Below are 144179 nucleotides of genomic sequence, written 5' to 3'. Positions count from 1 at the left end.
GCCACGTGCAAAAGAATCACAAAATAATTTCTCAATGGGACCCTTTGTCTCGTTGGTGCAGCACCTTTTGTTGAAGACCTCAAGATTGCCAGTTGTTCACGGAGAACCAAAAGGCTACAACTGCAACATTTGATTACGTGAGCAACATTTCAAAGGCTGTAACTAAAGTCTAAACTACCAGTTTGAGTTGTTAAGTTTAAGCCCAACGGTAACATACCCGTCACATGTCTTCGTACTGGCATGCACCACAAACCAGGAAGTGGCAAGACCCAAGATAACACGAGCTGGCTGTGACTATGCCTGTGTTTATATGTCCTGTGTTGGAGAATTACGTCCATCATTGGTTAACATGCCCGACTCATCAGTCTTTGGTGGCCACACTTATACCTACAAAGAGTAATACCCTGCAGTTCGTATATAACGGACGTAATCGTGACCTCAGGTGAGGCGGGCTGTTCTCATCCGACGTTCGTAGCTATACTTGCGGGGAAAAAAATAGCACTGTAATTCATAGATTAAATTAAACCCAGGCGACTGCTTTTTGCTTTTTGTTCGACGATCCCAAGTAGTTTTGTTGCCTGACTAAGTATATCATCACAATCTTTTCCTCAACCCTAACTAAGTTGACGCATAAGGCTTGAGAATGTGTTGGAACATGAACATATAGATACAAAAGAACGACTTGAAAAGCCCTGAATGACGCAACGATCAATCCCCTTTGAGAATTCAAGGACGCACTCCATTCGAGGCCGGTGACGCATAGCAAACCCAGCTCGTCAGACACAATTGGCAAAAATGTTGGTTCACGAGGGGTCAAGAGTTCAAGATTTCAAGCAACCAAAGAAGGAAAAGACCAGCGGGCAGAAACATCCAGAGTCGAATGGCCTTGGGCTCCTGACAAAGGGGGGAACGGTGAAACCGGCACAAAAAAAACAGGATTAGACGGACTAAAAGGAAGAGCCGAGAGCAGAAGGGAAAAGACAAGAGCATGCCGAAGGATGAATAAAGCATGTGAATCGGGAGGAGGAGAAAGGTGTGGAGTTCACGAAAACCAAAAGAGGAAACTTCCAAAGTTCCTCCAAAGTGGTGTCGCGGTGTGACAGATGAAAAGCATCAGACAGGAAAGATCAGACCAATCAGAAGGGAAGTGTCGATAAAACTACAAGTAAACAAAAAAAAACAAAGAAAACGTTTGATAGATCTGACTGGAGAGAGTCTTTTGAGGGAAATGAAAGAAAGGACAAAGAAGGAAGGCGTTGCGACGGCATATCACACGAGCGCCGCTTTAAATATGTAGTGTGCTGCTGGATACGGCTGCCATTTCATTCTTTTTCTTCCATTATTAACAATAATTCCCCCCGAAGAGACGAAAACCAACAATGAATTTGTCCTTCCAGAAAAAAAGAAAAAAAGGAGAGCCTGTAAAGCTTCAGTGCTGAATGAAGACGGGATGCTGCATTCGTGGGGCGACGTGGTCCTTGATTGTGATCAACCCAAAGACACCCAAGTTTACTTTCCACACCCCTACGAGGATAAAATAACTAGTAACCTTGTAACAAAGCCACATTTATGGGAAATCAACAAATCCTCTGACAGAGGAAAATATTGGGTTTTGGGAAGTGATGTTTGTTAAGCATGGAAGTTACGCAATAATCAAATCAACATCAACTTTTGTTTCCACATGGGACATGAACGGCGGTGTCCTGGGTGCATGTCCTGTATTTATAGACCTGCCGATCCTGACCTCCTTCTTGTGCAGTTCCTAACTGTTTAAATACTTCCTTGTACACCATGATATAGATTATATATGAATATATATATATATATATATATATATATATATATATATATATATATATATATATGAATTACCTGCATTACCTTTCATAGGTATAGCTAGAATAGTGTTGGAGAGCAGCCTGCACCGTCGAAACATACCGTTATCTTTGGTGCAGATTCCTCTAATATAAAAGTAATATCTAGGGATACGTGGCATGGAGGACCGTGTGTGATGGGCGGAGGCCACCAGCCCTCCATCAGCCCTCCACCACTTAATCGCTGTCTCTCTGACACCCGCTGTTTGCCTGACCCGCTCTTTTATTCCTGCCACATGCTGGATCGCCATGAAGCCGTTTCTTTCCACATATTTCTACCCTCAAATAGTCCAGCCTGCAGCTATGGCAACGGGAAGTGGTTAAGATGACTCTGTTATCAGTAGTTGGTCAGATTTGATATTCTAAGAATTGTGCCACTTACCATATCAATTCATAGGAGCAATACCAACATTTTGAATAGTAAAATAGCAGCAAATTACTTTTCACTATATCTATATATCTATTTATTCCCGAGCTTGGGCATCGCCATGTCGAGAGCGATCGCTCCCAGTCTCTATTCTTTGAATGATGTGTTGTCGATTTGAATTTGAATGCCCTCGATCTTTCATGTGCATTAGTGAAAGCAGATGTTTAATGACGATTCAGGATTTTGTACGCACCATTTCCATTTCAATAGAAAACCTGTAATCATTCAGATGTTCGAGCTCTCCACCAATCCACAATTTCCACAATAAACCAACAAACCACTTTTTAATTTCTTGGGGGGGGGGGGGGGGGGGGGGGGGGGGGGGGGGGGTCGAGCACTTAGGAATGGCACACACCAGTAATCAAATTGCTTTTCAACCGATGGGGAAAAAGCAGAACAACATGGTCTTAAAAGACAAATAACAAGAGACAGAGATGCCACAGTCAAGTCTGAATAGCCTTAGACAATGAAACAACACCATCGACTCCTAGTAATTGTGTGCGTGGGTGGCTTTGTACGTCTACTTATGAGCACTTTTTGGATTTTTGCAGTACGCAACCTGAAATAAGACGTCGACAAAAAATCAGTCATTCGGTAGAATGTGTTCTTGTGCAAATTGCTAGCAAAAAAAAAACAAAACACGATAACGGCACAGAACGAGCGAGCGGGTGATGGAGTGCAGCAACGCTCGGTTAAAAATAAAATAAAGAAAAGTCGTGCGATGTGCTGAATCACCTTCATGTGCGTCTCCTCCCCATTTTGGCACACTTATGTTCAAGGTGACTTACTAATGCGAAACAGGTGCAGGCGAGATAAAAAAAAAAAAAAAAAAGATGTTAAAAAGGCCCCGGTGTGCCTGATGAATACGCCATTTAGCCGGCATGAATCTCGATCACGCACCCGTGCATCATTACAACAATGGAGCCCGGTGACTCGCGCACACATTGGACGGTAACGGCGTTCCCCGGGGAGGTGCCGATTGTTTTTCCCCTCGGAGGAGATTCGTGACACGTGGGCTCACCGCCGCGCCGCCCTTGGCCTTAAACTTGCTCCGAAAGTTCAAACCGCCCCCCGAAAACTTGTTTTACAGCTCACATTCCAAAAAAAAAAGTGTGACCGTCGAGTCTGCAACGCGACAGGAAGAGAGATAAATGATGCCACTGCGGAAAGATCACGGAAAAAAGCTTGTTGAGGAGAAAGGGGAAGACAGACTAAGTGCTTGGATCAATGGCGTTTCGATGACATGGTCTCTGGTTCAACTTTATTGTTAAAAGGTAAACAACGGTTGATAATTCAGTGAATTTAACCTCCTGCAGAATTTAAAAAAACCTCCCTTTCAAAGAGACGTCAACACAACATGAATCGCCGCATTTTTACTTCATCTTGTTCAGATGAGCCTTGAACAACTTTTACATATTTACTTTTACTTCAATTCAAAATGTGGTGTAATGTGTTTTTAGAGGAGTAGCCACGGGAAGGAGTTTCATCTCATCCCACTTTTTTGGGGATCTGCTGGGTAATTCCAACAAAAAACAGTGTGTTGGAGCCAGGACGTAAACCAAATGATGGAGGACACTTGTTGATGACGTCTGCTTGGTGGGGGGGGGGGGGGGGGCGGGTTCGGTCTCTGTTGTCTCTGCAGGTGGCTGATTGGCGTGATCTGGAACACCTGTGGGCCCATGTGGTCCTGGGTTACGCGGGTCCTCGCTCCAGTCCAATCCAGAGAAATAGACATTCCTAGTCAGATCAAGTATCCTAGGATGGACATTTTTATGTCAACGACAATCACCATTTTGTTTTTAGGCTGTCAAATGACCGCGGCAGACCGTTCAGTTCTACTCCGACTCAATGTCTTTATCCTAGTAGTTACTTTCTGGTCCTCTCGTCGTAGACGGCACCGAGCAGAACTCTTCCCGTCAGATAGTTTAAATAGTACGATCAATAAGGGTAAAGAGCGGCCCCTCACAGTGGAGATCGATACCCCGTTTTTATCGTCCACAAGTCGACGGGTGACGTCCCCATGACTACGTCCACTTCTTACTTATACAGTAATGTGTTGGACACCCTAAGTGGATTCTCATTTTACCACAAACACTTCATTGGTGGCACATCTGTAAATCGTCTCTCTCCATCTCGAAGTCCCGGGCAGATAAAAAAGCTGAACCCAAAACATTTTCTGACAAGAAAGAACAAGACGGATACCGACAGCAGGAGGCAGTCCGGCCGGTTGCTCTGGAAACAAAGTGCCCGTCACGATGATGCGATCCGACGGTCGACACGACATCTATCTGGAGGCAGAACAGACGGGTAATCGCTAACATTGTCCGGCGCCCTGAACGCACCCCCGCCTTCCCTGCTCCGCCCTCACCGCACTGGTGGCTGTTAGCAGCCGGCTGACAGAATAATGACAAGGCGGTGACAAAAAGGTCAAACATCACGGCGGAATAAAACACGAGAGAGGCACCGGGAGCACGGCGCTCTGGCAAAAGAGACGGATTCGTGCCGCTGCGCGGAGAGAGCGAAGAAGGGCAGCGAGGCCACGCCGGTGAATCGGTTCGTATGCCGTTTGGTTGTGAATGTCAAAATACTTCTTAGTCACGTCGCTTACTTGCTGCTCAGTGTGTGTGTGTGTGTGTGTGTGTGTGTGTGCTGTCAGATTCGAGCAGAAAGCCTTTTACTCGGGCCGTAGATTACGACACGTCCAATTTTTTTCCCGAGCTGAAGTCGGCTCGTGGAAAAAGCATCAGGCCGCCGCGGGAAAAATAAAGAAGATCCATCCCTTAATATTCCAACTGAATTCCCATTAATGGAGACTTTAATATTTCTATTACCTTGCTGTGTTGTTCTCCAGGTTAATATTATTTCGTAATTAAGGCATTAATCCTCATGTACAAACTATAATAGCCCATATAAGAAGACATTTCCCATTTCAAGTTGAGGCCGTTCAGTTCTGTACATTAAACCAAAAGGACGCCACGGACCCCTTAAAATACTTAAAGTACTGGAGCTAGTCGCCGATTCAAACTTCTCAGTAGAAAATTGCCAGTAAATTGGTACATGTGGCTCTGTGACCGGTCGGTGAGAAACTCATCTTTCTTTTTTTTACCTTCTGGGATGGAAGCTTTCTCAAGTCGGCAGCTCAAACCTGCACGTCTGCAGCTCTGCCAATACAATTCTAATTGTAATATAATAACAATTATATTGTAATTACAGAGAATCATTAAAAGATTTACAACAATGCTGATGTACTTACAACGTTATATGCACGTAACTTTTTTCTTCCTAATCAACGGTTTTGATTGACTCGCTCATGCTTAAATATCAAGGAAATACAATAAATGTAATTCAGACAACCTGCAATTTCTCCATTTTAATATCATATTGTGAAGAATATGAACATGAAATCCTTCCTTTTCAGTAATGATCTGCTCACATAATAAAAAATATAAAAACTCATTAGCAACATCTATACAGACATGGTTCAGTGAACCCGGCTCAGGGGCCATAATTAATTAATAGTCAACAAAAGCTCTGAGGCGATGCTATATTTGTGTAATTATCATGCTCGGGACGTTTAAAACACGGTTACGGTGACGTGACATTGTTCAACAATAATAAAGCAATGCTGTGTTTTAAATATGGAAGTCCCGTCAGGGTTTTATGGACACAGTAGGCTCCTTCTTTCTCACCACATTTCATTCTTTAAGCACCAACCGAAAAAAAAGAAATGGGTGACGAAATATTTGCTCTCTGTTTCTCACACTAGAGTGACTTGAATTCCTCCCGGTTGACGGACACATCTTGCAGTTACGACTGATTGCAGGAACCAAGTGACGCTGCTTGTGCGTTTTAAACCGCAGAGGCGAACAAAAGAGAGTTTTCTATGAATGCTAAATATATATTTCCCTCAGGGAAAAGCTGTCGCTGTTGGAGTAAGTTGACAGCAGCCGCGCTCCGTTTGTGAAGAGGTAATCGACAGGTGTGTTTCAAGTGGATTGAAATTTGCCAAATTAGGACGTACGTTGATAATATACACAACAGGGTGTCCTGATATATATAAAGAAAACACAAGGTAGAGTCTCGAGGCCATTTATTTGTGCTTAAATAAATAAAAGAAGATAATAATTCAAATAATATAATGCAATTATCATAGATACCGCTCTCTGGCATCAGGTTTTGCACCAAAATGCTTCAAAAAGAAAGAATGTGCATAGATGAGGAAATAAATAAAGGAAATAGGAAGTTTAAATCAAGAAAATCAGATTTATTCAAAGGAAAACACAGTTAAACGTAGTGAAAAAGGCCAGAGAAATAAATATATATATTATATATCTCACGAACACAAACAGAGGCATATATATGTGCATGGATAAGGAGATAAAGGACATTTTAAAAAGGAAATAGAACGTTTAAATCAAGGAAATCCGATTTAATTCAAAGGAAAACGTAGTGAAAAAGCCAGAGAAATAAAGTGGATTATAAGTGGTTTTTTTCTCCCCCAAATTGTCTTTTCCTTCAATCGTTTGTTTGTTGTTTGTTGTTTGTTGTGTTCGGCCGGCGAGAGCCGTTAACTGGCCGCTGCCCACTGATTCAGAACGGGCGGTTTAACAGTCGACGGGAACTATGTTACACTAATTGAGTGGACACCTGCCAGCCAATCAAGCGGCTTCTGTGCGAGTACAAAAAAAAAGGAAGCGGGGGAAGATGGGGAATGTTGTTGCAGCTGATTGAACATCATGCGCTCGTAACACCGCGAGGAACTAAATAAGGCAGCAGAGGACACAGTGTGCCGGATCGCTGCAGGCCCTTCTCCACAACACACACACACACACACACACACACACACACACTGTCATGTACCATACCCTGTCTGGCATTCCCCTAATTTGTCACTTGGCATTTCAAATATTGGTTCACATGGGCGAAGGGACGAGCTAATCGCTTCATGAGAGTTTTGGGGGCATTGCAGCCCAGATGTTTGGGTGTTTGGACAATGGATATGCAGAGAGGAGGGGGGGCGTTGGGGGGGGCAGTTGGCGCAGGTTTTTTTTCCGCTGCATTCGGATGACCTCATTCCTGTCGGAGCCGCACAACGTCCATCGAGGAAAAAAAAACCCCTAAAAATAGCAACGAGCAGCAAAGATTCGGGCTCTTTTCAGGCTGCGCTGACCCCCCCTCCGGCACATTCAGTCATACATTGTGATCTTTTCCTCAGACAGGTCAGTGGATAGAAGACTGAACAAAAACAACAACAAAAAAGAGCAGACTACACACCTTAAAATATGCCTTCTTGAATGCATTTTTGGCTTTAAAAAATGTCCCATTGCGAGATTAATAAAAGTACCTTTTCTATCTCCATCTCTATCTAATGACTTGTGTTCTGGAAGAGCCGAGCCCTCGACATCCTGGTGCTCCACTTGAGTCTGGTGCTCGGCCCACAGGTCACTCTTTTCCGGTCATTAAAACCACTCCGCAGCATTTGTAGTTTTTCGGCGGCCCCCCCGCCGGCGGCCATCTGCGATCCTCGATGGCCCTTCGGCTCTCTTCCTCCCAGGTTTTCACAGTCGGCTGTTCTCCTCCCCACTGTCGCTCTCTTCCATCTTCCATCCCGTCTCTCCAGGAACAGCAAAGGTCTCGAGCGTGCGAGCAGAAAAGGGATGGATTGCGGTGGTCATAGTCAACCCTGGAAATCTCAGACTACCAATATCAGCTTGAAAACGGCACCATCTATTCGGGGTACTCATAGTCAATATATATATATATATATATATATATATATATATATATATATACACTCATACAACAGTTTGAATGATATCTTACAAAAAGTGAATCCTGTGCATTTTCCAATGAGAGTCAGCCACATCTGTCAATACACCTTTTCAAAATAAAAGAGTAACAACTCAGTCATGAAATACCGAGTTAGGTTGAAGAGAAGATTGTTGTTTACGTTAAAAATAACCGTCTCGATGGCAGCCTCATCTCTTACATCTCTGCCTGTTCTTTACGGATCTATTGCTGTGTCTGGAAAGAACAATATGTTCTCCAATCTATTGCTAGAATATGGTTGAGCGCTCCAGTAATAGACGTTGACGGCAACGGGCTACGTAGTCTAAGGAGCATTGACGGGCCCGTCAATGATTTTATTTATTTGCATTGTTGTTTGAGACCTACTTCTTGGTATAAGAGTTCTGAATATGATTCATTGCAGTCAGGCTGCTTTTTTGAGATGCAACGATATCTGTTAGAAGGAGCTGTGTTTTCTTGACAGACTCGAATTATTCGAATTATTCACTTCTGAGTGAAGGTCTAATTTTTGTTGTTCCTGAATACTCTCAATCTCCAAAAACATTCCCGGAGTAAACGCTGACCTAAATGATGTCAAGGTTGGAGATGGAGAAATGTAAAGGACGTCATTTTCTCTTCATAAAAATCAATTGACATGGGAGGCGACAAATGAAAACACCTCTGTTGATGATGGGTTGAAAGACTTTTTCCAAGAAATGTAAATAACGTACAAAAATCCAGTGTGAATGAAGATGTGAAGACCGAAGTGTGTGGTTGTGTCTGTAGCTTCTTTATTTTTTAGGCGTGCACTCAAGATGCAGCAGACATGAAGCATTCATTCAGAAAGCAACTGAAAATGTGACTATTTATCATATATTGGGGAAATACTCTTATTTGCTTTTTAAAGAAATAAGTTAAAAAAAAGTGTTAGCATACCAAAAAAAAAAAAGGGGATCTGAATAATTGAACACTAACACAAATCTGAAAATATAAATGTTGGTTTGCTGGAGCTTTTTTTGTGACTAAACGACACTAGTGCTGAAGTGTAACCATCACATTCAGGTTGCCAGGTTTGGTACCACTGAAATGGCTTAAACGAATTAAATAAAAATAAATGTCAAAAAGAGTGCTACGAATACTCTACTTTATTCCAGGAGACCGCCGTTTGTGTCCCGTATGAAAATAAAAAAGGAAAAAAAACGTTGACTTTTTTAAGGTTAATGCCCGTTTATTTTCGTTTTTTAGTCTTTTGGAGTTGAACGTCGTGCAGAAACCATTCTGTAGCATTAGCATGAATTATTACTCACCGTGGTTATGACATGCATAAAGCACAATCTGACGTTCTGATGCAAATCTAACTGGGCTTTTTTTTTAGATGAAGATCAAAAGACACACTCTGAGCCACACAGGGGCCTCACACAGGGACACATTTTAGGAAAGGGGGCCTTAAACACAAAGTGATGCAATCTATCCGACACATCCTTCAATAGGTGCGATTGGAGAAACTCACTATTCACTTTTCTTTCTTCTTCTTCTTCTTCTTCTTCTTCTTCTTCTTCTTCTTCTTCTTTCCCCCGTGCTTGAAGCCCTCTTCCCCCCCTTGCAGTGCCTGCTGGCTGATGAAGGGCGCAGCGAGCATTAAAAAGGGGGCTGCTTTGAACAAAAAGATTCGATATGAAAAGGAATGGGATATTAGGCGCCATGAAGGGGGGATCGTGGAGCCGCAGCTCTCCCTTGAAGCCGTCGTATAATTAGATTAAAAAAAGAAAAAAAGGTAGACGCTATCCGCTGCGTGTTCATCCCCGTTGGGAGTTCACCCGCGACCTCCGGGGGTTAGTCCTCAACGGGGGGGGGGGGGATGCAAGATGTTTCTACCTTCATGTCGAGGTGACATCACCTCACAACAACGAGGAGAGCGCTCGGAGAATATCGTATGAGGATAATTTGATGCTAAAAAAGAAAAAAGAAGGCGGGAGAATACGAGGAAATGCCTGTAAGGTATAGGAAGCATTTCCAGGGTCCGTACGGTCATGGAAAACCTGGAAAAAGTCATGGAATTGGTTATTTCCAGGCCTGGAAAAGTCCTTTAAAAAAGAAAAAGAATTGATCTCAAAAAGGTTTTTGGGAAAAGTCACAGAAATTTGTTCTACTCATATGTTAATTTACGCAGTTTGATTAAAAGAATAAACATTTATATTCTTAATATTTATTTATCAAACTATTTAAAAAGGTATACTATCACAAAATGTTTGGTTCATGGAAATGTGGTTTAAAGTCATGTAAATCCATTGGTCCATTGGGTTATGCTAACCTCTATGGCACGGTATTTTATTTTTTATTTTGTATCAACCTCTCTCTAACAAATAAAGTTATTCATAAAATGCTGTGGAGGCAACGTGAATGAGGAATATTTGGTTAAAAGTCTCCCACATCTCGTCAGCCGCCGTTCTCCGAGAGCAATCGATGTAACGCTCCGTCTCAGAAATATAAATGTTCCTTCGCCTCCAGTCATGCACCCCCGTGTTCAATACATCTCGACTTGACACGCTTTTAATAAGCATAGGTGCGCATTTTTTTTTCTCCCCCACTTTCAAAAATCATTCGCCTCATTCTGACCCAGTTTTCACACAGAGAACCCCCCCCCCCCACCCTCTCCCCGTTTGATTGACAGCCAGGCGAGAACCACTCGGAGAACCTCGTAGAAGTGCAGGCGACGCGAGGCCTTCGGGCGATTGTTTTCTTTGGGTAAGTGACGTGAAAATAAAAGCTCAAATCTACTCTAAAGCAGCGTCTTTCATGACACTTTTACTTCTTTTTTTTACGAGTCAGTAGACATGTGAACTTGAGCGATAACTAAAAACCCGGAACAGACGCAAAGAAAAATGTACTGACTAATTATGACGATGTGAACTGTGTTGGGGGTTGAGTCTGTGGAATGATGGAGCATTCGTTTACAACTTTACCCTTGAATGAGCTTCATGTCTATGCAGCGGTGTGCATGAGAACACACGTCAACAGTTCACATAAAAATCATCTCTTATTTATTGCTGTTTTACTTACTGATGTTCTGCTGCAGATTTTAGTTTTTGGTGTTATTGTTTCTGTGATTGAGAGAAACTTACACTAAAAAAGTACAATAATTCAGAATTTCAGAGCACGTCTTCTTCTTTTCATTTACTCCATCATTGAATATACATAATACACACGCAAACATGAAATAAAATATATATATATATATATATATATATATATAAATAATATATGTGTATATATATATATATATATATAAATAATATATGTGTGTGTGTGTATATATATATAAATAATATATGTATATATATCTAGAAATAATATATGTATATACATCTAGAAAGTATGTGTATATATAATATTATTTCTAGATATTATATACATTATTTATATATATATATATATATATATATATATATATCTACTCTTCCACATGTAATTGGCAGTTTGCTCGCTTGTTCTTTTCGGTAATTTGATTGATTTTTTATCCCCCGCCCACATTCTATGAAGACCCGCCCTACTGGTCTCTGATTGGCTCGTACCCTTTGCCTCCTTTACAGAATTTAATGTTTATTGCCGATGGAACAAGATCGCTGGTCTGTAATGACTTTCAGATGCGGATGCCTTCTTGTACAGCGCTCTCATATGCAATTAGTATGTCCTCGTTACCGAGAAAAATCTATATTTACCCACGATGCCTATATGGATATAATTAAACTTAATGAAGTTGACATGGCACACGTATGGTTGCCGACCCCCTTCTAGTTGCACAATAAGATGAATATTGAGTCTTCTTAAATATTAAAGCTTAAATATTCAAGCGGGTAGTGATGGTTTTTCTCCAGGATAGTCGAGGCCCTGGTGGTGAAGTGTGGACCGTCACTGGTTACAAGATATGACGCAATCAGGAGGCAAGCAGGCTTTTGGACGTTTTGACAGCAGCGATTTGATTGGCTCAAAGAAACTGGGGCCAAAAAAACCCCAAATGAACTCCCTCAGTCAGCTGGTAGAGGTCTGTGAATGAAGGGGAACCGTTAACGTGACCGTGGATGAATAAATCTTCAATTGTGAACGATCAATCTGCCGAATTTTGTACAAATTGACCTGCGGGGATTATTGATTCTTATATCAGACGGGGAAAGCACAGGGGGGGGGAAACTAATAACATTAGCAATTTATGAGCCCCCGCTGAGCCGTGCCGGTTAGCAAACAGGCATCGCAGCGCGAGGACTACATCCTGTTAAATTTAACGCGGCCCTCGTTAATGGTCAATTAAATTTGATCTGCGGTCTGTCAGGATGACCTCTGTGGTCCAAAAAGGAAAAAATAGAATAATAAGCGAACGACAGAAACAATAGGGGGCCGCTGCACCTTTTTGATCCTCGGTCTTTTAATAATGATCAGTACAAACTGAAAGATCTCTCACACGAGGGAGTCAAAGTGACCCGTGGTTATTGTCGTGCGGTCGCGTGGAAGCGAATCAATCTGTCATTTTAAGGAGAGAGACTCCGCTTGTTCTTGAGTAGGCGTTGCTTTTTTTGTGTGTGGGGATGTTGGACATAGATATGCAGAAGAAGAAGAAGCCAAAAGACTTATTTCACTTATTTAAAGCCCAACCATGTGTGTTGCGTTGCGTTATAGCTTGAAGCGCTGGGCTACCCAGTGGAGAAGCAAGTGTAAATGGTGAATGGACGAGTTGGGACGAGAATCTCCTTTCACCCTCACGTGGGACGTGAACCGTGGTCTCCTGGGTGAGGGTCCTGCGTTCGCCCGTCGTGGGCTTTGACGAACTCGTCGTTACTTTACGCAACTTTCAACAATCGTCTTCGGGTGTGTGTCAATCAAATCACACCGGATGCAAAAAAAAAAAAAAAAGCGATGTTAGTCAACGTAGCCATGGTTTGCAGAAACGTACTATTCCAACATTGAACTAAAACCCTGACACACACACACACACACACATACACACACGGTGTTTAGCATACCCCTCCGACAGATGGTCTTGCACTTGACTGGTGATTTTAGTTTTTATTAATAATTCCAAAAAACCAACGTGAGCTGTGTACAAAGGCACACAACGATAATTGTGTGTTAGCTTACGCTTCGTTAGCATTAATATAAGTTAGCATACACACATTAAATCCAACGGTTACGCTAATGTCGTTAAAACATACACAGTTATTACATTCAGTGCTAAAACCTTCACCGTCTTTGTTTTCTATTTAAAATCGGACGCATTTGCCGTAACCGTCACATTAAACCCGCGCACAATGCAACTTCCTTTTTTAACTCCACGAGCCCGGCCTTCAAAATAAAAGCATCTTCTCTCAAAACAGGAAAACGAGACGCAATGTTGCTCGAGGCCGTCAAAAAACAAGCAATAAAAAACAAACAAGAGAATTGATTGACAAACAGTTTTCCAAGCCAACACACAAATGGGGTTACTTACACGGTGCATCTACACACTTTCGCCCGGTTCTGCCCGATTACACTCCTGAAAACCACTGATTCCGTCTCTTGACTATTTACTGTTTTGTTGCACCTGCACCTGTTTCACCACCGCAACACACCGCCGAGCACGCCGGTTTAAAACGTGGTGGAAACTAGAATTTTTTTGTTTTTTTGTCGACTTAATTTAATCCCCCGACCGACCTCAACTTGAGCTCAGGACTAATCAAGCAGAATAACTGGAGACGTTTGTGTGGAGTGGGAAGGTCCTGGAGGATTAGCCTTCACGGTTAAAGGAACACAAAACTGGACCCCGACCTTTTCACTGAGCGATAACAACATCGCACTATAGTTCCTGCTTTTGGTACTGAACTGTACAGTTTTTTAAAAAGCGGACTTTTTGGACAATGAAAAATAAATTCAACTCAGATAACAGTATTATACCGTAAATCAGTTGTATGGGGTATACCTTTTTTTAATTAATTTTTTTTAGATATGTTTTGAGTTAACTTTGTTTATGGGACAAAGAGAAGCGCATATAATCATCGTAACAAAGCTCATATGTGTTCAAGGACTTGTTTTAATATCAATAAAAATGATTGGCAATTATTTGAAATATTTAGCAGCAAAGAGAAGTTTCACAGCATCGATATCACTCGTATCGCATCATCTCAGAATCGAGTCCTCATGAGATGTATGTGAGCCAAGATGCAGCCGACTCTCTCCTGAACCCCCCCCACACTAACAGTGTACTCAGTAAGTCAGACATTCGTGGGTTATGTCAAGCCCGCCTCCCTCATGTGTTATCCTGCCTCAGATGTGTGTGTGTGTTTTATTTTTATTTTTAAAAAGCAGCTGGTGGCTCCAGCTGGAGGAATCCATGTAATATGTACTAAACATAGATGCTTCAATTTATCCATTTGAAGCTACCGTTTGCAAAAAAAAAAGAAGCTGAATTAGGTGGTCACTCAAGTGTCCGCGTGGGGGCCCTGGCGTATATTTATTTACTTTACATCAACGGAGGCATTGTTTGCCGATTCACACGGTTCACTAAAGGCTGAACGGGTTGTTTTTGGGGCAACAAGTTCAGCCGCTCCATTAGCGGTTGATTGCCGGCACAAAGCCCATTGGCTACCAAGATTGATGTTATTTCCCTGAGATAGGGGCAGGACCTGAAGCTAAAGGATTAGATGCAGTGTCAGTATGGTGGTGGTGGTGTGTGTGTGTGTGTGTGTGTGTGTGTGTGTACCCTGTAACTTTTAGTGATAAAAAGACCTCCATCAGGCCTCACAGATGCAGCCACCTTGAATGTCTCCTCCCTTCAGTGCCAATCCGCGGCGGACCTCGGCCGTCAGTAGATCCCCGGAACAAGATATAGAGAACCCGGGCCGACTCTTAATTTCCCTATGGCGCCATATTGTTTTATTTATTCAGCAGGCGGGAGCAGTAATGGGGGTGAAGCTGAAGTGGTAGTGCTGGCTCACGGAAAAACACACTTTTCATGGACTATTATCGTATCGTTGTCATGTCACGAAGGTGAGGTTATAGCTTTTTTTAAAACATTGATATGAGATTGTTGCGACACGCCTCCAGTTACTTATTATACCTCCCCATTCTGTCCACAAGAGCTATAAGAGGAACATTATTAAACATAATTAGCCAAACTGGATGTATAAAGTAGCGTAACAGTGGAATCTAGAGCTCTATAGATTTAGAAAACGACCAATGAATGAATTTGTAGTCACGCTCTCATCTTCATTCTTCCATTTCAGCGCCATCTTTGTAGTCCATTTCCCAGCTATGATGACATCTGTCAATCAACCAAAATGGAATTTACAGAATTAACAGAAAACTATCTTCAGATCATTAAGTCCATGTGGCAATAACCATAAAAAAACAACAAAAAAAACACATTGTTTAATAAATAATTTGGTGTTCAGATAGCTGTGTAAATGATCAGTAGATGCCACCTGTGCACTTGTAGATAATAACCGTGTAATAATCACTTTATTAGCACTTATCGCACTTTGTAGTTTGGCTTTCTTGAAGAAATTGTACTTTCTTGATTCTAGTTGTTCTGAGTTTGTACTTGTGAATGTTGAAAGTCTCTTTGGATAATAGCGTTAGCTAAATGTAATTAACGCAGCAATAATTCCATATCAGGCTACATTACATGTCATTTAGCTGACGCTTTTATCCAAAGCGACTTACAATAAGTGCATTAAACCATGAGTCCAAACTCAGAACAACAAGAAGTGCCATCAGTAAGAGACATTTAAGTGTTATTAAAGTGTTAAACTACAAAGTGCCATCAGTAAGAGACATTTAAGTGCTACTAAAGTGTTAAACTACAAAGTGCTATCAGTAAGAGACATTTAAGTGCTACCAAAGTGCTACCACGGCAACCTTCCCTATTCAAGTGTTTGTTGGCTACGCGTCCTGCCCCATATGTCCAATATTGAAGCCCTGCTAAAGCCAAAGAAGTGTGTGGGGGGGGGGGGGGGGGGGCGGGGGGGGGGGGGGGGGGCATAACAAGTGCTGTTAATGCCGTGTGAGAGTCATTGAAATAAAGAACAAACGTATGAACATGTTTGTTGGCTCTCGCGCGAGGCCCAGACTGGGTCCTTGTGGAGCTAACCGCGGCCACTTGCCGGTCGGATGGTCAGCGCTCGCTCAGTCGCCCACTTGAATGCAAAGCACACTCGCTGGTCGTCCGGTCGCGTACTTGCAGAAGAACAACGGTCTCGCGGTGGCGCCGTTTTATTAATTTGCACGCTTTTTATGCAAATGCAGTTCAAGCCACAAGCTCTCGGTTCAATGGCGATATCGCTGTTAAACGTACAGACACGTAATTGTTTAATGCGATGGAAGCGTGCCAGAGGATGGGATGTCGACAACAACCGCACCGTGGGATTTGGTTTAAAGCGTGTTTTTTTTTTTAATTTCTGGAAGGAATTCGATACCTTTTTTTTCTTTTGTTTTTTTCATGAAAAAATAACGGCCACAAATTGCTGTAGAACCCTTCTGTTGTACTGGAGTGTTTATGTATTATGAGGGCTGTCTGTATGCTTATTTGTTACCAACGTGGCACAACATGAAACTTCCAAAACATGTATATATTAATATTGGGACACAAACAGCCTCCCACAATGCTCGGTTTATTGGTCTTTTCACTGCGTCACTACTAACATTTTATTTCCTCGTCTAATAATAATAATAACGCAGAAGGGTTGTCATTGGAAGTGGAGTCCAAACAAAAATATTCACAAGTAAAATATTCATAAAACATCTCTGTATTCATCTTTTTTTCCCCCCCCCAATTTTGATCCTTGTTTTTGTTGGTTCTCTTCAATAAAGTCATCCCTCTATGCAATGCAATGTTTAAGAGGAGTTGTCAAAGTCTGTGATTGAGAGCCTGAAGCATATGAAAGCATAAAAAAAGGTATTTATTAGTTTCTCACTCTGGAAAAGTATTTTATCTCTGAACTATCTTTTCAACCAAATCAGACACATCTTGGCACATCTGATGTCTATATATATATATATATATATATATATATATTCATGAAGCCTCCCCTGTGTGTGGGAGGGGAGGCGAGGCCCCCTACCCCCCCCCCCCCACACACACACACACACACTTTGAGGATGCCACTCAAACAACAGGCTGGGAAGACGTGCCGTTTCAGTTGGCCTTAAATAACGAGCGCTGACACAGCATTTCTTTGCCTTTTTTTTTTTTTTTTTCAAATCACACAGTTGGAGCGACTTGATTAATATCATCACTGTTTTAAAAAAAAAAAAAAGTTATGTGATTTACAACTGCTGCCTTAAAATGTAATTGTAATCAGGAAAGACGAGCCCCCCCCCCCCCCCCCCCCCCCCCCCCCCCCTCCGTCTACAAACCCCAGGAATGCAATATGCTCGAGCACCTGGTGTGCAGATTATCATCCAGGAGAGTCTTGATTCATCAGGAAGTCGCATGAAGCCATAAAGTGCTCTTTCATATATTAAATACCAAGTGATTGCCACCAACAAGATTCATCTACTCGTTTTCCTTTTTGCTCAAGATTATAAATCGCCGTTTTACAAACGCGCGACACGATTCGGGGCCCTAAAATGTGCTAACGAGCTAAAATAAACGGTATTAAAAAAAAAAAAAAATGTATTAAAAATCGCGCGATGCATTCCTAGGGTTTTATTGTTTTTTTCTTTTCCAAATGGGAATCGACTTTTCCCATCAGAGCCGTTTCAGAAAGATTGTGAGAGGGAAGGAAAAAAAAATATCGTCTGGCTCACTGGAACTGGAAGAATAGGATTTAAGTACATTTTGGGGGGTTTTATGAGCACAGTTGGATATTTGTTCCATCATCTTAATACTCCTGCTCCTATAGAACATCTGCCTCTTCTTCCAGCTGCTTTAAACACAGTAACATCCTGTTAACAATCCCTTTTTTTTGTGTGGTCTTTTCAGACATCAAAAAGGATTAAACATAGCCTAGTTCTGGAGGGCTCCATCCAGGGAATGAACAGTTACATTGAGGACACCAGTATGTGACTGGTATTCAAGGATTTATTTGTCATTTATACTGGAGATATACACTCTGCTGATAACGTTAACTCGTCTGCGGCTGGTTCAGACAATGCCGCATCCTTGGATTGCTGTGTTGTGGGGGGTGGGTGGGGGGGGGGGGGGGGGGGGGGTCTGCTGTGAGGCTGCAGCACTTTGTGAGGAGGAGGCTAGAACACTAGGCTCCTTGTTTCCATGGTAACCCCCCGCGAGTGAGAAAGGAGGGGTGTCCCGGTGAAGATGCTCGGAGGTGAGTTCATGGTGCAATATTTTGACCACGTAATGCCCCCCCCCCCCCGCCCCACCCACCCATCCACCCACCCCGTGCCGGTTGCCGCGGCGTCTCGTCACGTTTTTTTAAATTTTTTATTATTATTTTTTTTTTCGGCTTCCGGGCGCTTTACTGTGAGTTTTCTCCTAAAATAATACTGGAGGCTGAAGGCTGCTAATGGTACGTTCAAGGTGGGAGACTGACGTGTCTGATGAGGATATCTTCCACTCTCTTTTTTTATTTCTTTTTATTTCTTTTTCCCACTCCCTCATTATTTCAGAAAGCCGAAGTGCTTTGATCTGTAAGAAAAAACCTCCAGAGAGTCGCGAAGTGCGCGTATGATGCATAATATATTTAAACTTACTGTAGCTTCTGAATCTCCAAAGACTTCCTCGGAAACTCTTATTTTTCTATGACCTCTATAAAACTAACATGCTTATTCCGTAGTTTAGTGATTTACGGCGTATCAAACATACTATAGACTATAAACAGGTCAAATGTAAAAAAGGACCTACTGGTACAATATAGAAAAATAAGTATTATACTTCCCAATGTGTTAAGAGTTGTGGGCTATTAATAAAAGTAGAGGTCAGGTAATAAATCTGAAGAAAAATGCAGTTAACTTGTGTTTGAATCTGCTAAGTTAAAGCAAATACTGTAAAAATAGGTTGGAATTTTTGCTGTATTTACACATTTAATGTTTTTCCCATTTATCTTTTCTGAAGATGAGTTCAGGGGAAACTGTGAAACTCATTACTCGTCTTCAGGTGTCGATCCAGGTCCCAAATCAAAAGGTTGATTTAACACTTGATGTTCACAGATTGAGACATTTCTGAAAGAGATGCAATTCAAAACCTATTTTAAAAATGCAAATTACTTTAATTAATTAACTTTGCCCTCATTAAATTCATCAAAGAGTGCCCAAAAAATAAAACACACTTTTAAACTGTGTGCTTTTTGAAATGTGTTAAGAAAAAAAAAAAGGGAGCATTAGGAATAAATTACCTTCTTTGGTTTAATTCAGGGGTCACATGCTGAAAAGCCCACTGGAGAATTACCCCCCCATGTCAATCATCTGTCAGACACCAACAGCTCTCGTCCTTCAAGGGCCACTGAAGTGCCGCCGTTTCATCCCTCCATCTTCTTGGAGAATAATCTTGGCGTTCCCTTCGGCTTTTTAAAACGAGCGCGGCGAATTAGGCGCCGTAGTTAGCGTCCGCTTCCCGTCGCTGCGATACAAACAAATGGCACCAGTGGCGAGGAGCAATAAGCGTCGCTTCATAGACATTAATGGGGTGGCTTGATGTATCAACGCCAGGCTGCATGTGGAGATGGGAGTTGTCTCAAAAAAAGCTTGTTTTTTTCTGCTTGGGGGTGGGGGGGAGACCAAAAGTACTTCAAAAGTCCATCTGGAGGCTGGATGGGGGATGTTTTCACGATCCCATTTAAATTTAAAAATGTTTTTTCCCCTCGAGGCCACATTCAGCCGTCATCTGGGTACCATTTCTCTATAAATCAGTATTGTTTTCCGAGTGGGAAAGATGAAAGAGTTTTGAGGAGTGTCTCTTAAAGAATGGCCGCCCGGTAGGAGTGAAACATGACATGGACGAGGAAGACAGAAGATGAAGAAGAAAGGGTCAAACAAACACTTTATTTCCATTTTATTTGGCCTTTCTATCCGTCTCACGCTCCCACCCAAGATGTGTTGTTGTGTTGTTGTTGATGCTTATTGTACTATAGCTGCTGGCCATGTATAGTTGAAATCCCTCACCAACATAAAAAAAACCTCCTTGTTGGACATCCCACTAATACGCACACCCGCAGGACCGAACAACACCAGCAGGGGCGCCACCACGAGACCTTCTACCCAAGGAGGCGTCGAGCTGGAGGTGCTGGCAGTGGGAATTACACGTCGGATCGCGGCAAGGACAAAGCCTTGAAACGGCATTAATAAAAAAAAAAAAAATCCTAAATAATTATGGATTTTGCAGGAGGATTTAATTACTTATGTGGCCGACGGCCACGTCGTTCTGGGCTGGAATCAAACACGTCTCTCCCTCGAAGCGAGTGTGCAACAACTACTCCTCCTTGGCCTCATTACGGAGCAAACTCCGCTCCTCAGATGGAAACGAGATAAGTCAGATGAGACTTCACCCCCCTAATGGGTTGATGCTGAGGGCTCCTTCTCTTTCCTCGGCGTCCTCGGCCTCCGCCGCAAAGATACCCCCCCCCTCCCCCTCCCCGACGTCGCTGAGAGACGAACTAAAGCATCATTTCCACTGCCCTTTGGTGTAAGCGCTACTACCGCGGCTTGATTTGGAAAAGCCATCGATGCATCTCGATACGCTGTAATTGAGCGGCGGTTTCATTAAGATCAATTTATCAAATGCGGCCGTCTCCAGACATTTCTTTGGTATTCCGTTTGATCCGAGAAACCATTAGTTGTGCAAGGAAATGAAATGTCTCCAGGAATGCAAAGCTAAAATAAAAGGTTTGGAGGTAGAGAGAGGTTCCCAAAAAATACAGATTACATATTACATATTTGACTGTAGACTACAATGTTTAATGTGAATGTGATGGTCTTGTTTGGTCACGGTTATCAATGAACTGAATTAGTGAAAAAAGGCCATCACAACCTTCCAAGTGGCAACAATGTTGTTGACCTGGACAATTATTAGTGATGGACCGCAACTACGTACATTTACTCACCAGTAATTAACCAATTAGAGCTACCTTGTATTTCCATTTGAAGCTACTCTTTCAATCAGGAGAGAGACGTCATCAGAATTTAACAATTTATTACATAAGCGTCATTTTGTAGTAGTGCAAAGTCCTTGGACTCCATCCTGAAGTGGGATACAGTGATGCTGAGGTCATATTATAATACATGTTGGCGTTGTTTTTTTATTTATTTATAAGCCTCCGAAACACGGAAACATATCAGCAAGCCATGAAACAGTATTGAGATACAAACAATAAGTTAGCTCGAAGACTAAACGGCACTTTTAGGTCTTTTGGCCGGCCCCCATCTCTGAAGTCTGCTTCAGCTTCTCCTGAAAATCAAGCAGCTGTGACAAATTAGAGTGCATGCAAATGGGAAAAAAACGTAAGATATTATTGTCCATGTTATGCATGAAGAATTCTCTGTGACATTTTTTGGGGAATTGAGGGTTTCCTGTGTTCAAAAGGCGGCAGTAATGATACACACAGGACCTCCAGGTACTCCAAGGGTTCATTTGAGCAACCAGTGAGGCAGACAATTTGCTTCTCTGTAGCATTGAGGTTTTTTACAACCAAATGATTGTCTTTTAAAAATTGGTAATTTTAAAGATCAGAAAACATTTTAAAAAAAAAGGTCCACATTTCCCACAATACTTTTTTTCTATTGCACTCCACAACTCAAAAGATTTTCATTTTCTATAATGGAAGACGGATAAAAAGCATTTTGAAAAGGTTGGAAGCGTCAAATGTTTGATTTTCTAGCTTAAAAAGAAAAGAAAAGTACATTAACAAATGAACTTTGCACCAATCCGAGAAGAGTGTATTCTCTGGTATGATTGCATGTTTTTCTGGGGAAAAGCTTATCTGAAAAAGGTTTTTAGTATCCGCAAGATGGACCCGTTTTGCTTTATTATTCTTAATCAAACTGGGTCATGGTATAAAAAAGGTGCTTCTTTAAAACATCCTGTGTGTGACTTCTCAGACTCTTCAGGCGAGTGCAAATCTGACGTTTTTTTTTCTGATAAGAAGGCATCTGTTTGCAACGGCTGGGGTCATTTGTGAAAAAAATAAGAGCCACGCCGTGCATCACACACAGATGTGCCGATAGAGGCGCCCGCTGAAATAGTCCTTGCAGGTCGACACGGCATCCTGTGTGTAGAGAACGAGCACGGGCCTCGAATCTTTATTTCTTGAGCTTTAAATCATAAGTCGAAGAGAAGTCTGTTGGCTGTGGATCTGCTAGCCGGGGCCGGTGGACCGGAGAGCTGAAGGTTTTAGCAAAAAGGAGCCGAGGCCAATGCTAATACCTCAACTACCGATACAGAATACCGCTCCGGTTCTCTTTTCCCCAATTTTAAACCTTACTGTTCAACCACGTGTACCGCTAGAAACTGAGCCACCGAATCTCCGGTTCTAAATTAGTAGAAAACCAGTGTATCCATGAAGGTCTGGAGGTAATGGTTCTGCTATGGCTACTTTAGAAGCTGCGGAATGAGATCCAAGCAAACAGAAATAGCAGCGTTGCAAACCTCCTCCCTCCGTGCTCGTCTTTGCCTAAAAAGGGGGCGGAGTCTTGCTTTACTCTGACACAACCAGGGCGGAGAGAACACAAAAGATCCAAAGTGTGGCTACATTTTTTACTCCGGTAGATGCTTTTGCCTTTCATTGTCACAAATGCATTAAAAAAACAAAACTCACAAGTGAGGGAGCAGTCTATCACAACATGAGGCCAACAAGCGGAACATAAATCTGCAGAACCGAGCAGGTAACGATAGCAAAGCCATATATAAATGTGCTAATAAGAATAGACTAATAAATACAAGCTTCTCACTTGGCTGTTTATCCATTTTATAGATTTTGGAACTTCTTGTCTTACAAGAATAATAAAGCGTTGTCGATTCTTTACTTAAGTCTTTTTTTTTTCCCCTCGTGAAATAATAAACTAAACAAATTAAGGGCATCAATAAGCAACGGAATCGATAAGCAGCATCAATGAGAGTAGTAGTGATACATAACACACGACAATGAATTTCATCGTGGCATTGACAAAGCAACAGTTTCTATTGTGAATAATATTACAGTAGCTCACAAAACGGAAATAATTCGTGATGCAATATCATTTTCAAAAGCTGCCATCCCACATCTCTTCCACCAAAACTCGATGGGCGGGGTCAGCGACACCGACCTCATGGAGCAGATTCATCGAGACTCGAGCAATCAATCGGCGAAGAACTCATTAATATTGGTTTCAAAAAGTGCACTTCAACTTTCAAGCAAAGTATTCATCGCTGTCGACGGACAAAAGAAGCCTGAATGGCATAGCCCACTTCTCTAGTTCACGAGTAGCTCCCTGAATACATGGGCGCCCATGTTTCGGTCCGATTCAACACGTGTTTCTCGGATCGGCGCGTTAATGCGAGCAGATTGTTGTTCCGTGGCGTGAACGGAAACGCCGCTCTAAATAGACCGGGGGGGCCATCGGAAGCAGTGGGGGAGTAATCAGGGCAATTCTGTGCAGCTGGGACTGAACCAATTTAACGAGATTCAGGTGTTTTTACGCGCGACGCAGAAGCGCCAGAAAATGTCAATTTCATAATGGAATGTCTTGCAGCTAAACTGGGGCAGCTGCAGCTTCTGTGAGAGAGAGAGAGAGAGAGAGAGAGAGAGAGACATCTGATTTGCTATTGTTGGTGACTTGTGTTTGTCTGTTTTGTGCTCATTATTTTTGCAAAAAGGAATCCATGGTTTCTGTTGGCGTTCGGGAATTTTTTCGAAAAATCGGACGAGAGGACATTTGATGTATTCTTGCAGCGTGAAACCGAACAGTTGGTTACGGACAGATATATGTGGGTGGAAATCTGTTTGTTTTCTCAAAGCTACTGCGAAGAACTGCCGAGCACCAGGGTCTGACAGCCTGCCCCACACAGTCCGGGTTCAGGTTCTCCTGTGCCCCCCCCCCCCCCCCCCCCCCCCCCCCCCCCCCCCCCCCCCCCCCCCCCCCCCCCCCCCCTTCCCTCCAGTGGGTCCAACAATGGGTCTCCACTGTGGTGCCGGAGTCGGCTGTAAGAGGAGACCGTCTCCTCCTCCCTTCGAGGCTTCCGACTGCAATTGATGGTATAGATTGGAAAGTTAGGGGTGGGGGCCAGAAGGGGGGGGGCACAGCTGACGTTTTTGATCTATAGTCCGCATCTTAGACCTCAAATCCACCACGATTACCCTCATTTATATACATTGTCGAAATAAAATCTGCAGATAAAAAAAGGTTGATAAAATGGCAACACCAATTAACAACAAAACAACGCCTGTTATATTTGGAAATTGCGTCTTTTCTTTGACCAGCAATGTGAAATCCTACGATTTTTAATTAGCACTGATAATGAACAGAAAATAATGACTTAAACAATTAAATCGTTAATACACGTGTTCCAGTTATGTTCTGTCCAATCTGGCAAATTAGACGTAGGTAGTGCGTATTGTCTTTGAACAATGTAAAAAAAAATACTGTTAAATTATCAGAAAAACATACTTTTGCCTGGTAAAGACTGCCTGTGTCGCAACGTGTGTGTGTGTGTGTGTGTGAGTGTGTGTGTGAGTGTGTGTGTGTGTGTGTGAGAGAGTTATTTTAGAGCTCTGTTTGTGTTCAGTCAGTAACAATACAGCTTTGGTGTTGTGAGACGAGCCAATAAAGGCTGCTCTAAACTTCTGCTCCGGCGTGTGGATGACTCATGGATGGGCTCATTTTCCCGGGTTCACTGCACTTCACCTCCAAACCCCGACAGAGGAGTTCTACTTTTCCACTAACTCCGGATTAAAGGTTGTTGTGAGAGGCACAATGCTGCAGTTTTTTTGATGCAATCCCCACATTTTTCGCATCGTTGGAGGGCTGAAAAGAAAAGAAAAGCTGAGACCAGCTCAACTCTTTCGTAGCCCGTCGTACGGCGACAATTGGTGGTTTTTCGGTGTGTTGCCTCATGTCTATTAGTAAAATGTGGAAGGTAATCAAAATGGAACCCACAGTGTCAAAAGATGGATGCCAGGGGAAAGCACTGTGCTAGTCGCAGGCGTATGCATGATGCTGGTGGATAACTACTGATAAAGTGACGCATGAAGCTACGCCCGTATGACCAAGCTGTATAAAACCCGATGTTAGCCTCGGTTCAACGCGTAGACGGCTAACTGCTCGCCGAAGCTTGTGCACCCTCGGCTGAAACGTATACTCTATATCACAACCATTAAACCACTTTTATTATAACTTTTTGTCTTCGGACCCTCAAAGATTCTGAACACGACAATCCCATAGTGTCTATAAAGAATATACAAATCTATGAAAGCTATATGAAAAGTTGTTGTGAAGCTCAAAGTGTTCGGCTCCAGCTTTGTGCCGATGTCCGGCAAACTCTAAAAAACGACCAATGAGGTTTGTTTGTTTTTTTGTGGGTGGAGCTGAGGAGGGCCTTGGGTGACGCAGCATAGCGGACAGCTAGCGGACGGCTAGCGGACAGCTAGCGGGCAGCATAGCGGACGGCTAGCGGGCAGCACAGCGGACAGCTAGCGGATGGCTAGCGGACAGCTAGCGGGCAGCATAGCGGACGGCTAGCGGACAGCTAGCGGGCAGCATAGCGGACAGCTAGCGGGCAGCATAGCGGACGGCTAGCGGACAGCTAGCAACCTGTGATGGCGCCCATCAGCCTCTCACGCCCTGAAGGATGCCTAACTGTAAGACAATTATTTAAGGTTATCTAAAAAGTCACCCCCCGCACTGTTTAGAAAATGTTGCTATTGAGACCAAAACCGTTATTTGCACCGGCTTGGAAAACAATTTCTGCCGTTTCTGGTTATATTCTCACCACCACTTTGCTCTCTTTGGCTCAATTTAATATTTCGTTACCTCCTCCGTCAATTGATAGTGACATTTATTTCAATAAAAATCATGTTACCACTTTAATTGAAGTATCCTGTTTAGCAAGTCCCCATGAGACCAACATGCCAAACATTGACCTCATATGGTATTTGTATACCTTCCTCGTGGGTCACACTGTGTTCAAGCAGGGATGCAAAGAGACGAGCGATCTCTTGCCCTCCCATCCACTCCGTATCCTCTGAAAACAACATAATTTACATATTCAGCTCCAAAGGGACGTTGAATTGGGAGTTGCTGCCCGAGGCCTTTTGTCTCTTTTGGTTTTTGCCACTAAAAAAAAAGTCTCCAAAAGCGAGGTTTTCACATCACAAGGTTCTAAAAAAAAAAAACTAAATGCATCTTGTATCGCAGCCTTTTTGTCAATGTTCTCGGCATCGCCTGGAAGCTGGTTACAAATGTTCTACAGGAAAACAAATTATTAATTCAGTTGAGCAAAGTAATACAGAATAAGAAATGAAGGGATATATATAATTACCATTCATGTGCACACAAGTTAATTGGATTCGATGGTACAAAACGTGTAACTCAAAACGTTGACCCCTCATAATCTGCTTAAAAACGAGTTGTTTTCCCCAGGTAGCGCTAAAATAAGTCATAGCTAATGCCCAATAATACATATTGGCCAGATATGTACATACATGTGGTGGGGAAACCTATCAAATGATACCCCGGTGGTCATGTACAGAAAGTCAAATAGCATGACAGACTCTAGAGTATCGAGTTCATTGAGTTTTAAAATGAGCACCGCAAACACGAGCATTTTTATTACTTTTTTAATTTATTTTTTATCTCTGTACATGAAGGACATTCATCTTTTGAATATGTCCCCGTCCACGTGACTCACTCCGAGTTCATGAATGGGTTCCATCTGGATTTCCAACCGTGAGATGATTTATATTCATATTCGCCTCGAGCTGCTACTTGCAAGTTACTCGCAATTACCGACTGTACCCGAGAGGTCAAGAATCGGACGCGTCCTCTGTGAATGGGCCTCGCTGCCGCTTCTGAAAGCAGGTGTTAAGTACAGATGTTTTTTTTTTTTTTTAAACGGGGAGAATAATACCGAGAGCGTATTAGTCAGATATGTCAATCGTGTAAATCTCAGCATTAATCACAGTGGCGACTTCCTGGTGTTAACGATTTCATTTGATTGATGGTTCAGTGATGAAATATGATGGATGACGTCGCCCAACAATAGAAATTGGCTATTGATGCTATTTTATAACTCTACGATACCAATATGAAAATATCAAAACTGCAGAAGGACTGCATCCTGTTGCCGTCGCCGACATTCTTCTTTGTCTCGGCGTCACTTGACAGCTGATGCCGTAAAGGATTGTCCACTGTTCTTTATGGATCTCTGGAAAACTAGACATGGGGGTGCAGGGTGCGTTGCCTTATGTGGTATTACGTTGTTGTGTGTTGTAGTGTCACGGGCTGTCGCTAGAACAGGCTAGCCTGGGGCGGTGCAAAAAGAGAGCTGGACACAGGCACGTCCGAGGGTATTTAACAAAAAGTAAAGGTTTATTTCCCATCCCACCACCAAGGTAACGTCCAAACAACAAAGTATCAAAAAAGGGTCCAGTTAGAAAACATAAAACATCCCGGAGGAGAAAGTGGTTAATTAACCAAACAAAACTCAACACTGGTGACTCCAGGCTACGAGGTCCTCTTCGTTGTCGTCCTCTTCCAGGTGCTTGTGGGTTCACCTTCCGCTTGTGTGTTTTCTCCTTCCCAGGTGCTCTCCCTTAAGTCTTCCAGCCCTGCCTCAATCAGGTGCCTTAAGCAGATGGAGCTGGGTGAGCGGTGAGGCAGGCTGGGAGATGTAGTTCTTGCACTGGCGGCCATTTTGTAGCGCCCCTCCACTACCTGTCCCCTTGTGATGCCACAGTGTGTATATAATGGTAATTTACCATTTTCATGAACACGCAAGTGTCATTCCTCCCGTTGACGCCGGTCGTTTCTCCTTCCACGTGGGTCACGCGGTGTTCCCACGATGCAAAGAGACGGACGATCTCTCGACTGTCATTCGATCCGAATCCTCTGAAAAACAACAACATTTAGAAGTTTAAAACATGAACGAAGTTGGTTTGAGAAGTCTAGGTAGAAATAAATGTGCTACAGTCTGTTCCTGAAAATACATTATTAATTCAGATTAGCAAAGTAATTCAAAATAACAAATTCATGGATATTTAATTATCATTCATGATGCACAGGTTTTATTTTATTTAAATGGTACAAATTGGTAATTTATGAGGAATAACTCTAAAATAAAGAGTATTTCAAGTTTGTATCACAGCCAGGAACCATTTATTCTTTATTTGAGTGACAACCGTCAGGTGACATTTACAGCACTTATTATTGTTATTATTTCCCCCCCCGTTACAAATTACAGACTTTCCTTTATCTCCGAAAGCAGGACTTCAGTAGACGGCGTATGAGTCAGGACTCATATGTCACAGCGTTAAATTATGATAAATCACATTCAGCGTGTTTACGCTGATCATTTCTCAGAATCAGGATTAGGAAAATGTTTTGCATCAGGGTCCAATCAGCTGTTTTATGTATTTTAGACACATAAACAAAGTTTGAGTGTACGTAAAACACAGACGGCCGTTTTCTTCAGGGGAAGTTATCAATGCACTTCTGTAGTTGAGCCTAACATTGAGAGCTGTGTGAGGACAAGCCGGCCCAAACAGCTGACTCATTATCAATCAATCTCATTATTATCTGCTTCCATTTAAGCTGCTTCCTCTACAACCCGCCTTCAGCTCCTCCCCCCTCCTCCTCTTCTTCCTCTTCCTCCTCATCCTCATGCTGGGTACCTCACACATGCCCACGATTCAATCTTCTCCCCGTTACATAATTACACTCCATGGACACAAAGCTGTGGTTAACCAGGACCAATCGACATATGTCTGAAACGCTCTAATAGCTTTTCAATATCTTTGAACGTTGCACTTAGATGAGGTTTGTGTCTAAAAAAACTAAAACAACCTGATCGAACGGCATTATTTGTTGTAATAAAGAGCCTCCACAGAGGAAAGCACACGGCACAAACATCCTTCAACTTTATGACATATTTTTACATGCATACGTGGCCTCTGCGTTTAACCCATCCTTAAAAAAAATGTAGGAGCAGTGAGCTGCTGTGAAGGAACATGGATGGATCCATGCCTTGCTCGAGGACACTTTGACAAGCGACCTATGGGGAGACCGGAGATCTGGTCACTCTACGCATGAGAGGAAAATACATCTTTAATATATCACACTATTGCTCATGGTTGTATTTCACTAGTAAAATGCTCAACGGATGAAAACAAGACTCCACGCTGTCCTCTCACCCTGAGGCTCCGCCAGGAGGGTCGTCTGCTTCAGGACGAGATACGGGAGGTTATGGAGGAGACAAGTCCTCCACCTGCAGTGACCCCCCCCCCCCCCCAGGTAGGAAAAAAGCATCCCGAGACTCGTCCCCCCCCCCAACGCAGAGGCTTTAATGAGAACACTGAGAATCGGAGGTGAACGTGTCTTTTGTGGCTTTCCCATTCCAATTATTCCAATATTTCAAAACTGTCTAGTCAGCAGAGACGTTAATTAATCAAAAATTCAGATTTTTTTATTTTTTGTTTTAAGAAGTGATTTAAAAGAAGCTACTGATTCTGCTAGTCTTATCTTATAATAGTCCAAATAAGTAATCAACTGGAGAAACGTTATTTTCTTTCACCTGTCGAGTCTTTATTTTAGTTTTTATGAAGCATAGGAACACATTGCATCTCACTCTCATAACTTATAATGAACCGTGATCTTTATTTTTTATTTTTACCGGGGAACAATTACACCTTTTTAAAAAAAAATTAAAATAAAATCGCATCTTCCGGTAATTACATATTTTCTATATTAAATATATTAAACAAATGTCTAATTTTAAATTTGGGAAGCCTTCACAAACATGAGCTGGAATGTGTGTCAACACTCACATTTCCTCCCGCAGAGTGAGGAGGGGGGCGATGCCGGATTTAAATGGGCTGCCGGCTTTCTGTTTGTTTTGTTAAATTGCTGAGTATCATTTATTAAAATGAGGGTTAATTCGGCACAATGAACTCTAATCAACGTGCATTCTGAAGGAGCTCTCTCTTAATAATGTCGCGTGTGCAGAGGAGTGACACTGAGAGTTATCGTGGAAATGAAACCGCGTCTTTCGATGGTTTGACGATGCCCAAGTTCATTACATTTTAATATTTATGACCCACGATTGTTCTCTGACTTTAACTTTCCTTATCTTACTGTTAGGGGTGAAAACTACAGGTAAATACAGTAAAGATGTAACCAGAAAAGTCTGTTTTTAAATATGCAAATAAGCCATTGTGTTATTAAATATGCGCCAACCGGCAGAATGTTGAATGAAGTTTGACAACTGTCGCCTCACAGCAAGAGGGGGCCGGGGGTTCGATTCCCGGTCTGTGCGGTTCTAGTGTGGCGTTTTGCAACGTTCTCCCCCTGTGGCAGCGTGGGGTTCCCTCCAAGGTTCTCCGGCTTCCTCCCACGAGACACGCAGGTTAATTGGAGGCTCTAATTTGGCCCGTAGGTGTGATTGTCTGTCTGTCTCTATGTGAGCCCTTATGATGGACTGGCGACCTGTCCCCCCCCCCCTTTTCTCGAGCCATCTGGCCACGCCCCAAAAGGCGGAGCACCTTGGTGACGCTGATCGACGCCGCCCCCCTCGTTCCCTCATCGTGGAACATTCCCTCCAAAGAGAGAACGCTTCCGTGTCCGCCGACTCCACAGAGTCTCGTTTAGAGTGTCGTCCCAAAGCGCCGATCGGGCGTTTTTTAATTGAAACTTAAAGACGTTTTTTTTTTTTGTCGAGTTGCAAAATACATTGATCCCTACGGCAGCATGAATTCAGCTTTTCTTCTAAGAAACAATTACTTCTTTTCACACACACACACACAAAGTTTCCTCTCCAGACAATCTTTTATTATTATTATTATTTTTTTTTTTTAAACAAATCGCTTTTTTTATGATCCATCTGAAACATGCTAATGCTCGCTTGCAGCTGCACGGGGAAGAATGTGCAGCACGCGGTAATCTTCTCGCCCTGGCTGCACAAATTAAATATTAAAATGATATTTCGTCCTTCCTGCGCTCGTAACGTAGTTATTTAAAGACTGACGGTATTGCTTTAAAGTAGAAATTAAACCCTCTGCTATATAACGTGGCGTTGTTCTCTTGAAACCAGGATGTAGAACTTCATCGTATACAGTGGAGTCTGTGTGGAGCCACTTTTCTCTTAGTAAAGGCTCGAGATGAGAGAAAGATGCATTTGACCGTTACGGTGTTCGGTTGTCCGTGATGCCAGTGAAGGCAACACGGAGCCGTGGAGGCAGGAGGGTGTATTTTTATGGCGTGGGCATTAATGAGAGTTGACAGTTGTTATGAATGTGGGATGGCCGAGGGGCCTAATGAGCATTTTCTCTGCATCTAAGATGGAGGTGCGACAATTTCTCAACTAAAAAAGTCAGTATATGGTATTTTGTCAAATTATTCAAAGAGCAGCCTATATTTAAATCTTTTTGGAGAAGGTCTGCTGTGAGTGAAACATGGCGAGTTCCTGATTTGGAGAATGTTTCCACTGATCTGAGAGCTGCAGCTTTTTGTTTGAACCCGCAGAGGAAGTCGCTTCTTTCTGCACGAGAGGAAACGCGTCGGCGTCTTCCGGCGCTGCCGAAGTTAAGGGCGTCAAAAGAGGCGTCACGTGACCGGATTGTGATGAGCACACTGTTGCACTGGGTTTGTCTGGAGAAAAAAAAAACGTGAAAGTCAAGCTGCAGCTATTTTAATAATTGATGAATAATTGAATGCATTTTTTCAAGCAAAAAGAAAAAAAAACATTATATATAATATATCAATTATATATAATATATCAATTATATATTATAAATAAATATATATTTTATTTATATATATATATTATATAAATGTTATATAATATATAAATATATATAATATATATCATACACTCGATATAATATATATTAAATATATATATATATATATATATATATATATATACATACATATATCATACTCTTGCTATAATATATATTAAATATATATATATATAAATAATTTATAACCGTCTGTCCCGTTCTTGTGGACGTGATATCTCAGAAACGCCTCGAGGCAAACCACGTTTTATTCGGCCACAATTCAAGAGTTCACGTGCTAATTGTGACAATTTGACACAAATGTCTAATTGGATCAAATAATAGGATAAAACGTCTAAACACCCCGTCTCTGGCCTTTCAGCAACATCTTCCGTCTTCGTGCCGTTGAAATGTCCAGTCGATAAGTGAATAACGGCGTCGACCTTCAGAGGACAGAGAGTTTAGTTTAGGTTCCAATGGCGTAAAGACCGGAAAATGAGTTTGGTAAGCCAGAAATCCAAAGTTGTCTTATTGCTATTGATCAACAACCCCCCCCCCCCCCCCCCCCCCCCATCCACCTCGGGCAGACGTACACAAAGGTCATTTTTGTGCTACGAGGCAGTGAAACCTTGAAAAAAAGATCATTGGATGTAAGCTGTGCCAGAAACTGGTTGTTGTTGTTGCAATTTCCCGCGGTCACTAAATGTCGTCCTACGCGTGTCATATTTCATCACGGGTGTTATAACTTTATCTGAAGTAACCTGTAATCGTGCCCTTTGTGTTTATCTTCAACCCCCCAAAAGTTACAAGTGTGAACTCAGTAATTGGAAGTGCTGCTCTTCGCTCACATTGCCCCCACGACCGAGTCCAGGACTACGAAAAGGATCGTCCCGGATTCAGGTCCACGAGCGTCCGCCCTCTGACAGGTCACCGCACGCTCTGCCGGAATTAATGGATTACCGTGTTGTTGTATGAATAAATACAAAAAACACCATCAAGGCTGCAGTGCCAGCACACGCTGCGTATCAATGTTTTTTTTTTTACAACGGTGTGAAAATAGCAATTAAAGAGTTCTTTTCAATTAGAAGACAAGACGACTTTTTGTAATCTTTTGCGTGATATTATGTAATGAGATTACTCTTTTTTTTAACTGGTTATGAAACCGTCTCAATGTAATACCGACGCCTCCACACGACCTTCATAAGTAAATAAGACCATCAGTGAGAAGATTAGCTGAGGCTCAGACTCCAGCGGGGGCCTCCGGCACAACCAGACCCTGATCTGGCTTTGAAGACGGCCCCCAGCTGGGAGCCTCTACCGGGAGAACCAGGACTGAGCGGAGCAGAGAGCGCCAAAGCCCCCAAAAGGGACGCTGGTGCTCGGAAACACTGCAAAGCAACGCAATCTCCAAAGCTCAGCAATGTCGAGGTTATAGTGCCCGCACTGTCACCACTCGGCCACCAGGGTGCTGCGTGGCTTTTATACGTTAGCGTCGGTGCTTATCGACGGCTCTCGGGGCGGCTCAGGTGGCCCTCTGGTGTCTCATCAGGCCACACACAAAGGAGCAGTCTGATCGACCTTGAAAATGTCCTTGATATTATGGGATGGCGCCGAGAGACGTCCGGGCTCAGGGAGCTAGCGGAAAACTGCTCGTATTTGCAATAAGAGGTTAGCGCAGATGGATTGAAGATACTTTTTGGATTTGTCAACAGGAAGTGCGACTTAAAATGTTTTTATTCAAAGTAAATTCAACAAATGTGGCTTTCTTTTGTGCCAACATGTTTATGTCCCGGACATAATTAAACAAACCGGTTTGCACTTTTCTTTAAATATATTAACATAATAATGTATCTCATAAACTGAAATGAATAAACTGAGGAGCCTGGTGAAAAGGAAGTAAGGCAACCTTTTCCCCCCCAAATGATGAAATAATCCACAAACGTTTTGAACAATGACGGTTGAGAACAGACGTCTCCATTCGAGGAAAAAAAGGACATTATACAACATTATACGTTACATTATATTTTGTTCTTATCTTGAAAGAAAATTTGCAAAGTCGTAGCTTACAATTCATTTCCAACGGTAGCAATCATTCATCCTTAATTGGCTTTCGCTCTTGATAAATTGAAGACAAGTGAGGAAATGAACACATTTCAACCCCCTTGGGCTACAAAGAGGTACACGATATTTGTATTTGTACATAGTTTCCTGCCGCTGCGGTTTAATTAGGTGCCGAGTGGATGCCGTTTCCTGCGAATGGGAGTTCTGGCACTAATGAGCGCTCGACAATCATACAGTCGGAGAATATTACAATCCAATGCCCAGACTGGGACTGACATCTAAATGTGCTGCTTATGTGGTCTTTATTCTCAACACAGGTTTTCACACAAGTGCTTTTTTGTATCCGGGGTTCGCTCGCCAACGCCGCCGCCGTTGTTCAGAATGGATGGCGGCGTCACGCAGCTCCTCCATCACAACGCTCCACCTCATTAAAATCATTTACTCTCTCGGGGCATTAGCAAGCTGAGCTTTAAGAGCTGTGGATGAAGGGGCAGATGAAGTGGGCAATCTGGAACACACTTGTGCATAAAGACATTTGTTTGTGTGTGAGTGTGTGTGTGTGTGTGTCGCAATTTAGCATCGGCCCCCAACAGCACAAGTTTAAAGTCACATTACAGCTGACTTTGGCTTGTCTTGTAATTCGAATTTCCCGTTTGTAATTATAGGAATAAGGTTATTCTCTCATGCGTAACTAAGAAGGATGGAATCGTGTAAAAACACTCCTGATGATTTAGCACTATTATAAACACTTAGGGAGTCAGAATGAATCATTATGTAAAGAAGAAACTGAGTAAAAAAAAAAATATATATATATATATAATATATATATATATATATATATATATATATATATATATATATATATACACAGAGTGTATATATAATATTGCTATACTGTCTACTCTGGATTACAGAGATATCTTAGATATTAAGGAACAATTGCACCACTGATCTCATGTAATGTGTAACGATTACTGAAGCCCAAGACCGGATCAAATGGTCGTGATATTCAATGAAAACACATGAGAAGTCACTGTGGGGGTGGAGTCCGCTGGATCTCATCCAGGTCCAGATGTGCTGCATCGTGTCCCGAAAACGAACAGGTGTGTAAAAAAAATAGCACAGATTTAATTCTTAAAGAAGGTTGGAAAGAAATGAAAGTGAGACTTCACTCGGCGACATTAGACAAAAGGTCTTTGGTGAATTGAAGGGAACGAAACTATAACAAAACATCAATTTACTATAATCCATTTCTCATATAATTAGTTTTATACTCACTACTTCCCAAACACATCTTCTCTTATATCTTACAATTTAAAACCCTTGTGCACGAGTGCTCCTGGTTAATCATGAGCGTTAAAGGTTAAAGAAGTTAATCCGTATCCATGTTCCATCAACTCCTTTTCAACAAAGGACAAAAAAAACACCACGAAGCGAGCGTGAAAACCAGAGAAATAACATTTAAAAAAGTAGAGTAGGACGGCGATTGCGATTCGTATGAACGTAGCAGGATTGTCAGTGGCGGCCATTTTGTGTCCCGTTGCCCTCGCGACAGTTGTAGCGGGCTAACAAACACAAACAGAGTTAAAGTAAGTCGCAGATGTTTTTGCAGCAACATTTTAACAACATAATTTATATCCACACACAAGGAAAGCACATTGCTATCACCAGATTGTCTGTAACCAGTGTAGCATTGAAGCATGGTGGAATTATCAAGCTAGCTACTGTCGCTAACTAGCTAGTCCGCACACGTCATGGCCCCAGTGACATGTGTCTAATAACAATCACAGTTTGACCATCAAATGACCACAGTAAACAGTTCTATGTTCATTTTAGTCCAATTATATTTCTAAATTTTTTTTTCTCGCACAATTGAGGACGTTTTTATGACATTTTGCAGTTCCTTCAGCTTCTCAGATGAGTTCCAGGGCAGTTGGTATTGTGCACGCCGGGCTAACTGTCACGGCTTACTGGAGCGCTTGAATGTAACGGAGCTATTGTTAATGTTATTATACACCTGTGCATTTCTTACTATGACAAGTGGAAATGTGGTCTACTTTGAACATTCTTGTTCACTTGACTAGTGGAATACAATTTAATGCAACTTCAAGTTGGAAACATACCCCCCCACGGACTTTTAAAGAAAGTTTTCTTTTCATTCTATATTAACTGTGTGTGTGTGTGTGTGTACAGGACTCTTTTCGAAAGAATAGGAACTAATTCATTCATTTGAATGCAATCCACTAATCTCGAATTGAGTTATGTTTAGTTAATAACATTCATTTGTGGTGGCTCCTAATTTTGCTGTAATGGTACCGTGAGCCAGTTTCATTAAAAAAAGTCATTTGTGTAAAGATTAAAAATGCTTCCACTCAAGACATCCTAATCCCGAGTCCTGTGCGTTTATATTTAAACATGTACAGTATCTGACACAGTGAAATAACCGCTGTAATCTTCATAAATACATGTTTCCCACGCTGCCAGATGCAAACACTAAAAGGCCCTGGTTCAAAAGTTGTTCATTTTAAATTATTTATACGATTTTTTTGACATAGAAAGAGAGTTAGAGTAGAACTGGCATTGAGCTGCTCTACTCTAACTCTTCGTCTACGGGGTGTTTTCATCGGAACGCTGCGTTCACCTCCGAAAACAATCGTCGGCAATGTTCGAACGCCGGCTTCGCACGCCCGACAACGCCCAAGCTGATCACCTGTAATTAGCGGCGGCGCACCTGCAACCTGCTTCCTGAACGTTTTGTACGCCGCTCTTTGCTGATGAGAAACAGCGAGCAGACTAATTCGTAACTAAATAGTTTTCCTCATCCCACAGTCGGTGGTTCAGCAAAAGAAAGGGGTTGGGTTTTTGATCGGCTTTATTTTTGAGCATTTACTCATCCATTAAAATATGCCTGGAGTAGGGCCATCACGATCGACTCGGGAAATCTCTAGCCTCACACGTTACTTCTCAGGTGTGATTACCCATCCAGCTCGGCTTCCACCCTCCATTCTTGTGTCGGGCACGAGAACAACAAGAGCCATGTTTTTACTGATAGGGCAACTGGACTGAGGAATGGATCAGCCTGGCTCCTCCTGGAGCACAAGACATGGCCTGTTGCACACATTGTGTAACGGTTGAGTTTTTGAAACATTACAGTTTTGATTGTGTTGATTTTGTTCCAAGTTTGAAAAGAAAATGGCTTTGAGATTCGTAGTAAACACATCCGGAGATTGCCTGTGCGACTTGTTGTGATCCTGCACACACACACACACACACACACACACACACACACACACACACATCTGTTGTTCTCTCTGACACTTCCTGACCAAATTAAGCTGAACGAAGTGAAAAGAAAGCAGAGGACTCTTGCACGCTGTCAGTGGCCATTTCCCTGTCGGCCGGGTGTGCAGCTCAGCTAGAAATTAAGACTTGAGTAATTGTCCTTGAAAGATACACGACACCCACAAGCTGAGAATGGGTGGCAGTAAAATGAAGGTGGCTTTCAAAAAACACAGCATCACTTTGATTAAACTAAAGCCAGTTCGGTTCATGGCAACCACGACCATCTTCCCCCCCCCCACCCCCGTTTGGGCCACTGGCAGCTCTGAGGTTTAATGGCAGCGTTTGCAAGGCCTGCCTGTGGGGTTTTCCAAATTCCTGGCAACGGCCCTTTTGTTTGCTCTCAGCAAGACGTAGAGGCGGCCCGGAAGAGGCTCTCAAACTCGCGAAACAGATGGATTACGGGGCCGTAAAATAGAGCTGTGCACCTGTCGCCGAGCGTTTTACAGCGTGGACGCTCTTGGGCTCGGCGACCGCACCAAATGTCACACCGAGGGGGGAACGCTGTGACCGCAGAGCTGATTTAAAACAGTCGGTGGCCTTTCAGAGCCCAGAGAGAGGAGACGCGGGAGTTTGTCGCAAACAAATATGGATGCCAAACATATGAGAGAGTGACGTCGAGGCATAATTTGGATGACCTTTTTTTGAAAAGGTGACGATGGCGTGTTGAATTTTTTATTTTTTTTGGTCACCCATTGGTTTGTGGAGTGCTGCGTTTTGAAGCCTGGGATTTGGTCTTTTGGTCGTCCTGTGGTTTCGCAAACCAGAAGGGATACGAGAAGGTGGAGAAGGTGGAGCGTCAATGGTGAATATTCCAATTACCTTTCATGAAGAGAAAAACACACTTCGAAAAAAGGGTTCAAGTTGTAAGAGGAAAACATGGGCGGTAACAACCTGTCAATCACAAGAATGACCTGGCTTTATTGTCCATTGTTTATCTTCAAAACATCAACATCATGCTGTATTGAAGAAAACTTGAAACTGGAGATTGAGACCATAAACTCATGTTTACAATGTTTACTGAGGGAATACATCAAGAGAAGTAGAGTCATTTATATAGACTTCTATACAACCAGAGGAGTCGCCCCCTGGTGGTCAAGAGAGAGAATACAACTTTAACACATGAAGCATACACTTCTATACAACCAGAGGAGTCTCCCCCTGGTGGTCAGGAGAAAGAACACAGCTTTAACACATGAAGCATAGACTTCTATACAACCAGAGGAGTCGCCCCCTGGTGGTCAGGAGAGAGAATAAAGAACACAGCTTTAACACATGAAGCATAGACTTCTATACAACCAGAGGAGTCGCCCCTGGTGGTCAGGAGAAAGAACACAGCTTTAACACATGAAGCATAGACTTCTATACAACCAGAGGAGTCGCCCCCTGGTGGTCAGTAGAGAGAATGCAGCTTTAACACATGAAGCATAGACTTCTATACAACCAGAGTCGTCGCCCCCTGGTGGTCAGGAGAAAGAACACAGCTTTAACACATGAAGCATAGACTTCTATACAACCAGAGGAGTCGCCCCCTGGTGGTCAGGAGAGAGAATAAAGAACACAGCTTTAACACATGAAGCATAGACTTCTATACAACCAGAGGAGTCGCCCCCTGGTGGTCAGGAGAAAGAACACAGCTTTAACACATGAAGCATAGACTTCTATACAACCAGAGGAGTCGCCCCCTGGTGGTCAGTAGAGAGAATGCAGCTTTAACACATGAAGCATAGACTTCTATACAACCAGAGTCGTCGCCCCCTGGTGGTCAGGAGAAAGAACACAGCTTTAACACATGAAGCATAGACTTCTATACAACCAGAGGAGTCGCCCCCTGGTGGTCAGTAGAGAGAATGCAGCTTTAACACATGAAGCATAGACTTCTATACAACCAGAGGAGTCAACCCCTGGTGGTCAGGAGAAAGAACACAGCTTTAACACATGAAGCATAGACTTCTATACAACCAGAGGAGTCGCCCCCTGGTGGTCAGGAGAGAGAATGCAGCTTTAACACATGAAGCATAGACTTCTATACAACCAGAGGAGTCGCCCCCTGGTGGTCAGGAGAAAGAACACAGCTTTAACACATGAAGCATAGACTTCTATACAACCAGAGGAGTCGCCCCCTGGTGGTCAGGAGAGAGAATGCAGCTTTAACACATGAAGCATAGACTTCTATACAACCAGAGGAGTCGCCCCCTGGTGGTCATGTGAAAGAATGCAGCTTTAACACATGAAGTATAGACTTCTATACAACCAGAGGAGTCGCCCCCTGGTGGTCAGGAGAAAGAATGCAGCTTTAAGGCACTTAGTTTCTTGTTCATTCACCTTTTGTTTATTGTGTAACAGCTGTGTGATTGATCTCAGGACCCCCCCCTGAGAACTCCACCTCTTGTTATGCTTTCTCCAGTTCCTTTTCTGTTTCCTCCCGCCAGACATTCATCACAACTGTTAGAGCTGCAACGATTAGTCAGTTAATCTATTAGTCGTTCGAAAATAGTAAATAAACTATTTAGATTGATTCGCCATTTATGTAGATAAAATTTAAAGCAAAAATGTGGATGATTTATTGTTTCCAGCTTCTCAAAAGTGAGATCATCTGGATTTCCCTCATCTTACCGGATAATACATTAAACTTTTGGACTCTTGGTTGGACAAATTGCTGAGATCACATTTGGCTCCGGGCATTTTTTAAAATTCTTTTGGGTGTTTTGTTTTAGAATGATTAATCTAAACAATGATCAGCAAATTAAGTGCTAATAAAAAAATGACTGCACTGCATATGAATTAAAAAGGCTGAATTTGTGTGTCAACCGTCTACTGTGAAGCGCAGCGTAGAAGCAGCATTTGGATGTGGCATTTAGTGATCAAATAAAAGACTTTATTAAACAAAATGCGTAAATATTTGTCTACTTGTGCAGTGATGCAGATGAAAGAATATAAGTGCTCAGTGAACGGAGGCTGGATTTGCATTTTTGGACGGCTAAGACAACAAAAAGGTCACGCTCTGACCTTCCTCGTTTCTATCGGATAATTATTCCACTTTTTAAAAATTGCACGACGGAGAATTTCTATTTTTTGGAGAAAAGAACCCACAAATTGTTCTCCTAACCTCAGACGCGTCGGTGCCTCCTCTTCTCGTATTGTCTGAAACCTAATTCATATTCACGAGGCTGATTGCTCTTCGCTCTTCGCCGCGCAACACATTTCCTCCTGTTGTTGATCACAAACATATACTCACTCGTTTCTTTCCCACGAATAACCATTTATTCTTCACACATTTACTGAAAATTACAGTTTTATTGAAAGGACACAGAAAGGTCAGATAACAGAGATACACGTAGCTCGGAGTTACTACTCAGTGCACGGCACGTTCTCAGGGAGACGACCCATTGTGAGTCTTTGGCTCTTCGCCTCGAGTGTTAAAGGCAGAAAGAGTGCTGAAATATTAAACGTTGAACAGTTGGCCAGCCAACTTGAGCCTCTATATTTAAAAATGTGGAGGAGTAAATTAACCTTGCTACAATGAGTTATAAACAATATTCTAAGTTGGGTAGTAGTAGTAGTATCTTTTTGTCAATTGATGTACTTATATCACAGGATACAGTGTCAGACCTCACCAGTGCAAAGGGATTTTTCTAGAAAGATCACACATTTAGAAAGCAGTGTCCTCACTCGGAATAAAAACTCAGATAAGTAAACAACAAATGAACGATCATGAAACAAGTTACCAGTGCCATTTGCTACCTTTTTTTTTTTATTTTATTTTATTTTTTTTAAAGAATTTCTAGAATGCATGCCGTTTTTTATTATGAAGGTTTTTGCAGATGACAGTCAGAAATTGGTTGTGTTGACGATTCCAGAGTCTCAGCTTTTGCAAACAATGCTGATGTGTGTGTGTGTGTGTGTGTGTAGCTGTCTGTGTGTGTGTTTGTTTGTGTGTGGGCGCACATATGTTGTTTTGTGAGAGTGCGCAGAGTGTGTGCTCTTAGAAAGATCCTTCAGGCGATGCGGGAGCATTTTTTGGATGATGTGCCGTCCGCTCAGTCGCGTTCGTGTGGCTTTGTCTTTTTGCTGCTGCCTCCCTCCGCCGCCTCGCTGTCGTCTGAGAGCTTTGTGTCGGATTTTCCGGTCTGCGGTTGGCTCCTTTGCTGTTTTAGGTTCAGAGGATAAAAAGATTCTTAATGAGATCGACACAATAATATTCCGCAGCAGACACGTGGCGGTCTGTAATTCTAAGCAGGAAATGCTCCTAAATGCAAAAGAACGTTATTTAAAGACTACGGGGCCATTGTAGCCACACAGTCGGATGCTACTTCCAACACCCAGAGCGCTGTTGCACTAAACACGTGATAAACGCTGCAAATTCAAACAACTTGGTCAGCCTTAAGGAAAAAAAAACATCACGGTTGACCTTGAAATAACTACGTTAACTAAGTAAAATGTATAGAACACAGGACAGTTGATGTTAGCAAACTAATTCTAGAAGTGCCCCGAGGATTTTCCGTATAAACAGAAGTTGTGTGTCCATCCCTTTTGTTTCATACCAAAGCATACGGTTTGTATTCTTGAGGTCTGACTAGCGTATGTTCATGTGCAACTTGGTGCATTGAGCTTCAATCTATGATGCTTGAGGTACATTCACAGCTCGTACGCAGATGACACCCAACTATATATATATTTATTACTGTGTCACTAAATGATGTCAGCCAAGTTCATAGGTGAATGAGATGTTTATACGAGACAAATCTAGACAGTTTCCACCTTCAGACATTAGTCCTTCACACTCAAGACCAGGTTTCTGCTCCCGGTTCCTGGATTCTTACATCACCTTTAAAGGCATCACTAGAAATGTCATCAAGCGTCATTTTGTCATCTTAGAGAAATTGCTACGGTGAGATTACTTCTTGATGTGGCCTCGTCATTCGAGGGCAATCGTTTCTCACAGATACCCTGGGCAGCAATACTTTATCCTTGTCAAATTGTTCTGATACTAGGTGTTGAAACGCCGACACAGCAACAGAGCCCTGCTGGTTTTCATTCCAGCTATCAAATGTGTTACATATAAAATCAAACTTAACTGAAAATACATTTCCTCTGGATATTTGGAATAATATATAAACGCACTTAACTGAAAATAAATTTTCTCTGGATATTTGGAATCATTTCAGTTAGTTTTGGCGATGACATGTTGTAAGCACTGCACACATACCCTAGAAACCAATTCCCAGAGCAAAGCATCTGTTTTGAGTTCACCAATGTCACTTTGGAGAATGCCTTCAGGCGCTGGCTGCTTGGAAATCATTGAGTTAAACATCAGTCTGCATGGCTGTGGCTTATAACCTAAATACAAAAAGAGGCAACGAACACCTCTACGTGTATCCAATCACTTTAAATTTGAGTAATAAGACAACACTAAGTAACACATTTCTAATGTATGTATTTTTGTGATTCAGAGACAGAGACTGGGTACTCAATGACTCGCACTTTCATCTGCAGGCAAACCTTTTCTCACCTCGTGCACTTTGATGCGGATTTGGGATTTTCCATTTTCTTTGTGCATCTTATTTCTCGCCAGCTAAAACTCACTTAAAAGGTTCTCTAGATGACATTCAGAGCATTAATATAGCAGCAAACAGCTATTTGCTATGTTAAGGGTGTGCTGTAGTCCGAGCATCTCGGATATTTGTTTACCTTTTTAGTGCAACTAAGTTCATGTGAGAGCTGCACTACACAGTGGTTACAGCTGATAATGCTGTAGATGGATGGTGTTGCCCGAGCGCCTACCCCCCACCCCCCACCCCCCCAGGTTACCGCTGTTAGCTCTGTCATCACTGTTGCCGTTGTTTGCACCGTTTCCGCTGTTACCCCGTTAGCTTCTTCTAGCCACCGGCTCATGTTGTTGAGAGCGGTGTGGTGGAAACAGATGTGCTCAAAAAAATGTGCATCTTTTTTAAGGACAGCCAACATGTTTGGATAGAATACAAACTTTAGAAATACAAACTTTAGAAATACTACCTCTGAAAGGCTATGTTGGCGCTGCGCTGTTATCCTAAGGATGTAACAAAAGGTCAAAAGGAAGAAGGCCCCTTCCTCGCCCTATTTCATTGATGCCGTATGAAATAATCTTTCACCAAACATTGCTTGTAAAAAGACTTTGAAAAAATATAGATTCAGGAGTGACAGCCATATTCATTGCTTTTACATTTTTTTATTTTGAATAACAATAAATAATTGATGATTTTCAACCAACTCCATAGCTGGCTCAGTTGATTTATTTCCCCCTGACAATTTGTGATTTTGCATCTTCATATTCCAGTCTCCACTTGCACCTTTTTTATTTTTAATGTATTCAGGAATGTCAGAAACAAACAATACGGATGCCACTGTGCTTAAGAGATGTGATCTATTGTTTTAAGGATGCCAGGGTTTGCTGAAATGTTTCCGGAGTTATATATTTTATAGAAACTTTGCTTAGATTGCGTACTGCGGCTTTAAAGCTTGCACAGTATATCTACCGAGCTGGAACAAGGCTACTTCCCTCCCGTGTTGTTGACATTACCCTTAATCTGGCTGAAAGTCCTCTCTGGGTTTGTCGGCACCGGCCTGTCAGCCTGTCGATGTTCAGGCTACATTGATGAGAGCCTCCTTTGTTTGATCACAGGACCGCGTGAATACGCCTCGCCTATAAAAATGTGTTGCTATCTAAACTCGGCTTTGTGTTGTACAAAAAAACACCAAAAAAAACACACAACAGGTGCGAAGAAGACAAGGAAAAGCCTTTTTCCTCCGAGAGCAGTTGAACATAAAGGCGAGACGCCACTCAGGTTATCAGTCAAAGAAATCGAACACGAGAACACGTAATGAAGGTCGAGTAGGGACAGGAATGGGGGGGGGGGGGGGGGGGGGGGGCACTTTAATGCTGATTGATTCGCGGAGACCGGCATGCAAATCATTACCAATCAAATTGTTTACTACACCATGAATGGCAAGTGCCGCGCACGAGGGAAAGGCGTCCGACAGCGGTGAAAGAAACTCAATTGTTGATTCGGTGCTGCAACTAAAATCTGACAAATTAATGAGGGAAAAAGATTTCCACTAGAAAAAAAAAATAAAAATAAAATGTCTGAAGAGTCCGTAGCTCAAGACGTTACAAGTCATCTCAACCTTTTTGTATCGCTCCAAATTGAAGAAAAAAATTATTTAATTAAAAGTGGCTTAAACTAATAAGCATTAAGCATTATAATTAAACACTTGACTTCAAAATAACCCCACAATGCTTTGAACTCCGATCTCTTGGTAAAAGTCCCGAGTGCGTTTGACTTCCTTCACCTCGTCTTCATACCACGTCATCACACTCAGAGCATTTACTCGCTGCAGCTAATAATAAAACAGTGTCATTAAAGTGTGTGAATTAGTCACGAAATGCATCTATTAGTTTTTGTTAATAGGAACAGGATTTGTCCTTTTTTGGGGGGATAACATTACACCACATAACAGAAGTTATGTTCAGTACAACAAAACCACTTGATTAGGTTTCAGAAAACCACCCTAAACATCAGATTCATGCAACAAAACCACAACTACTTTTTTAGTATGGTTTAGAGTCCTGTGTTGGTTCGGCCCCCCCATCATAAGTGGTCTTGTTCAATACTACTAGTAGTCACTCTGACATATTCAAAGTCATAGGAACGCGTCTACATAAGATCGGAATTGACTTTCCATTGGCGTTGTTTTCACGTGTCCATGTACGCAAAACCATTTTGACTTTGGCCTGAATAACGCCAACGATGGCTTTACTTTGGAGTCACTCCAAAGCCCAGTTGCATCTCGTACAGACGCTACAGGGTGCCTCGTGGGTCGGTATCGGACGCCCGGGGAATTAGAACGGGAGCGGACAACACAGCGGCTGTGAATAAGAGGAATCGACTGCTACGAGTCAAATACTTCAAATCTGAGTTCATGTTCCGGCTATTAAAAACACATTGGGACCGGATTTTTGATTGCTATTTTTATTCTCAATTTTTTTATCATTTTGGCCTTGGCTAAAATCTCTGCGTGGAGACTCCGAAAAGATCCTCGATGCGAGGAAAAATTAAAATATCAACTTTTAGATTAACACTACTCAAATGTTCATTGTTCTGGCATCTTGCGTTGAAACAGAGCAAAATAAATACCTAATGCACTGCTTTTGATTTCAATAACATGTAACATAACACGTTGAACTAATACTCTTACTACTAATCTTGTACTCCTTTTGTATCGGCGACGGTCCACTTAGACGAAAAAATAAATAAAAAGCAATTGTGTCGAGATTCTATCTATCTGAATATCTCTCTGGCACAAACACAAATAAAGTGAAGACGGATCTGCCCCATTTTGTCGAGATGTCCTTTTTTAAAAAAAAAATATATTCTCGCGTCTAAAAATGGATCGCCGACACTTGGAATGCAAGACGGCTGCTCGGTTAGTGTTGCACGGCGTGGAAATGAGATGCATTGTTTTTGTCGTACCATCTGCCACTGCCACGCAGGTGTGACTCTATACAATAATACGATGAGGGAGGCAGTTATGCACGGGCTCTGGCAGGGCATTGAATATCTCACACTACAGGTGACATTGGCACTCCTGAATATTAGGTTTTAGGAGATTGGTTGCCATCTTTCGGGGAATGCGTTGTGGGCGTTGTGTGTCATCTGCTCTGCTTTGTTCCACTTGCGTCGCACTTTGTTGCACACTGAATTTGATCATTTCAGGGGGATGAGTTGTCACTGCAGTCACACGCACACCTGCTTGGCTTTTCTTCCCATTTTATTTGAAGCATCCACGTCACGCTTCCTGTTTTTCACATTTTTGATTATGAGAGCTCGTTGTCAAAATTCACCACAAATAGTCAAGTCCCCCCCCCCCCCAAAAAAAAAAACAATGACTTGAATCGCTGACAAGCACCTTCCTGTGATGCCAACTCTTCTGTGCCATAGACCTCCATTGTTGTCAAAACCCATTAAAAACGCATCAATCGGCCACAAAGTTGCACCGGCTGACGCGTTCCTTCATTATCACAAACACTCACACTGGAGTTTATTTTGAGCAAATGCTCATTAATCCACGCCGGAGAAAAGTAGACCCCAAAAAATGTGCACTAGTTACTCCTGGCAGAGTCGAGTTTGCTCAAAACTGTTCTGGGTATGATCGAGTCTTTTTAAAGAATACCCATTTTTTTAAAAAAAACAATTTACGCCTTCAGTGGGAATGAATGTGCTTTTGGCTGAGGGCCAGAGAGAAAAGGGGTAGGCAAGTCGTAAAGTATTTTAAAAGCAACTTCATTGTTGATTTTGGTCTTTTTGTTGGATTAATAACCAAAATATAGAAGAGCATCATCGTCGTACTGTACGACATTTCCTCTGATTTAATGGATTAATCACTTCCTGTGGAGCCAACAAGAGTCAACTTAGACGTGTCTGCATCTTAATAATAATAATAATATAATATATAATATAAATGCGAGTCGGGCTCACCTGCTGTGGCTCTGGTAGCTTTTTACTGTCTGGGGCCGATTCCTCCGTCTGATTCTGGAAGCAGCTGCCACCGGGCTGTGGGAGCAGAGGGAAAATATCTCAGTGAAAACACATTTGGATTAATAGACGGTGTCGTTCATATGCTTTTTTGATTTTCACCCCTCAAAAAAGAAAAAAAGCTTCTTTTATATAATATTCTCGTACACCTTATCATTTGATTAATGACAGTAATTTAGGGAAGCAGTTCACGTGTGTACTGTACAAAGATAGTTGTATTATTATCACAGACAGTTTTCCACTGATTAAACTATTAGATCATTTATTAGTCAATTAACAGAACATTTGTTAAAAACAAAAATAATGAATTTATGATGAATTTCATTTCAATAATTTTACATTATCGTGGTAAAAGTGTTTGAACCAGGACCCTACGACGCTCCACTATGGCAGTAAACAAAAGCACTTCCTTAGGTTTAGAAACATCACGTTTTGGGATTAATATTCTCCATTTGTAGAGCGAAAGTGAGACTTAATGTTGTAAACACAACAACAACTTGTTGTCCTGAGTTTGTTTTTACACTCCTGGAGCATTTCCTCAGAGCGTCTCATCATGACGAGGACGGGTTCACATAGTAATTACTTCAAACCCCGGTGCGTCTCATAAACACTCTAAATGTAGCCTTGAGTGTCGGTATCAGACATCGACGGGCGAGACAAAGTGTCACTACTCGACGTCCTGGGAATGAGCACCGGGGTGCTGGATGGTTTAAAAAAACAAAAAAAAGGAGTCAATATGAAGATGTCACCTCCGGCTCAGCAGAACTTGAGATTACTTCAAAAAAAACAAAATCAATCGTGGAATAATCAATACAGAAAATCATCATTAGCTGCAGCCCCTACAGGATGTGTTATTTAGTCATTTCACATAAAGGGTGTCGATCATTTCCCGACTGCGACGCACCTTTTTTTTCTTTTTTTTTTTTCGTGACCTGGTAATACTTTTTGCTTTTCATGCAACGTTGCTGCAAATTTGTTATAATCAAAACAACGCTTAATACAGGATACACACGACACAGGCGTCCATGAATGCCTCCTCTCTCTCTTCTAATAGACACTGTGAATCACAGAATAATGTCGTCCGCATCAAACCCCGTGAAGGACGAGCGAGGAACCAAACGTCTGGCTGTTTCATACCAACAATGACACGAGAGATCTTCGGGCCCTAATGCATTTTGAAATATATATATATTTAAAACGGCTAAGCGTGACGTCTGTCGATGAAAATCATTTGTTAGAGTGCAGCGAACCCGTCGTTTTCAAAACCCAAAAGCTCGACGCGCTCGTACACACCGTCTCTCCTCATTTCCTCTGAGCCCACAGGGGGGAAAATATGTCTTTGTTCAAGAGGTAAAAACACCTGGTTTAAAAAAAACAGATATTGTGTATTGTCCTTATCTGTATCGGAATGTTTCTCCCACTCTTGCTGCAGGATTTCAATTTTTTTTTTTACCCCGCCAAAAAATAGATAATCAAGTGTGGGGACCCCGGTGAACTTTGCTTTTTGGCACAATTTTAATCACTTTGACACGGATGCCATTGAGGGTAATTTGCTCCCTGGGTGGCGTCTCCTAGGTAGTCCCCTGTGTCCAGTGGTCCATCAACTTATATCTGTAATAGCTCTTGATCGCCACTTGCCAGAAGTCCTCACGGACCCGGTTCGCTTCCGCTGCTTTCTTTCGGATCCCGTTAAGTTCTGACGGGGTCGGAGACGACTCACTTCGGAGCCTTCCTGATGACTGAACGCTCCGCCATGAGTCCAACACGGGATGGAGGTCAGTCACCGCTTCTCTCGCTCCTCCCTCGACGACTGCTTTCAAAGTGCCAGCAAGGCACTCGGCTCTCCTCCAAATGTTCCCGTCAAGGTCCTCAGGTGTCAAGGTGAGTGAGCACCTCCTTTTGAAATGCATGCTTCACTGCAACTGCAGATGTACTTCCTCGTTACGTCTGCAGTTGCATTGCTGGAATCATTATCGGTACTTCGCTAAGTCCCGCCCTCAAACGCAGATTGGCCAATCAAGCCAGTTTAAAGCTTTTCTTCAACCTTCAGGTTGGTTTTGTGGATTTGGAGCTAGTCGTGGTGAAACCTTGTGTTATAGTGATGGGTTAAAAAGGTGAAACGTGTTTCTAGAAATGTTGTTTTTTCCACGTAAAACCCTGTAGAGCCAACGTTAGCAGAGGAAAGTATTTAAGTGCTGACACATAATGTACAACACTATTCCTTAATTTCATCGCGTCTTCTGTCTTGGTGGTTCACATATTGTAGAGCCTTCTGTCTGCTTACTTATGAAATCTCTTTTTTGTTTTGTTTTACCAAAGATTTGATCATATTTATTTCGTGAGTGCAGTTAGTGGCAGTGTGGGCTCCGTGGTAGCGCTGACAGGTTGTCTGGGGCTTAGTGAAGGGGTCATTTATCTTCACTATTGATTTAATTTGTCCAGATAACTTTTTATGGACAAAATATCAATTAATCTAAAAGAAAGATATATATATATATATATATATATATATATATATTAAAATTCCAAGCCCCAGGTGATGTCTTCAGATTGAAATTTCAAACCATCACATTTGAGAAGCAGGAAAATTGAGCGTTTGATAATCGACTTAAAAAAAAGGTTAATAACAGTGTCATTGACTAATCGGTTCATTTAATTTCTGCTCCAGAACACTGTACACTTGTAGAATTACTCCCAGAGGCGCCAGGCCTCATGTGCGTCAAGGACAATGCATATTTTAGCTTTAATGAGGCAAATGCCACACTTTATATATACCTTGTGATCGGGGCTGAAAATCAGAAAGTCTAGTACCTAAAAGATATTTAATGTACTATCACAAAACAGAACAAGGTGGTAGTCTTTTGAGAGCAGGAAGCAGTTGACCAGTCTTCAACAAGCCAATATCACAAATAGTTGCCGATGTATTTTTCTGTTGTTGCCAAAAAACAAATGTAGGTTTCTGCAAAGCACGGGGGTACATTGGATGTATTATTCTTAATAAAATGGTCTGTTCATAGTCAGTGTTCAAACCTTTGGTAATAAGTTGAACTAGAGAAACTAAATTGTTGAGACTTGTTGCCGTTCTTGCACAACATGTCTTGATTAATGAAGTAAAAAAAAGTGGTAACAATGGCTTGAGCATGAATTGGGAGAACAGATGACCCTCGAGGATTCAGGGCCTCGGGGTCACAGAGGTCATTATAGCATATTACCCCTAAAAGGCTCTCACCTTTTCCATTTGGCAGGCTTTCACTCCGTCACCCTCTCTCCTCATTACTCCGATGTTCACGGGTGATTTACTGGCTGAGACAATTCTCTGAACTTTAGAGATATCCTGTTGGTGGGGGGACAGAAAAAAACAAAACATTTCAACTTGGGGTTAAGAATAAAAGATGTAAATGGCTTGTTGATGAGTCAGCGCTGGCTCTCTGGGTTCTTGAATAGTAAATAGTTCTGACTCAAACGTTCCTAACTGTTAAATTCATACTTGTTCAATTAAAAAACTAATTCAGCTTGTTTATTTGAAGTAAATACACCATGGCTGTTATGACTATTTCATAACAGGCAGCTAGAAGGGCAACATTTTAAAAAAAAAACAGGATGCTGACAAACTAAAAAGAGAATTATAGAAATTAAAAAGGCTTGGAGGTGAAACCGGCAAATATCAACCGTATATCCAGTACGAAGATCAACGACATTTTTATATTATATATTAATGATATTTTCTTCAATTTGAAGTGATTAGAAGCCAGACTACACTAGCACACCAGCTGTTTCAAAGCAGACACACAATATATAAAACACTTCTTACATTGAGATTAGGTTTTCTGACACTGTTTTGATTAAATGATCACGATTAAATTACAAGGTATTGATTTTTTTCATTCAATAGTTTAGTTCATGTTGTGTTACATCCTTGACCGGTGAAAACTTCCAGGTCTGAAAAGTGAAGCTAATACGGGAGTGCCTCGAAGTTGCACTCTTTCTAATGGCCACCAGGGGGCGACTTCTCTGTTTGCAAACATAAGTCTGATTGTATAGAAGTCTATGAGAAAATGACCCTAATTCCCACTTGTTATATTCCCTCAGTAAACATGAGTTTATGGTCTCAATCTATAGTTTCAAGTCCTCTTCACTAGAATAATAATGTTCATTTGGTAAATTATCTGTGTTTTTGTCATACAAATTTAACCCTTTAACGCCACGTTGTCTGTTCATAAAAAGGTTAATTGAAACAGTTTTGGTTGCCTAACACAGCATTTAGTTGTACTCAACTCCACCATCTCGTGTCATTTCTGGTTGCACAAAAACCAATAAGGTGTCGGCCAAATCACCATAGTCCATAAACCAATGGGTGACTGCGTCAACTTCTTACATACAGTCCACGATTGTATTGCCAACACAATTACAAGTCAATGAAAAATGCCGATTCATGGAATAGTTGTTAAGGTATTTCAGCCTGACTTAAAGTGAAAGACCAGTATTGTTGTCCATTGAGCCGGGTTTTTCACATGGCTAAAAATGTTACTTTTCTATGTTACGAGACAATAATATTCACATAAGTGAAAATATCCAGTTTCCCTTTCTGTTGTCAGTTCCCATTTTGTTATCAAATTGAATGTAAATGCAGAGGTGACCTACAGGTCCCAGATCCTGGACCTTCAAACCAGCATGCGGTTGATGTCTCTACAAATACAAACAAGTGAAAAGTAGGCATAATCAATAAATGGGAGATTTGTGCTTCACCCCCTTTGAGAGCTGCGTATGATGAACAGTGATGCATCAGTGAAGTGACCCACTTAAAAAGAAATAGACGAAGCAATGTCAAGACGGTGGGAGGGAAACGAGATGAAACGCTTCTCTCAGGAGAGCGTAGAGCAATCTCCGCATCTCCATCACCTGAAATGATGTCCGTGTGTGAGGTACGCGTGCTTTGAATTTGGTGGAGTAAGAAATGCTGAATGCTGGAGGCCAAACTCTAGCGTTTCAGTTTGGTTACATGGGAGAATTCTGTGAACTTCTGTTTTTCCATCTCGTGCAACGCAGTATTTCGAATACTGATGAGGAATGTTTTCGCGATGCACTCAATCTGTGTCAGGCAAGTGGCAATCTTCCTAACAGAGCATAGGACTGTAAAATATAAACAATATCTGTATATATTTATGAAGATTTCGTTTTTTTAAATAAAAGAAAAAATATATATATATATGAAGTTTTTTTTTTTACATGAAATATATATATAATAAACAAAACAACAACAAATATATGTATTCTTAATAAACTCTTAACATGGCTTGAAATCCAATTAATTGCACGTTTTCATTCATTCATTATAGTAGGAGCATTTGGTAATTTATGCACACTCGCTGGTAAGAAACAACCTCCCCCCCCCCCCCCCCCCCCCCCCCCAGCCATCCAATCACAGTGGAGAAGGGGCGGGACAAATAGCCAAAGACTTAATCAGATAGTGTTTCATTATGAGTACGTTGTGGTCTTATCCCGTATGGTATTCTATCCGAATCCAACATTTAAAAAAAAGGACGGTTCTCGCCGAGATGTTTCCTCACCCACAAAATCTAACTCGCCGCTCTCCCTACGTTCTTCCTTCTGAAGAAGAACCTTGTGCTTGTGTTATGACTAAAGTCTCACGGCTGCTATACTCGTGTCAGAACAGACAGACGCAACCAAAGTGTCTCCGAAGTGCTACCAGAAGACCGTTTCAAGTCTTCTGACCCTCTCTCGCATTCGAGGAACATTGGACTTTTTCTTTCGGGGCGGCTCAAGACTTCTCACCGCTCCGACAACGAGCCAATCAAACAGTCCGATCGGACAATCCGTAGGGGACAACTAACGGTCCTGCTGGTCTATCGGCCGGCCGGTTCACATTAGGCTTCGACAGCAAAAATTCAACACAAGAAAAGGTCGAGCTGTCAATGGACACGTATTCTGAAATATGTCGACATTTACAAGCAGTGCAGAAAATATACATCTCTGACTTACCCTACAATTCTCTTCTTGAGCCCGTTTTCACAGCTTCCACTTATATATATATATATATATATATATATATATATATATATATATATATATATGAAATAATTGAACGGTGCAACACAAAAAAACTTATTATAAGAATTTACGCTGTAAGTGTTTTTCCTCCCGCTGTCTGCCACAAATTGCTCAGCGAGGACCGAACAGTACGAGATAAACAGAGTTTGTACAGCAGACGTTTCTCCAGAAGCAACCGTCTTGTCTTCTACGCCCGGCTCGTACACATCAGTTTCCTTAACTGGGTCAAAAGTGGTCTCTGGAGAGCACCAAACAAGATGGTCGCGAGATGAACGTGGGCAATTTTTAACCGTGTCACTGTCAAACTCCATTTGTACTTTGTCAGCTCAAACAACATCTTTCTAGAAAGCTTCAGTGGAATTGGCTTTAGTTGTAGGAGTGCCACACATTATTTCATCACTTTTGACACAGGATGGGTAGACAGACAGACGGACACTTTATTATTAAGAGTGAACATTGAATTGAACATCAATAAACCTTGCACCGCTGTCACTTTATACTTTAGATATACTGTACACACTTTCATTTTTAAACTTTTAAATGTAATATGCCCTGCTATTTTATTTTATTGTATTGTATGTAAAAAATGTTTTGCTGCCGCTTCAAGAAATTTCCCCCTGGAGATGAATAAAGTAAGATTTAATCTAATCTAAGATCAACATATCAGCACGAGGGATATACATCGATAAAGTGCCCATTTGTTTGTGACCCGCGGCTTTAAAGCCTCGAGTCAGCCGTTTTTAAGCTGTCGCCATCGACACGAGGGGGCGGAGCTACGTACAACGCAGAATATTTTAAGGCGACCGCAATGTTGTCGCGTCACGAGCTGAAATGAAAGCACACCGTGAAAGGGTTAAAGTTCTAAGAAAAAAGGAATAAAAAGAGTCGCTTTCTCATAAATCTGATTTTTTTTTTGCAACCAGAGTCGTCGCCCCCTTCAGGCCATTTGAAAGAATGCAGGTTTAAAGCACTTCCTCATTTTCACGGTACAACAATGGAAGATTGAGGCCAATGAACATGCTGTTTATTCTGCATGAGACCGGCGATCCTTCAGCAACAATATTTACTATCGAAACATGGATATGACCAATCGATTTCCCTTCTTAAAAATACAAAGATGCTTCTTAGCTGAAACATTACATATCAGGAAAGTTTCATATCAGGATCTGGTGGCATTGAGCGGATAGCTAGCAGATTGCAACCAACAAAGTGTGTGTGTGTGTGTGAGGGACGAGGTCTGGGAGAGTCTTCTCAGTTTAAGGCCCTTTATGTTAACTCAAAACTACGATTGAGGAGCTCAAAGTGGTGTCGGTGAGTTCACTGTTGGTTCTTAAGAACACTGAAGTGTGCTCATGAAACTCAACTGTCTTATCATGCAGTTTGTGGATCAATGCTCCACTTTGTCCTTCTATCTTCAAAACTAACGTTTTTATAAAAAAATAAAATAAAATATTTTGCAGTGTCAACCGTCGTCCATTTATATAGACAGGAAAATAATCTTAAAAAGTAAATAGTAAGTGCCGAGAGCCCCGATTCCTCTTCCGACATCATCCCCCATTACTTTGATGGAAATTGCATGCTATCGGACCACAAGACTTGGATCCCTCCCCGAGCCTGTTAAATATGAAGCGACTTCCACTCCAATCCTGCTGATCTCTGCATCCTCACACTAATGAATCTTTCACCAGCAAGAAGAGTGTGTGTGTGTGTGTGTGTGTGTGTGAGGGGCAAGGTCTTATCTGTGGCTTCTACCAGAGCTTAAGGCCCATTATGTTAAACTCAAACAGCGAGCGTGAAGACCAAAGTGGTGTCAGTGAGCCTGAACAAACATCCCTCTCGCCCACTTTGGGCTTTTCAAAAAACAAGTGTGCTCGTGAAAACTAAAAATGTTTTATCATGCAGTTAGTGGATAAATGCTTCCTCTATATCCCTAAAAGCTTTGGAGCATTGTTAATTTTTTCTTGTCACCCCCCCCCCCCCCCGCCGCCGCCAGTGGTGCCATCACAGACAATAATTAACATATGATTAGTCGTGCATTTTTTCAGAAATAAACCTTGCCTAACTGAATGGATTCAGCCACAATTTACATAATATGGCGGATTCAAAGCTACGCAACAGAAACCGGGATAAAAGGATGCAATAATAATAACAACAACAACAATAATGCCGGGTGCATCCGTGCTGTTATTTAATGAGGATAATGAGGAACGCCACGTGGCCGTCAAAGAGCCAAGTTCTGGACGTTTTGCCCTCTCTCAGTTTGGCTCCTTCGTGCACAGTGAGCGCTATCGCGTGCCGGTTTACTTTTTTAAATTTTTTATAAACTATTTAATTTGAGATAAATTTGCCAGTGATTTTAAATGAGATTTGACCCCCCCCCCCCCCCCCCGGTGATCTTTACAGTGAGGGCGTGCTCAGATTCACCAGGCAGCACCGTCAAAGTGTCCAGCGGCAACGGGAGATAACGGAGCTAGCGGCGGCGTGCTGCTATTTGTATGCTAATGAAGTGGAAAGTATAAACTTCATTAGCATAAATAAAATACATATATACATCAACCCACACTAAGACTTTCCTTCACTTGTCTTTTGAGCGATGCTTATTCCCCCCCCCCCCCCCCCCCCATGTTGAAATACACTTTCGGTTAAAACGGGATTATCTTGTTATATTCTTGTTATTATATTTTATAGGAAACAAAAGAGCGATGTGTTCATTTCCACGTGCATTTCAGTTCTCGCTCTTCTAGTCACAGAAATACTTTTTGGTATATCGACGGGGTAAAATCTCGACACTTGACATCTAAAATGTCGAGCAAAACAAGATGCAATATCTACGCCGATGGCATAATCCTATTTCTTCTTTATTAGGAATCCTCTTTCCAGTCACCTTACTCTCTTAAAAGGGATTAAATCCTGAGCCCTCCGTGACCTTGACTTTGAGAGGCTTTGTTTGGAGCCTCTCAAAGTGTCAGATTGAGTTTATCGTTTAACAGAGAACATGTTTTAAATCCAACATACCAGACATCCCATAATGCCCTGAAGTAATTGGGCTTTACCTCCCAAAAGCAACACCAAGGAATACAAAAAAAACTGGTAAAGACTTTAGACCGCCGCTTGATTCAGACGCGTTATTATTCTTACACAACCATCGAGAATTTGTGTTTGCCCAACTGTGGTAATTAATTTTCAAGGGCTATATTTCTCTCTGGAGAGTGATACTCGGAGGCATCGGATTGACAAATAGTGACTGTCGAAAAGCAGGTAATAATCTCCCGACACTTCAATTCTCATCGCAGACAGTGCATTACGTGCGCTCCGGCGTGCGGTGAGGTGAATATTGTGGGCACTGAGCCATATTCCCCGTGATGTCACCGAGCTGGGAGTTACGGTGTGAAATGAATTTCAAAATCGGGTGGTGTTTACGTGGAAGAGGACCGGAAAGAAAACAGCTTTATCTTATCGGGAAAGTCAGACGAAAATGTTATGCTCCGCCATTACAGAGGCAAATATCCCTGAAAATCCACCTTGCTTTCCATTTTTTACTTAAAGGGAAACTCATTCAGACGTTGTAGCGGTTGTAAACTGCCGTCACGGACAATCAAACGGACCAGATTTTGTGAGGCAACCCCCTTTTTTTTCCATTGCAGAGCACCACAGGTGTAATTAATAAGATTGATGAGGGCCAGTCTCCACTTAGCTCCGCCTCCTCCACCGCATTACCATTCTGCACGCTGGCTCTCTGACATGGCCGACTCCAACGGAATAGAGCCGTCGTTAACGCCGATGATTGCACCTGTGCTCCGACAAGTCCAAATGGCTCCCGTGAAGAAAATAAATAGAAAAAAAAGAGGCCCGTTGATCATTTTCCAGGTAATATCAAGGGGATGTGGAAATTAATTTCGCCTTCATGCCCAGCATTGTTTATTTTAGGCCTCGGTAAATGAAGCTGCCATGGAAATAATTAAACATTCCAGCTCTGCAATCAACCGTGATTACTACGATGACACGTAACCGTGGCACGGAAAAGAAAACGTGTGATTTTTTTTGGGATTCAACAAAATTGGATAAAAGCATGGCTAGTTCATCCATACGTGTAGCAGTAGCGTTTTTTTATTTAGTTTGAGATTAGTTTAAAGATGTCAACCAATAGTAAATATATCTTTTGCACAGCAATGTGAGGCGTGTACTTTTTCCTTTGTTGCTAAAACACCGTTGGCTACGTCGGCACTGTTGCTTTTGTTTGCACCGTTAGCTGCTAGCCATCGTCGCCATGTTGAGAGCTGTGTGGAGGCAATAGATATGCTCTGAAGTATCATGACTTGTTCACGCCATTGGACGTCATGGTAAAATAAAATAAAAAACACGGTGATGATGTTTAGAAATGTTCTTAGACGATGAGCTGCAGAGTGGGTTTTTGATTAGAACATTTTTTTTAAAGTAAAAAAAAAAATGGCACATCGATTGATTTATTTACTAAAGCTAATCATTTTTCTTTTAATTGTGCGTGAGGTTACAAGAAATAGAAACGACACAGGTAGTTTTTGTGGAGAGTTAACATGAATAAATGTGCTTTTTAAACCATTTCATGAACGAAAAAGCAGAAATGTAGAGACGTTAGACTATTGCTACCACAACACATTATTATCATGATTATTATTTATCTAAAAGCCCCATTTATTCATGATTATCATTCTAGATGTGTATCTCTGTGACATCATTGCAGATTACATGCAGGTGCCTCACAATGAGACTGGTGCTTCAAGGACAGCGGGACCTCATCTGCAGCAGACGAGGCAGACTGGACCTGTCACTCGATCGATTCGTTGAACATTAGGAAAAAAGGGCCACGTTTTTACAGCGACCCAAGGCCATCTTTTGGACCCCCCCCCCCCCCCATTTATTAAAATCGGATGGAAGCGAGTGGAATACCAAGTTACCTTGGCATGCGGCTGCTGAAAGGTGACTCTGGAGCTGTTGATGAGCGACGAGTATCTGAACAAGTGGGCGGGGGAGACGGGAAATCTGTGGCTGCTGCCGGGCTGGTTGTGCAGGACGGCTGAGAAGCAGATGTGAACTGTGTCCTTCAGCGCCTTCAGCTGCGACTCCTGTCCCACAAAACAAAGTTACACACACACACACACACATTCCTGAATCCCTCCGGACCATCTTCCCCGACATTAAAGTGACTTCGGTGCGAGCTAGCAGGCGTCGTTAGGCGAGACGTGAAGCGGAACTTACCGGAGCAATAAAAGAAGAAGTAATGCTCAAAAAGATAATTTACTTTCAAATCAATAATAATAATGGACAGAATGATTGGTTTAAATTATATTTTTTAGCACAGTACTGCTGAGCTGAGCACTGGAACTACCCGTTTTCACGCAGCAGCACTTTTCTCCACATGCATTTTTTTTTCAACATTATACCTCGTCAATTATAGGCGTTAGGAGCATTTTGAAAAACGCAAAAACGCACCCTCTGTAATGAGATCAGTTGCCATGAATACACATTTACATTTATTTTCCATCAACTTACAACTGATTTAAACAGACTAACATTTAAAGAGTTATTTATTCTTTTTTTCCATCATGTGTTGGGGACATTGCAGGGTTTAAATGAGGTCAGATGAGAGAGACGTCACAACCCAAAATAAAGAAATATTACATAAGCGTCATAATAATTAAAGCAGAGTCGCTCACCTTATCCAGTGCAGTCTTCTCCAGTTCTTCCTTGGCTATAGTTAGCTTGTGCTCCAGGTCCATTAGCTGCTGCCCCTGTAGAAAGACGGGACTTGTGAAGCAGCTCGGTTTTTTCTTTTCCTTTCCGAGCACACAAAGCATGTCTCCATCCCAAACTCCTCCATAACACAGACCTGCAGTGCAAAGGACTGAGCACTTAACCCTGTGATGTACACTGCATGCCTCAAGCATCAGGGAATCCCCTGTGTCCTTAAAAGGGGGGGGGGGGGGATACTTGGTATGAAAAAGACACTAAAATGTTTTGTTGAATAACACTTGTGGTCTATTTTTACACTTAACTTTTCTTCTGTCTGAAGGACAGAGAATAACAGGAATTCACTTTTTTTTCTGTATACTCGCATTTTTTTAACTGAGTTAGAATTGGAAATAATTCAGAAGTCAGAATTTATTCGGCAGAGAGGTTTCCATAATCCATTTAACTCTTTTTTGACAGAGACAAATCTGTGTTATCAAATGTTGTCGATTCCATTCAGCTTTAACTTAAAACTACTATTCAAAATTGACCGTACAAATTTTGTATAAAATGTTACAGAATGTGTTTACAAATTATTGTTATAACGTATTATGCATATTGTTGACTTCCTATAATCATATAGTGCAAAAAGCAGATTATAAGTGTGTTTAAAAGGCATTATGGGTCTGGGCTCTGTTACAGTGCTACAGATACTTGTATTGGATCATTTGCAAGCAAGCCAACAAACATCCTCCAAAATCTCTAGGGGGGTTCAGCATTTCCGACATGGGTGATGAGACTGATTGATGTTTCCTGGTGAGTTTTTAAAGACTTCTGTGGTTCCTCAGGGAGCTTTGTGGCGCAGTGGGAACTCCATTCATCTCATTTCATCCCGATTGGTCATTTTTAAATGATGAACACGTCCGTCACTCCTACCACTCAACAGGGGTGGAAAGGATGTTTAAGTTCTCCGTGATAGACGAGTCGTGCAGTGACAGTCAAGGACGGGGCAACTTTCACCACGGTGGCTTTTTGAAAGAAGCCAAAGAAATCAAATCATTCTCTCAGAAGATCTTTCTCTTTTTTTTTTTTTTTTAAAGATCCATTTTGCAGGAAGCTCAGGACAATCGTCCTTACAAAAGTCATTTGTAGCTGTCGGGCTGTGTGCTCGAGAGGGGATCCAAAAGGTAATACAAGTTTTGAGGAACGGTACTTTAATCATCAACACACAGGATTGCATATGATCTCATTGTGGCAAATGAAATGGCAAATGAAGGCATAAGTATTCACTGATACACGTTTTGGATTATTTTCAGCATAATGGGATCCTGAAGGTTACCACACAAAAACAAAGTCCAATTTTAAAAGGGACTTGCAATATGTTATTTGCTATTACAGTATACTGGCAGTGGACAACCTGTACTCATTCCCAGGGCATCAAATACCAATGCACTGGCATGCCCCTTGGCGCTTGACTGGGCCCCCTTTAGCGTCTGTACGAGGGGGCGTTCCAGTAACTACAATGTAAATCCATTCTCCACATTAAAGTAAATGGTCCTGTAACAACCTAGTGTTAGGACTGAACCATTACGCTGGAGGGAGGGGGGAGGTGAATGGGGTCAAGCAAACACAGGACTTTCAACCAGGAGACCGACGTTTTTGTCGCAAAATATTGTTTGAGTTACTTTGAAGTTGCTTTTTCACGATTTTTTTCGTACTTACGTCACACGGTTTAAATTTGCACTTATTCTAAGCCGAACCGATCAGGTTTTCGTTGCCTCGACCTAAGAAAGTGTTTTTGTTTGAATTCACAACAATAACCGTAGTAGGCGCCTTGGAAAGTGAAGTCAAGGGGGTCTCGACCAATCAGAATCATTAATTTAGTGTACGTTGCACATACAAGGAATTTTATGCGGTGAAAGGTGCATAACAATATACATAGACAACCAATATAATACAAATAATAAACACAGTTCAATACTAGATACATATGGTAAACAACAAACAGATAACAGTACAAGTCATTATGTGAGTTGGAATAAGAGACGATGTATTACGAGGTTACGATGCTTATTAGCCGTCTTGTTATTGGTTATACGTCGTTCTAAAAGCTCAGTTGGTGTAAACGAAGACCCCGCTGCCTACTTATTAGAACAATGCAGAATATGTCCTGAGGTAGACATGTCTGTTGCAAAAAATCTGATCAAATTCACGGCTTATTAATGAATGCAACGTTGGCCTGATGCCTTTTAGAGGGTGTGTTTTAAAAATTATAGGATTAGCTAAACTAAATGTCTTTGTAATGTGGAAATAGCTAACACTGCTTGCTTCTTAAGAAATGAACAAAACACTCGGCACATCAATAGTCACACATTTTTGACAGAAATTCAAACATGGTCAATTTCAACATGTGTGTAAACTGGTTGAAAAGGTAAAAAAATGTTTTTAAAAAGACTGCCGATCATGTTGATGCTGAGGATAGTCGGACTGGTATTTTGTTCTTGTATGTGGGGATGGGAAATTGCCTACCGACACAAAACGCTGCACTTTGAGCTGACCCGTCCACCGCCCCTCAGCAGACTATCTCACACTTTATCCCAGTCCAATTACTCTGTTGCAAACCCGGTGAGTCCCGTACACGCACTAAAACAGAGCCTCCGGGCACCGAGCGAGCTGCCGTATTCAACACAACGGAAGTGTGAATGGATTGCTTTAAGAAAGTGTAGAGTAATGAGTCTGGGCTGCTCGCAAGCACAGGGAAAACAAACGCAGCCATTCTCTAAATGACCTCAAGACCTCGTGTGAGCGTGTTCACGCACGCGCACGTGCAGCATTACAGTTGTGAGCCATTACCGTCCATTACACGGAGGCTCATCAGCGGGTAGTGCTATGAGAACTGCGGGCGCATTTGCCACTGACCCGAAAAAGCAGACTTTCAGGGCTAGTGCCTCCGAGTCTAAAGCTCTCATATTTGTGTGCTGAATCCATTACCGAGGTCAGGGGTCAGTAGGGTACGAGCCACTCTGCTAGACGAGGCATGCAGCTACATCAAGCCGTCAATTTTCTTTTCCTAAGCTGCAGGATAAAATGCTCTAGGGGTACATTTTAAAAGTGGACCGAAGGAGTGAAGAAGATGTGAGGGCTTGAATGCGACTGCCAAAAAAAAAAAAAAATTCTGTTTCATCGGGGAAAACGCGGCGGAAGGCACCGTCGGTTTCTCAGAAGTTTTTTTTTAATGTTTTGGCTGAGCGACTGAAGGGGAACCTGCCTGTGTGCGTAGTGTTTACAGTCACGTGCTGGGACTGCATAGTTTGAAATCCACAGAGTCGGGTCTCTTTTTTTTTTTTAAGTTGTCCTTGAAAATCGAAAAGGACTGTTCATGCAGATGATCCCCTGAAGGGGACATTGGACAACGCTACAGCTCCTTTCTGTAGCGTATCGTCGGCGTACGTCTTCATTTTGCGAATCCTGAAATGTTTTCCCTCCCCGACTCGTCGCACACGAGACACCTGTCCAGGACCCCCCCGACGTCAATTTATATTGCGCTGGGTCGCCCAACTAGGAGGTCGTTGTGAATTCAAACAAGAACACTTGGCTTTGGAAAGACATCTTGGTAGGGCATTACATAACTTAACATGAGTAAGGACAGCACGTAACTTCAAAGATAATTTGTAATACTCTCAAACATTTTGTCTCCAGGTTGAAAATCCCTTGTTTCTTTCTGTTTTTGTTGGTCTTTAAACTATATAATCACACTCCCACAGCATGATCTATGAGATATAATATGGGTTTACATTGTATTTTAAAAGCCTGTCGCGTCGGACGCTAAAGAGTGCCTTGTGTGTTGGGATCAGACAAAGCGTTGTTGAAGAACAGGCTGGTGATTCTGCATTATTGCTTCTTATCAAACCCTTTTTTATTTTTACAGTTTTCACAGCTCTTGGTCTTTTTATGGCTGTACCTGTCAGTTCTAAGAAAGACTGAATCGTTCCCAAGATAAAATAATTAGGTTTTTTTTCTCCACGTTTCTTTATTTCTTCTTGTGAGATTGTTCTGTCTTTGGTGTACCGCGACAGCGGGCTGCAAAATGCAGTTTGATGCGGCAGAACAGCCGTCACAACCAATTTGACTGCTTCCCGGTCAAGGTGCCTTAGCTGACATCCCCCCCCCCCCCCCACCACACACCCCTTCACGTGAAACTGATGACATTTCCGAATCTGGAGTGACTCTTCTCCACTTCCTCCCTCGTCTCCCCTCCGGGATTTTGATCACAGCATATGTGGAATACATATGAGTTTGTCAGGACTTGCAAGAGGGCTCAGAGGGGTCAGAGATGCATGATTCATTTCCCTCTGACCTTTCCATCAAGGGGGGGAGGGGAAAAAAGCAGACTTGTCATCTCCCAAAGATGGCTGGTTTTTTAAAACAGAGAGCACGATAAAAACGAGCCTGATCCACCTGAACCTGCAAATCTCCACGGAACATAATGTTCTGAAGGTCCACGTGAAATGTTTGAGGACATTGAGCAATAAGGTTGTTGGTGACTGATGCAATTTTAGAGACGACGATTTACGAGCGGTGACGCCGAAGTCAATGCATCCATCATTCACGGGCTAGAAATAGAACAAGTAACAGGACATCCAGGAACAAACGTGTTCAGAGGACCGACTCCCGTTCATTAATTTATGTTCGACACAACTTTAGTAAAATGGTGGGTCGAAAGGATCAACACATACATTTGAGAAATGACATTGTTCATGGCAGAAATGTTGACCCATATTTTAACACTGCAAACAAGGCCCCGAAAAGGTCAGTGAATATTCCGGTAAATGGCAATAAATATTACCTCGTCGCAGATTCAAGGGGCAGTGGAGTATGTGCGGGGGCTCGCAAAGATGTGAGGGGGGACATTAAATACTTCAGTGGTAGTAATTTGAGACTTATAAAAGGTAACCTCCAAAGGTTTGACGATCATTATTCGGTACCTAGGCATCTGAGGCCGGGAAGTGAACAAAGACCCCTCCCAATATTTGCAGGACCAACAAGGTCTGGAGAAATACCGCTGCTTGGTCAAGTGCTTTTTAACTCACTTTAAAGTAATCTACGTAGTAGAAAGAGCAAGATGGTGGAGGGGTCCAACAAAAAGTCAAGTTCACGTCAACCACGCTCTTTTCCTAAAACCTAACTCGGTGGGTTTGTGACCTCGACCCAACTTCCTGCAGACACGGAAGTTTATTTTGAAAAGAGTATCATATCGCTAAGTATCGAGATTGAAGGAGTCGTTGGCTGGACACAAATCAACCATCGAAGAAGATCGTTCAAGGGGGGGTAACCACACTGTAGGTCTTAATCGTATCCACCATAATCCACAGCGCTTACTGGACTGTAGCGACACACGATGCCATCTGCAATTGCGTCTTGAGGATTTTTATTTTCACGATCTAAGGCATAAATCTGTATAAGCTTCATTCGCGGCGTCAGACTTATTTCGGCTTTACACGGATCTCATTGAGAGGGAATCGGGATGGCGGTGTGCGTGTGGACTAACCGCTCGCCAATCGGCTCGTCACGCCGCAGACTGGGAGGGTCTTTTGTAATTGCGGACTGAGATAATTGGGAGTACCTCCTGTGATGGGATCATCCTTCTTTAGTACCCATTTACCCCTGGTCTGGAGCTACTGTAAAGACAGTCCCGCCCTCCCCTACGCCCACCACCCCCCCCCTTCAGTTTGAACTTACCTTAAAAATTAAATCCTTTTTCCCGTACCGCAGTTCTTTCAGTTGAGCCTGGATTTTTTTCGACTGCAAGGAGGAGATAAGAAAATAAGTGTTAGCTTATTCAAATAGCGGAATTGGTTTTAGATCACATAGCAGGATTCTGCCAGCTGCAGCCTTTTGTGAGTGTTCCCCGGGCAAAGCTCTGGCTTAAAGGAAGGCTCCACGGAGAGGAAGAAAATATCAAATCTCCCCTTCACTGAACTGTATAGTCCACACAATGATGCAGTAGCACACTGGCTTCTTGCCCACTGTCTAAACCCGTATTCCCACTCCCACAACACACATTACCGCCACCGTCACGTGCGCCTTTTCCTCAGCTACGACAAACTCACACCTACACACACACACACACACACACACACACACACAAGATCCTTACTGACGCCCCCCGAAACAGACAGTGACCAGCTCCGCCTGACATTCACATGGAGCACAGACGTCGTCTCCTCGATGGCTTGATACACCGCCATCCTCAGAGCGTGAACACTGTGAGCTCAGAGGGCCTCTTTGTGTCTTCAGTTTTTATGGTTTATAAATGGGAAGCCATGCAGGACTGGAACTGTGATTAATGTATGCAAATAAAATGGCCTTGACTCCATTTGAACCTCTAGTAGTATTTGTGGAGTTCTAAAAAGGGAAATACCAATCGCCAGTGCATTATATTTCACTCATTATGAGGGTTAATTAGACCATATATGAAACCACATTTTACAACCTATTTACTGTATGTGTCGTCTATCTACATCTCTCTTTCAACGTATCTATCTATAGCTCTATCTATCTGTATCTCTTCCTCTGTAAGTGTAAACATAAAACTTCGGTTTAGGTGAAAGTCTGTGTATTGATAAAAAAAAGTGCAACGTTGCAATTAGAGTCAGAATACTTTATCGATTGAGGGGATTTTGCTTCGTTCCGGTTCAAACGCTGCTCTGTCAGCACTGTCGTCGTTGTTTGCGCTGTTAGCATCGCCATGTTGAGAGCTGTGTGGAGACAATCCCCCATTTAAAGATGTGCTGTGAATTCTGCATGGAAGAAAAAGCTCCAGCTCCGTCAAAGAGACAACCACGAAGGAAGCACAAACAAAGCGGCGAGGAGCTCTTTTAATTATGTAGTTCTGTCTTTCCCTCTTCGGCTGCAAGGGTTAAATGACAGCCGACGGGAGAAGAGAGTGCATTTCCAGGAAATTCTGCTAATTTTTTACTACATTTGGAAAGACTCGTATCTCTTTTTTTTTTACTACCCACCACATCTTCCACGTCTATAGACATATCTTTGTATCGATCTGCCGTATATCTCTTTCTTCCTAGTCGACTGTCTATCTCTATAAACCTCCCGCGCTTCCTTCCTCTCCATCTCTACTTCCTCGACACAGGCAGTAAAAATTTGACATCTAGGTCTAATCTTTCACCAAAAGCACGACGCTGAGGGACACGTTCACTTCAAAGGGTGTTGTGTACTTGACAAGGCACCTGCGCCTTTTTAAAAATATATATATATTTTATGAGTCTTTATCTTGTTATTCCTCTTCCCACGGTGCTTCCACTGTGTAACTGGATTCAATAATTGCATCCCGGGACTCCTTGTGAAACCAATTGTGAGGCTAAATAAACCCAGGGCTAACTTTCTAACTGCCAACTCACAGAGGGCGAGCCATATATTGACTTTGCGATGGTTGAAGTTTTTTTCCGTGGCCCGGGTCGTAACATTGAGATGCTAACGAATTAATTTTATTTGTATCGGTTAAGTGGAGCTTTGGAGATATTCCCTGGGAAGGGAGTAAATCGTATTAAAAAAGGTTACAGAATCGCAAATAGTGCTGAATGCAAATATCCGAATCTCTAAAATGTGCTGAGCTGTCAAGACTTTCCAAAACATCGCTCTTGTTATTTACTCGGAAAAATAAACTCATGCGAGTCGTCTCCTTCGGCCCAAGAGAATCACAGCAGCATCTCCGGCCTTGTTGTTCCTGACGGTTCGAATCCTTTAAGGTTCTGGGGACCTGCGTCGTATTGCAAAAACAGTTGCATGCTAAACTAAATACAGTATTTCATAAGCTCTCCCCTAACTTTTTTCAAAAAATATTCAAGCGGTGCATCGCTGCGAGTCATCGTCCTTGTGAGAGTGACGGGAAAGAAGATGAAAAAAAAAAAATTGTCAAAATCCTGCAGTCTATCCCAAGGACAGACGCGTCCGTGTGTGTGCAAGCAGAGAGGAAGCCACATTCTGTGGGGATTTGGTCTTTTGAGATTAGAATATATTAGGGAGGATGTTTTTCGGGATTCATTCACTCTTGTTTAGTGTCAGTTGTTCGGGACTTAAACTCAGTGTTGTGCCGCCATATCATATTCCATATATCAACGCGTAAAGAAGTCATAATTAATCTGGAAAGAAGACCTTTTTTTAAATTGACAAAGCATTAAGAAGCGAAGCAATTCATTAGTTATTGTTAATCACCCAAACTGGATCTATGTATTGTTTTCTTTTATTATCTGAAAGCAGCGAAAAATGCAACAAAATCTATACATCTTTGCACTTCTTCCCCTTTTTTTCTCTCCATCCTTTCATTTTCAGACGGTGTCAATAACTGAAAGCTGAAGCGCCGCCTCATCCAGTTCTGCATCTAAAAAGGCCGATCTTCTAAAGCACGGCAGTGCAGGCTCCGACGGGTTTCTCATTATCCGAGTTCAGATAGCCGACGGTATCCACGCGACACAGTGTGTGAGCGCGTCTAGAATGGGAAAAACATGGAGATGATAAAGAAGAAGAAAAGTATAAACGAGGCGAGACGGGCCGAGTTTCGGTTCGGTCACAGGTAGACGAGGAAACCGTCACGACTGCGATGTGAGTTTGTGTCCGTGAGTCGTGGAACAACACCGATGCCTTCCGAATGTTTCTATTCATCCTTTTGTCGAAGCCGTCGACGCTTCACGTCAGAAAGGGACAACTAGCAATTGGCTCGCATTGTTACCGACAAACCTTGTTTCGCTTTGGGGGCGAAGAATGTAGCTCTGGTTGTGTGTGTGTGTAACTCAATGCAGGAACTAGCCGGCGACATAACCCCAGAGGGTGGTGGTGGTGGTGCATGCACCTGTATCAGCAGTCACGGCAGCCCCCGCCCCCCTATTTGTGAAGTGCGTCTGATTGGCTGAGAGCATGCGAGCCAAGCCCGACCATCAACCGACTCGCAGCCAAAACTTAATGACAAAAGTGTGTATTTTATTTATCTGATTTATTGGATACGGATGGTGAATGACGTGGACCGCGGCAATACGTTTCTTCTATTTAAGGGAACGACGCATCTTCATAGGATGGTTCATATGATATCTCAAGAAAACGTTTTGTCTCGTTTTTTGGGGGCGCTTTCTCTGATGAATGTCTAATCTTCTCGGTACAATAATAGTCTTTTTTTTCTCTTCTTTTTCAAACAACTTGGTTTAGCCAACAACAACACTTGGATCGGCGGTTTAAAGAAAAGCGTTGTAGGTGTTATTTTACAACTGTTATGTGACAAAAAGTCAACGTGTGGGTCAAAATAAATGGAAGTTGCGCTGCTAAAAGGGCTTAAGTTATACAACATAAAGTTCAACCTTTTGGCTTTCAATAACGAGTACTGAAGCGTTATATTTACACAGTGCATTACTTCCTGTGTGTGTTATTACGAATGACTTGTATGTCATCTCTTTGCCGCTTCCTGATGGGACAGAAGATGAAACGATAAAGAACACATGAATAATTGATGCACGACACAAAAGGACGAGGACCGGCACGGCGACCCAAACGTGGTAACGCGTCGTTCCCACACCTCATCTTATCGTCTCCGACATGTTGACTGTAAACATAAATAATGCAGCGAGTGACAAGTCGATTAATCTGCCTGCACAACGTCAAAAACATAAGGAAAATAGCCCCATCTCAGAAACACGATAACATCCGAGAATCAGATATTCGAATTTGACTTATTTGACTTATATATAGAATTTGACTCATTTTACATATGAATTAGTGCAAGAATAAAACACGTTATTTGAGCACAGAACATATTGTAACCGCCCCTCCCCTCTTTCTCTCACACACACACATCCAAAGTGTATTCATAAATAAATAATAATAAATAAATACCGGATGCTACGTTACCAAAGACTATGTGATCTGCTTGAATTATCCCTCCCCCCCCCCAAAAAAAGACACAAGGCCATTCGACTTGTTGTTTGTTGTATTTGATCTACACACGTTTCAGGTTACTAGATAGTTGTTGTTTCAATAATGAAACCCAATTGGAGCGATAACGGTGCCGGACTGGTGGAAGCGCGCAAACGACAATCCTTCATCCAAATTGTGAGCAGCCAAACCATAAACTTGACAGAGTGGAAAAAAAAACAGGTGATGCATTCATGCTCTGATGAAAAAGATGCGCTCCAGATTAAACGGCATCCCCTAATGCCTCACTGAAAAGGCGTTAACCTTGACGGACTCGAAGCTTCCAGAGTTTTCCCTTGAGGACATCGCCGTCCAGGTTCAGAAAGGTCGAATGCCGTTCCGTTCCCAATGAGTTTGGATTTAAAGCAAAAAAATTGCCAATAACCAATAGCATTCTGCAGTGTCAGAAATTGCTTCCATCCATCCTAATATATGCAATATCTTTTGGATTTACAGAAAGGAACCATTCTTAATAATTATAGTGCAACATTCCTGAATTATCTTTAACGAAGCCGTAGCAGATGGAATAATGAGGCCATGAGATGCACTGGCCCTGTTAACCCTCACAGCTCCTGATGCCCAAATGGATAAAGAATAAGTTTGGACCAAGTGACCGGGTGACTCGGCAACCCGACATTCTCACTAAGAAGGTTAGGAGGCCGACCGATAACCATAATTAGTATTATAAAGCGACACGATGATAATGACATTATTTAAACTTGGATATGACGGCGTTGTTATTTAATGCAGTATAACATATTATATGGAAAGGTTCCTTTAGTAAAGCTGAAACAATAGCTTTTGGGTTGTTTGCTCAAAACGAAGCACTTTACAGATATCCGGGTTTTAGGAAATTGTGAGGTAATTCTGAACATTTTTGTATCAAATGATTTATGGATTAATCGGGAAAAATAATTAGCAAAGTGCAACCCAAACGAGTGGTGATGAGCAGTCACACCAACCCAGTCTGAGCCCATCACTCCCAATAAGCCACTTCCCAGACCAGGAAATTGGTCTTGGAGGCCGATGTCTAAAAGCATAAAAATATTATTTTGCAGATAATTAGTATTATTCTCTTATAAAAATAGACCGTTTGTTCTGGACTACGGGTAACATTCTTAACCCAAGTTCTACATCTTATAATAAACCGGAGCAGCTCAGGCATATTACTGTCACAGCAGCCGTACAACCTCCTTTAACAGTGTTGTTAACATGCAATTTTGTGTCCTTTTTAGCCGAGTAGTTTTCCCCACACAACACAGATTAAGTCCACAAAGCCTGATCCTCCACCTCACACAGCGAGCAGAGCACAAGTGGAAGCAGCAGCTTTCTAAAAGACGATTACCACACCAAATTAAATGTATTCCAATATATAAACGCGGGAATTCCCAAAGCCAATTTGCACAAAATGAGAACGCAAATCACAACTAAAAGGAAAAGCGACTGTTTACTCATACAAAGTCTTGGGTTGTATTATGTGCAACAAAAGGTGCTTACGCTTAGAGAAGTTTATCCAAGGCCAGCTAAAAATGATCTGATATGATGATTCTCAGTTCTTCTTCAAAGCCTCAAAGAACCCGATTTTAAGATTCAGCGATGAAGAGGAAGTCGTAATTGAAACAATCCTTGGAGAACATTTCTAGACAACAATTAAGAAAAGTTTTAAGGGCAAACACGTTCTTCAACTTTTTTATGTTTTGGATTGACATCCACAGCAGTGAACGGTGTACTAGATGCATAAAGAACCCTCTTAATGTTTCCATACAGTAGATAATGTCATTTAGACCCCATAAACAGAAGCTATGTTTGAGTGAGCATATCTTTCTTCTTTACCCTTAGACGAACTTGCGATGGAATATTATTTGCAATTACCTGCACTGGCGGTGATTGTTTTGCAGCTTTAGTGTCCGTCTCTTTCTGGAACGCCGCAGTCATTACAGTGTGATTACAGGTCCAGTCTTTAACCGCTCCCTTTTAAGAGATAAATAACTTTCCAGGATGAAAGGGGGGGACATGTGAGAATGTTCCTCTGGCTGATTTACTTCGTTTTTATCGCCTCCCAAGGGAATTGAAGTCAGTGACCTCCAGTGATCTACCTGTGTTCCAGGAAATCCTGCTAGCTATTTGTTCCCTAAGGAACTCAAAGTCTACTTACCTTGATAACAGTCCTGTCGCACAGAGAACCACTGAACAAGAACACATAGTAACATATTATCATCTACGAGCACAAAAGCCAACAGTTTTATCACCACTGAGATCATTGCCTTTGCTATGGCCAGACATTTTCTGGCTGTGTCGGCTGACCGACAATTTCAATCAGGACCTCTTCATGGCCTTTCCAAACCTTTTCCCGAAGCATTCAAATCAGGCCTCGCTGCATCGTCAGAATGTGCCATCATCAGCTCGGAGTTTGAATATGTGATGATTGCTTGGACAAGATAAACTGGGGACGTATCAGGGATGTTCATCTGGAGGATTTCGTAGAAGGTAATTTTCAATACCAATTTCTTGTGTCTCAATAGGAACTGAAGAATGACCTCGGTATTAAAGCCGACTTCACAGTCGATGAAAAGCTCTATAACATCAAAAGCTTCCGAACACTGAATTCTCTTTGTGAAACTTTTGGCTCCAGTTTGCATGTAAATTTAGTCCCATAATTTCTGATGCTGATGATGTTAGACCAATAGCATTATGGGAAGGGATTCACATTTTTTATGATAATCAGAATTGTGTCATGTTTAAATAGCCATTTTTGATGCCTCGAGTTTGTCGTTTTGGCCATTGCCATCTTGGTTCTTTGCAACCAGAAGGAACACCAGAGGGTGAAGATAAGTACAACCAAACTCTGAATTAGATCTTGTAGGCAACTAAAAAGGTTATATTTGATGTTTCATGGAGTGAAAAGCACACTGAGAAAGGATTAAAGTTGTTGTTAAACTCCCAGACCAGATAAAGCCTTGGTAGCGATCTGTCAATCAAAAGGTAGCCCCGCCCTAAAGTATATTCTGCTTTATCGTCAATTTTACTCTAAATGGGACGATTTACTAAATACAAATCATGCTGTATTGAAGAAGACTTACGATGTTTACTGAGGTCATAAATCCAGCGAGAAGGAGGGTCATTTTCAAATAGACGTCTAAACGATCACATTTCTGAATGCAACACGAGGAGTCGCCCTCTGATGGCCATTAGAAAGAATGCAAGTTCAAGGCTTCATTATTACTTTAGTAATCTAAGGGCAAACATATTTTGAAGGTACAGATTACTAATTTAAATTCTTATCACCTGAAATTACAAGCTACTAAAACTCGTTCAAAAACCTTGTGAATATCTTTGACCGTGGCATTGACCTAGCCTCGTCGGCCTTAGGGGAGGTCCAGCCCAGGGTCTTTGTAAAGGCGAATCTCCATCTAAACAACAAGGTAGCCATCGATCAACCTGTCTGCGTCACCACACTGCTCTGTGTTGCTGAATCTAAAGTTATTCCTCATACTGTCGCCTGGATTCAGGAAATGCTTTTGGAATCACCAACTGCACAAGTGCATAACTATTGAGCCCACGATTACACAGCAGCAGCTGCACTCACTTGGGCATGTCATCGCGACGCCCGCGGGCCCCGCTGCCTTGTGAGATCCTGCATGGCTAAATTACAGCATGGCCATTGGTCAGCGAGAAGGCAAAAGCAGCAGTTCAAAGCTCAGCTCAAGGCTTCAAATATGGGAACCTGGTGGACGCCGGCGACCGTAACAACCGGGCGGCAGAGCCGAAGTAGAAAGAGAGGGGAAAAAGTAGGTGACGGAAAAAAAACGACAGACAAAATGTACTCGAAGCAGCTCTCACTACAACCTGAGTTCCTGAGATTGCTCTGTACAGCCATCAAAGAGCTCACTGTCGGAGACGAGTTGTTCCATGATTCCCTGGACTGCCAAATCCATGTTTGTGGGTTAATTTGTGTGCGACATGAATGGACTTTAGTGGATCTTTTTGTGAAAGAGTTTCCTCATCACAGTTAAAATAATGATCCAAAAGGAAGAAGAGACCAAAACAACGTTTGCTAAGTTCGAGTTATAATTTGAATGTTGTTAACGTTGCTTGCTCATAAGGGAACTACAGAAATCTGCTATATTTTACCACGAATCGCACCTATTTCACGAGCACTGAACAATGTATTAGGTGGAGCTGAGAAGTAATTATGTATGTGATTAAACAGAGTGCACTAATTGGAAATCCTTACCTCTTCAGCATAGGCGTCACAACGCTTGTGTCCCGAAAGCAGTTTCGTTTTCAAGCTCTTGTTCTGAAAAAAAAGGAGTAGAAAGAGGTGAGGCCATTGGTGTGTGTTCTGCACACCATTTTCCCTTCAGATCTTTGCTGCTTTATAAAAGAAGTCCTATCTATTCACTTCCGTTTCTCAAGCACGGGCACTTGGCTGTTGAGGATCTCTGACACCAAGTGCTCGGTTGGCTTTCGATTTCAAACTAGACTTCGAGAGCAGCCAGAAGTGCCCCGTCTGAGGATCTGAAAGTGCACTTGGGCTCATAGGCAACTAAAAGGTCAGCATTGAAGTCCAGGGCAAGACCCCCCCCCCCCCCCCCCTGAACTTTAAACACGATCAGTGAAGCTTTAACATCCTTTGACTGGCAGCCAGTGGAAAGATGCCAAAGTAAAGGCCAAAAGGTCTCGTTGTTTGGTGCCAACTAAATACTTTGTGTGTATGATTATGTGCATGTTTTTAGACAGTGTAAGAGACACCACCCAGTGCAACACAGTACATTTCTATCCTCCCGTGGATTTGCAAAAATGTTCTCTCTGCCAGAGGCAGTGCTCGGTCCCTGAGAAGATTATTATGTATGTGGGATACCCTCACACAACAGGGGAAGACAAATACATAAACAACCACAAACACAACGCTATCGGGCTGCAGCTCCCGATTAAAATAATTACAGCCTCACGGTTGTATGCCTCTGCCAACCAGAGATTTTGGACTGTGCATCAATTTAATTCACTGTGGTTGTATTGACATAAAAAAACGTAATCCATCATCGATGTGAAATTGTCCTTTTTGGCACACGTGTTTTGTGATGTCACAGGGACCATTGACCACCAAATTTACACTGCGATATCGCGTTCACGAGAATGGGACGAACGTGACTTCACAGGGACCTTGACCTTTGTGATCACCATTTAATCAGTTGATCCGTGAGTGCAGGTGGACGTTTGTACCAAACTTAAAGAAATTCCCTCCAGTTGATCTGTGTTCCAAGAGAGTGGACCGGAGGGACAAATGGGTGCACAACAGACACCACATGGATCAGACACGAATCAGAACTGCACTACTCTGATTACCAGATGATGACATGTAAAGCAAAAATCTCCTGAAATTAGGAAAAATTTTATATTTACAAAAAGGAGAAAGAAATAAAAGTCCTGTTTTTTTAGAATTCAGATTCTATGAGAACTTGAATACCCGTGTTTAAATAAAGAAATCTTCTGTGCAGTTTTGGTGTAAGTGGCCACAATACCGAGATCTTTTTGTGTAAATTGAGTTTGAGTACAATGCAGTGCTATATATTCAAAAGGATGCCAGCAAACGACACAGCCAAGAGGGAGCATGTAAAGACTGAAGAGAATGGGACCTGAGGGCAATTACAGCATTCGAAGGGAAGTATATTCCCTTTTTAATTGACAATGATCTGTTACCGAGAATAGTCCAAAAGCAACTTGATGCTTAACCCAAAGTACCCATCCAGATCTCAAGATGACCCAATAAAGCGACACGATCAACCATGACGAAAGCTTCACTCCGGTCTGAAAGAACTGAAATTGGACAATCTCCAGCATCTGCTGTTAAGAGAAGGTCATTCGAGGTGTCGAGCCGTTACAACTGTGATTTAAAATGAGATTGGCTGTCTCAGAAATGCTTTCACAGTGTAAAAAGGAACATGTGTTAAAAAGAGAACTAAGCAGGGGAAAGAACAAACAGCAACACACATCATAATGTGTGTAACAATATATAAAGAGCCTACATATGTGGGCATCATTTTATTGGTTTGCACTGCAGCATCTTTCAACTGCTACTTAGAATATGCCACATACAAGCTGTGGCTCATACACAAATCAATGGGTGAACACTTCACCCACACAATGACCATTTGTATATCAATTTCCCATCCTGTGATCCCATAAATTCTTGAATATTTTCATGCATTTCACCATGGTAAATGGAGGGGAAAAAAAACAGAAACAAAGTGTTGAAGATTTAATGTAAATGGTAATATAACATATCCGTTGTTTTGGAGACGTGAGAAAAACAAAGTGTGTCATACCGGTTGAGTGATTGTTATACGAATGGTCGTTTCTGTTTCTGAAGTATCCCTTGAACAACTCTGTCATTGCATCTTTGCCAATTAATTTAATAACACATTCAGAAATAATAGATTATTCACCATTCTATCAAAATATGAGAGTTGAAATCAATAAAGAAAAGGCATCACGGAGCCTTCGGGTTCAGGTTACTTTATTTGCACCCTGTAGGTAGACTTGGCTTGCAATGGAAAGTGAGGCATTCATCTCGACACACATTACAATCAACACAGACAACAAGACAGACATGATGATAAAAGTACACAAAGCCACAAATCAGTGGCAGTTAGAATGTGTTGTGCAATGATTCTGATGGCCGAGGAAGCCAACAAGTGATCCCACATTGGTGGATGTTGACAGGAAATCACCGCCACTGTTGTCCGACTGTTCCACTTCCGTTTTAGCTAAAGAAACAAATTTAACCTCATCATAGCAAGCAGTGGGGATTAATTCACACTTTGCATTGACTCAACAACACATTTAAAATTCATAATGAGTCTATCAATGAGTCAATTACCTCCAGTCGAGGGTTTATTCTTCAAACCCATCCTGCAGAACTTCCGAGCGAGAGCGATGAATATTCATCGACCCGCTTGTAATTCAAGGAAACTACACCCGACGACCAAAACAAAGAAGAGGTGGGCCCTCGCTCTTCCCATGCAATACAGTACATTTCAATGCACGACCAAATTAATGCAGCAGAGACTTCTTTTTCACACTTGTTTCGCATGTGAACGGATTACAGTGCTCGGGCTTATAGAGTGTGATCAAACAGACTTTGAAACAGCATGGCGGTGGATGACAGGAGGGTGGTCCCGAGCATCGCCGAGGAACCGTAGTGTGGCTGGGCTTTTACCAAAGGCAGTAATCTCCTGACTGCAGGACAAATGGACCAGACAACCATATCACAGTGTTTGCGATGTGGGCGGCGGACCCTTGTCAGATCTACATGGGAGATGACTTGTGGTTCGGGCTATAAACATACACCATAAGTATGACAGCGTCAACATCCCCTAATGATTGAGGAGTGGAACAATCAGTGAACCTCATTAAAATGACACAATTTAACATGAGCCAAGATAATTAGTTTGACAGAGAAAATTGTAATTTAATATAAAATGACAAAGGGATAACAATATCATTAAAACAAGAGATAGCATTTCAAAACAAAATCTGCAAAAAGCTGTTTACCTGTCTTTAAAGGTCAAAACTGAAAGAAAACAATATTTAACTTGAAGGTGCACTCAGTATAGTGCTGATCTTCGCCAATTGTGTCTGCAGTGACCGCTGCTGAGTGAGTGACTGAATGAATACAACCCACACTCTCCCCGTCTTGGTTGTAATGCGTTGCAGGACACGCTCCATTCACACAAAACCGAGCGGCGATGTACGCAGGCCTTCGTATACAAAAGGCGAAAATTAAACTCAGCAAGCTGTCTGCCAGCATTGCAACGGCTACGGGGGAGTGGCGGCGAGGGACTCAGCAGCGTGCGTACGGCCCCGTTAGCCGTTAGCCAAACACAATGTCCAAAACATCAAAAGTATGCAAACTGTTTCCCCTCACCGTGTCTCTGGCTGCAGAGCATTAGCCGAGAGGTACTCAGCAGCATGTGTGCTCTGGTAGTTCCGTTAGCCGTGAGTTTAAACACACTGTCCAAAATACTAAACGTGAGGATGCTGTGAGGTACACTCACTCACTGAGACACAAACGCACTCGACCAACACTAGCAGTGCAGATGGGGGAATAAATCACAACTAGTTCCTTCCTTCTTTTTTTTTTTTCAACAGATTATTTTTAATAATGAAGTTTGCTAAGTCTGTCTTTCTACCCTTCAGAGTCCAGAGTCCGGCCCAGTCGGTGCTTCTCCGGCTCCAGAGCAGGCGAGATCAGTTTGTTTTCATCTTTTCATTTTTCTTATTTTTTTTTTAAATCCGATATTATATTATAGCCAATTTTGGATTACAGAGGGCACATTAATTCAATTTAGGTGAAGATAACACATTTGGCTATTATGTGGCGGTGCTCTAGATGATACATTTTGCTGCTCGATGTTGGAGACCGCTCAATGTTATTAGGTGATGAGTTGGCTGTGAACCACGGGGGGGGGGGGGGGGGGGGGGGGGGGCGTGGGCATCCACCAGCTGGCCATCTACTCATAAGCGATGTGGCCACCTGCACAATTCTTCCTCCGTGTCATGGAACTTGCTGAACCCATTGACATCCGTATAGTTCAATGATCAATTGGGTTTATTTTTTTTTTTTAGGGTCCGGATTGAAATAGCTCAACTATTTCATGCATTGCTGTGAAATGTTGTACAAACATTTTTTGGTCCCTGTACATTACTATAATTTGGCAGGCAGCACAAAAAAAAAAGCGACATTCAGTTCAAACAGTCTCTGTTCCTCATATACAGTACTTTCTGTAATTCGATTCTCACTCCCACACATGTACAGCGTCCCGTGTGCACCCCAGCGTGCCGCGATACGCCGAGCAGAGCTAAGTGGGCAGGATCGGCAGTTGTTTTTTGGAGATTCAGTGAGGCAAAAAACGGTCCGAGTATCAATTCCTCACAGTTGCACCTACTCTCGCCCTACAGGAGGACCACCGTACGAGGAGGACGTGCAGAACTGGCAGCTGTCGTAAAAAAAAAAAAAGAAGAAAAAACGTGACGTAGTTTAGCCCCGGGACAAACTCGAGAGCGAAAATGAGATCCTCTGGAGCTCCTCTGTCACAGCGCATTATGTAAATGTGGATACACTGAGCCCCCCCATATGTCGTAACGTATTATTCCCGCTGCGCTGTCATTCTGCTGACCTGAAAATAAAGCAACTGTTTTTTACATTGCTTGTACTTCCGGTTTAGGGAAAAATGCAACAGCTATCAAGATGTGTCCCTATCGCTCCGTCTGTGCCATTGGAGCTTTTTCATGACTGATCCACGACTGTTGTGCGAGTCCCAATTTGACTACAAATCACACAAAGGCCTGACGGAACACTCGTATCTGTACCTCCGCCAGGGAGGCTGTAATTCCAGTTCAGTTTTTGTTTGTCTGATTTTGCAGCGTGAGTTATGAAAAAGCCACAGCGGCCTCTTTTCATGGGGCTTGGTGGAAGGTTGCAGCGTGGGGGCCGAGGGAGAGAGAGCGCATTGCAATCTGGAGCGGCACCGAATCAAAAGGACGGCTGCACACATTGTTCTTCAGCCTTTGGTGGAAGGTCTGCGCCCTACGAGGGATGATGTGATTTCTTTATTTTTTTATAAATGGTAAATGGATCTGTACGCTTTTGTAGTCTTCCGACCACTCAAAACACCTCTGCAGTAACTCAAATTCACACATTCATACACCGTAGCTAGTGGAGCAATTTGTTGGGGTTCAGTGTCTTTGCCCAAGGACACATCGACGTGGGCTAGCGGGAGTCGGGGATCGAACCGCCGATCCTCTGATTGAAGGACGGACCCTGCTCCCCACTGAGCCACAGTCGCCCCAATGCACAAACATTAATTTTGTTTTGCATAAAGATTTCAGGGGGTTGAAGAATGAAGTAAAGATACGTAGCCCAAATAAAACGCCCACAAATATACAGCAGTATAGGCAATCGGTAACCATCTAAAGGAGCGGTCCCCAACCACCGGGCCGCGGGCCGCTACCGGCCAGTGGGTCCTTTGGTACCCACTTTTATATTGATTATCAAAGCCTAAATATGTTTTATATAGAAAAATGACCGGACACATCCATCTGTGCCCCTGGACCCTTGACGTGATACGTTACCCCAGAAATGAGGCCCCCCGAGCGAGCACAAGGGATTAAAAAACAATCGTCTTCGGGGAGCTTCTTTGGAAAGGGGTAAAGGCCCAATGAGGAGACAGAAGAAAGAAAAATAAAGGAGTGTATTGCAACAGGTGATTCTCAGGCGCCCGCTCTGCGTAACACGTGGCCATAAAACAGCGTGATGGCGAGTCCCCGGTTGGGGACCGCTGATAGAAAAAGATTTTGGGCACTCTTCAGGACTGAACTCGGCAGTTATTTTCACACTTTATGACGCGTTGATGAGTCGGCAGCCCTTGAGTGTTGACATTTACCATCCATCTAGGTCAACTTTCACACTACTCCGCACACTGTTGGAAGAAGTGGCGGAAACCAAACCCCCTTTTAGTCAAACCCGTTTCATTATTTTCACATTTCATCTCTCATCGCGCAATTAACTCGGCCGTACTGCATATTTTATGTCTTGAACAAATTCCATTTTCGCTGTTAAAAAGGGAGAGATCACCTCCCCCCCCCCTTGAATAAAACATCAAAAAGGTTTGACGCAGGTAGATTTGCAAATTGTTGGTATTTTTAAACCCCCGACGGCACTCGGTGGGGGCGGGACAACCGCAGAGCTGTTGCCACAACACGTCCGCTTGTAAAAGGTCAACGATCTTCGTTGTAACGACAACGAGAAGCAGAAAGACGAGATGTTTCCGTCGCGTCACCGCTTTAATAGCTCCGGCGTCCCAATTGCGAGAAAAACAACAACAATACAACTTCATTATACGTGCCAATTAAAAAAGGGCAGAAGGGACTTTGTTTACGGTGAATGAAATCCACAGATAACAAAACACTCCTAAAATGCTTCATTAATAAACTTTGTCAGAGATGATTCTTTAGCATCGTGTACGTATCATCACGTCACTCCTCAACAAAAGCTTGTGGAACTGATGCTTCATTGGAATCTCACAGCTCCTCAATTATACCTGAGATTTCTCTTTGAATGTGTTTATTTCACATACTTATTATTCACCGAGTTTGTTCAGCCTGCAGGCAGCAATCTGAATTTTTGTGTGAGACCTTGAGAGTGCCACACTTTTCTTTTTTTTTGGGGGGGGGGGGGGGGGGGGGGGGTGCTTTGTAGAAATTGGTGTGAGAAACAGCTCGGAACCATATGTCTCATTCACTTTGTTTGGTCGCAGTGGAACGAGGAGTGATGTTTGATGTTTGCTCATAATCTGGCAGATAAAAAGTGTCGTTCCCGCGTTGAAAGACCATGAAAGACTCTGACTGGAGTAAACCAAAGGGAGGGGTGGTGGGGGGGCAATGATTGTTTCAGTCTCGCCTATTTAAGCTTTAAGCATTTATAGAAACATAGTAAAAAAAAAAAATATTTGGCCGAGATTGGAGTGACTCAAATTTGAGCTGGACTAATGTGTAGCTCTATTTGTTGCGAGTGTATCGTGAAGACTTTATGTAACAAATCCGTTGTTTAGTGAATGGATTCTCTAGTGATGGTTAAGACCAGAGCGCTGTGTCGGAGACCCCGGGGTGCGTCCCACGTCTCCTCGTTGCGCCCACGTTTTCCCCTCACTTGCGTCCTTTCCTTGCGTCCCACCAGGGATGCATAGAGAGGTGCAACGAAAACCATGCGAGGAGAGAGGAAACGAGGAAACGAGAAGCGACGTCTGTTTCTGATCACAGCTGTCAGTCGGCTTTTTCGGTGGTTTGTGTCCGTACTAATATTAATACAAACAGACACAGTAATCACTCAGGGCATTGAGTATTTACACTGTGTTCTGTTCCCTGTTTATAAGCGTCGGATCGATATCTGCGCTTGTCTTATTTACTAATTGTTTGTATGTTTAGAGATTCTGATTCTGATCATGCATCGTGACTCATTGGGAGGAAATGTGCTTTTAAGTATTCATTGGTGAAATTATTGTGATTTTAAATGACGTACCAAACCCCAGTTGTTGAAAGCACTGACCTTCTTTGTTTGGTTTTTATTTAACAAATGCATTCATATAATACATTAATAACACATTCGTGTCTACTTGACATGCTCCGTCATACATTAATGAGCAGATTCCACACACACACACACACACACAACGTAATCAATCACATTCTCTGTCCGTGCACTCCGACAGGCTCGTCTGCTTTTTTCTCGAAGCCAGAAAAAATATTAATAAAATAAATTAAACTCCTTCCACTCTCACTTTCCCAGAAAATTGTGACGGGGTGGGGTGGGGGGGGGAGGGGGCTTTGGCGCTCACGTAGCTGTCGAACGCATCTAATATACATCACTGGCATTAGCAAAGCAAATGTTCGCCGTGGATAAGTTATTAAATATGACATATCCCCAGACGTCTCACACGGCGTCTGGCAGCTCGAGCCAAACTCATCCGGCTCGGTTCGTTACGGACTCTTGAGGTCAAAAGGGGGGATTAACAAAAAAAAAAAAAGAGTGCTTTCTCGTCACCGCTTCAATAATCCGACACATAATCGGTGAGCCTTCCCCTTTGTGTTGGAGACATGGGTGTTATGAGTTATACGATATCCCCCGTTCTGACGCCCCTATTGGCGAAGCACAGGAGAATTGGAACGATACAGTTTATGGATACAGCGGATGGATCAAACGGCGTTTATTGTGTCCCGACATTGATTTATTTTAAAGTATTGTAAGTATGTATTATTGCCTAATAAAACTACGTAACAAACGTACTTTTAATCCACTTTTTTCCTCAACCTAACCAAGTTCTTTAAAGAGAAGTGTGTGTCATATTTAATAGCTACTTGTTCGTATGCGTGTGTTTTTGAGATGTTGAAACGGCAGAAGTGTGAAGTTAGTGAGTGTGCTCTCTCAATAAATATGATGCATTGTCATTAGGGATTGAACTACCCGAGCCGTATGGTATCAAATTGGCACCTCGATGAACTATCACAATAAAACGCTACTTAAATATGACTGCAATCAGTAACAATAATCTAATGAAATAAGAGAGAATTTTAAGGGTCAATTTATCTGAATTGTGAGTTGTTGTACATTTAAAACTTTTATTTTTGCATCATTGCTGCTTTTGACTGAAATAAATGACCTTTTTTTTTAAAGGTATTAAATCTTCAGCCCCAAAACACCTCTACCATCATGCATTAGAAGTTGCTCGGATTGAACCGACATCTGTATCCTCCCCCGACCCACGAGCCTCTGCTCTTGTTTCCTGCCAGATTTTCCTCACTGAATACCGGTTGAGTGAGTCGTGGAGATGCTCCACGAGGCTTCGGGCTATTTGAAGAAAAGAGATTAGATGAACTCTTATCGATCGTTCGGAAAGGGCCCGGGCGTTTTCAAAGAGGAGTTGAAATATTCCATGTGAAGTAGTCTCAATTACCATCAGTGTAATAATATAGAGCAGCGGCCCGTCTCCGCGGTAACCCAACCACCTGAACGCCGATCTTTTTTCCGGTCCTTTTTAATTCATCGTCATTCCATTTTTTTTTATTTTGTCTAAACAATCTGATAAATCGGATTGACAGTGAAGCCTCGAGTGCCGGAAGTGAATTATTATCTGAGAGATTAATTGAAAATATATGGAAAAAAAATGCCAATTGAAGTGGTGGAAGAAAACACGCGTTGTTTTTTTTTTACTTTGATATTTCCTCTACAGCTCCAACAGTTTTGATTGATGATGATTTGTCTGTGCCCGATGGACATTATGTTCTCAGTTCGTCTCAATCAGTCTCAATTTCAAAAGATAAAAATCTTATAAAAATACTTAACAACCAATGGGCTTAGAGATGAAACCACGGCCATTTCCTTCTGATGAAAGTCTCTATTTGGACCACAATGAGACAAGAATTGGCTCCCACTACTTTGCCGGCAGGAGACTCACATTCAGCCAGAGTGGCCGACCGCTCTCCTCGTTACCACGGAAACATGGTGGAGCTAGCCAGACAGTTTACTGCCTCTACTTCTTCTACTCCGTTTAGTGGCAGATTTCAGCACCCAACTTAGGACAAAACTACTATTCAGTACTTAGTTTATTCGCTTCTAAAAAAGTTAACTGGAATGCGCCTAATTCTTTAGAGACATTTCCAAAAGTTTGCTCACAATTGAATGTAAACACGGCTTATATCTCCACAGAGAAGGAAACGTCTCCATAGAGAAGGAAACGTCTCCATAGAGAAGGAAACAACTCCAAAGTCTCCATAGAGAAGGAAAAGACAGAAAAGTCTCCATAGAGAAGGAAACGTCTCCATAGAGAAGGAAACAACTCCAAAGTCTCCATAGAGAAGGAAAAGACAGAAAAGTCTCCATAGAGAAGGAAAATTCTCAGAAGGAAACGACTCCATAGAGAAGGAAACGTCTCCATAGAGAAGGAAACAACTCCAAAGTCTCCATAGAGAAGGAAACGTCCCCATAGAGAAGGAAAAGACAGAAAAGTCTCCATAGAGAAGGAAACGACTCCATAGAGAAGGAAAAGACAGAAAAGTCTTCACAGAGAAGGAAAAAGTCTCAGAAGGAAACGACTCCATAGAGAAGGAAACGTCTCCATAGAGAAGGAAACACCTCCATAGAGAAGGAAAAGACAGAAAAGTCTCCATAGAGAAGGAAAAGTCTCCATAGAGAAGGAAAAGTCTCAGAAGGAAACGACTCCATAGAGAAGGAGACGTCTCCAAAGTCTCCACAGAGAAGGAAACGTCTCCATATAGAAGGAATCGTCCCCATAGAGAAGGAAACGTCCCCATAGGAGAAGGAAAAGACAGAAAAGTCTCCATAGAGAAGAAAAAAACTCCAAAGTCTCCATAGAGAAGGAAACGTCTCAGAAGGAAACGTCTCCATAGAGAAGGAAACGACTCCAAAGTCTCCATAGAGAAGGAAACGTCTCAGAAGGAAACGTCTCCATAGAGAAGGAAACGACTCCAAAGTCTCCATAAAGAAGGAAACGTCTCAGAAGGAAACGTCTCCATAGAGAAGGAAACGACTCCAAAGTCTCCATAAAGAAGGAAAAAACTCCAAAGTCTCCATAGAGAAGGAAACGTCTCAGAAGGAAACGTCTCCATAGTGAAGGAAACGACTCCAAAGTCTCCATAGAGAAGGAAACGTCTCCATAGAGAAGGACAAGTCTCCATAGAGAAGGAAACGTCTCCATAGAGAAGGAAACGACTCCAAAGTCTCCATAGAGAAGGAAACGTCCCCATAGAGAAGGGAAAAACAGAAAAGTCTCCATAGAGAAGGAAACGACTCCATAGAGAAGGAAACGTCTCCATAGAGAAGGAAACGACTCCATAGAGAAGGAAACGTCTCAGAAGGAAACGACTCCATAGAGAAGGAAACGTCTCCATAGAGAAGGAAACGTCTCAGAAGGAAACGTCTCCATAGAGAAGGAAAAGACGAGCATGATCTGAACCATATATGTATTTATATGTTATTGTGTTATCAGACCATCAGTATATTAGAAGCCCGGTTACAAAACTTGCCATCAGAAGAATGAAAGAAAGAAACATTTCAAGATATTGCTTTCCTTTTAAAATGAGGCTCCTTTTCCTCCCTCCAACTATTGTCTGATATCTTGATATTGTCTCCCGGGTTATGAAAGGAAAAAACAAAATGTCATCGTGTAAACATGTCGCAGAAATGTCGGCGGTCACAGCTTTCATCAGTCTTGAAGCACTTGGAAGTATTTCTGTAAAAAAAAATATATATATATATATATATATATAAAGAAAATAGAGCATCCACTTTATAGTGTCACAGCTGAACAGCACAGAGAACCGGTCACTCGTCTGGAAGCCGAGGGCCAGAAATCAATACCCGTGGCGGGCTGTGAGGAATACAGCCACGCCGCTAAGTGACAGCACGACGGCGTGCACGAGGCCGTGCACGTAAGCGTGCACGAGGCCGTGCACGTGAGCGTGCACGTGAGCGTGCACGTCTTCACCTCCCTCAAACGAGTTCAGCGTGAAGCCACGCGAGAGTACAATCTTTGCATTAAAGTGACGCGTATAATCCGAGTTCTCTCTGGCTGATTGTTACTTTTTGCTTTCACTGTGGAGTTGACGGTCGATAAGATTCTGAGTTTCTTTCCAATGGCTTGCAAAATGCAACAATATATATATACACTGTATATATATATATATATATATATATATATATATTATATAAAACTCGGGATCAAGCTGTAAGGCGGCGTATGGCTTCAGCCTCAGAGTTCTTACTGTGTAAAAGAAAGAGAACACAAACATCTCAGAAGGCCTTCAGATGTCTGGACATGGAGGATGAAGATCTACAGTGTTGGTCTTCAGATGTCTGGACATGGAGGATGAAGGTCTACAGTGTTGGTCTTTAGATGTCTGGACATGGAGGATGAAGGTCTACAGTGTTGGTCTTTAGATGTCTGGACATGGAGGATGAAGGTCTACAGTGTTGGTCTTCAGATGTCTGGACATGGAGGATGAAGGTCTACAGTGTTGGTCTTCAGATGTCTGGACATGGAGGATGAAGGTCTACAGTGTTGGTCTTTAGATGTCTGGACATGGAGGATGAAGGTCTACAGTGTTGGTCTTCAGATGTCTGGACATGGAGGATGAAGGTCTACAGTGTTGGTCTTCAGATGTCTGGACATGGAGGATGAAGGTCTACAGTGTTGGTCTTCAGATGTCTGGACATGGAGGATGAAGGTCTACAGTGTTGGTCTTTAGATGTCTGGACATGGAGGATGAAGGTCTACAGTGTTGGTCTTCAGATGTCTGGACATGGAGGATGAAGGTCTACAGTGTTGGTCTTTAGATGTCTGGACATGGAGGATGAAGGTCTACAGTGTTGGTCTTTAGATGTCTGGACATGGAGGATGAAGGTCTACAGTGTTGGTCTTCAGATGTCTAGACATGGAGGATGAAGGTCTACAGTGTTGGTCTTTAGATGTCTGGACATGGAGGATGAAGGTCTACAGTGTTGGTCTTTAGATGTCTGGACATGGAGGATGAAGGTCTACAGTGTTGGTCTTCAGATGTCTAGACATGGAGGATGAAGGTCTACAGTGTTGGTCTTTAGATGTCTCTCTCGTGTGTGTGAGGATTCAAATGATTATATGTAAACACACCGTTCAGTCCGGGGCATTTAAATGCTGTTGAATCAACTGAAATATGGAACCTAGACACACACACACTGCTTTTACTTATGGAGAACCACGCGATTATATACATTCATTCTGTGTGTGTGTGTGTGTGTGTGCAACTCTGCGTCTGTCCACAGTAAATCTTGCATTCTGCTGCAGCAAAACGGCGTTATATTTATATGGCTGCCTGCTCGAGGGACCCCCCCCCCCCCCCTCTGGTTTTCTCACTTGTAGTGTGAGGTTTTTAGAGTTTTCTTTGTGGGTGCACAGCAAACAGAACTACCGGTACACACACACACACACACACACACACACACACACACACACACAGCTTTACCTCCACCGCCTGGCGCCTTCCAGATGATTGCCTCCTGCATACGCCGCGGCGGCTTGTTTTTTTGGAGTTTCATCACAGCTTTGAAACTCAATTCTCTGGTTTTGAGAGAAAGAGAGTAGCTCGCGTTCACAGACGTGTGATTGAACTTTCCTCGGCCACGAAAAATATAACATATTGGGGAATCCTAAACTCCGTGGCGTTGCTACCGTCATTATACACAAATGTACAGCTGACACACAAAAAAAAATGACACATTTTCACTTCTGAAATCTGTATCGAGGGCTTCAGGATCATTTTTGAATGGTTTATGGTTAAATGGTCTTTTATGGTTAAAAGTCGGTTGTCACGTATGAAGCTGCACAGGAAACGATTGGAAAAGATCGGAAATTTGAGCGCGACGGCATCCCGATAGTTTGTGTTTATACATCGGGGGAACACTTTGGAACAGGAAGTGCTGCCAAAAAACGAGCTGTTTTGACCGTAACGTTTAATTATGAATGGGGCTTTCTAATAGTGAGAACATAGTTTTATGGTTTAAAACAACAATATATGGCAAATTCTGGAGGTGAGAAATAGTACCTGTAAATAAGATTTGCTTTATTGACTATAAAAGGTAACTGCATTTTTGTACGGCAACTTTCATTAGAGGGACGCTCTGGCAGGATTACTGTACTTCGTGATTTAGAAAATCCTCTAAATAGCATTTTTTTTTTCTTCTTCCATAAACTAGTTAGATTAGTTTTTTCATTGTGGAAGACCTCACGTTGGTTCACACACACGCAGGGATTTAACGAGGTCCTAATTATGTTTGCCGATCCCTCCGCTCTGGGTTATCAGTTTAAAAAAAACACAATATACAAAAAAACGAACGGGGGACGGAACATAAAGTTGCTCACCCTGACGTCGACTCTTGTATAACCCGCCTGCTGCTGATAATAAATCAACGAATAATGGCAGAAAACATTTATGAAACACAGCAAATCCACAGCAGGTATAATAATCGCGGCATCTAAATCCTCGACTTTCACTTTGAACCCTGCAACTCGACGTATATTCTTAATACTAAAGTCCTGTGAGAAATGTTCGCATTCCTGAAATTGCAAAGAACAATTTCCAAAAGTGTTTTTTTTTCTCAGTCACAGGCATTTCATTAATTCTTCTAAATAATAGCGCAGACAAAAAAAACAGTGAATGCCAAATAAATTGCTTTCTCTTTGTGCCGAGACAAACAAAATCCAAACTAAGGAGCAAACAAATCACTTATTCACTTGTGTCCGAAGAGGACGACTATTCACCATATTCACAGTGATGGGATTAATAAACCGGGAGAAGGAAGGAGCGATTTGATTGGTCGATGTGAATCATCAAACTGTCACGTGCACTTCTTTGATGACCTCTGAGTGGGAATCAATGCTCCGTGTTAACGCCGCTGTGGAGATCGCAGCTGGTTCTGGTGCCGGAAATGATCAATGAGCAATAAGCACGGTGTCATGAAATGAAAGTGCACGCTCTCAGCGTGAGGATTATCCCAGGGCGTGTTGAGCCATTGTAGGTATAAAAATTTTTTAAAAAAGGGGGAGAGGAGTTATATTTAGAGAACAAACTTGAATATTCTCTGATATTAATAAGAAAATAACTTGCACATTATCCTGATTAAAATCACCAATTTGTGACCAAAAAAGACAAATATATATATATATATATATATATAAATAAATATTTATAAATATATATATATATATATATTTATAAATATATATATATATATTTTTTAACAGACACTAAAAACATCAATCCATCCATTCTCATCAGTTTATCCAGAGCCAGCAAACTCTTAATAATTCACTACAATCTGTTATTACGAGCACTTGTGTTATTTGTGATGCTTAAAGTCCCCCTCTAAAGCATCCGTGTGTTACTATGGTAACACAGTGTGTTCGGAGTGACCTTATAATCTCAGTCTTTGGGAGATTCTCTCTGAGATATTCACGATTTGTTTACCCAAATCGGCAAGTGTTCCTTCTAGAAAATGTCCACTTTAACCCGAGAGAATGTTCGTGAAATCCACAAAAAAAAAACATTTACAACTATAATTTGGGAAATTGTGCGTATTTCTTGTCTCAAAGAGGTCAAGCGACGCTGCACTCACGTGGAGGTTTTCTTTGACGTGTGATTGACAACCGAAAGCTGCTCTCTTGATATCTTTTACATTACCTGCTGTGTTTGCATATCGCCATAGCAACCAAAAGACACATTGATTTGTATTTGCATCTGAATTACAAGCGCACGAGTCAGAACAAACTGCAGTGATGTTTCTCTGTTTAATGTTTTGTGGAACGTCTGCGTTTAGTTCAATTTCCTGCACCTTTTTTTTAGCTCGACGCTATTACATTATTCAACTCACGGTGGGGGAATATAATGACCCTCAAATTTGCATCCACCTCATAGGAATTGTTTAAGAGTCAATAAAATGTCACGGGGTGTTTTCTGTTAGTATTGAGAGCACAAACACAGTGTGAGCTGCACACATCTATGTCCACATGCTTTAGGGCCCAACATATTGACCTCTTTTGAATCTGAGAACAAACTTAATTTGCTCACATGAAGGGGGGGGGAAAAAGAATGAGAAATTCATACATTGACAATACCGGGCATAATTTAAACCACACAGCTTTAAATTCCTACCAGCAGAAGGTTGGTAACCTTCTCGGGGTCGTGAGAATATTGAGAGCGTAGGTGGTCAGAAAAATATATATTTTCAGTTCAACGTAGTCTTTTTTTTTCATGCGTTCTTCCAGCAAAATGCGTCAATTTCCGCTTGTTTGGACCCGTCCACCCTGACCTCCTCCCTCCTCCCTCCGGCGACGTTATCATTATTTATACTTCCTAGTTCACATGTACGTGGATCTCAAATTGATCTTGTGGACCATATATGAATCCATATAGCGACGTATAAAGTGTACAAGAACAGCCTGTTCTGTTGCAAGAAGTTTAGTTCTTAGACTTTGCTCGACTGCAGGATTTTAAAGCATCACACATCTGGGAGAACAGATATCCACACACTTGAATCTCTGCAGAGAACTTTATTATTTAGCTTTCGGGCTAAAAGGACCTTCATCACACCCTGGTGCTAGAGGCCCCGCCTCCAATTCACGACAGCTTTAAAGTGCTGAATGTAGTACTGAGAGGTTTATGCCACACTTACACACAAACAAAAAGTGGGGTGGAGCCCAGTGTATACAGACAAAAAACATATACGACCACAGAGCACCCTATCGTAACGTCATCAAGTTCATGGGCCTTTGAGAGGGATCAAGGTTCAGCCATCGGTAAAAAAAACATCTCAAAACAAGAATTTAAGTATAGAACAAGAGGCCATGAAGGGGTATCGGGCATAAACCACAGATCCCAAACTCCACATTAAATAACTTGGATTTACAGCATAAACCTGGCATCAAAATACTCAGTAAGGCCATCATGCCATTGGCCTTGGCTGAGCCTTTTTGTAGACCAATGCAACCAGCAAGCAAAGGGCAGGTTTGTTTTAAAAGGGTCACGAGCTGTTAAAATGGGAACCACTCCCATAGACCATCCACTATCTTTTTAGAACGAGTGATGCATGCATTGCATTGTCAGTAATAAAACAAACAAATAAAGGTAATTATGTCAAAAACACGACGATGTTACTTACTGCACTCCGTCTACATAACCAGACCTGCTTTCATCCAGCCCACCGTTGCTCTTGCGCAACAAGTCGGGCCCGCTGTCTCCGATGTGGCGAGCGCAATCGATCAGGCTGTACTTCACCTCGTCTGTTCACTGAAGAAAATGACACCGCCCCCCATTACCCTAGTCGCGCTCCATCTCCCTTCGCCCTCCAGTTTTGTCAGCACGCTTTTTGCACTCAATGCACGTCTCAGGGCTCATATGTGTGAAATTTGTTCTGACGGAGTCTAGTGGGCTATTCAGATGTTGAGTAACAGTGTTGATGTAGTGGGCTATACAGATGTTGAATAACAGTGTTGATGTAGTGGGCTATTCAGATGTTGAGTAACAGTGTTAATGTAGTGGGCTATACAGATGTTGAGTAACAGTGTTGATGTAGTGGGCTATACAGATGTTGAGTAACAGTGTTGATGTAGTGGGCTATACAGATGTTGAATAACAGTGTTGATGTAGTGGGCTATTCAGATGTTGAGTAACAGTGTTGATGTAGTGGGCTGTACAGATGTTGAATAACAGTGTTAATGTAGTGGGCTATACAGATGTTGAATAACAGTGTTGATGTAGTGGGCTATACAGATGTTGAATAACAGTGTTGATGTAGTGGGCTATACAGATGTTGAATAACAGTGTTGATGTAGTGGGCTATACAGATGTTGAATAACAGTGTTGATGTAGTGGGCTATACAGATGTTGAATAACAGTGTTGATGTAGTGGGCTATACAGATGTTGAATAACAGTGTTAATGTAGTGGGCTATTCAGATGTTGAATAACAGTGTTGATGTAGTGGGCTATACAGATGTTGAATAACAGTGTTGATGTAGTGGGCTATACAGATGTTGAATAACAGTGTTGATGTAGTGGGCTATACAGATGTTGAATAACAGTGTTGATGTGGGTTTTTTATTTTCACAAGAATGACAATCAAGGCATTTTTACTGCCCAAATAAAAGAAAATTCACAGATGGATTTAATGCGCTGTGCACAATTAGAGCACAGCCTCCCATGTTCTAATTGTGTGTGTGCTTCTGTTGCACTTTAAATAACAATGAAACGGATCATCTTAAAATGAATCTTGTTAACGTTTGTGTGTTTTTAATGGGAGACGCCATTTTGGACTGAAAAAAAGATGCGAGTGCGCCCGAGCGTGGCGTCAAAGCCGCCTGTTACGATGCTCCGTGAGAACCCCATGAATCCCGAGTCGGCCTGTAAATCATCCCTCCGTCAAAAATACTCCTCATAATAAGCCCTGAAAGCAAATCATTGATAATGACTTCACGCTGGATCGCAGCCATAAAGCATCCCCGCTGACACCGCGGCGCCGCTCGCTGTGATGTGCAAAAAATAAAAAATAAAAAAAACACATTCAGAGCGCCGCTGTAAACAAAGTGTGTTCGTTTCAGCTCTATCAGGAATGTTTTTGCACACAGAATCACAACTCTGAGTGACGGTGTCACGTTGGAACTAAACGGGAAGCGAACTCGAGTGGATTAGATCCACTTGTTCACAACCTTTATCGACACCAATGTGGACGACGGGAATAAACTGCATTTTTTAAATGAACATTTAAACCGCCATGAAGATTTATTTCAGGGCTCTCGTATTAGTTACAAAAATATATATGTGAATTAAATAAGATGGAAACTTCCTGTAAAATATTCGTAGGTTTAAGATTAACATACAATAACAGACATATAATGATGGCGTGTAATCTATACTTTTAGAAGTGTTCATATTCAAGGAAATACTACTTTTATACTATAATACTACTGTGCTCTGTATCTTGCATTGGAACATAAAGGGCCGTATTATTCACACGCCTACAAGATATGTTAAAAAAAAAAAATCTTAAACAGTTTATGTTTATTTTGGCTTTGGAAAGAAAATGCACAGTTAAATTTCCTTTTAACAGTTGAATTATAACAGATACAAATATATGATTCATATTGAACATTATACATTCGCAGTTACCAACCGACAGTAAAATCTGTTGAAGGTTACAGCCAATGCATTGCCTGTGTAATGCATGTCAGTATGTATGTCCAGTATGTCATATGTATGACTCCCTTTGTAAAGGGTGCAGAGTTCAGGGGCGACCCTCAGGGAATGGACTCTGCAGCAGCAAAATGCTAACGCTTAAACCCCTTTGACCTTTTTTTGGGAGTTTCTGTACCATAACTCAACGAGCGCAATAGACGCGGGGGGAAATATATATATATATTTCCATCGTGATTCCCCGCGTACGGCCGTGACTTTAAATGCCACAAGTTCAGACTTCCCTTGGTCACGGACGTGATTATTTTCATAAAAGGACCCTCGGAAACCTAGAAAGTTCAAGATATGTAGATCTGGAATAGAAGAAAAAGGGGGGTTGGGGGGTGACCTGTAAATGTGACAAAGGAAGCATAGAAAGGGGAGCGTCGAGTCTTTAGGGGGCGCTTCCCTTTTATACCGGCAGAGTGGATCTCGAGTAACGAAGCCCCAGTCAGAGTTCACCGGCTCGAAGACACTGTTCATGTTCTATTTCTAAAAAAAAAATCAAGATGTTGTTTAAGACGAAAGAAATCCTTAATTGTTCATTACAAAGTCAAACCCCCCCGCCCCCCCTTTATGGGTCATTTAGTCACTTAAAAGCGATCCGCCTGGCGGTGTTACCAACATGCGCGTTGACCCCTGCTGTGGAAATGACTCGATTGATTGTGGAAGTGTCTCCACGGTTACCTCTGATTACCCCGTACGGAGTTAAGCACGCAAGAACAAATTCACCGACGTTCATGTCAATGACATTACTACTTGAGATATTACTTCTTTTTTTTTTTTTAAATGCGATTTCAAGGCCTTTCTACCTTTTTTTTTTTTTTAAAGACTATTACTGCTTCATTGGATCTATTTCTTTCGTGCATATCTGCAATGAATGTATAATCACGAGGGAAGTGACTGAGTGTTTGTGACGGCTGCATACGGAGATGCTGGGAAATAAGCGTGGGGGTCTGCGTGGGGACGACCGTTTCTTTTAGACAGAATGTTGGACAACAAAATCTGCCCTGAGGACCTGGTTTCTTTTTGTTGACAAAAAACATTTCAGTTTTAATTACCAAAACACAATCTGTGTGTGTGTGTAGGGACACATTTTTCCCTATATTTGATAGACTTAAGATCGCCCTCACAAATGGTGGAACAAACCTTTTTCATTATATCTCCAGATATGAATACATTTCATCCTTAATTGCCATTAAATGCCATTCATCTCTCTTTTGTGGTTGACTGTGATGCTCACACACACACACACACACACACACACACACATCAGGTCCTACATGTGGCATCAGAGGGCATTATGGGCCTTTTTTAAATTTAAAATTATAATCAGAAAGTCTTAAGAGGAAAGGATGTTTGTAGAATGCCCAAAGCACCAAGTTCATAGAGCTATTAAAAGTGCCTTTGCTGCGTCATTAAGGTTCCAGGTGACAAGTCAATCAACACAAAAGCTTATTTACTCACTTTACATCAGAATGAGCTCACATTTTAATTTAGTATAAAGGTTTAAAAAGTCACATCCTTCAGAAGCTCAGAGTGAAGGTCTTCCTTCGCTGTACAGTAACATCCATTAAGTGGCTGGCACTGCATGATGTAAATCAATTGGTCACATTGGATCATTTGGGGGTCGGCTGTAGCTCGTGGGGGGTGAGCGGTCGTCCCGTAAACCGCAAGTTAGTCGGTTCGATTCCCCGCCCTCCTGATAACTGCATGTTCTAGTGTCCTTGAGCAAGGCACTGAACCCCCCAGTTGCTCCCCGGGCGCTTCACTGCAGCCCACTGCTCCTTAATAACTAAGGATGGGTCAAATACAGAGAAGAATTTACCCACTGTGGGAATAATAATAATTATTCTATTCCTACAGATAACGAGCTAAATGGAAGATAATGCGTTGTCACATATTTTCAGTGCATTGTAGGGTTGTAATAGTTTTATCTTGACTTGCACACGTACGTAAAAGAATGTCTACGTTTTAAATTACAATACATATGAAGGATATGATAATTAATAAGGGATATTATGAAGAATGTATTGGGAAAACATAGAAGGAAGTCACTGTTTGTTTATTGTAACAGATAATTCAGGTACGATTGGAACGTATTGATCACAGAGGGCAATAGTCAAAATGGAGGAATGCAGGTGGAGAGTGTGTAAACACAGCTGTTTCCCAGGAGGAACTATTTGTTGCTTCACAGGAAGTGGAGAAGCTACCCGGAAGTAGGGGAACTAATTTCTGAGTAGGACCGTTTACTTCAGGTGGGACTCGCCCCCGTGAAGTGATTAGCCATTAGCATGTCGTGTTATTGCTAATGAGGTTGCCTTTAGCCCGTGGACCCCGCAAACACGTGACGCCCTCGTACGAGAACCATACATGCTGTCCGTCACCTTTGTTATTAAATACTCTTTATTATAAATCATTGGATTCTGGATGTTCTCTGTCAGGATCAAAAGGGGGAAGAGAACTACTTTTGCACTGATGTTCAACAATCGCGGCGGATAGATTTCCATCGCAGAAGAAGATGGAAGGCTGCCGGCAATGTTTACAGAGTAGTGTGTAAAACAGACATATTCACGCCAGTTTATATAAATATGTATGCCCACCTTTTTTGATTGAAAGCAACCGGCCCTCGGCCCAGTCTATCGGGAGGCATTTGGCAAACACACCATGTTAAATGAAATGGAAGAAGGCAAAGCAGGAGGAAGTTGGTTCTTGATCAGTAAATTAGAGTAAATACTTCCTTTATGGTTACACACACACATATAAATACATACACACATATATTATTATATATATATATATATATATATATATATATTTTTAAATGTGTATAACGAAGCCATACAATTGAATGCAGGATTGAAACCAGAGGTGAAACGTTGGTGACTCACCTCTTGCTGTAAATCCTTGATGATTTTGGTTTTCTTCTCCATTTCCACTTTCAGAAATTTAATCTGAAGGACAGAAACGACAAAAGAAAGACGGTTAAAGCTGAATGACCCACTTCATTGTTCGTTGGTTTTGTTTTCCATTCGCATGAAGGTTATGGATGCTGAGCCTTTTTTAAAAGCAATATGTGTGACATTGAGGGCATTGCATTAAAGTGATTATGTCCGATTATCTCAGAATGGGATTTACAGAGCTCCAATAGCAAAGGACAAGGCAGCCGATAGTCTGTATGTTTATGTTGTTATCACTAAATAGCTTGACGGTACCAACAACGTCCTCGTTCGTCATGACCCCCATCTTAAAAAATGGGTGAGCATTCATTTTAAAAAGGACTAATTTGAGCCGCAGATTATGACATATTCCCGTGGTCCAGCAGCAGGACGTGGCGGGGGGGGGGGGGGGGGGGGGGGGAACTGCGGAAGCAATTTTAACCCCACAAAGACTTTATTTGGGGGGCGGACTGGCGAAGTATATCAACGGCTGTTCTCACCACTCAAAGCAACTGATGTAGAATAAAGGAAGAGGCGGGTTGGACGTGTTGGGAGATGGACGGGTCAAACACACAGGACTTTGGGGTCAGTCTTGCACGTTGTCCCCGTCCCCACGTCGACCTTTTGTTGCCTTAAATATAAACTTTCCGTGACGAAGGAACACTATGAACGTATATGGACACTTGAGAATTTAGAGTGGAGAGTACATATCGATTCTTGAGTTGTGGCAGGGAAGTTGACCTTAGGACACGAAATTCAAAATCACGAAATTCCCTCCACATGAAACATAAAATGGATATAAAACATAATAATGCCTCTAGCCAAGATTGTCTCCGGCGCGGATACATGATACAGAATAGAATATTATCAGACTAAGCTTTTAGGCAATAGCCTATCACTAATCTTGATTTAAATGTATTACTCAAGCAGAGGGCACGATGTCATCACAGGTCATGTTCGGTCACCTTCATTTCTCCCGATCTAGTTTGCTAATTAGTAATTACATAAAAAAATAGTAATTAAAGCGGCCTCAGTGCATTAGCTAAGTGTCCTGAAAGCTTGTGATTACACCAGTGCGAGTGTCGGCATCTGATTTATTGTTTTTAATTCAACCAGTATGAGCAGTGGCTTCTGCTCAAACCCGACAGTGCCGCAGAGGCCCTTTGCTCTAGAGAAATAAAGAAAAACGGTGTCAAGATTTAAAGACTTGTCTCCCTCTGATAACAAAAGAACTAAAAAAAAAACCTCTGTCACATATTATATTTCTCTCGTGTCGCACAAAGTTAGCTCATCATAACAAGTGTCCAGAAAAGGTCTTTTTAAATGTGGCGAATGTGATACGGCGAGGCATTTATTACTGCAGTGAGCCACTGCGTGCCTGATTTAATAGCCCCGTACGCTTATCACGTCTTTATTGCAGCACGTCTTGCTGGTGCAGGCTTGTGCTCAGCAGCCAGACGGAGGTTCAAACGGCCGCCACGGGGCCATCGTATGTTGAAAAGCACGATTTATCGGTACACGTGGGAGTGATGCGCGGGGGCAGAGGTGGCGTCTTTTCTTTATATTCTGAAAAGACGTTCCTTAAAGCACTCCCGTGTCCTTGAGTGAGGTCATCGAGATATACACCCCCCCCCCCCCCCATCCAAAAAAAAGGGAAAAGATTCACGGGGCATGGTGACCTCATATACCAGTTCTGTGCCCGGGGGGACCGTAAACTGAGCCGCACCAGTTGACTCACACCGAGATGATAACATCAAGGTTCATGTTTGTGCCTTTCAGTCACCGCCACATCCCCCTGGGAAGTGGTTTAAATAAAATAAACACACACACACACATCCTGGTGCAGCATTTAGGAGTAAAAGAGAGGCGCTACAAAAATCAGCTAGCTAAAAATTTACTATTGACCTGGGCTGAATGAACCATAGATTGCAAGTATAATTTTGTCGTAAATTTAAATCTGTTAATTACTAAAAATATACCTACACCAGTCTTGATAATGTTTAATAATTTGACAAACAACAAACCAAAGAGTCCACAGCCATGCTGACACGTTCACAATGACTATGCTAACGTGAAGGTGTTCGCCGCCTTCATTTAGCACGTTAGCTTGCTAAAGTACCCGGGAATGAAAAAATTTTGCATTCTGCATACACTGCAAGAGTATATATATATATATATATATATATATATATATATATATATATATATATATTCACAAGCTCCAAACATTTTATAGGTATAAATATTGATTTTGTATATGCAGCATTTCTACTTTTTCAATGCAGGATTATAAACCGAGAGGTTGTAGAGGGCCCTTTGCTTTCATAAACAGAAAAAATGTGTACCACAGCCTCTGATGTGCAGACATGACCTCATGAAGAATGGTGTCTGAAAAAGAGATTGGCTTGAATCCCATTCATACCTAGCGGCTTATTCGACCACTTTCATGGTCTTCTGCTTTGTGTGTGCTGGATGGTTTCTACACATCAGAAGATGCAATAAATATATTTTAAAGAATATTTTTGGAAGCAAAGTGCTTGTAATATTCCTCATGTTGATTCACGCTGGGGTTTCTGAAAGCGCCGTTTTTCCCCACTCAATTGTACGTGGACACGAGGACTCTGAAGCAGATCCAATATTTCATATTCTATTGAATGTGTGTGTGTGTGTGCATGTGTGTGTGTGCATGTGTGGCATTAGCATGCTGCAGAGGGGGTCTTTTTTAATCTTCAATCTCAGCAGGGGTGATGAATACCTTTTAACAGAACATAAATGTCAAACGCAAACTATAAAACCCAGCGACTGATTTGTCGTTGGGTTTTTACGTAAAACGGCACGAACGTCACTCGAAATTGTTTCCGTGCTGTTATTCATGTGCGGACGGTTTTATTGTGGATCGTAATGTCGCTGTGCTTGTTCAACCAACAGGGAAAGCTTTTCATCACAATATATATAAAATATGAGCATAGAAAAGTGGACAATACAGCGAGGGAGCACATGTATAAAGAAAACATCTCCGTAGACCAGCGACGATACATTTGAAATGACTTTTTTCCGTTTATACCAGCAAAGGTTTGGCGTATGAGTTAATACGAGTAGCATTTTCCAGAGCGGTATCTTTTTTAAGTTATTTTCATTTCTTTGGTTATTTGTATTCATTTACATCTTCAACAGGCACTGTAGTCCGGAGAGAACACAGTCAAATAATCACAACAGATTAATTCCTTTCATGTCAACATTTGAGGCAATTAAGTAATCTTACAATAGAACAATAAGATGATTGGTAAAAATATTTTTAAGAGATTGTTTATATGTTGTTTTTGTTGTCTGGTATCTACTCGTTTCAGTGTCCATGGTTCTGATAAGGGCCAGAGTAGCAGTCTTACTTTGAACTAATTAAAAGGTTAAAGGGATTTTAATTTGCAGCAGACCAATAGTCATTTATCAAATTTTTTGTGTCATATTTACCAGAGTGCGCAAAGGTAACATTTTCTGCTAACGTCGCATGCCCCATTCCCATTTTCTCTTTATTACTATCAATATCCTGTGACCATGGAACATGCTGAGTCAAGAAGATAAGGTGGTAATTTAAATTTGATTTATTTGTTGATTCAGCTCTTTGAAAAAAGACACATTGCAGCTTTTTAATGAACTCAAATTTGCCTTTGAGTTGGAATGAGTCATATGCATTATTATAACCTCAAACGCCTTCGTTAGGTCTTTATAATAAATCACTTCAAGAGCAGAGTGTCATCTGCATACATGTTTATTTAAGATCTGATTATTTGTGTAAAATAAAAGCTTTGGTTTAGCCTAATTTTTTAAAGTTATTAATTGATTAATTAATTGATGAACACTAAACTAATAATCAGCTATCTCAACAATAAAATGATCAAAGTTATCAAGTAAAAATGCAGAAATAGCACTTTTATCACGGTTCCTTAAATGTTTCCATTTTACGTTTTAAAAAACAAATATATTATAGAGTCACTTCCCTCGTGATTAGTTTATTTCCCGATGCACGTGAACGACATAAGCTGACAGGAAGTAAACACGGACCCGAGCGGTTTGAATACATGATCTTGTAAAATGGTGATGCACATTTTCTTTTTGCACAGTTTTCTGAGATCATTGACACCAAGTGATTAATTAAATTTGATTTGCCAGTTTAAAATACCTGGGTTGAGGTTAATTAAAAGCAGTTGACAGCAGCCGGATAGATGGAAGGGTAGATACTCCAGATGGAGAGATGGATAGATAAGTGCACGCTCTTAGGTATTCGCTTCTTATTAATTTTTGAGTTGGGGTGCGTACACATAAGCCTAGAGTTTCAGTTAATTGGTTTGGCGAGAGAGCTGGCTTCTGGGTAATGAGCGTGGCTCACTGAGGGGCCTGTGTGACAGGTGACGGGGCCGGTTAGAGGACACCGGATGTTGACGGTCGGGTCGGCTCCGTCTTACCGTGGCCTGCTGCTTCTCCGCTCTCTCGTTGGCCTCGTCCAGCTGCTTCTGCAAGGCGGCCTGGAGGGACTTCATCTCCTGCCTGTCACGCCACGGGGAAGTGGGAAACACTCGGTTAGCACATCCTCCTCACACCGCTTTCCCACCGCACCGCTTTCCCACCGCACCGCTTTCTCAAATATACCACCGTTGAAGGTCATTTAGCACAGAAACGTATTTGTGTAAAGTGATTTTTTTTCTACTATAGTAGAAGAAGTAGGTTCACTTCTATTGTGTAAAGAAAGAAAAAAACACAGCAATTGACATGTCATGTTCATTGGTATGAAATAATTCATGATGTTTTAAAAAAGGCACTTAGACAAATGTCTTGAGAGTGCAAAAAAGAAAGCGGCATGAATATATTCAGTAAACGTTGATTTATACACAAGGCGTTGTATTTCAAGTTTCACAGATTCATGAATCGAGAAGCAAACGGTTTTTTTTTAAATCTTGTGGGAAAAAAATTGTTTCCGCCTCCTCAACTCGGCTTTTATTATTTAGCTATAGGAGTAAACAATGCAATAATGCAAACCATCCCACCTTATTGACAATGCAATAAGCAGGGAGGTGAGGACGTGTTTGTTGAATGTTTGTCGCCATAAAGATATAAATTGCTGTTCATCAAATGGTCAAACACAGTCACCCATATGTCTTGATTAACTTTTGTCACATTTTTCCTTCTGTGTTGTCACAGCATTGATTTTTTTGTTTTGTTGTTGTTATTCCTCCACAAAATGTAATATTCTTTCCCTGTACAAATTGAACAGTTCAGGTGCAGCCAATTATTCTTCAAAGATTTTCCAAAGATAACTTACAGTTTCACAAACGCACACACACCACGGTAAATATCATTTTAAAGGAAAAAACGTCACATATTTTCACACATTATCCTTATCGGTCAATCGGGGGGGATGTATAAAGAAAACATAGCGGGCACTAGTGTATTCATTATGTTGTATTATGTAGACGCATGTGAGCATTTGGAACGCTCCACACTGATTTTTAATGCATGCCGTGTGAAGAGTTGACGCCACATTCTGTGTGCGGTTAGCATAAATGTTAATGCATCGGTATATGCGATGGGTATTTCTGTCCCTTTTGATGATCCCTGCGCACAGATGACAACCGTGCACGCTGAATTATGAATCAAGTGGGCAAGTGATGTGGGTCAGTGGTTCCAAAAAAAACAAAACACAAGGCCCCGGATAAATTAAGAGGGAACGGTCCCGTTTGCCGTTTTCCGTGACACGGATGTGAGCTTAAAGCTTCGACGTACGGAAAAGGATCCCGCTGATCAACAGCAATATACCTTTTTTTTTCATATTTGATACGCCGCTGGTATTGTCTCTTGGCATAAATTCAGCCCAGCAAATGTTTCTTTTCTTTTCCTTCACAGCGACCAGCCAACTGCTTTGGCTTTTCATTCATATTCTCGTCTCCTGCATCCGACCCGAGGGCTCGGAAAATGTTTTTATTGCGTGATCAAAACTGACCACACTTGACAGAAAAGGGCCCGGTTAGAAGCAGGCGTCGACGTGTACCTTCGAGGCACAAAGAGGGGCAAACTGACCACAATTCATTGTTAAGATGTTACTTCTTTTTTATTTTTTATCTGGTCTGTTGGTAAACAAACTTTTTTCCTTCTTTTTTTTGTCGCATTACAGTTTTGCGGCGCAAATTATTTTTCAGAAAAGCAATCAAGTTGTCAAAAACAAATGAGTGGCAATGAATCACCTGTCTGCACCCGCCGTGATGGAGACGGCCGGTAATCACACTCGGCGGGTATGGAACGCTCCAAAGTTGGATTAATAACACTTTGAGAAAAAAAAATTGCAGCTCACAAATGCTAGGTATGCAGCATTGAGCAAAATTATATATATAATTTTTTTTTGCTGGATGACATGTGAGAGCTGCTGTGGCCTGGTGATAGGCTATTGATTGGCTATCAAGATATTGCCCACAGTAAGCTGGACTTCAATCAGGCTGACGTTTCAGAGAGCATGAAGGCACACAAATGACTCCTAATCATTGAAAGTCTCATTACACACAGCATTAATCAGACAATCCTAACCGGTGAAGCACTTTAGGTAAACACTTTCCCCGGCCCTCTTGCAAAAAAAGATAAAGCACTAAATCACAGACGCTTTTTTTTTTTCCACCATAAGCCGACGGGCGTATGATTTTTTTTTCAAATATACAAGAAGGATTTAAGGTGTAAAAGCAAACCCGCACCAGTAATAGTGAGTGAGTGAGAGAGACAATAGTTAAAGGTCTGTAGCTTCTTGCTATTGCACATGGCGGACGTCTCAAAATACTACAACTCCCAGAAGCCTCGGTCCCCGTTACCGTGTTGATGAAGCCAGGTACAAATCAAGGCCTTTTTTTTCAGACCTCACGCACATTATTTTCTCTCTTTAAGCTTGTCCACACCTTATCGGAAACTTGCAGTGTAGGTTTTTATTTTTTTGCAGCTGTTTCCAATACCTGCACATTTTGGATGCCAATAAGAACATGTCGACAAATAAAATAATGAGTTTAGCAATCGCGATCAATAGATCATCGCCGTTGAGGGCGAGTAGCAAAAGTAAATATACTTTAACTTCGAGGTAACGTGAAGACTATTTATTAAATTCCAAGTGTCAGAAATGACGGTTGTTGTGAAACTATGAAACTTTGACCAGTGTGTAAAAGCATCATGTGGGTTTATTATAGAAAAAACAACAAAAAAACACCCAACGATGATTTGGGTGTTAATGAGAAACTTGCATTTTTCAGGGGATAATCTTTATAGCACGCCAGAAATAGTTGCTCCAACTTTACAGGCTTTAATGTGTATTACTTGTAATTAAATGCTCACATAACACTTAACTAATGGTGGTGACTGAACACAAGCAAGATACCGTCGGTCACTCGTGTGCGAGTATCCACGATGCTTCGCTTTACCTCTGTTTGTGGCTGAGCTCCAGGATCCTCTGCACATCCTTCTTGGCCACCGAGTCGTCGTTCTTCAGCGACTAAAAAGAGGGCGGAAGAAACTCAAAAGTGAGAATTATTTCAAAGCACCCACAAAACGCCCCTCCTCCGGGTGTTCAAGTTTACGAGTTCCTTCAAGCAACAGTCAAAACAGTCAAAAACTGTGTGAGTGTTACACATAGCAATGACGGAAACAGCAGAATCGTAAGATAATTTAGGTGAATATTATTGTATGATGGAGCAGATGTAAACTGGTCCCCCATAAGACGATGTGGCCGTTAACAATCGGGTGATAGATGTCTTCTAAAGAGCCTAACGAGGGTACAGATTGGGTTCTGCTGGCACCAAACCACCACCTGCCTGATGGGTAATTATGGATTAGTTAGGTCTCTGATTGCCTTACAAGCCCTCTTAAGATATTTTAAAGTTGTTAAGAGCTGAACAGAAATCTCCAGACTTCTAAGAAAATGTGGATTCGGAGGGAGAGAAAGCGTCTCTTTAAATTGTGCTTCAAGGGGGAAATCTGTGGCAATTAACACCACAGTTATGGAAAGAGAACTCTCAGAGGAGTCCCTCAATTCACTTTGTGTTCATTTATGTTGAAGAGAAAGGCGACAAAATTAGCTCTTGACGATGAAGAAGGTATATTCACTTTTACAGCTGGCGAAGTTAGACAAATTAAACGGCTCGGAAATGTATTTTATTCGCAGAATTACACCAATCGGTGCCTTCTCTCTGTCGTTAAAAATCCCCTTGAAATCAATAATTGCATCGCGAGTCGAATGACCACTTTTCTACTCCTCCTGTTTCTTATGTCATCTGAAAACAGGCTTACTGTTTGGATGCACTTTCATTTTAACATTTGGATGCCAGAAATCATCAAATACACATTCCTGCCATTTTCCAAGGTATACAAATGAATATATATATATATGTATTTTATGTATATATTTATTTTATGTATATATTTATTTTATGTGTATATATATATATATATATTTGTAATGTATATATTTATTTATATTATGTATATATTTATTTATGTATATATTTATTTTATGTATATATATATTTATTAATTTTATGTATGTATATATATATTTATTTATGTTATGTATATATATATATTTTATGTGTATGTGTATATATATATATGTATATATATACATGATAAATAATAATAACTGTAGATGTTTGTGTGATTTGATGCTCCACTTTACCTCATTTACGTTATGTTATAAAACAACCCACCGAACTTGGCCCACTCTTGCACACATTATAAAATCCACAGCAGAAGCCGCTGTTGCCACATCATATCAAAGCCAATATGGTAATAATTTACAGATCCTACATTAGCACGTCAAAACTAAGTGATGTTCACTGGATCTGTCATAGTGTTACTGTTTTCATTGTGATAAGGAAGTGGAATAAAGATGTGCAGCATCTGGCCCACAGATCTACAACCCTTTAAGCAACTTCATCATTTAAACAAAACAGCTACTTTTAACTCGAAGTCCACAGTTCGGTGCTGGGCAAAAAGAAACAACTTATATTCTTGCGGTGGCTTCTTCACGAGATCTAAACACCGGGAGCCGCTGCCGAGAATAAAATTCCCCATCACACGAAGCTCCGTAACGAGCGTTGCTGACCTCCACCTACGGGGTACTCTTTAAAAACCATAAACACTTGCTCCATCTGATCTTTCCAGGAATACCAACCGCTGCTCCCTGTTGACTTGAACCTCTTTTAAACCTTTCGTGATTTATATCTTTATGTAGATGATGTTTTCCTCCTGAAGAATGGAGTTGTTCCACAGCACCACTATTCTAACTCGACCTCCGCCCCAGAGGTTGGCTCAGGGGCTCGGGGGTCGAAGATAGATGCCAACCTAGCTGGCCTGGAGGGAATAGATATCAAAGACCGCCCCCTGGGGATGATGAGAGTCCATGGGACATAACTTGCACACACATGCCGGATTTTCTTTTTTTTTTCATATACCTTTTTTCTATTTTTCTGGGGTGATTTTCTGACCCCACAAAGGTGTCCAGAAGCCTGGGGGGTCGTGATCTGACCGTGAGGCCGGTGATGAGTCGCACTGCTAAATGTCCAAGAGGGAGGCATATTTTGCAGGATCATTGTTGCGTACACTGATGCGACTGAAACACGCTAAATTATTCAAATATCTGGATGTATAATTGAGATTCTTTTAATTTCTTGCAAAATGCCATAATGAAGTTGACCTAAACTGACTGGTGGAAAGTACGTATCTGCACAGAGATAACTGTTTTGTGAAATGCTGATATTGCTGATGTGTATATATATATATATACATATATATTTTATGTATGTATATATTTATTTATATATATATATAAGTACATTACTCAATAAAATATCCGAGACCAGTGTGTTTTTCCTAACCAACAGATACCTGCGTTTGCAACAGAGATATTAATCCTCGTTTCCATGCACCTAAAGCTGTCTTGTGTCTTATTTTTATTCTTACATTATGCAGAATCAGCCTTGCTCTCAGAGTCGGGGTAAACGTATCGCATCTTTGGTTTCAGGACAAATTTAATTAGGGCAAAGTAAAGTTGAAAAACACCAGCAGACATATATGCATGCATAGTCGGAGGGGGGGGGGGGGGGGGGGGGGGGGGGGGGGGGTGTATACAAACATCTTTAGACGACAATATTTTTCATTTCTAAAAACTCATCTCGAGGGAGCCACACGTTTGTTTACATCCTGGTTTTAAAAAAAGCTCTCCAACAGTCTTTCAGAAGGAACGTGTGCCATTAATTAAAATGAACTTCTTGTTTGGGCAACATTGTTTTCAGGCTGGAACCGTTTGCTGCCCCATGAACAACTCAAGCTGAAGCTTTACAATTTAGAGAATATTATAAATTCAAGATTAAACTAAAAGTTTTAAAAAAGTAGCAAATGACCCTTCGCTAAGCCACGCCCCCAAGTATCACCATTACGCAACGTTTGACCACGACTAGCTCCAAATCCAGCCGATTAGCCGTCCACCCTGGTCGGAGATGGCCCCTGCTTAGCTATGATTGGCCGGTCTATGTTCGAGGGGCGGGATTCAGCGGAAAGGTAAATTACAAATGGGTCTGCTACTTCAGGGAGTTATCAATACACGGCACGATTGGGCTACTGGTATTTTACAACCATAGATATTACCCATCAACCCTCTCCCACGAGGGGGTTGGAGAGGGGGCGTGGCAGGATAACAGTTGGCATGCATTTTGGTCAATTTGCTAACAAAGGGGATACATATTTCCACATATGTGTAGTCATCCTTTAAGCAGAGTATTAACGCTTATAGTTAAATGCTTTGCAAATTCGACTGAGCAGTGTTTGTGTCATTAGTGCAAAAGAAAAAGATTCGCTCACTAATCTGCTTTTCCGTCTCTGTTTCCCAGTAAACGCATCACATTCACAACAATGGGTGGTTCTCACCAAATTAAAAATAAAACCATTTGCACATTAACATTTAATAGCAGCGAGTTGCTTTTACAACAGATTGATTGAAAGATAAGTGGGGAGAGTCTTTCCCCAGTCATCATACGGCTGATAGAGGATGACCCCCCCCCTCCTCACTGAGCCTTCCAGCGTTGCTGTATCTCTCAAACAGAAACAATGCATTTCCAACCTGCAGGTTGCCTTTTATGCTGTCCAGCTCCTTTGATGTCTTGGAGAGCTGGTGCAGGATGCTGCTCCGTTCACTGAAGACCTCCTTTAGCCTCTTTTCCAGCCCATCGTAGCTTTGTCTGTTGAGAGAACGAGAGGGTTGAGATTTCACTATGAAATGTCTGCCCGCTGGCTGCGAGAATTCACTCATAAACATCACCCTTTGGGAGAAAAGAGGTGTTTCAAAGCACTATTGTCAAAGGGAGATAACTAATATCTCCTCAGAACAGTCCCTGGGATGAACGTCCATTCCTTTCAATCAACCACATTTAGCAGAGGCTGGTTTTATAGAGAGATGTCTTTTGACCAGAGGTATGCCCCCCCCGTAACTCCCAATTTAAATAATCCATGTAGTCCATCCAATTATTAAGAAAAAGGGTGAAATCACACACGGCACATTTGTGAAATCCAGTTTCCCTCTATTGAATGGCACAAACGGAGGTGTTCCCGTCATTTATTACCGAGGCAAATATCGCTTGACAGAATGTTCGCATGAACTATAGCCGTCATAAATGTTTAGTTTTTTTTATTGCGACTTGAGTGCACAAAGAAGATCGGGGGCTACAAAAAGAAGACATTAAGAAGGACAAGAGGAGTAAAAGATGACCCAACACACACACACGTGGCATCTGGTGGCCCCGTAGTTGACGACTTCATTTACTTTTTTTACATCTTTAATGGACGTGAAATGTACATTTGTGTGATGAGGGTTACCACGTGTTCGGTTTCACCGTCCTGAATAAATATTTCATTTAATATAACCTCCTTGTTTACCGACTCCAGGACGGCAACAGCTCTTCTGGGGAGGTCGTTTAAAATGAAGTATACCCTGCTCAGAAAATAGACTCAAGGACATGCATTTCCCATAATGCCCATACATCTGATTGTGAATCCTCTAATTGTTTATAATCTAAATAATCAACCTTCCCTTCTGCAGATAGCAGACGGGGAAAACGACAACAAATATGACGCGTCAACACTCCTTTGCAACAATTTTTTTTTTATTTAACAACAAAATCGTACACCGGGACTGTCAAAATAAGACTGATGAGATGAATAAACCAATTTCACTCTTCGACAGGCACTATTATATGAGAGCTAATTTTGAGATTGATGTACAGGAGGTTAATGATCGACACCGAGAGCCTGCAAAATAAATGCAAGAAGATGCAATAAATCCAAGGTTACCTTTTTGAATTAATAACAGATTCATTGAATAACATGTTTACGTTCGTCTGATAGTTTTATTCATTTTATTCAAACGAGTAAACCTGATCCAAGTTTAAAATCTAAAGTTATAAATAACCACAGCAAACACCAGCACAGCTTTTTATATAAAGGAACAGATTTCATTTTTTTTTCTCACAACAAGAAATGAATGCCCAAAATGATTTATTCTTTTTTTTTTTACCCTCCCATGTAATCCGACGGCGGCGGCTTCCAGCAAAGCGCGCACGCTTAATATAGCTGAATAATTCCTTTCTAAATACTTGCTGGTAATCACAAAATCTGTTCACTTTACATTAATCACTTTTCATAACCGGTTCCCACTTGCTACTGTTTACTAGCTGTAATGGCTCGCCACATTATTCTGAATCCACGGCTTCCATTTTCAGCTTTCTTCCAAAAAAATCCCAGCAGCAGATCATACACAATAACACATACATCACTAATAGAAAAAGCAACACCTGGGAGATGAATAAATAACACGGCACACCGAGTCCCACACGTGTCTCGCCACCATATGGCGTTGGCTGAGGGGGAATTTATTTGCAGGTTCAGGCAACGGGGAGAAGAAAAAAAAAAGAGAGAAAGAGGGATGGCTGTGAGAGATTTCCTCCCTGTCTGCTTTATTATTCAACACCCAATGGAACGGGCCCTCGGGTATGAAATAAATAAGTCCCATAATTTGGAGGCCAACTGACACGGAAACATGCACACCACAAAGTCTGGATTATTTTTTAGAAGCTGCTCATTACCAAACACAGGGTAACAGCTGCGTGACCTCACCGTGACCTCCGGTCCTCCTCATCCCACACAAAGATGCCTTTCTTTTAAAGAGAAGTGTGATGAAGAGGGACCAGGATGCCCAACAAAAAGGCTTATGATATCAGAAATGGCACCACTGAGGCACGCAACGGATCATTTATAGGATGAGATTATTGAGGTCAAACATTTCCTTGCCCTTGAAGTCACAGTGGGTCTCGGGAGTTATACGACGCTGACCCTGCTGAGGCTAAAGGAAGCAGCGCTGAATACTCCGGTCAAGGTAGCTTAAATAGTGGAATCTTGCCTCGGAGAGAGCGCTGCAGGAGCTCATAGTCCACTGTTGACAAAGTCTTTAAATACAGCATAAGTGCATCTTTTTCTTTTAGACTACTCATTACATACTGTACCTCAAATTGTACTGTTTTGCATTAGAAAAGAAGAAAGGGGGAAAAAAAAGTACAACTTTACGGTTTCAACCCTCTTTTTCTCCACATCATTTAGCATCACATTAACCAACCAATTTCTTCTCAAAGTAAAACTGTAATATGTAACCAGGGGAACAATAGGCACAAACCTACGCAATGTAAGTATGGAGAAAAATAACACGTGACCCATCTACCTCTTTATAATCCATCATCACACTACCGAGCTGTATTAGACTCCCCGGGAAGTAGAACAGGCTGAATGTATCGTGGAGTTGTTTTGTTGCTACAACTATAGCCTTCTCTCATCTTTATTTATTTAGTTCTCCATTACTTTTGTGCTTTGGTATATTTCATATATGCTGTTCGGGAGCATATATGGAGCTGGGGAAGCATTCTTCTGCCCACGTTGTTTGTAAAATAAAAATATAGCTGCAAGTGGGCATTCTGGGTTCAAGACCTTTTTCTCTCAACAGAAAGAAGAAGCTCAATTGTCCAAAAAAAAAGGTTTTGGGCTTCAGAAAGCTAAGCAAAGTTGGTTTATTCCTGCACTTGTTTCATTATGACAATGTATGCACACTCAAAGTACCAACAGTCAAAAAGTCTGTTGGTACTGTTGGTGGCATTTGGGGAAATGTTTCAACTGCAAATAAAAACATGTTTTTGAGCCAATGGAGCGATTCAACCATGTCATAAAAAAAACATAATTGGACAAAAACATTTCTAATTTTGCATTCAGATTTGTGTTGTTCCACGTTGGGCGTTTTTGCATTCGTAGCACCGCATAGCGATCAGTTGGAATGAAACCTTCAGTTTATGTTTCGGGGTGCTCTTGTGGACGAATCCAATTATTGGCTCAATGATTGTCAACTTTGTGCTGAGCCAAGTCACTTTTTTTAAAGTTCATTGGCACAATATCTTGAAAACTGTAACGGTAATGACTGGTTGCTTGGGGGTGCCAGCTAGGTCGGTGCCTAACAATATTTACTTCAGGGTTGGAGTCACTATTTGTCATTTTAAATCAACCGCACACAGGGCTCAAGTATAGAGGATAATATTCCTCAACACACATGTATTGAACCCTCCAAGATACATTCCCCAAAAACCACACAATTATACACCACAACAGAAATCGCTCAAGATGAAGTCAAGGTGAAGTCATGGGCAGGCACAACAAAACACATCGTGGTATAGCAAACAAGTCCATTTCGCAATTCCCTTTTCACTCAATCACAACCAAATCATAGTCTTTCTTGTGCAGTTCAGTCAACACAAGAAGGTGAAACACAACCTCTTGAAACAAAAGGTTCTCTCATGGCTTTTTAACAGAGTGTCGGTGAGTCAGGTGAGTCCAGTCCCCGGAAGTCCAGTCCGTGCCTTTCCTTAAAGAAGCGTCTCTTTCTGCACCGCCATAGCAAGTTATGGCGATTGTCCGAATATGCTCCGGATGTCCCGGCCTCGCAGTCACGACAAAAGCAACCCTCAGATCTAACGGTAGCGCGGACTTTATAACAGTCGAAAACAAAGAAGACGGACGTCAATCCTCACTCCGCATTTCCGCTTTTGTCACTCTTTTCCAAAAGGAACATAGAGGGGATTGGTTGCCGGCGGGGTGTCGTGAGTTAACATGATAAACAACCTAGGTAGTCATAACAGATCGCTACAAAACTTAACTATGATATCAACGCGCCTTTGAGAATTGTTAAATTGAATAAAGATATAATAGATCTCGGTTTAAGAAGAGTTGTCAAAAAGAAATGGTGGAAAATGTCATCCGGCAGCCCTTATTTTGGTCCAAAAAGACGCATTTGTAGAGCACATTGAGCCGGACAAACAGTGTTGAGAAATATGGCCTTTCCAAAATTTCATTTTTGGGGTTTAATTACATTGCCGCCATGTGGACAATTGAAGTCATTGGGTCGAGTCTCACGTTTGCACGTTTTCCCTTTTCATGTTTTCTAGCTCACGGGAATTTGAGCCGCTGTGACAAAACAATAACAAACAAACCTGGAAAAGCAAATTCAACGGGGTTTGTTGGCCCCTTAGAAAACCGAGCTGATACCCATCTGGGGAAAAAAACAAAATTTGTAGAGACGAATACAACTTTAATACGGGGACATGGAGGATATCGTCCGCCATCTTCTGCTTAGCAATTAGCCGCCGTAAAATAGTCACAGAGGAGCTCAACGGGAGTGTTTTAGCGGATTGAGTAATCTTAACGTCTCCCCCTCTCCGACATTAACTCTCGTGGCTATTTTTGGAAAATTCAGCCGGCGGTTCAGACAAGGACAAATTAAAGGATTCCCCTGGGCCGAGTGTCTTCGGAGGCTCCTCCACCACCAGACCTGTGATTTTAATACCCACCCAGAGCTGAAATATGAGCACTATCAATCATTCATTCCACATGTTAGCTATATACATAATCCAATGAACATACACACAGCCGAGAATAGGTCCTTTCTTGGAAACAGCCAGAGTAAGACCCTGTTTATCTGTTTTATAACGGCTATCATCCATGATGACAAAAAAATTACCGAGATCTTTAAGTTAAAAAAAGCAAGCATCTTTCTTAGTATCTGTTATGGATTTTACTTGAAAAATCTAAATCTGAACTCATAAAGTGCCACTTGACGGGGTCAATTCAGGGCAAAGAAGTCCGTTGAACGAACGCGTGGATCCCTTTGAAGTACCTGCATCACCAAATACAGCACACAGGGACAGAAATCAGTTTTTGGACCAAGTTTCTATACAAATTGCACAATAGTCAGTGTACTTTTTTTAGTGGAAGAGTTGGGATTGAACACAGGGTTGCTAATCCCTAATCTTTCAAAACATTTCTTTTGATTTTTGTTGAATTTCTGGAAAAAAAAGACGAGCCGTCATTGTTGCCGACTCTGCGACTTTCTTGATAGTTTTATCCAATTTTGGTTAGAGCGAGTACTGCTCACTACTTTTTCGGTTGGAGGATTATTTAAATCTAGCATACTCTTTCTATTTTCTCAAGTTTACCAACCTTGCTTTTTTTAAAAACAAGTATTAAATATTCATGGGATGTTTCCACCAATCAGTCCAGTTAAGTGTACTTCATTCCACATTACAAAAGGTCATTTTTTGTTTTTCGGATCGGTTGTGTTTGGACATGAACACCGTAAAACTGACCCTTTGTTTTGGTTGATCCCACCAACACCGTAAAACAGACCCTTTGTTTTGGTTGACCCCACCAACACCGTAAAACTGACCCTTTGTTTTGGTTGATCCCACCAACACCGTAAAACTGACCCTTTGTTTTGGTTGACCCCACCAGCACCGTAAAACTGACCCTTTGTTTTGGTTGACCCCACCAACACCGTAAAACTGACCCTTTGTTTTGGTTGATCCCACCAACACCGTAAAACTGACCCTTTGTTTTGGTTGATCCCACCAACACCGTAAAACAGACCCTTTGTTTTGGTTGACCCCACCAACACCGTAAAACTGACCCTTTGTTTTGGTTGATCCCACCAACACCGTAAAACTGACCCTTTGTTTTGGTTGACCCCACCAACACCGTAAAATTGACCCTTTGTTTTGGTTGATCCCACCAACACCGTAAAACTGACCCTTTGTTTTGGTTGATCCCACCAACACCGTAAAACTGACCCTTTGTTTTGGTTGACCCCACCAACACCGTAAAATTGACCCTTTGTTTTGGTTGACCCCACAAACACCGTAAAACTGACCCTTTGTTTTGGTTGACCCCACAAACACCGTAAAACTGACCCTTTGTTTTGGTTGATCCCACCAACACCGAAGCGGTTCTATCTGCAGTGGAATAACAGGCATAGTAGAAAGAAAGAGAAAAAACGGTAAAAGACCGTAAAGTAAATCCTCATGCGTTGTGCACTTATTACATAAACATCTGACGACGGCAGACGTCCAGATTGTGTCGGTGTTCGTCGGAGGGGCCCGACGAGCCGCCGCCTCACCAAGTCTTGGACCGGAAAATGAAAACAACGTTCCCGAACAAGCGAGCGCCAGTGTGTTACTCACGCATGCTAACGCACCGTGTCAAAGTTAAATATTTATTATTTTACAAGGCGGCGGTCACAGAAACCAACACACGGCTCCTCGGCACACGAGGCGCTTTTTATTTGCCGTCATGCAGATTACAGCCAGACAGCGGTTTGTGTGCTTCTTCCAATTTCAGGCTGGATTAATTATGCCATTACGAGGGTGGGGGCAAATAAATAGTTTGAATAAGAGGGTCTGCCCAGGGCCTGTCGGCAAGTTAATATATTCCTCTAGCGGAGCATGACCACCATGCAACATCTGCAACTAAAGTCAGCCATGTTTACCAACGGGTGTAAAAACAATCGCAGACGGCACAGGGGATATTAATTGCATGCATGTCAAGGGATGTCTGGCACTAAATCTTCTTTAATTGTTTATTGGGGGGGCATAGTTAAACAATTGGTGGTGAGGAAGCTAATTTTGCTTTGTCATCAAAAGGTCAAGGTAACGCACAACATATCCAGGATATCTATTGAAAATGTGCAATTAAGATTTCATAACATATCACCAATTCCAAGCAATGCAAATGTAATAAATAATGATGAATACTGACCCGATTGTACGTTTAATGTAATGTTTTAGGAGTATTACTTTGTACTTCAAATCTAACTAATGTCTTTTTTGTCTTATTTGTAATGCAAGTGTTGCCGGAAATATTCAATAATCAGCCCTCTTTTTATCTGATTATAGACTACATCAAAAGATAATTTATGACGGCCCAAAGCGACCCTGAACTTCTGAAGTTATCTGCCAGCTTGCTAGTTTTTCAAAGAAAGTTATTCATCTTTTTTATTTGGGGCAATGGGATGTGTATTTGTGAGGAGGCGTGTATTTATTATTGTATTTTATTGCACGTGGTACTGACTGCGTTCTTTGGTTTCTTATTGCAGCGCTGGTGTGGAATAATTGTAGAATAGTTACTCTAATACGTCTTCTTACAATCGTTTCCCAATTTCAGTTCACTGAACAAATTATTCTGTTAAGTAAGGATAGTTAATAGAATAATTGTCATATATATATATAATATAATATGTATATAATATATATATTTATTATATATATATTTATGATATATATTATATATATTTAAAAAAAAGGATAAATAATAGAATAATTGTCATATATAATGTGTATATATATATTATATATATTATTTATTTATTTTCTTATTATATATATATATATATTTATTATATATATAAAAAAGGAGTTAATAGAACAATTGTCATATATATTATATATATATATATGTATTATATATATATTTATTATATATATATTATATATTTAAAAAGCCAATCTGTTCATAATAATTTGGAAAAGAGACCCATCTAACACTGAGAGCCCGGATGCATCTGCTAAATAATTAAGTGGAAAGCAATTTCCATTCAAGTACTTTATCATTTAGATAGATGAAATTGAAGTATTTTAAACCAATTTTACACATGAGCAATAAATGCAGATATTCTGCATAACCCACTCGTTCTCGAATTATGCGATTGGAATTGAGAGCGTGTGGAAAGAAATAATGGATTTTCTGCCTTTTGCGTGTCAATTTTTGACTTCTAGGTTCATCAGAAATATTACAAATAAATTTTGTTTGAATTTTTTCATTATTACTGTAATTCCTTTCAGGCTCCGTTTGAGCAGTTGATAAAAAAAAAAAGTAAAACATTGACAGTGATGAAAATTATACACATCCTCAAAAAGTGAGTCCTCCTTATCTGCTCATCATTTAAGTTACGTAACTTTCCACCGAGGGAGCCTCAAGGCATTGAAATAGAAATACTTAACATATTAAAATGAATAATTCAATGATTACTCGCAGGCATTTTCATGCACAAGTAGATGCCAATTACTTTCCCTCGATGTGTAACACCATCACTCCTCTACAGTACTGTTCCTTGAGGGATAGGTACAGTTGTCACAATAGAAACACGAGTGAGACAAAACAGAGTTGGCAAATGCAAAGAAAAGTGAATGTAATTCAATAATAATACTAAGTTTTTTCTCTCTTTTGTCTCTTTTATCAGTTTTAGCTCCAGCCAATACGTAAAGAGAAAAGGAAGTCCTGAGAGTTTGGTTGAGCTCATCAGACTCTTTTCTCTTTGTTGTCGTGTACAATCAAAATCATAAGCGCAGTGACTATGAACTGCATTTGATTCCAAATTGATTCCAAAAAAGGTTCAAGCCATAGCGTATATATGTATATATATACATATATATATAAATACATACATATATATACACATATATACATGCACACATATATGTATATATATATATACATATATGTGTGTATATATACATACATATATATGCATACAGTATACATATATACCCACCATACATACATATATATATCTGTATGTATATATATGTGTGTATATATATGTATATATATATATATACTTATACACATATATATATATACATACACACATATATATACACATATATATGTATATATATGTGTGTGTATCTATATTTATATATATAAACATATATATACTTATACACACATATATATATATATATGTATATACACATACATACACACATATATATATGTATATACACATACATACACATATATACAGTATATACACATATATATACATACACATATATATATATATATATATACATATATATACACACACATATATATATATACACACACATATATATACATATATATAATATATATATTCACACAGGGCATGTATTTCATACAACACTCTGACGTTCAGCTTCTACTGTGCGTCTTCCCGCTCGAGGTTTCACACCGACGTGTCGGAGTCTCTCCTCCGAAGGCCGACGGTGCCGCCCACCACAGTACGGCTTGAAGAGCATCCCATAACCTCCTCCGGCCGCCGGCTTCAATTCTAAAGCAATCCCGCCCACCCTCGCAAAAAGCAAACCCCGCTTCCAGCGTCAGTGATTGTTGCGCTCTCATCAAGCCGGATTAAGCTCGGACTCGTTGTGTTGACTCGACGACACAGAGATCCTGTTGTTGAACGTGGGACAGCCTCACCTTCCTTTTGCCCTCTTCTCCTCCCTCGGAGACGCATTTCTATGACGACGTGTGATCCAACATTGTCTCCAGTGTCGCTACAAGAAGTAATCTGTTTTCCACCAGAGGAGACGTCCTCGGGATACGAGCGCCGCAATGTTCAATGCCCATTTTTTTACAAACAAAATGCATAATCCGTTTTTTTATCCGACATTTTGTTTGTATTCACAACTTGTTGTTAATCCATTAGTGCCCTTGGATTCATTCGTGTTGGGTCACGAGCACTCTTGTTTGTTTGTTTGTTTGTCCGGAAGGAAATTTAGGGAACATTAAAAAAAGCATGAATATCGTAGAATCAAATTGATGTTATTAAAATGTTTTAGAGGAATTATAATGATTATATTCCTCAAATCGGGGGAAATAAAGAACCGTCCAATTGTTCTCAATCACATGTTTACTCTGTCGAATTCTCTGCCTTTCATTTGCACACGCCAAAACACGTGCCTTTATATGGAGTTTAGGGGGCGTTACCTTTGCTAATAATTACCAATTAACAACACGCCTCCAATTCATGGTATTAGGTGGCATATATCATTCATCACACCTGGGTAAGAGCAAAGTTGGAGTTGACTTCTCCTTTTTGTCTTCTCTTAATTTAAGGACATTTACAATTTAGTCGCATTTTAATTTGCTGCATGTAAAGTCAAAACATATTTGGGTCAGGAGTTCCCACAATGCATTGCACCGGTAGAAACAGGTCTGACACCAGGACTAGGACGAGCGAAGCGCTTCGAGGACGACCTCAGAAAAACTGAAGCAGAACGTTGTTTAAGAACCGTGGATGTGAAACATGAGGTGATTTGGGTTAGCAAAGGTGGAAAGTGCTTAATGGAGGATCCCAGCCACATGATGACACTAAGCACAATACCTCTGTGTGTGTGTGTGTGTAATCACACTTTTTGGTTAATATACTTAGGCTTAAAATAACGGCGTAAACTAAGTAAAATGTAAATAAGGCGACATAAGAATGCTGATGACATCTCAAAAAACGACCCACTTTCACATCTGGTCCTATATCTTGATACATATCACCACCGCTGGCCTCATTTTCTAATTGCATGAAGGTATCATACAGCTAAAATAATCCTGATATTGGGCTAAATATCACTCGTCTACCTGCAGCTTCCCTCCGCCTGACCGACGGCTGAGAAGTTAGGAACTGGCAGAAGCATCTGATTCACACATCAGGGGCAATCAGTGAAACCTCTCCCCAACTTCCAAGAGCCACTCAGGGAAAAGACAGGAGGGCGAGGTAAGCCAGGCTGAGGGGGAGTGTGTGTGTGTGTGGGGGGGGGGTGCAGAGTGAGGTGGAGAATCCTGAATTGGATGACGGATGTGACTTGATTACCGGTTAACTACCCTGCCGGTGCACCGCTCTCCGCTTTGGATGAGAAAACCCCCGCTGGCGGCTGGATTATCAATTTGGAGAGTCGACTCTATTTGAATCTATTGTTTCATTCCAGGCGGGCTGACATTTACCGGGGCCTTTTGTGTCTTTTGACTGAGCTTCGGGAGTTTTTTCCGGGCTCTCGCTACTCGCCTCGTTGATTCGAGCCACCTCACCGACTCTTTTAATAACGTCTCCCCATCAAGCCTTTCATCCGATGTCATCGCGTGCACCTGCCACCACCTGCTACCACCTGCTACCAAGTGCCACCGAATGCCACCACCTGCTACCACGTGCCACCAAGTGCCACCGAATGCCACCACCTGCTACCACGTGCCACCACCTGCTACCAAGTGCCACCACCTACTACCACGTGCCACACCTGCTACCAAGTGCCACCACCTACTACCACGTGCCACCACCTGCTAACACGTGCCACCACCTGCTACCAAGTGCCACCGAATGCCACCACCTGCTACCATGTGCCACCACCTACTACCACGTGCCACCACCTGCTACCACGTGCCACCACGTGCCACCACCTGCTACCACGTGCCACCACCTAATAACGCGTGGCACCACCTGCTACCGGGTGCCACCACCTGCTACCACGTGCCACCACCTGCTATCACGTGCCACCACCTGCTACCGCGTGCCACCACCTGCTACCACGTGCCACCACCTGCTACCACGTGCCACCACGTGCCACCACCTGCTACCACATGCCACCACCTGCTACCGCGTGCCACCACCTGCTACCACGTGCCACCACCTGCTATCACGTGCCACCACGTGCCACCACCTGCTACCACGTGCCACCACCTGCCACCACGTACCACCACCTGCTACCACGTGCCACCACCTGCTACCGCGTGCCACCACCTACTACCGCGTGCCACCACCTGCTACCACGTGCCACCACGTGCCACCACCTGCTACTGCGTGCCACCACCTGCTACCACGTGCCACCACCTACTAACGCGTGCCACCACCTGCTACCGCGTGCCACCACCTGCTACCACGTGCCACCACCTGCTATCACGTGCCACCACCTGCCACCACCTGCTACCACGTGCCACCACCTACTAACGCGTGCCACCACCTGCTACCGCGTGCCACCACCTGCTACCACGTGCCACCACCTGCTACCGCGTGCTACCACGTGCCACCACCTACTAACGCGTGCCACCACCTGCTACCACGTGCCACCACCTGCTACCGCGTGCTACCACGTGCCACCACCTGCTACCACGTGCCACCACCTGCTATCACGTGCCACCACGTGCCACCACCTGCTACCACGTGCCACCACCTGCTACCGCGTGCCACCACCTGCTACCACGTGCCACCACCTGCTACCGCGTGCCACCACCTGCTATCACGTGCCACCACCTGCTACCACGTGCCACCACCTGCTATCACGTGCCACCACCTGCTACCACCTGCCACCACCTGCTACCACCTGCTACCACGTGCCACCACCTGCTATCACGTGCCACCACCTGCTACCACGTGCCACCACCTGCTATCACGTGCCACCACGTGCCACCACCTGCTATCACGTGCCACCACGTGCCACCACCTGCCACCACGTGCTACCACCTACTAACGCGTGCCACCACCTGCTACCGCGTGCCACCACCTGCTACCACGTGCCACCACCTGCTACCGCGTGCTACCACGTGCCACCACCTGCTACCACGTGCCACCACCTACTAACGCGTGCCACCACCTGCTACCGCGTGCCACCACCTGCTACCACGTGCCACCACCTGCTACCGCGTGCTACCACGTGCCACCACCTACTAACGCGTGCCACCACCTGCTACTGCGTGCCACCACCTGCTACCACGTGCCACCACCTGCTACCACGTGCCACCACCTACTAACGCGTGCCACCACCTGCTACCGCGTGCCACCACCTGCTACCACGTGCCACCACCTGCTACCACGTGCCACCACCTGCTACCGCGTGCTACCACGTGCCACCACCTGCTACCACGTGCCACCACCTGCTACCGCGTGCCACCACCTGCTACCACGTGCCACCACCTGCTACCGCGTGCCACCACCTGCTATCACGTGCCACCACCTGCTACTGCGTGCCACCACCTGCTATCACGTGCCACCACCTGCTACCACGTGCCACCACCTGCTACCACGTGCCACCACCTGCTATCACGTGCCACCACCTGCTACCACGTGCCACCACCTGCTACCGCGTGCCACCACCTGCTACCACGTTCCACCACGTGCCACCACCTACTACCGCGTGCCACCACCTGCTACCACGTTCCACCACGTGCCACCACCTGCTACCGCGTGCCGCCAGCTGGCCGCCGCTTCTCGGACGAACCAGCCGGCCGCAAAGTGAAAAAAATAAGAATGTGAGGACTGACAAGAGGAGATTTTGATCACTTTGAATTCAGACACTGAAACTAAATGTCAGGGAGGTTCATTCTGCACAGACTATAAAAACCTGTCAGACAGCTGCTCCAACTAGAATATCTAAGGATCACAGAGAAGAATCTATATATAGATATATATATATATATATATATATATATATATATATATATTTATATGTATATGTATATAGCATCATGCGTAAAGACCTCTATCGGCCATATCTTATCCCTTTTATATATAGGGATGTCACAATGCAAGAAATTGAGTAGACATAACTTTACTTTCCTGGTTAACGTTTAGAACAATGATGATTTGTGCCAATATTAAAAAAAGGCATTTTACTAAAAAGAAAAGCTTTTTGCAACCCTTATTCCTCTTTCTTTCCCCTCTGTTTTTCTTGTAATTGTCAGTATGAATCAGCCCTTTTTGAGAACGACGTCGTCTGAAGTCTTCTGTGGCGTCGACACGCTGGCTGTGTCCAAACTCAACCCCCTCACTGCCTCTCTGGCTGTTCGTTACGCAACAGAACATTCCTCAAAAGATGCTCTCAAAGTTATATATCACGCGAGCTCTCATCCTCTGGATATCAACCCCATAATGTGGGACTCAAAGTCACAGCGTACATCTCGAGCGCCTTCAATTTGACCGTTTAGTTTTAAATCGTCTGTCTTTGCAGAAATATTTCAGATAACACGCATTTAATGCTTTTTTTTTTTCTCCACATAAATACGAGTGAGTCTTAAACACCCCCTCGCATACCACACCGGATGATTGTTGTGTACACCGAACCGTACCACTGCATTCCACCTCTACTACGAGTTAAATGTGCATTTATTTTATTTTGATATGCTCAGAAAAAGCACCACTGTCTCTGGTGGATATTTGTTTGGGTATGTTGCCTCAGATGATTTCCAACAAATCGTCCTCGGGCAAAGAAACCGACCTCCACACACACACACACGCACGCACGCACACACACGCACACACACACACACACGTTCCAGGACGGTGATTTTTCAGCACACTTACAAGCTGCGAGCAGCTTTGTTGTCTGACCTCCGCAGCCCGGTCGACATTGCTTGAGCAGGTAATTGAGCTCTCTGAGTTTACAGGCGCTTCATGGAGGACACTTAGTTATTGATTCTTTTTTCTATTTTTTTTTCATTATCCATCCCTTAAATGTGTAACACGTTACACGACTTGATACCGATGAACAGCATGTACGAGACCCTGCCAGTTTTCCATCACGTGAGGAGTGAGCAGCTGCAAATCAAATATATATATACGATACAAAATTAGGATTTTTTTTGTTGTTGCACAAATTGCAACCCGATGCTCGTGTTTTAATGCACGGGAACAATACAAGTGTGTGGGGAAGCAATCCAGACGAGACCGCTGCAGGATCGGCGCATTCAACATCGAGCAAAAATGGCAACGTAGATCGGGATGTTGATCACACATCCCCGGAAAATAATCAATTTCTCAATGGGAGTCATAAGGGCTGTCGAAGTCGCCATAAATAGCATTTTTTCCTCCCAGTGAAACAGAGAAAATAGAGAAGTCTAATCTAGCAACTTGTTGTTCAAGTGGGACAAATCATAGCATACACATCATATATATATATATATATATATATATATATATATAGGATATATATATATAAGCTGAACCTTCTCTTTTATACAACAATGATGCGATAAACTGTGTCGTAGGTGGTGATGATGACAGGGTTGCTGAGTGCTTGAAGTGTCTCTTTAATGCGCAGCTGTGTGCTCGTGCACGCTCATATGTGTCTTATGTGTCATTAATGCATCGATGGAGCCATTACAGTGACACAAGCTTGTATGGAGACGCGTACAGCGGAGGACTTTCAATCAGGAGACCGCTGGTCGCTAAGTTACGTGTTTTCGTACAAAACCGTGCCCCCCCCCCCAATTGGGGTGAAATCTACACATTATGGTGTAAAACATTATAATAAACATGAGCAAATGTATATATGTTATGCATCAAATTAAACAGCAGAACTTGGGCTACAAGAATTAGTAAGCCATTTCAACACAACTCAAACACCAACTAAAAGAATTATTAAAATATCATAATCAGAGTTTTGTCAGGAGTCAGCCCACTGACCCGTAGCTCGGTGCTATCAGAAAAAGCCAGATGACAAAAAGCAAGACGATTTAACACAGATTCTAAACATCTTTACAAAATCCTTCTGCACCAAAGCATCACCGAGATATGAGCCAAAGAACACAGCAACATGAATCGCTTTAGCGCTTTATACTTAGGCTGCCAAAGACTGCTGTATTTGGATGTATTGAACACCATAAGTAATATACAAGTGAAATATATGGTTTGGTACATGAGAAAATTCAAATTGAACAGATGGTGCCCAAATGTGCCCATTTTGCCTAACTTATCTGTACTAAAACTTCTCTTAATTTTGTTCTGCTTGACTTTTTCAAAGTCAAACTTTGCAGAGAGACTGTTCCCATGTGTTGCTATCATCTGGGTGTTTTTTGACCTTTGCTCTGCACCGTTCCAAGAGATAATCATCCTGAAAGTGCTTTTTTCTCCAAAGCGAACCTAAAACTTCTATTTTTGCTGTGTTTCATCTCTTATTTACTCTTAACCAGTAACATATATACTAAGATTTACACATCTGAACCAAAGCTCACATGGGTTGCCTTTATTATAACACCGACATTATTCAAATAGCCTTTGTGGTTGCAGAGATACACCCTTTTTAGTTTGGGTATGTTATTTCGAGCAGAAACCTAAAAAATACGTTGGTGTTTTTAAGTTAACTTTTAAGTATACTCACTTATTTTATTAAGTGTTTTTTGTTGCCTGAGTGTGACGACGAGTTGGGACGAGAACGCGTTAATGTAACAACAACAATATTAGTGGAAACTGACACGGACGCTCTTCTGGGCAAGACCCGCCCCCCCTGCGTAGCCACTTGCGGCAGAGACGATTGGCTATACGGTTCGGCGTTGACCTCGAGGGGTCGGGATGGTATTTAAAAGTGCGTTGCCCTTAAAAATGTGTTGATTTCAACACGTAAACACCAGCTCGCGGATCACGTCCACCTTCAACAAGTGCAGTTCTTTCTGGTACCAGACGCATCAGCCGTGTGGGTGGAAACAGGTTCAGTGTGATGCAAACACAAACGTTGCTAAATCTGCCTTTTTCTTTTTAATTCCGACGCCAAAAATCCACTTAATCTGACAGTATTACGGGACGTGTAATGAGTTTGATGCATCACACACAGGACCGGGCGAAGATCATCACATTCATAATTACACTTATTAGCATATTAAGTAGTACAATTCAACTCTAATCCGCAGGTCGTTTTTTTCGATGGCTTTTCATGAACTGTGCCACATTGTGCCGCGTAGAAAACTGGAAATTATCTCTCGCGCCCCGCATAAAAACCACCAATCTGAAGGAAGAAAAAGAGACTGAAGGTTAATAGAGGTCTTCACCCGCAGTTGAAAATAAAGTGGCGTTGCTCAAGAGTGGCAGGAAAAGCGTTGAATATGTGATTTCATTCCATCCCTACTTAGATAATTGTGCAGCTGTCTGAAGGGTTCCTTCACCGTTGCCCTCTCTGATAGCCACCAGCAGTCAGAGCTTGATGCTAATGGAGGAACCCTGGGACCCAACGGGGCTATTTACATTAACGCGAGAAGATCGGCCGATTCTATGAATCGAGTATTTCGTGAGCGGGAATATGAAGGACATGCCGCCACATGGCCCCTGGTTTACGAAAAGACAAATAAAAAAATATCAAAAAAAAAATTATATATGAGGACAAGCTTCAAACAGCATTTCATGGAGCTACTTGTTTTTTGAAATTTATTTATGGAAATAAATGTTGTATAGAGAATTAAAAGGTGCCAAATATGATCGCCGAATAAATAAATAAAAGGAGAATTGGATCGTGTGCAATTCAGTCGAATAGTAAATACAAATCCAGTGTTTAGGTCATTGTTCATTTAAATCTCTAAGCTACTGCTCTTGTTTATATGTATGTATATATATATATATATATATATATATATATACATACATACATATATACACATATATATACATACATATATATATACATACATATATATACATACATATATATTTATATACATAAATACATATACAGTACATACATATATATGTATATATATGCATATTTATATGTATGTAAATATACATATATATGTATATATATGCATATTTATATGTATGTATATATACATATATATGTATACACATATATATATATACAGTATATATACATATGTGTGTATATATATATATGTATATATACATATGTGTGTATATATATATATATATATACATGTGTATATATACATATGTGTATATATATATATATACATATGTGTATATATACATATGTGTATATATATATATATACATGTGTATATATACATATGTGTATATATATATATATACATGTGTATATATACATATGTGTATATATATATATACATGTGTATATATACATATGTGTATATATATATACATACAGCCTTTGTCACAGCACGGCTCAGCTCCTACTCATTGTGCTATTTCAGTGAAAGCTGCTCTGCTCCCCGGTACCTGGCCTCTCGGCGCGTCGCCATCTGTTAACACGCTTAAGGTGCCGTATTCTCCTTCAGCTCGACCCCATCCCATAATAACACACTCCTGCATTGAGAAAGCATCCATCTCGTTGTGACGCACTCTGCTGGCTCGGTACCTTTTTTCACTCGAGTGAGGCCGCAATGGAATTTTTCTAAAATTGCTTGTCTGAAAAATAAACTACTACTTGATTATTTTTGTTGGGGGGGGGGGGACCACTTTGGCCTGAGGCGTGGGACATTTTGAAAATGGGTTCATCATTCATTTACCAAATCCCTTGTAATAGCCCCACTTGGCCATACATATTAATAGCATAAAAAGATGTCATTTCAATGCAGCCTTAGCATAACAGTGAGGGTACGATATCGGCATCATGTGCTGTCTTTAACTATCCGTGAAACAGGATTATACTGATTTATTTCAAAATGGAAAGATTATGGTCACACTTATTTGCTGGATTAAGATTTCAACAGTATAAACCCTGTAACACACATACTGCATAATCTACTCTATATTAAGTTTCTGCTTTCAGAAATTCTTCTTCAACAAACCACAGAAGGCCTTGCTGCATATTGTATTTGTACACTTCGTTATGTAGAGCTAGATCTTCCCACTAGAGTGGGCGGGGCCAAACAAGAGCAGTCTGGCGGCAGCTCTCTGCGTCCTTGAAACGTATGAATGAATAATTATATGTATTAACTTTTTATCAACAGAAATGTTGCGGTATTAAACGAATTAAAGCATTTGACAACAAACCGGGCGCTACTATCTCCTCTGCCTCCTTCACGGTGTTCAATCGACTAACACATCCGGTCGGCGGACGTCTTCTCGGGCTTAATTCCTCCTAATAGTTGCCTCGGCACACACCGGGATAAAAAAAAAGAAAAGGAAAAGCAAGTGTCCTTTCACTTGATTGAGAGGATGAAAACATTGCGGTGCCCTTTAAACGCTCACCTCTTACTAATGTAAGCTCTGGAAGTTTGTGCACTGAGTTTGAATGGACTCTTATAGCGGCACCGGCTTAATATCAAACAGGACTTTCTGGGTTTTTAATTGCCTCGGATATGCCTTCTCGGATTTAAGGAAATGGGGGACGGACATTTTTTTTTTTTTTATCTCCCAAAATGTCTTATTTATCAAACAAAAGAATAAATCGGCAGATTAATCTAAAAATTTCCATAATCTATTTTAAAGGAGACGTATCAGGTTTCATACTTTTGGGTTTCAACGACATTTCGTTTGCACGCTATATTGTTAAAAAGCGCCTGTCTCTTTAAGATGCCCTGAAAAGTCCCGAGGCCTCATTTAAAGGCACAACATTTTCTACAATACGAGACCTTTAATGGGAGTGCTGTACACCGTAAGTATACTAAATAAAAAGAGGTTTAATCTGCCACCTTTCTCTCCTGCATGTTGACGTCCAGCATGACACTGAACCTGGTTCTCACATCTGTACCTGGTTCACACATCTGGACCGGGTTCACACATCTGAACCTGGTTCACACATCTGGACCGGGTTCACACATCTGAACCTGGTTCACACATCTGGACCGGGTTCACACATCTGGACCGGGTTCACACATCTGAACCTGGTTCACACATCTGGACCTGGTTCACACATCTGGACCTGGTTCACACATCTGAACCGGGTTCACACATCTGAACCTGGTTCAAACCTGGTTTGTCTGTACAGCACAGATCCCTCCGGTCACTTCTCCTCCACCTTTCGCCTCCTCCTCTCTTTCTTTTCTCTCTTCACACCTGAGCGACGCTCTCCTCCTCTCTTTCTTTCCTCTCTTCACACTGGAGCGACGCTCTCCTCCTCTCTTTCTTTTCTCTCTTCACACCTGAGCGACGCTCTCCTCCTCTCTTTCTTTCCTCTCTTCACACTGGAGCGACGCTCTCCTCCTCTCTTTTCTTTCCTCTCTTCACACCTGAGCGACGCTCTCCTCCTCTCTTTCTTTCCTCTCTTCACACCTGAGCGACGCTCTCCTCCTCTCTTTCTTTCCTCTCTTCACACTGGAGCGACGCTCTCCTCCTCTCTTTTCTTTCCTCTCTTCACACCTGAGCGACGCTCTCCTCCTCTCTTTTCTTTCCTCTCTTCACACCTGAGCGACGCTCTCCTCCTCTCTTTTCTTTCCTCTCTCTCCTCCTCTCGGGGGAACCGCTCACACGATGTGTTTAGCCGGCAACAGCTTAGAGCGGTGAGTTTGCCGGTGGCTTTGTGCTCTCTCTCTCTCTCTCTCTCTGTCTGAGCGTGAGGTCGGAGGTTGGGAGCGGAGAGCGTCATGTCCGGAGTTGACGGTGTGTTTCCCGTGTGTCTCGTAGTGAGTGTGAGAGCATTGTATGTGGAGGTGTTGAGTGGGGTACTGTGTGCACGAGGGGGGTTTGGTGGGTTTAGTGTGGGTGTGTGCGAGCCGCCGGCGCGCGCTAACGGCGTGCTAGCGACGTGCTAGCGGCGTGCTACACGCCGAGATGGATTTAAACTGGCTCACATGCAGGCACGGGATTCGGCTTATGCCCAGTTTCCTGTGCTCGGTGGAGGACTGCAGCCTGGCGGTGGGGGAGGTGGTGGGCTACAGCAGCGTGAAGTCCGCTGCCCGGATGAACAAGGCTGTGGTCTTGTTCTTGGACAGCATCAGCAAGGTCAACACGGTGGTGGAGAGCGGGGTCGTGGTGTTCAACACACACGTCCCCGTCTCTCCCCTGGTCACGGCGGCGGTGAGGGTGACGGTGGCGAACGTGCCGCCGTTCGTGAAGGACGAGGTACTGGTGGGGGAGCTGTCGAAGCACGGGAGGGTCACGTCCCAGATGAGGAAGATGTCCTCTGGGAGCAGCTCTCCACTACTAAAGCACGTGGTGTCGCACAGGAGGCAATGCTTCATGCTGCTTCATGGCAGGAGCGAGGACTTGGACATCACTTTCACGGTGAGAGCTGATAACTCTCTTTTTATCATTTATGCAAAAACTGACAATATGAAGTGTTTTAACTGTGGGATGGAAGGGCATCAGAGTAGGGCCTGTACTTGGAGAAAGGCTGGTGGACAGGACGACACCAGGGGGAACCCCAAAGACGGAGGGGACACAGAGGGGGGTCGGGAGCAGCAACAGGAGGAGGCAGGTGGGGTGAAGCAGGTGAGCACGGAGGGGGGAAGTGGGGTGAAGCAGGTGAACACAGAGGGGGGAAGAGGAGATCAGGACAGTAGTAAATAAAGGGCTGAAGGAGGAGGCTGACAGCCAAGCACAGGAGACCGAGATCCGGAGGAGCAGCCCGGAGGAGCAGCCCAGAGGAGCGAGCCTGAGGAGCAGCCCAGAGGAGCGACCCTGAGAAGTAGCCCAGATGAGCGACCCAGAGGAGCAGCCCAGAGGAGCGACCCAGAGGAGCGACTCAGCCCAGAGGAGCGACCCTGAGGAGCAGCCCAGAGTAGCAGCCCGGAGGACCAGCCCAGAGGAGCGACCCTGAGGAGCAGCCCAGAGTAGCAGCCCGGAGGAGCAGCCCAGAGGAGCGACCCTGAGGAGCAACTCAGCCCAGAGGAGCGACTCAGCCCAGAGGAGCGACCCGGAGGAGCAGCCCAGAGGAGGAGAAACTTTTGCTGAAACTATGGCATTGAAACGGGGTCTCTGGACCACCAGCGGACAGAACCGTTGCGTTTGTTGGTTTTGGTGTGATTACAATGTTCTGTTTGTTTTTTTATTTTTTTATGTAAGATAAAGGATTTCAAAAAAATCAAAACAAAATCTCTTTCTCTCTCTCTTTCTTTCTCTCTCTTTTACTTTCTCTCTCTCTCTCTCTCTCTCTCTCTCGTCTGAAATGAAGAGCAGGCGCTTGTTTGCTCCGAGTGTAGTTCACAGTAAACTTTCAGTATTTTCAGACGGCTCTTCGGCGTCGCACATTGTCCGGTTTTAGAGCTCAGATTCTTGGTCTTTTCTAATGGACGACATCGTTGGCTAGAATGCAGACATTTACTGTACTGTTAGTCTGCTGCAGATTGCAAAGTGAAGTATATTGGCTTATTTATATGAATTATTAAGTATTCTGGAAATGCCTATTCCTGGTGATAATATGGGGGTTGTCTAGCCGGGGTGAAAAAACAGAAAAGTACACAGTAATTAGCATATTCAGTTTTCCTACTTTCGTAAATTATAAATAACTAACAGTAAATAATTCATTAAATCTAAAATTATTAATCAAAAAATTATTGTTTTGCGGCAAAAATTGATATTGATTATGATTAAATATGTTCAAAAAAGTCAGGAGTTCACCTTCACCTGCATGACATTTGAAAGTCATTCTTGACCTTGGCAGAAACAAAATCATCTTCGAAAGTGATGGCAGCCAACTGAGCCATCTCCATGGCAACTGACCATCCCCATTCACAAACCATATTATGCAGTTGAAAACTATATATATAAATAAATATATATTACCATATTATGTAGTTGAAAACTATATATATAAATATATATAATTATAAATATAAATACATAAATATTACCATATTATGCAGTTGGAAACTATATAAATATATATAAATACATAAATAATACCATATTATGCAGTTGGAAACTATATATATAAATATATATTATTACCATATTATGCAGTTGAAAACTATATATATAAATATATATAATTATAAATATATATATAAATACATAAATATTACAATATTATAGTTGGAAACTATATATGTATAAATATATATAATTATAAATATATATATTACCATATTGTGCAGTTGAAAACTATATATATAAATATATATAATTATAAATATATATAAATAAATATAAATATGGAGGTCTGACAGCAGCGTAAACATCTGCACTCCTGTACTGTAATTCTAACCTACTTTATGCTATCAAACTGATCAAGTTTGGGATATCTCATGTTGATAGTGAATAAAACACAATTTGACCAAATGTAAATCCATTGTTGCGATTGGTGGTCTCTGAGGTCTGGGATCATGTTCCTCCAGCCTGGATCAAACACCTGCACCATCTATGACAGAGTGTTCATGAGTCACCACAGACACTTAATTAGAGTGTGTGTGTGTGTGTGTGAGCAGGGGGGTGCAATCATGCGATTCCCTTATTAATATTAATAGAAGATTAAAAAATGACACTGACACACCTATTTAAACATGTTGAGATTTACACTGGAGGGGGAGAAGCAAGATAAAAAATGTATTAGGATTATTAATTGATGCATATTCTCAGACAAACGTCAAATACTTTCTTCTTAGATCCCGACGATGTGCTGTTAAAGGAACAGCGTGCAGCATTTAGAGTGAAGCAGAAGTATTTTTTGTTTGGTGTATCATCTCTTAAAACACCGGGTTGGGCGGTATTTCTACTACTACTGTGGAGTTTTGCAGGTTCTTCCCCGTGGCATCGTGGGTTCCTTCTGGGTTCTCCCACTTCCTCCCACAGCCCAAAGACATGCAGTTTAGCTTAATTGGAGACAGCGTACTTCTCTCCAGCCAATCAGAACAGAACTAAGCTTTTTACGCGAGGAGTTCTTAAAGAGACAGGTGCAAAAACAGAGCTTTCAAAAAAAAAGAAGAAAAAAAAAGTTTAATAGAGTTTCATTCAGACGGAACAGTAATAGAAAAATATTGTCTTTAAAAAAGCATGTCGACTTGTTTTTTAGTGGAAATCCAAAAAAATACAAAGACGAACCTAAAAGTGAACATGATACGTCTCCTTTTTCACCGCACCTTTTTTAGGTCATCTCCAGCAGTGGAGAGGTCCCACTCCTCTGGAGAAAAAGGACCAAAACATCCTTCCGGGCGTGCAGAGCTCCTCTAAGTATGATTGGTCCACAGCAACCCGGCCGGGGCATCCACACTGACTTCTTCATTCCAACCTCTCGAGTTATTTAGTGCCAATCAGACTGCAGAAATCATACTGCAGAATTAGTAATACTAGAGCGGCATTCGGCGAAGCACTCGAGGGGGTCCCCAGTATCAGCACACCAGGTGTGAAGCAAGAGCGGATGAGATTAATACGGTTTTATAGCCAGATTAATACTTCTTGCTTTCAAGGGCAGTGTATCATGGCTGCAGCGAATCATTTGGCCCGGAGACTTAGTCTGGGTATTAAATGTAAAAAATAAAAAATAAAAACATTTTACATGTGCAATCTGGAAAGTGAACAGACTGGAGGGAAAAAGCTCGCCTTGGGTTTTACATGGATTCCCCTTTTTTCGTTGGCACCCTTGAGGTTACAGATGTGCACGACTGCACGCCCTCATTGTGGTTTATGAATATAATAAATGAACGCGGCTCATGTGCATGTTGTTTATCATGCGCATCCCAGTGGGCACAGCGGGGGGAGCTAACCTTTTCCCAGCCTTCCCAGTATATTTATAGTTCCCGCGGATACTTTTTGCACACGTTTCCAACCTGTTTGCCATGACGGCATTTTTTTAAATCAACTTAATTGTCTCTTTGAAGAAGGTCATTTTTTAGCTTGGCTGGCCTTTTTTTTGTCGACGATCACGTGAGAATATTGAAGATTTACATAAAGATGCAATCCGTGATTTCACCGCAAAATTCAATGGAAATTAACAGATACATTTCCTCCTTAACTATTGTTTTTCAACGGGCACTTGTGCACAGATGGTACCCAATATATATATATATATGTGTGTGTGTGTGTGTGTGTGTGGAAGGATGTACGAGTCAAAGGGAGGTCAACCACAAGGTCGCACATGTTATTATGCATCAACAAATGTAGCAGGCTGCTACATTGTACGGATGTGTGGTATTTAATTAATGAAATGGATGCGAACACCTTTCATTCATTAGTGTGCGTCTCTTTTCAAAATCCCCGGGGTACTAAGAGTTTTGCAAATGACGTGTCGTGTCCTCGGCTCCCGGACGCTTCGTGGAGAGTCCTTTTTTAATATATATATACATATTTTTTTTAAATATAGTTTGAGCCTATTTTTGTCAGCTTTTGAGAATTCATTAATTTTTCAAAGTCTTCGCCGTCAGTTACGAAGCCGGTTTGGCCCGACTGTATATGCAGTCATGCAAATGACATGGCGAACAACAAAATGTACTTACTTGAGCCACGTAACCTCGTGTCTGGGGAGGCCGTCCATCGAGATCTAATTTAGACTCAGTCTCTGAAAATTCTTCCTCCCCAAAAATACCGCTCCGTGCAGTAGTGCCGTCATGCATTATACAAAACAACGTGGTCACACCATTCGAGGTGCAAGTCTCAAAGCACGCAGGAGGCTCAGCGTGTGAACATCTGGACTGAGACCAGAGGGTTTCATTTGGTCTGAGACCTCCGGTCCAGTTTGCATCCTCGTACAAGCTGCTGCTGCTGATGATGATGATGGTGATGATGATGGTGGTGAAGCCCAACACGTTGCAGGAACACTATGGCTCCTCGGCGTAGACCAGCTCCATCCTGGTCTGCTGCACAGAACTGATCCATCGGATCGGGATTGGTGCAGAAAGAACTCATTACAGCCCAAGAGAAAGTGTTTATGATATTAAATATTCATGCTAAAAAACAAAATAATTCATAAACTTGAAAAGGTTCAAGTCAAAGTAAGATGAAAACACGGACAACACCCAGACCAAATAACCACGTGGTAGAAACCTGTCAATCACAATATAGCCCCGCCCTAAAGCATGACATGCTTTAACTTCTAATTTAATCTAAATGGGACCATCATTTACTGACTCTTCCTCATCCTCCTTCCTGAGTCTTCCTCATCTTCCTTCCTGAGTCTTCTTCATCCTCTTTCCTGTGAGTCTTCCTCATCTTCCTTCCTGAGTCTTCTTCCTCCTCCTTCCTGAGAGTCTTCCTCATCTTCCTTCCTGAGTCTTCTTCATCCTCCTTCCTGTGAGTCTTCCTCATCTTCCTTCCTGAGTCTTCCTCCTCTTCCTTCCTGTGAGTCTTCCTCATCTTCCTTCCTGAGTCTTCCTCCTCTTCCTTCCTGTGAGTCTTCCTCATCTTCCTTCCTGTGATTCTTCCTCATCTTCCTGTGAGTCTTCCTCATCTTCCTGTGAGTCTTCCTCCTCTTCCTGTGAGTCTTCCTCATCTTCCTGTGAGTCTTCCTCCTCTTTCTGTGAGTCTTCCTCCTCTTCCTTCCTGTGAGTCTTCCTCCTCTTCCTTCCTGTGAGTCTTCCTCATCTTCCTGTGAGTCTTCCTCCTCTTCCTGTGAGTCTTCCTCCTCTTTCTGTGAGTCTTCCTCCTCTTTCTGTGAGTCTTCCTCCTCTTCCTGTGAGTCTTCCTCCTCTTCCTGTGAGTCTTCCTCATCTTCCTTCCTGTGATTCTTCCTCATCTTCCTGTGAGTCTTCCTCATCTTCCTGTGAGTCTTCCTCCTCTTCCTGTGAGTCTTCCTCATCTTCCTGTGAGTCTTCCTCCTCTTTCTGTGAGTCTTCCTCCTCTTCCTTCCTGTGAGTCTTCCTCCTCTTCCTTCCTGTGAGTCTTCCTCATCTTCCTGTGAGTCTTCCTCCTCTTTCTGTGAGTCTTCCTCCTCTTTCTGTGAGTCTTCCTCCTCTTCCTGTGAGTCTTCCTCCTCTTTCTGTGAGTCTTCCTCATCTTCCTGTGAGTCTTCCTCATCTTCATGTGAGTCTTCCTCCTCTTCCTTCCTGTGACTCTTCCTCATCTTGGCTTCGTTCATATTTGCTTGGACACTCATCTCTTTAATAACTATTTCCCGTGTCTTCTTCTTCTCCCCCGTGGTAAACACAACAAGCTGTAATTTTAAATAAGGATCAAGGCGACGCGCTGCCATCGCGGTGAGGGGAAGTCGATAGTCTCACAGTCCCCAATTAGAAACTGTCTTCACGTTTTAGAGTTATCAGTGTGCATATTCTTTACCAATATGTCCTTGACTTGTCTGCCTGCTATCGGCATTATCAGCGCGGCGTTTCAAGCTCTTTAAAGCTGAAGAACATTAAAAAAAAAAGACTTGCATATTGGTCGCCGTGTTGTTATTTTCAGTTAAAACCATTTTATCATCAATCGTGTTGTTTTTATTGTACGGATGTTGTTTACATATTTCATTTCAAGTGAGTAGGTAGGATCTGAGGTTATGGACAGTAGACGTTTCACTGGAAGACCATGAATCCCAAAATGATTACGCCATCTTTGCAGAAATAAAAATATCTTTTTTCCGATGTCTCATTACGGTGCCGTTGAGTAGAACCCCCCCCCCCCCCCCCCCCCCCCCCCCCCCCCCCCCCCCCCCCCCCCCCCCCCCCCCCCTGTGGGCGTGCACGTGAGGATGACAGACTTCCAGCGTGGAGGCGACTCTTTAAATCTCGGTCATCGGTTTAAATAGTTGGGAGGACCGTAATTGAGACGACAAGCTTAACGAATTAAATTGACGAAGGCGTTCCCGCGGCGCCTTCGCTCGACCTCTCCTGTGACGGATGTACGTCCTCATTTCTGAACGAAATATCAAAAACGTCTTTATTAAAAAGACACTTTTCAGTGTGATTAACCGCTTATCGGCTGAGGGATGTCTTGATGTGCCACGTCAGCCACGTTTTCCCTCAACCGAAAGTCAATATCTCGCCTTCATTATGGTTGAAGGTAGTTTTATTTAATTTATTATCCATACAACAACATGAAGTGAATACACAGCTTCATTGCAGCAGCTGAGGTGCAGTTTATGAAAAATTTGCTCACGATGATTCATGTTTGACTGCAAACTGAGAAAAAAATGCATGTTTCAAATGCATTTCAATGCATATTGTCGAGTTTCACTATTTCAACATGGTTATGAACACGAGGTTATTAAAGGAATTGAACATTGGCCGGTCACACTGATAGGCCAGTACAACTTTTGTCATTTTTTACGAATGTATGTAACATTTAGAGGGTTTTCTTCATTATCGTTTAGTATAAAAACATTAAATAACAGAAAGTGTTATTTTGTTCTACATGCCATGAAATTAGAGAGATAATGTCTTGTTTTCTTTACTGTGGGAACACCGTTAATTAACAGATTTAGTTTTACCTACGGGTCTGGGTAATGAGCTGCCAGTACATACGTTATTTTATGGATTAACAAACTCCATTTTAATTCTTCATCCTTCTATCTCAGCTTTCTGTCTCGCCCTCCCCCCTTTTCTTCCTCACATCTATTTCTCAGGATCGATCCATCAGCCCATGATGCTTCATTAGCACATCGGCTCACTTTGAAGCTTTAAATGCTATTCTAAAGATTTCATCCAAAGACCAACCGGTAGAAAAAAAAAAAAAAAAACGGGACCGGGGCGAAGTGAAGCTAACTCTTTGTGGCTTATCTTTTAATCTTAAAAGGTCACGGATGAACAGAGGACCACGGATACGATATTCTCCCGGCTTTTGACACTCACATAAAGAGACGCGGGAGCTGAGACGGGGGGGGGGGGGGCGGCCGGCCGGCCGGGCAAAGGCGCTCTCGCCTCAGCCGGTGCTCCCTACGACGCCTTTGTGCGAAAAGGTGGAGGAGGAGGAGGAAGGATGCAAAAGAAATCCAAAGCGACAAAACGAGGCCTCCTGACCCCCGAACGTAGCGTGAGCTCTTCGGCCCCCCCCGTATCCGTCTCACTTCATCCGCTCATGATCCTGCAGCTCTTTAGTCTCCCGGCAGAATTTGCCCCCCCCCCCCAAAAAAAAGAAGGTTTAATAGACCCAGAGAGCCTCGGTGTTGGGGAAAAGTAACACTATCCGTGCACATAGCGCCTCATAATAATGCACATGAAATATTCAAATAGCACGCCTGTTTTATGCAAATGAGATGCAGCAGCGGACGAGCAGGCAGAGTCCTTCGAACTTTATTTTTTTCATTTTAGTTTAGCATTAATTTGTATAATGTGGCTGTATTGATGTAGTATTTGCAATGAAAATTATTAGGACTTTTAGTTTTAGTTTCTAAACTGCAGTTTATACAGTTTTACAGTGCATATTACATTATTTAAGTATGGGGGATGCCATTTAAGATAATTTTCATTAGGGATTATTTCTTTTTTAATTGATTTATCTGTAAAATGCAAAAGAATAATAAATAATTAAAGTCTGATCATTAGTCCGCATCCCGAAAAGATTTAATTATCAATTATATATAACTGAGAACAATTGGAGCTCTTTATACTCTAAAAGCTTGTAGCAATGTTCCCTGATGAATGACCTAATTATCAGTTACTTGATAAATTGTAATTATCCCCGTCATGTTGTCGTAGAAAAAAGATAACTCACCATAAAACAAATGAAATAAAGAGTATTCACGTCCGTTCAGCAGGAAATGATCATTTAATTGATAAACACGTCAATGTCAACGTCGGCCTTCGATGAGCGAACGTCTCGCAGACATTTTTTTAAACGTAATCGACTCCCAAAAAAAAAAAAGAAGGCTCGGCCGCGGATCTATTTTTGGCCGCCCCTGCTCAAAATTGAAAAAAAAAAAATGCAGATGAGACATCATTAAAAGACTCGTCCGTGATGGAACGGTCCGCCGTGTAATTCTGCCTCCATTTGTCCAATTTGTGGAGGAGAAATGGGACTCATCAAGCATCCGTCAAGTCTGTTACAATTCACTGTGCCGCGGGGAGGAAGACGACATTGTTCGGGGGTCCAAAAAAAAAAAGAAGTAAAGACGAAGGTTTCGAATCAATCCCGCGGCGATAGAAAAAAAAACCCATTGTCACCGATTCCCAGTGACAGCGAACTGTACGTCAATGGGCAGAACCACTCGTACGGACACGTTCTTTCTCATCGGCTCGTACGAGTGATGCAACCAATCATCTCACTTTTTTTGGTACTTTCTTTTAGGCGTGAACACCGTTTTTTTTGAGTGGTCCAGAGTCGAGTGCAAGTCCTATGTTGGCGGTGATGAGGGTTAACATGGGCGTTGGCTGAAAACCTTCAAAATTCAAACTTAAAAAGATCACAGTCGAGACTTCTAAAGACCACAAAGAAAATGTCTTTCATGACGCGGGACTCCATTCGAAAAGGAACGGAACCAACGTTTCCTTTCCCGTGGAACGCGGAGGTCGAGGACGTCGTGATTCAAGTCCAATGCGACACACACACACACACACACGTGTCACCTTTTCGTGAATGTCAAACAGAAATCAATAGAATTCATATTCATGTCACGCTCAACAAACGCTTCAATGTCAAAAATAGACGTTGTCTCGTCCTGTCGCTTCCTTACAAATACACGATTCACGGGACACAAGTGAGACTGTCTATTGTTATATACAGTATATATCCACGAAGCCTCCGGCGTGCATCTCGATTTCTTCTTTGAACTTGTTCACACTCTTAAGTGCAAAGGATTAGCCGCTGCCGGTCCACGCTCAGTTAATTAATGTCGCTGAAGAGGATGGATAAGCTTCCGATGCGTCGGTGACAGCGTGTTGAATCGAGCTCCACTTGTTGACACTTGGTGGGAATTTTCAACTCCGGGTTGTTTTAATCCCACGGATGGAAAAAAAAAAAGGAGTAATGTTTTAGATATCGTTGCAATCAGGTTGTTTTAGCTTTTTTTCCTTTGTGCTTTGTCAGAGCAAGGTATATATACACATATATCTATATATATAATGTATATATATTATATATATTCAAATCAGTTCATACTATATAGCCCAATATTAAAAATTATGAATTTGCCTCAAAGGCCTTTACAATCTGTACACATACGACATCTCTCTCCCATATATATATATATATATATATTATATTCATATATATAGAGTGATATATATATGATGTATATATATATACATATATACACATATATTCTACATATATATACTGTATATACATATACATATATATATATATATATACACACACACACATTAGTTATTCTGGTTTGGGAACCTTCTAAATCATATTCTTTTGTACATTCCTTCAGAGCGAGGTATACATACATATATATATATGTATATATATACACATATATGTATATATACACATATATCTATATACTGTATAGATATATACACATTATTAGTTATTCAGGTTTGGGATCCTTCTACATCATATCTTTTGTACATTCCTTTCTTGTTACAAGCGAGTATTCTTCAGTGAATATAAGTTAGCTTCTTTAATATTGTTTGTTAACCTGAAGAGAAATGTTTCACGGGTTTTGATGACATTTCATTCGACGTCGGTGACATTTTGTGTTGCCACAAACCCCCCCTATCATTTCTGAACATCCATATATATCTACAGGTTAGCCGTCCGTGTCAGATTGTGTATTGAAACCTTTTTTCCCAGGGGGCATTGCTGTCATTGATTTGCTTGAAGAGCCAGAAGGAGAAAAGATCCACACAAAAAAAAAAGTCCTTTTAAACAAGAAAACCAACGAGGATTCACATTTAAGAACCTAAAACTAGGACGTACCCGTCTATATGGAAATGTCTTAAATCATTAATCTGCAGGTCGATTAATGGATTAAGCTCTATAGGAGAATACGGGAGAGACTGAGGCTTAAAAACACGGGAGGTAGAAAAGAAACGGGTAACAGAAGCTCCAGCTTGTTTTCCCCCCACAAAAAATTGAGGGCATTGCTAGAAATTGGGCCTGCTGCTATTATTTTGTGGTTGATTAGTATGCGTCTTTAAGCCCCGGACATGCTGCTGGGTTTGCGTATCCTATTTGCAATCTGCATCACACTGACAGGTAAAAAAAAAAAAAAAGAAATAGAAATCACTCGGGTAGGCAGGAAGTCTTTCTTTCTGGTCTCATTACCGTTCTTATTACAGAACAGAGTGAAAGAATAATTCAGTCTGTGTTTGGAGAATCAAATTGGTGCCTTCCTCTGCAATCCCGCTTGTTTCTACGGAGAGCGTTTTTCGGATACCGGGGGCTCATTTTTTTTTCTTCGTGTAGTCGGAAAAAAAAAGACTTTGAAAGTCGCCCAAGTTGAGATGATCCACTGCAGCAAACGCGAGGCCCTAAAATTGGTTTATTCCTCCAGTCGCCCCTTTTTTGATTGAGTTATTGCTCCGCTCGTGGCCACAAAGGTGAGAGCAAGAATAAAAGTAAAAGATAAACGCAACAACCCCCGCAATACATCCTCCGGCCTTGAGGGATGGGACGTTTCGGTTTTGTTCTCGAGAGAAGTCCATAAACTCCGAGGGGAAAAACTTCGTATCGAGGACGATTTGTGATTGAAAGCCATGGATTTCACAGCCATTTTTCAACTGTCGGTCCTTTTTGTTGGGGTGAATTGCATTATGTTGTGTTTGTCATATCAGTACAACACATAGGCCTTTTTTAAGACACCATTTCATTCAAATTTTCAGCTGACATCCAACAAGCTATAATATCGCCCATGTTCAACATTTTGGTATATAGTAGCATGCTCACACTTATGAGCAGGACGAAAGTACAACTGAGGCTGACGGGGAGGTTGTTATGCTTCGCAGGCATATGAACCTGAAGTGTTAATTTATTACAAAGTTTATTTATTATTTTCCGGTGACAGGGTCGACCCCTCAGGTGACACGACATTAGCGGTTATTTTTCATCATTTCGTCGACGTTAGCAGGTCTTTTAATTCTGCTTAATGTTTACATTTACATATTTTATTTCCTGTATGAATCTTCAAAAAGTGCGACTTAAATATCGTATATATGGAGACAGGACGCGTAACCATATATGTTATTATTCATGCTAATTTGGAAATTCTCATTATCATACATGCATTGCATAATGTTTTGGGTGTAATACCAATATAACAGCAGTAGTTAATCTCCAGTGGTCAGTAGTGGAAGACACTGGCACTGCTCCAGAGAATCTCCTGATATCTCCTGCAGCGTAATAAAAAAGATTCAAGGGCAGATCTAGAAAAGAAGAACACATCTATTGACCAGCTCCTCCCTTTGAAATGATAATTTCGCCTCTGATCGAATGTTATTTCCATCTATCTTTTTTTTTTAATACCTTTTTGTAATACTAACACTTTTTTAATGTGCACAAACCTTAACGAAATGCCAATCGTCAGCATCGAGGGATACGAAGCCAGAAAAAAAAATACTAAAAGTGATGAATTATTCCTGTTATTCTATCTAAACAACAAAACCCAAAATGTCCAGTTTACGATCAATATTTTCTCCAGATTTGCAGAAAATATCGATACGCTGACGTGAATGTGTTTTTTAATTGATGGTTCATGATTCAGACAGAGGTGCATTTTGCTTCAGGAGAGACTTATTATGATGATTATCAAATGTTTTGGTGTTGAATCAATCAAGAGACTTCAGCTCTATAGATACTATGTTATACAGAGCTGAAAAGGTATCTTAACCCAATGGAAGTCAAATGTAAAAACATGTATTGGTACTGTTGTTGTTATTATGAGGAGTAAGTGATAGTAGTAGTAGTAGCAGCAGTAGTAATTTTTAAATTGGTGCCCCAGGCGGGTCAGAGGACTCTGCCAGATATCAAATTAACTCCATATGAATAAAACTCCAGTTGAGAAGAAGGCTTCAATGTGATATATTATTCAGTGCTACGTGACATCATGAAGCTCGACAGAGTTAACGGCCGCCGATGTGGCCGTTAAAAAGCCAGATTAGACTGTGAAATTGAATTAAATGAGTAAAATTCCGCTGAAATGAAAATATTAATGACATTATTGACGCATTAGACCGGGCAGTCTCTCATATTGTGTCCTCGGGTTTTCATGCGTAGTGACTCATTACTGTCCTTTCCCTCTTCCTCTGATCCGCCACCTGTCCACACAGCTGCATCATCGGCATATATTACAACGTCCTCTCAGCCGTTTCTGTGTTTTTACAGGTTTTTTTCCAACCTGACTTAAAAAAAAAAAAAACTTTTCTACCTATTTATCTCTTTTTTTTCTTTGCCTGCTGCCGCTACAGTTCCACCCAGCTCCTTGTTAACGACTGCCAAGCCGGATTCCTCTCTCTCTCTCTCTCTCTTTAACTATCATTTATTCACGCCCCGACAGCCTCCCTTTGACAGGCGTCATATGGTCGTGTCAGGGTGCAACACACCCACAAACATGGGGCAGTAAAAGCGTGTTAATGTCTTTATGGAAGCTATAGGGGCCGTTGCAATCGCGGAGATGCGGAGGCACCTCACGTTTCCCCAACACCTTTCTGCAATTTCAATGCCACGAAATGTTTTGTTCCACGAGCCGGTTTCTTCCATTAGCTAAATGAGTCTCGGAAAAGCTCCGCGCATTTCACTAAATTAAATCTGGGGAGTGTAATCTTTCAGAAAAAGGTCAACTTGCTGGACCTCCGGATTGAGCTGTCGCGATCAGAGTATCTGCATCAACCTGCGGGGGCCTCGTGGGTTTAATGTCTGTTGTCTCTGGGCGCTAATCTTTTATAACAGCGAGTGTGACATTGCATGAATACCCCGCCCCCTTCCTTAAAGTGATTTTCCATTAACCTTGAAATGGTGACTGACTTTTTTCAGTAGCATTGCCGCTTGATAGGAAAGCTAATGGCCGGGAGCCTCATATGCATATATGTGAGCATGCGAGAACAAATGTTAAAACGTGAGGAGAGCGGGGATCTGAATACGAGTTCAAGAGGACGCCGTAGTTTCTTTGAACCCGTCGATATTGATTCATCGCCTCAAAAATGCTCGGCGCGTTTCACTGAATGTTATTTAAGCCGCATAATGCATCCGATGCGTTAATGAAAACCTAAGTCGGAGAAAGGCCATCGGGCTGGATCGCAGATGTCCGGTAAGATTTATTCAACGTGGACTCATTTTGTAAAGCAACGTGACATCAAACCGGATAAAAATAAATAAAATAAATAATGTAACATCAGTGACGAGGAAATACAAAAAGCCAACGCCTTGAAGAGTCTTCATGAGCAATAAAACGCAGTTCAATGCACTTCATAAGACCAGTATGGTAGCTAACATTAGACTTTGTGACCCTTTATGACTCTACAATTTATGACATTGCAGGTAACTATTTCATCAAAAGCAACACAATTCAATGCGCCAGTAGCCAGTGGGTGGAGCTCTGATGCGTAACAGGCTGCCATCGCCAACTATTTTGAGAAATTGACCAACCAATTATCGGCCTTCGATTGCCATCTGCGGCAACGGCTAGTGGGCACAATAAAGGGTGGAGACAACAACTATTTCTTGCAATAATTACAGTCACAACGAGACAACGCTGCACCTGCTTTGGTGCGGAAACTCGCACAAGCATCCGCTTCAGAGATACCGGTGAAGCAAGTTCAATGGTTTGAATGGTTCAACGTCACGAACGAATGTGGAAATCAACCGAATGAACCAGAAAAACAACAAGAACAACAAAAAAGTGAGACAAAGTACCGGGCATCTTTGAATTATACATTATACTGCAAAACATCTCAGCATGAGGTCTAAATGTCATTATTCAGCTGGAATGTACCTGCAAATTATTTTGATTACTCAAAATATATATATGCTGTTTAAAAATGGCTACCACAGTTTTGGCAACCAATAGCTGATGTCTGCTGGCAACCACATTTAAAGGTTAGTGTTGAGCCCAAACATTCGATTCTTCATTCTTCATAACGCTGATTACTGCCATCTTTTTGTTGTGAGGACATCCCCAAACTGGTAATTATATAAATTCCAAACAGCCTTTCTGTTAAAAAAATGTAAATTTGAGAAAACCGACGCCGTTGCCAGGGTCCTTTCTGGAGCCAAAGAGGGCATTAAACTGTTTTCACAGGATGAATAGGAGTAATTTGATAGTCACCCCCCCCCCAGATTTTCACACGGGACAATTTCATACGCTTTGCACGTTTAAAAAAAAAGAGGAAAAAAGGTTGTTGTTTTTTTTTTAAACAAAAGCCAAAAAGCGGAATATCTAATTATCCAGAGACATCAATTCCAGAAAATGACAACAGTCTGCTTTCCCTGAAGGTCATTCTCTGCGAGTCAAGCGACGACCTTCACGGCCGCCGCGGAATCAATAAAGAAATCTAATCACTGGGAAGTTAGAAGGGGTCCAAAACCAAATTAGAGAAAAAAAAATCAAAAAAGGAGCTTAGGATTTGTGGGCAACCTGTTAAATTGGGGGCAGAATGTTAAATATAATTCCATTAATTTGCAATCGCATCAATGTTTGCTTCATCTGTCATTATAAAAACATCTTGGGCCTCCTGGAGGGTCCTGGTTGCTATTCATCGTGCAGTGAATCTTAAAAAGGTACACAGAATACCTCACTGGTACTACACTTACTTTCATACGCACATTTAAAAGAAAAAAATGGTATTTCACATGCACAGATGCACGGACTCGTGTTTATATACTGCAAAGCTAACAGTGTTTATTAATCAAGGAGCCTGTCGTGTACGGCTACAACCACCATCATTCATGTCCATCCCGTCATAAACGACAGTCGCGTTGCTGTCCGGGAATTCATATTTTACGTCCGCGTAACCTCCATCACGATTTGTCAAACAGAAGGCCGGACATAAAGACAGACAGCTGCGTATAAAAAAAAAAAATTATCAACAACTTGTTGATTTAGCAAATAGCGATTTTATGATGTGACAACATTTTTGCGGTAATTGATGCGTTTTGTCACGTTGGATACAATCATAACTGGGAGGAAACATAACTGAGCTGAGAGAAAGTGTGTAAAGCCATTATCAAATTCCTAAAAATGACGGAAAATGAAAAACCGGGAATTGCCCCTGAACATTTTAATATCTTTTTCCCCGTCCTCTGCTGCAGAGTTTACAACCTGGTGTTAAGTAGCTCCCTTACACAAATATAACTGGGTACATAACTAGAATGATTCCATTTCATTTACGATATTTTATCAATATATTGTCACGCATGATTTGCTATGTTTTGTCTGCCATTGTTTGTTTGTTTTTTCCGTGCCGTCCAGAAGGTATTGTTGGCCTGCATTAAATCCATTTGAACGAGGCATTAATACGATAATTTAGAATAACTGATAATTATCTCGACCTTTTATGCATTATGTAATTACTTCAATTTGCTTTTTTGGGGAGGGAGATTTAGAAAAGAGAAAAAACAGGTTAGTCCATCTGTTGTTGTTGTTATTGTTGTTGTGTATTTTGTGTTTTTTATAAGATCTGAGGCCGGCACAAAATGAAAGACTCAAAATGTATTCTTTTTATCATTGTTGGTGCTCTTCCAATAACCAACTGAAATCGCATGAGAAAGGAGGACGCTCCCCATTAAGTGGTCATCATTCATAATATTAATTAACTACTTAATTGCAATCAATTTTGAGGGGTTTCAAACAACCCCGTATCCTCCCAGATTATGTCTCCATACAAATTTGACTGCATTCTCAATCACGGAAGGGTAAAAGTAGTTTTTCACCCGGATTACTACTGCAGTTCAAGTGCTTTTGATAGGTACAGTAAAAATCATAATTTTTAAGACTTTGTTTGACGTTATTTGATCCGCGGGCGTAAATTAAATCGCACGGGACGCGAACATGTGGCGTCCCGTGCGAAAGTCCTGTGTTTTCTTGTGAACTTCCCCTAACAATGGAGATGTGTTTGTGTATCGGTTTGCTCTTAATGGATTGTAATGTTTAATAAACAGGGCACACTTCAGGAAAGACTTTAAGAAATTAAACCATTTATTGGGGTCTCAAGCAAAAAAGGGTATATCACGATATTAAATAACAGGAACAATACCTGCACGCAGTTCAATAAATGCATTGCCATATCTAAAGAATATAATAGGCTTCATTCACTCCACCATCAAAGGCAGGTATCGCACCACTGCTTTGGTTTAATCCCCCCCCCCCCCTCCCCTCCCCCCTGGTGGAAAATCCTTTTCCTTGCCCGTGGCAGATGGATTTGAGGGATTGGTTCGGTGGTGGACGGTGAACATTTCACCTCGCTGAAGCACTTCTGAGGTTGGGAGTGTTTCGGTTTCATTGTGGATCAGACTTGATATTCATAGCCGGCCGGCGTTGCCGTGCATCGATAACAATCGTGGATGTGCACGAGTTACAGATGTGAGGCGGCGCTCTCCGCTTTAAGACCTCGCTCGCTCGCTCGGTCGGCTTACAAGGTTTTCCAATTTTCACACGAACCCTGTTCCCCCCCCCC

At 42.0% G+C, this 144179-nt stretch overlaps 1 protein-coding gene across 1 annotated transcript; it reads right to left on the bottom strand.

Moving 5' to 3' along the window:
- Window positions 1–41413: 41413 nt before the first annotated feature.
- luzp2 (leucine zipper protein 2) lies at window positions 41414–106296 on the bottom strand. Its single transcript, XM_034525299.1, has 11 exons — window positions 106102–106296; window positions 102410–102480; window positions 99428–99509; window positions 94920–94982; window positions 72930–72992; window positions 64460–64522; window positions 58708–58782; window positions 57949–58116; window positions 50175–50279; window positions 46889–46963; window positions 41414–41521 (listed from the first exon to the last, which is right to left on the bottom strand). The coding sequence occupies exons 1-11, from the start codon at window positions 106294–106296 to the stop codon at window positions 41414–41416; spliced, it is 1068 nt and encodes a 355-aa protein (XP_034381190.1).
- Between the last annotated feature and the right edge of the window lie 37883 nt (window positions 106297–144179).

This window comes from Cyclopterus lumpus, chromosome 3 (assembly GCF_009769545.1).
Source record: "Cyclopterus lumpus isolate fCycLum1 chromosome 3, fCycLum1.pri, whole genome shotgun sequence".
NCBI lineage: Eukaryota > Metazoa > Chordata > Actinopteri > Perciformes > Cyclopteridae > Cyclopterus > Cyclopterus lumpus.
Note: the sequence above shows the minus strand (reverse complement) of the source record. Positions and strands in the feature narration are given on the sequence as shown.

Coding starts and splice junctions, on each gene's coding strand:
- luzp2 (XM_034525299.1), bottom strand. CDS start 106,296: ATGTTTATGAGTGAATTCTCGCAGCCAGCGGGCAGACATTTCATAGTG. Junction 102,481..106,101: donor GCATAAAAGGCAACCTGCAG/GTTGGAAATGCA, acceptor CCCTCTTTTTAG/TCGCTGAAGAACGACGACTC. Junction 58,117..58,707: donor AGAAGACTGCACTGGATAAG/GTGAGCGACTCT, acceptor TTTGTGGGACAG/GAGTCGCAGCTGAAGGCGCT.